The 107,569-nt window shown below is 45.8% G+C and overlaps 2 protein-coding genes across 8 annotated transcripts; one reads left to right on the forward strand and one right to left on the reverse strand.

The window, feature by feature from the left end:
- Positions 1 to 23,758: 23,758 nt before the first annotated feature.
- On the forward strand, positions 23,759 to 51,393 carry LOC127586446 (chromogranin-A-like). Its single transcript, XM_052044407.1, has 6 exons — positions 23,759 to 23,987; positions 32,856 to 32,902; positions 35,570 to 35,663; positions 37,024 to 37,092; positions 40,678 to 41,540; positions 45,706 to 51,393. Exons 1-6 carry the CDS (start codon positions 23,942 to 23,944, stop codon positions 45,787 to 45,789), a joined length of 1,203 nt encoding a protein of 400 aa, XP_051900367.1. The 5' UTR covers positions 23,759 to 23,941; the 3' UTR covers positions 45,790 to 51,393.
- A 4,353-nt stretch (positions 51,394 to 55,746) lies between these two features.
- Positions 55,747 to 92,853, reverse strand: LOC127586444 (inositol-tetrakisphosphate 1-kinase-like). 7 transcript variants are annotated; one of them, XM_052044397.1, is made up of 10 exons: positions 92,483 to 92,853; positions 79,929 to 79,953; positions 72,282 to 72,407; positions 68,965 to 69,082; positions 68,467 to 68,565; positions 66,980 to 67,020; positions 65,246 to 65,411; positions 64,149 to 64,216; positions 61,708 to 61,870; positions 55,747 to 57,191 (listed from the first exon to the last, which is right to left on the reverse strand). In XM_052044397.1, the coding sequence occupies exons 1-10, from the start codon at positions 92,572 to 92,574 to the stop codon at positions 56,908 to 56,910; spliced, it is 1,182 nt and encodes a 393-aa protein (XP_051900357.1). In that variant the 5' UTR covers positions 92,575 to 92,853; the 3' UTR covers positions 55,747 to 56,907. The 7 variants fall into 7 exon arrangements, with proteins under 7 accessions (XP_051900357.1, XP_051900360.1, XP_051900359.1 ...); XM_052044400.1 differs by lacking the exon at positions 79,929 to 79,953 and adding an exon at positions 71,820 to 71,961 and having other exon boundaries at positions 92,483 to 92,803; XM_052044399.1 differs by having other exon boundaries at positions 65,255 to 65,411; positions 92,483 to 92,803.
- Positions 92,854 to 107,569: the final 14,716 nt, after the last annotated feature.

Here is a 107,569-nt window from a genome sequence, read left to right on the forward strand (position 1 = left end):
GCTGCAATGCAAAAACTTATTTGCAGCAGCATCACAGGCACATAGCATTAGAGACACAACATCCACAAGAACAACGTAAGTTGTACACAAAAAACGCAGAACAAAGTCCATCGTAGTGCAAGTGATCATAGTGTTGTTGTACTGAGGTAGTGATTAGGGTTGTGCCGGTTGGTTCAAGAACCAAATGGTTGAAGGGAAGTAGCTGTTCCTGAACCTGGTGGTGTGGGACTTCAGGCTTCTGTACCTCCTGCTCGATGGTAGCTGCAAGAAGATGGATCTTGCCCATTCATAATTGATGGAGGTGGACTATGTTAGTGACTTGCTTAGGTCATTTTGCAGGCTAGTTGTGAGTCTGTCACACATGGTTTGGAGTTATGTGTGGGCCATTTGGGGTAAGGATGGCTGATTTCCTTTCATAAAGGAATGAGTGAACAAAATGAACCGGCTTTGCCGCTGTCTGTAAGGAGTTTGTACGTTCTCCCCGTGACTGCGTGGGTTTCCTCTGGGTGCTCTGGTTTCCTCCCACATTCCAAAGACGTACAGGTTAGGAAGTTATGGGCATGCTATGTTGGCGCCGGAAGTGTGGTGACACTTGCGGGCTGCCCCCAGAACATTCTACACAAAAGATGCATTTCACTGTGTTTTGATGTACATGTGACTAATAAAGATCTTATCTTGGTGGATTGGATATTCTACAACGGTCTAGGCCCTTAAACTCATAAATTCCCTCCGTAAGGCTCTAAGCTTCTCCACTAACATCTGTGAGAACCAAGCCAAAAATCCAACTGCTTTTAGTTCACTCACAGAATGCGGATGTTGGGTTTATAGTCCAACTCGAATTACGTCTGAACTCAAGAGGCCATTAAAAGTCAACCACATTGGTGGGTCTGGAGTTGCATATAGACAAGTATGAGTAAGGATGGTAGATTTCCTTCCCCGATAGAACTAGTGAACCAAATGGGTTTTTGCATCAATCACCATTTCTGGTTCCAGCTTTTCTTTTTAATTCCTCGCTTTCTTTGGTTAAGTAAATTCATTTCATGGATTCCACTGTGGGACTTGTGTTCAGGTCTTTGATTTACTAATCCTGGAACACAACCACTGTGCTCTGGTAGCCAAGCTGAATATTAGTTGCCTATTAAAAAGGCCCTTCATCTGTCAAGAAGAAGGGTCTCGACCCAAAACGTCAACTGTTCATTTCCCTCCACAGATGCTGCCTGACCTGCTGAGTTTCTCCAGCAGTTTGTTTTTTGCACCTGATTCCAGCACCTGCAGTCTCTTGTGTTCATTACGTGGTTGAAGGCTCTAGCCATTACTTAAGTTGAACTCCATAGAGTTCATAGCCCAAAACCAGCTCCTTCAGCCCATCCAATCCATACTGCTGTTTATGCTCCAGCCTCCTGTCTCTCCTCATCTAACTCTCTCAGCCTAATCCTCTGTTCCCTTCTCCCACCTATGTTTGTCTGGACTTCCCTTAATGTATCTGTTTTATTTCCCTCCACCAATCCCTGTGCAAGTGAGTTCCACATTCTGTCCGCTCTTCTGAATTCCCTGTTGGAGTTCGAGGTGACCATCTTAAATTGATGACCTCTAGTTCTGCTCCTCTCCACATGTGGACACATCCACTCTATCAAAACCCTTCATAATTTTGAAGACCTCTATCAGGTAACCCCTCAGCCTTCTTTCCTGAGGAGAAAAGAAACTGTTCATTTTTTCCTGCTGTATGCATCCAGTATCGTTCATCTAAATCTTTGCATCCCCTCCAGTATTTCTACAACCTTTATTATATAATACTTGAACCCCACAGCCTTGTTATTAAGAGTTGTGTGTTTGCGTTCTTGCCCCGTCATTGACGCAAGGGAATGAAAGCCTGGAGCCTATGCAATAGTCCTAATGTGCAGCGCTAGTTAGGACAGAGTTTGAGTGTCACTTCTAACGGGAGTTCAGTGGAACAGCCTGATTCATATTCTGAGGTGACTTTTAGCATCAATCATGATAATTGTGATTCCAATCATTTGTTCAAGGGCCACGGTTTTTATTAAACTGGGTTCACTGCAAAGAGGCTGGATCACCATAGCAACCGACAGTGTAGTTATTTTGTAGAGAGGCCTTTGATTACAGGATCATTATCGATACTTTAAGGTGTCAGTCAGCATCCAAAAATGGAGCAAACACATTATGATGCTGGATGTGTTTTTGGAGAGGGCAGATTTTCATTCAGGATCCTGCATTTTGCTGACAGATTGCTTTGGTGATTAAACAGGTTGAACTAGCTTTCCAGTTTTTCCTTTTGCTACTGAGGGCACAAATTCTTGTTCCACGCCTTGCATTTATATAGCACCTTAAACATAAAAAATCCAAGACATCCCTAGGGGCAACAATCCAACAGCAAACTATGTAACATGCCCTGAAATTCTCTGTCTGAACCTCTCCCCATGTCTCTGCCTCTCTCTCTCATTCCTGTGAGGTGCTCCTTAAAACTGACCTCTTTGACCCAGTTTTGAGTCACCAAATGTTTCCCATGTTGAACTTTATTCAATTGCTCTCCCTAGAACATTTTACTGCTTTGTTCCATGGAGATCCTGTTGAAATTCTTAGGAGGATGAACACCAGACTAAAGATTTCAGTGCAAGAAGCTAGTGTGTGTGAGCTTACAAAATTTCTTCCTTTATAGCAGTGATGGTTATGTTACCAGACTGCTAATCCTCAAGCCCAGAATCTTGATCCGGAGACATGAGTTCAGATCCTACCATGGCAGCTGGGAATTTGGTAATTGGTTTATTATTGTCACATGTACCGAGATACAGTGAAAAGCTTTATTTAGCATGCCATCCAGACAGATCACTCCAGAATATAAGTACATCAAGAGAAAAGCAATAACAGGATGCAGAATATAGTGTTACAGTTACAGAGAAAGTACAGAGCAGGTAGACAAATAAGGGCCACAGCAAGGTAAAATGAGAGATCAAGAGTTCGGCTTTATTGTACAAGAGTCTTATAACAGCGGGATAGAAGCTGTCCTTGAGCCTGATAGTGCATGTCTTCAAGCTTTTGTATCTTCTGCCCGATGGGAGGGGGGAGAAGAGAGAATGACTGGGGTGGAAGAGATCTTTAATTATGTTGGCTGCTTTCCCAAGGCAGCAGGAAGTGAGAATGGAGTTCTTGGAGGGGAAGCTGGCTTTCCTGATGGACTTAGCTGTGTGCACAATTCTCTGCAATTCCTCGTGGTCTTGGGCAGAGCAGTTACCATACCAAACTGTGCGGCATCCAGATCCAATGCTTTATATGATGCATCTATGAAAATATATAAGCTAATATTTTGATTATGAAACCAACTGATTGTTGTAAATTCTCTTGGGTTTAAAAGAATGAGAGGTGGTTCTCATTTGAACCTACAAAATTCTTAACAGGACTTGAATGGGGTCGATACATGGGTGATGTTTCACCTGGCTTGGGTGTCTAAACCAGGGATCTCAGTCTCAACAAAGAGTTGGCTGTTCAGATAGAGATGAGGAGAAATTTCTTCACGCAGAAGGTAGTGAAATTTTGAACTCTTTATGCAAGAGAACCGTGTTGAATCAGTTGCTGAGTATATTCAAAACCAGGGTCACTAGATTTAGGATATTAATGGAATTGCGGTTAGTGCAAAGAGGTAAAAGATCAGCTACGATTTATTGGATGATGGAGCAGGCATGAGGGTTCGAATGGCCAATCTTGATTCTATCTCTTCTATTAAAACCCACCTTGTTTACTAATGTCCTTAAGGGAAGGAAATCTGGCATTCATACCCAGTCCAGTCTATATGTGACTCCAGACTCAGTGATATTGTTGATACTTAACTGTCCTCTGTAAGGGCCTATCAAATTAGGGGACATTGAAGAATGAGAAATAGATCCCAGGCCTGGTCAGATATCTGAGTCCTGTGAATGATTAATAAAAAGTATAATTGTCTGTTGTCATATGATCAAAAGCTTAGTCAAAATATCAAGTGAAGATCTAAGACAAAAAATGCTGTGAACACTCAACAGTTCAGGCCACCTCTGAGGGAAGAGAAACAGAGTCAAAGTTTCAGGTCACAGATGCTTCATCAGCGGTTCACCAGGATGCTGTCTGGATTAGAGGGTATGAGCAACAAGGAGAGTTTGGACAAACTTGGGTTGTTTTCTCTGGAGCGTCGGACACTGAGGGGAGACCTGATAGAAGTTTATAAAACTATGAGAGGCGAAGATAGGGTAGACAGAATCTTTTCCCCAAGGTAGACATGTCAAGTGCAGAAGACATGCATTTAAAGTGAGAGTGGGAAAGTTTAACAGAAGATGTGCAGTGCAAGTTTTTTACACAGAGAGTGGTGGGTGCCTGGAACAGGCTGCCTGGAGTGGTGGTGGAAGCAGATACGATAGTTCCCTTAAGAAGCATTTAGATAGACACACAAAAATGGAGGGATATGTCTCATGTACAGGCAGAAGAAAATTCATTTAATTCGGCATCATGGCTCAGCACAGACATCGTGGGCCAAAGGGCCTGTTCCTGTGCTGTACTGTTCTATGTAACTTTGTCAGTTTCAGTTTCCGTTCCCACAGATCCTGACCTGAGGAGTATTGCTGGCATTTTCTGTTAGTTTCAGGTTTCCAGCATCTGCAGTTTTTTTGATGTTCACATTCAGGTGAACACACCAGTAATCCTGAGGCATGGAGATTATTAGTGTCCTCTGGTGTTCAGCTTGTCAGTCCAATCTGTGGCATAAGGGGCCATTGAGAATTGATGAGCAGGCCTCACCGTGGATTAGATTAACAGTGTTTATGTCTGCTTCAACCATTCTAAAGCCCATTAGGGCTGGTTGGTAGTGACTCCATCAGTTATTCCTTGATCAGCTATGACAAGTTAAACACTGAAGAAAGACCTTTGCATCATGAGGGGAGTTTAATGTCTCCCAAAAGTAATCAGACCTGCAGATGATTGGCTAATTCCTCCAACCAATCATGCTTAGAGCGACACTATATTGAGAGTCCAAGTCAAAGTCAGGTTTATTGTCATATGCACGTCCATGCGTGCACAGGTGCAATGAAAAACTTGCAGCAGCATCACAGGCACATCGCATCAGATAAGCAGCATTCACAAGAAGAACATAAACAGGGTGCATGTTATGCCTGTTATCTCACTATCCTGCACTCACTGAATTTCCTTGGTAAAATAATCATGCTGGAGATTCTGCTATGGTTCTGCTCATGAGTTCAGGAATTACTATTCATCTGCAGAGAGATTACTCTCTGATGGGCCAAATGGCCTCATAGTGTGATAGCGTTCTGGGAGTGCCACTCAAGTTGAAAACACACCACAAAACGGAGCATGAAAGGTATCTATTAGCGTCCATACTTCTGGGAAACATATCTAGTGTTAAGAAAAGCTAGAGGCAGGAAAAATAACCAGAAATACAAGTTTACCCAAACGTGCATACTGTTGGGCATTGAAGTGGGGTACAGACAACAGAATTGGGTGGTGGTGCAGTTGGTGAAATGCTTGAGAGAGGGCAGGGTTCATAACAATTAAAGATAAGTATGTGTCTACCCAAAAGTGGCCTAAATCCACCGCTACGTTGAGAAGACCTGGTTGTTCATCAGTGGTTGCTCCCAGTTCCACAATTTGCCCAATAGAAATACATCAAGGTGAAAAACATGGAAGTAACCAGCTAAATTTCCAGATTGGTATGAACACATCTTGTTACTAATCCAGAAACAAAAATGAAATTTTCAATGGTAATAACACTGCATTATGCAACTGAATTTCTAAACCAGAATTACACAGAGGAGCAGCTCGCTGCCTGGGTATTCTTGGAGCCTGTAGACTGCATAACAATTGACCTTGCTGTGGTGCTGCCTTCTGCATTGCACTCTGAGCATGTTGTCTGCATTCAGATGCAGAAGCCATCCTATTACGACCTTGACAGCAAAAAGACCGCCTGCTCTTTCAAGGAATCCAGTACTGCAGTATCATCCATAATAGCAGGAGATAAAAAGAGATAGCTGTCAGTCAATCACTCCTCCCCGTGACATTTTAAAGTGCTATTGTAACAGAAGGTTCTTCTTTAATTTTATTCATCTTGGATTCCACTGTTTTCTCCCTGGGATATTGCTGTAGCAGCAGAATTTGACCCCAAGTTTTCCCTTAATAGTAACAGGAGGGTGGTCTGTGCTTGTTAAGCATAAGGAATGGAAGCAGAGTAGATCACTCTGTCCCTTGTGCCTGCATTCCCTTTCAATCTGATCCTTTACCCCAATGCCACTTTCCTTCTCTAATCCAGATGCCTTCAGGATTCAGATTTTGCTCTACATTCCAGTATAAGATATCTTTATTAGTCACATGTACATCGAAACACACAGTGAAATGCATCTTTGCGTAGAGTGTTCTGGGGGCAGCCGGCAAGTGTCGCCACGCTTCCAGCGCCAACATAGCATGCCCACAACTTCCTAACCCGTACGTCTTTGGAACGTGGGAGGAAACCGGAGCACCCGGAGGATCTGCAGTCTCTTGTGTCTCCAAGTACCTTAGTTGGCTTAATAACTAAAAATCTATCGATCTATGTCCTGAATCTGCTCAGTGACTGACCCTCTGCAGCCCTTTTGGAATTCCAAAGATTCACCACCCTCCTCATAGAGCCGCAGAGGGATACAACACAGAAACAGGCCCTTCAGCCCATATAGTCCTTACTGACCTTCAAGCATCCATTTACACATCCTATATTAATCCCAATTTTTCTTCTCTGCACATTCTAATCAACTCCCCCCAGATTCTACCACTCACCCACACACTGGGGGCAATTTACAGTGGCCAATTAACCTACTGACCGGCATGTCTTTGGGATTTGGGAGGAAACCAGAGCACCCAGAAGAAACACAGCCACATGGAGAACGTGCACACTCCATACAGGCAGCACCCAAGGTCAGGATTGAACCTGGGTTGCTGGAGCTGTGAGGCAGCAGCTCTACCCACTGTTCCATTGTGCCGCCCACACATCTGTCCTGAACAGACAACCCCTTATTTTAAGATCATGCCACCATCTCAATTCTAGGAAGCTCGCGAACCTTCACTGTACTCCCTCTAATGCAAAAATATTCTTCCTCAGACAGTGAGACCAGACTTAAAACACAATGTTCCAGGTTCAATCTCACTATAACTTTATACAGTTAGAGCAAGCCATCCACTCTATTATTCAAGTACTAAAGACCAAAGCAGTAGTGTCTATGCTGTTGCTTGCTGTAGCTACACATTAATTTTCAGTGATTCATGTAAAAGGACACACTTTGAACACCAACACCTTTCAATCTCTCACCATTTAAAATAACATCCTCACATTTATCCACGTTGTATTCCATCTGCCATGTCGCCAGCCAGTCACTTAACCTGTCTATATCCCTCTCTGCATCCTCCTTACAACCTCCTGAAACAGGACACCAATGAGAAGGGAGACAACCTATCTTGTAGCTCCTTGTATTTTGTCCCATTCCAACACTGAAATAAGCAAGAAATGGAGGCATTGGAGAAGATGCAAAAGGGATGAACTGGAATGATACCAGAACTGAAAGGTTAGCTATCAGAGAGATTGAACAGACCAGAGGTCCTTTCTCTCAAGAAGATAGATGATAAGAGTCATACAGCACGGAAATGTTTATTGGTCCTTTGAGTCTGTCCCAATCACCAATCACCCATTTATATTAATCCCATTTTATTCTCCCCACATTCCCATCACCTCCCCCCAGATTCTACCACTCTCCTACACCCTAGGGGAAAGTTAGTCAATTAAACTACCAACCTGCATGTTTTTGGGCTGTGGGAGGAAACCAGAGCACCCGGAGGAAACCCATTTGGTCACAGGGAGAACATGCAAGCTCCACACAAACAGTGGTGGAGGTCGGAATTGAACCCGGTCACTGGTGCTGTGAGGCAGTGACTTTACCAACTGCGCCACTGTGTCCTTTCATAGAAGCCTTCAAAATTATAAAGGACTTTAACAAGTTTGAAGTGGAAATGATGTTTCCACTTATGGGGACTCCCAAGATTTGAGGCCATAAATAGAAGAAGATTCCTTTTTGGGTTTATTAGTAACTAAGGGATTGGTTGAATGTGGAACTTGATATCACATGGACTGGTCAAGTTGAATAGAAAAGATGGGCCAATGGGATGCTGGACATAGAGTCATAGAGCAATACAGCACAGATACAGGCCCTTTGGCCCAACCAGTCCATGCTGACCATGTTGTCCACCCAGCTGATCCCAATTTCCTGCGTTCAGCCCATATCCCTCTAAGCTCCGCCCCTCCATGTGCCTATTCAAGTGCTTCTTATATGATACTGTTGTACCTGCCTCAACCACTTCCTATGGCAGCTCGTTCCATATACTCACCACCCTCTGCGTGAAAGAGTTGCCTGTCAGGTCCCTTCTAAACCTTTTCCCTCTCACCCTAAACCCATGCCCCCTGGTTTTGGACTCCCCTACCCTGAGGAAAAGACTGTTACCATACACCTATGCCTCTCATAATTTTAAACATTTCTATTAGGTCACCCCTCATTCTCCTACAGTCCAAGGAATAAAAACCTAGCCTCTCCAACCTCTCCTTATAGCTCAGGCCCTCTAGTCCAGGCAACTCGTAAATCTTTTCTGCACTCTTTCTGGTTTAACTACATCTTTCCTATAACAGGGTGACCAAAACTATACACAGTACTCCAAGTGCAGCCTCACTAATGACTTATACAACTGCAACATAATGTCCCAACTCCTATACTCAGTGCCCTGACTTATGAAGGCCAGCGTGCTTAATACCTTTTGCACCACCCTGTCTACCTGTGACGCCGCTTTCACCAGACAATGCACTTGTACTCCTGGGTCCCTCTGTTCCATTACAATCCCTAGTGCCCTGCCATTCATAGTATAAGTCCTACATGTGTTAAAGAAAACTTGCATCTCCACACCAACTTTCACCTCTTTTTCAGGACCTTGCAAAGCACATCTCAGCCAGTGTAGTCACCATTGTAGGAAATGCAGCAACCAAACTGTGCACAGCAAGCTCCCACACCCAGTAGTGTGATAATGAACTGATAATCTGCTTTAGTGCTGTTGAATGAGGGTTAAACGTTGGTCACGGAAGCAAGGAGGACCCTCCTGATCTTCCTTGAGATAATGCCAAAGAATTGTTCCCATCCAGTGTAGGGGACAGACATGGTGTTGGTTGACACCTCAACAAAGCCTGTTTCCACGCTGTTAATTCAATGCACAAAGTGATTTTCCTTTCCACAACACTCAGTCCTGGGGGGCAGGCAAAGGGTGTAACACAGATTAATTGGGGAGAGAATAGCTGGGTAGGGCAGACCTGTGGACAGCTGCTGTCACGAGTGAATGTCTCCATTCCCAGGCAGTGCCTGAATATTGAAAGGGCTCCTCTCCTGCCCTTGTACATAAATTATTCTCATTTCTTTGTTGTGGGAGTGAAAGGCTGTTAGCATCTGACAATGGCACAAGATCTAAAGCCACAGAACTCATTATGTTTCCTCCTACAATCAGGTAAAGTGACAATGTGTGTGTTTTGTTTCAAATAAAGTCCAGGACAACACTCCAGGGTTGTTGCAAGTAGACATAGAATAGACAGTATGGAAGTTGGCCTCTTAGCTCAATCGCCCTCTGATTGTGTGTACACACCACCTGAGGATCCAACTTGAGAGTTTTCATAAAATGACCTGTCAAGGGGGTCACTAATGGGTTTGAAACGAGTAGCAAATGAACTGAAATGAAAGCAAGGGATCTTCTCACACAAGCAGTGTTAGCATCTGGCAGTATAAGGGCATTGTAGTTGTTATTGGACTAGCATCCAATGGCATCCAATAGCAATTCATCTAGATTCAGAGGTTTGAATCCAAAGTCAAAGTCAATGGGTTCTTCACAAAGACTTTGCAAAAAGACTTTGCAAACCAAATGAGCTGATGAGAAGTCTACTTTTGATAGTTGATTTATTGACTTATCCACCAAAGTCAATGGGTTCTGCACAGTGGGCCATTGCCTGATACACAGGCTGCTATCTGGGCTGGAGCTTAGCATGGAAAGGGGTGATGTCAGGTGTGGAGCGAGTTGGTAGGGAGTGCCCACCACTAACTTACTGACAACAGAAAGTAACATGGACAAGAATCATAGGGAAGCAACAGTCCCTTTGGCTCACCATGTCCATGCTGACCATTGTATTTAACTATATCAGTCCCACATTTGGTCCATGGCTTTCTATACCTGAGTGCTGTCTGGATGCTTCTTAAATGTTCTTAAATAAGAGAGGTCAAGATGGGCTTGAGTTCCAGTCCATCAAAAAACATGAGCTGTTTCCAAAACCCCCAGTGCCCCTCAGAAGCTTCTGTCTCCAGTCTAATAGCTCCACAGCGCCAGTGCTCTGAGTTCAATCCTGACCTCCAGTGCTGTCTGTGCAGAGCTTTCATGTCCGACCCAATGTTGGGGTATCCTTCAGGTGCTCTGGTTCCTCCCACAGCTCAAAGACGTGCTGGTGGGTGAATTAATCCAAGTGGGGAGGGGAATGGGCATGATTGGCTTTAACAAGAGTAAACTTATCAAAGGCAAAAATTAGGAGGTACTAAATGTACAGATGTTTAAATGAACAGTAAGTGAAAAGCAGAATCTTTGCATCAGTTATTGAACATTTTTTTGGGAACTGGGGTTATTGTTTTAAGTCAGTGGTTCCCAACTTTTTTATGATATGTGTTCACTCCCACCACCATCCCAGGGAGATCTGATGGCATCATGAGTGCTGAGGAGGTTCCTAGCGATTGCCGGCTGCCCCATGGCCCTGTGACAGTGTCATAGAGTCATACAGCATGGAAACAGGCCCTTCAGCCCAACTTGTCCATGCTGACCAAGATGCCCATCTAAGCAAGTCCCATTTGCCTGTATTCGGCCCATATCCCGCTAAACCTTTCCTATCCACGTACTTATCCAACATTCTTTAAATGTTGTTACCGTCCCTGCCTCACCTACTTTCTCCCGCAGCTCGTTCCATACACTCACCACCCTCTGAGTGAAGAAGTTGCTTTAAATCTTTCCCCTCCCATATTAAACCTCTGCCCTCTAGTTTTTGATTCCCTTTCCCTGGGAGAAAGACTGTGTGCATTCACTCTATCTATGCTCCTAATGATTCATGTTATTACCCTCAACTAATCCTTGTGTCCCAAGAACATTTTTATTTATTTCACCTCTGTTGAACCTTCTAATGAAACCACCTCAATGTAACTGAAGCCTCACAACCCCACTAAGTTTGGCAAGCTTTGTGGGATGGGTGCCCAAATTGGGAGCCACTAATTTCAATGACAGATACAGCCTAGCAGCCCCTGTTTTGGAAGGATCAAATTCTTGTTAATCTCCTTGATTAAAGTTTATGAAAATCACCACATTGATATAAATCAAAATTATGAGTCATAGAGAGATACAGTATCCAAAAAGGCCCTTCAGCCCACTGAGTCCGTGCCGACCATCAACCACACATTTACACCAATCCCATTTTCATTCATCCCACATTCCAATCAACCCCATCCCGATTCTACCCCTCACCCACACACTGGGGCCAAATTACAGTGGCCACTTAATCCACTGATCCACATAATGTGGGAGAAAAATGGAGCATAACTATGCAAACTCCACACAGCAAACACGAGATGGACTCTGACCTCACGATCTACCTTGTTGTGACCTTGCACCTTATTGCACTGCACTTTCTCTGTAGCTGTGACACTTTACTCTGTACTGTTATTGTTTTTACCTGTACTACCTCAATGCACTCAATGTAACTGCACTGTGTAATGAATTCGCCTGTACGATCAGTATGCAAGACAAGTTTTTCACTGTACCTCGGTACAAGTGACAATAATAAACCAATCCCAATACCCAGCTCTCTGGCGCTATGAGGCAGGGCTCTACCAGCTGTGCCACCCTAATGTCTTACAGTATTTCAGCTGCTGATGATGTGGGATCCCAGGATTTATAAATAGAGTACAAGAACGATGTAGCCATGATGAACCTTTATCAAGCACTGCGGGGGCATCCAATAGAACATTTTGCCCAGTACTGGTTGTCATTTTAAGGAGGAAGTGCAGAAGAGATTTATCTAAATGATTCCAGAGAAGAGGTGGTAGACTGGAGAAGCTGGGGTTTGTTCTTGGGACAGAGGTGATTGCAAGGGGAGCTGAAAAGACATGGAAACTCAAGACAGGAGTAGACAGAGCAGATGGAGAGGAACTGTTCATGGTAGGTCCCTCGTGGTAGGTTGATTCAGAAGATAAAGATGCATGGGATCCAGGGTAAATTGCAAGTTTGGATTTGGAACTGGCTTGCCCATAGAAGACAGAGAGTAGGGGTGGAAGGCTGTTTTTCTGGCAGGAGGTCTGTAACCAGTGGTGTTCCACAAGGATCAGTGCTGGGACCTCTGTTGTTTGTGATATATATCAATGATTTGGATGAAAATGCAAATAGTTGCATTAGCAAGTTTGCGGATGACACCAAAATTGGTGGAGTTGTGGGCAGTGTAAAGGACTGTCAAGGAATACAGTGGGATAAGATCAGTTACAGATATGGGCAGAGGAGTGGCAGATGGAGTTTAATCCGGGCAAGTGTGAGGTGTTGCACGTTGGGAGGTCAAACGAAAGGAGAAAGTATACAGTCAATGGTAGGCCCCTTAAAAGCATTGAGGTACAGAGGGATCTTGGGGTCCAGGTCCATAGTTCACTGAAAGTGGCTTCACAAGAGGATAAGGTGATAAAGAAGGTGTGTGGAATGCTGCCTTCAGTGAAAGGGGTGTTGAGTACAAGAGTAAGGAAGTCATGCTGCAGCTGTATAAAACTTTAGTTAGACCGCACTATGAGTATTGTGTTCAGTTCTGGTCGCCCCATTACAGAAAGGAAAAGGTGCAGAAGTGGTTTACCAGGATGCTGCCTGGATTAGAGGGTATGAGCTATAAGGAGAGGTTGGACAAACTTGGGTTGTTCTCCTTAGAGCATCGGAGGTTGAGGGGAGACTGGATAGAGGTTTTTAAAATTATGAGAGGCATAGATAAGGTAGACAGTTAGAAGCTGTTCCCCAGGGTAGAAATGTCAAACACCAGAGGACGTACTTCTAAGGTTAGAGGGGGGAAGTTTAAAGGTGATGTGAGGGGCAAGTTTTTTACACAGAGAGTGGTAGGTGCCTAGAATGGGTTACCAGGGGTAGTAGTGGAAGCAGGCAGTTTGGTGGAGTTTAAGAGGCCTTTAGATAGATGCATGAATATGAAGGGAATGGAGGGATATGGATGATACACAGGAGGAGGACATTTAGTATAAATCAGCATCAAGATCAGCACAACATTGTGGGCCGAATGGCCTGTCCAGTGCTGTACTTTTCCACCTTCTATATGTTTGTTCACATTAGTGGAGGAATCAAGTGCCAGGCAACAGTGAGTTTGTGAAGCATTCTGCTTGTTCAGAGGCGGTGAAAAGCAAATCATTTTTTTCAATTGGCAGTAAGTTTTATTTTCCTGTTAGATTTGATTTGGACTTTTTTTTGTGAAGCCATTGTTGGCCTAATAGTTCCATAGCTCCAGTGACCCAGATTCAATCCTGACCTCCAGCACTGTCTGTGTGGAGTTTGCACGTTCCCCCGTGACTGTGTGGGTTTTCTTCAGGTGCTCTGGTTTCCAACCATGTCCCAAAGCCATGCTGATGGGTTAATTGTCCCTGGTATAGGTAAGTGACAAAACATTTAAAAGGGAGTTGATGGGCATGTGGGGGAAAGGGACTGGGACTGATGAGACCTGAAACAGGGATGAATCTGATGGGTGAAGGGCCTCTCGTGCTGTTATAAGTCAAAGTTGAGCTTATTGTCGTATGTACAAGTACATGTACGCACAGATGCAATGAAAAACTTACTTGCAGCAGCATCACAGGCACGCAGCATCAGAGACACAACATTCACAAGAAAAACATAAATTAAACATAAATCACACACAATTTTTACAAGAAAGAACACAATTAGTGTTAAAAAAAAGTCCATAGTAGTGCAAAGTGATCAAAGTGGTCATAGTGTAATTAAGTAACACCAATGCACTTGCACATTGTGGCATTCAAGGTACAACAATAATGCACAGTGGTGTAACTGGTAGAGCTGCTGCCTCACACCTCCAGTGACCCAGGTTCAAACTCGACCTCCGACGCTGTCTGTGTGGAGTTTGCACGCTCTCCCTGTGACCGCGTGGGTTTTCCCAGGTGCTCTGGTTTCCTCCCACATCCCAAAGACCCGTGGGTTTGTAGGCTAATTAGCCTCCGTAAGTTGGTCCCAATGTGTAGGTGAGCGGGGGAACCCCGGGGGGAGTTGATGGGAATGCGGGGGGAATAAGTTACAGGGAAAATGGGAAATATTGAGGGAATGTCATTGTGCTGTGAGACTGGATAGACTCGATGAAATGAATGCCCTCCTATGTAATAAGCAACTAAGGAAGATGATTTGGGAATGGGCTTGGGCATTCAACACATCATCTTTTCTTATTATACCTCTTATGATGAAGTTATACATTGGGCATTCAGAGGTTAAGCATAGACCATTATGGTGTAGGGAAGATTGATGTGCCTTGTCCTATTAAAGCAGTGGCAGTAATTGGTCTTGCTCACTGGAAAAAAACCTCTGTGGTTTGTAACATTGCTCATTAATATTACACCATATTCTTTTTGTCTCTGGTCCATTGTAAAGGCGCTCTTCAAAGACTGTTAAACAAAATATTCAAAGACTGACAGCAACAATAATTTGCAATGATATAGCAGCATCAATGTCATGAAACATCCCAAGATACTTTACAGGAGTTATCAAGCAGAATTTGACAGCAGATCACATAAGGAATATCAGGGCAGATGACCATGAGCTTGGTCCAATAGCTGGGTTTGCAGGGAATGTCCTAAATGAGAGGTTTGGGGAAGGAATTCCAGAGAGGGACTTGACAACTGGAGGCATGGTTACTGATGGTGGATACACACCAGGCCAGTACTGGAGAAAGGATTTTGTAGTTCCAGTGATTATTCCACCCTTCAGAATTCTTTCTCTGTCTTCTCATGCTCATTGTGACCATGCCAGGTCTACAAGAGCCCATCTCATTCTGCTTTCTCCTCAGGGTGCCCATTACTGATGCACGTCCAGCCAATGAGTGTTGGCAGGCCATTTGCCCACTGAATTCATCCTGAATGCCAAGTCAGAGGACGGTTTCTCTGCAGTAGTTCCTCAGAGAAATGAGAATGTTACACTTCACCCTTACCACTTTCCAGGTCTATGGGATCATCTCACAGGCTTCCTTCCAATAGGGACAAAATTCCGGGAGTGGATTCTGCACCAATATCTGGTAAACTATTACAGGAACTCTTTGAAAGATCAATATTTGGTAAGGTTATATCTTGAGAAATCCTAAATGTGCTTCCTTGAATCAATGGAGAAGCTGTCGTCTGACAGAAGCTTCTTTCATTACGTCTATATTTCCATCCTCAAGAAGACAACATCATCAAAGATCCCTACCATCCAGGACATGCCATCTTCTTGCAGCTATCATCAGGCAGGAGGTACAAAAGCCTGAAATCCAACACCACCAGGTTCAAGAACAGCTACTTCCCTTCAACCATTCCGTTCTTGAACCAACCTGCGCAACCCTAATCACTACCTCTGTATAGCACTACAATGGACTTTTTTTTTGTTCTAATTGTGTTCCTTCTTGTAGAATTTTGTATAATTTATATTTTTCTTGTGAATGTTGTGTCTCTGATGCTCTGTGCCTGTGATGCTGCTACAATATAAGTTTTTCATTGCACCTGTGCACACATGTACTTGTGCAGATGACAATAACCTTGACTTTGACGCTTATCAATAGGGGAAGAGGAAGATGGCAGAGAAGGAGGGAGATATTGTTGGAATGTCCTCCACTATTTGTCCATGCTGTAGAGCTGGGTACAGTTCTGGGCTTCCTTTGCAATCTTCCAATGCTCAAAATACTCGACATACAACATTATCTTCTTCCTCCCCAGGTCCTCAGTCTATTTAACTGAAGATTCCCAAACAATCCCTTCCACAACTGTGGAAGGAATTGCATAGGATAGAGTGTGGAATCTTCAGTTAAACACGGAGGAGAAGAAGATGAGGAAGAAAGTGTAACAAGCTCACAGAAGGAGCAGACAAGATGCCAGAAAGAAACTTTTACCTTAATGGAATTGTGTACAGACTGGATCATTTCAGTCTGGAAGTCAGTGCAATGGAGAGGAAGGGGTGATTGTAAGCAGCCTTTGATTTGATTTGCAAGTTGATGGATTTCTAACATATTTTTCCCTTCTCAGATGGCAAGCTTTTAGCAGCTGTGTTGAGTGAGATTCCACCTCCCTGCAGAATGAGCCAGTGAAATTTACATCTAATCATTTAAATTCAGAATCTCTATTAGCTTGCAATCTGCACTAAAACTATTGAGCTCTGGTGCTCAGAGACTGATGAAATTGAAAATCTAATGCTGCACTTAGTGTTTTAGCTCCTTCTGAATTCCCTCCTTAAACATCTCTGCCTCTTCATTTAAAACACCCCTTAAAACCTACCTCTGTGGCTAAGATTTCAGTGTATTCAGAATGTGCTTCATTTTCAATTTTTGATGAAAGTTACCACACTGTGCCTTAGGATTTTTGAGGTGCTATATAAATGCAAGTAGTTCCTGCTTCAGTGCTAAAGTGTGAACTATTACTCAGGGGAGAGCATTTAACGTCAAAGTCAAAGTCGAGTTTATTGTCATCTGCACAAGTCCATGTGTGCACAGGTGTAATGAAAATATTACTTGCAGCAGCATCACAGGCACATAGCATTAGAGACACAACAGTCACAAGAAAAACATAACTTATACAAAATTATACAAGAAACAACATGCTTAGAACAAAACAAAAACAATAGTATATCGTAGTTCAAAGTGGTCATAGTGTTGCCTTACTAAGATAGTGATTAGGGTTGTGCCGATTGGTTCAAGAGCCAAATGGTTGAAAGGAAGTAGCTGTTCTTGAACCTGGTGGTGTGGGACTTCTGTACCTCCTGCCCAATGGTAGCTGCGAGATGGTGGCATGGCCCAGATGGTGGGGATCTTCGATGATAGATGTTGCCTTCTTGAGGCAGTGCCTCATGTGGATACTTTCGATGGTGGGGAGGGATGTGCCCATTATGCATTGGGCAGAGGCCACTACACTCTGCAGCTTCTTACGTTCTTGCGCATTTGAATTGCCATTCCAGACCATGATGCAACCAGTCAGGATACCTTCATTCTCTCTTCCCTCTGAGTCAGAAGGTTTGTGGGTTCAAGTCTCACTCTAGAGACCAGATCACAAACATCGAGACTAATAATCCAATACAATACCAAGAGAGTGCTGACGTGTTGCATGTACTGTCCTTTAGGCGAGATGTTAAACTGAGGTCTTCTCTACTCTCTTGGGTGGATAGAAAGATCCCATAGCACTATGAAGAAGAACAGGCAAGATTTTCCCTGTATCCTGCCCAATTATTCTCCTTCAGTCAATTTTGCTAAAACTATCTGGTCATATTTATATATTGTATATCTCATGACATAGAATGAGATCATTCAGCCCATTGAGTCTATGCTGGTTTTATCAGTAATCCCATCAATCCCATTCCCCTACTCATGTCCCTGTAACCTATTCTCTCTCATCAATTTCAGCCTCAGTCTCCTGCCACTCACCTACACTTGGGGTGGTTTACTGAGGCCAATTACCAACTAGTACGTCCTTGAGATATAGGAGGAAGCCCACATGGTCACTAGGAGAACACAAGCAGCACCTCAGGTTGGGATTGAACTCAGGTTCCTGGGGCTTTGAGCCACTAGCACTACCTGCTAAGCCGCTGTGCGCCACCATTACCATACTGCTGTTTGTGGGATCTTACTATGTGAACGTTGCCACATTTCCTGTAAAGACTACACATCAACAGGTACCTCCTTAGTTGTAAAGCACTTTGGGACATTCTAAAAGGCAAGTAAAAGTCACTTTGGAAATGAAAGTCTTTGGGCAAATTCAAGTTTCAGAATCATGTACAGTGGAGAGCATTCTGACTGGTTGCATCACGGCCTTGTATGGAAACTCAAATGCACAGGAATGCAAGAGGGAGTGGACTAGGCCAGTTCCACCACGGGTACGGCTCTCCCCACCATTGAGGACATCTACAAGATGTGACTTCTCGGGAAGGCAACATCCATCATTAAGGACCCCCACCATCCGGGTCGTGCCCTTTTCTCAATGCTGCCATCAGGCAGGAGGTACCGGAACCTGAAGACCCACACCTCAAGGTTCAACAACAGCTTCTTCCCCATTGCCGTCAGGTTCTTGAACCCACCCGAAAAACCCGAACACTACCTTGGACTATATTTCTTTTTCTCCCTCTCAACTTGCACTAATAGGAGAGGTCTGGAGGGTTATGGACTGGGTGCTGGTCAATAGGACTAGCGGAATAAAATTTCGGCACAGACTAGAAGGGCCGAATGGCCTGTTTTCTTTGCTGTAGTGTTCTATGGTTCTAATGTCATTATGCATGTCATTATCGGTATAAACGGTATGCAAGACAAGTTTTTCACTGTACCTCGGTACAAGTGACAATAATAAACCAATTTACCAAAAACTGTTTATTTTGTCGTGTAAGTTATGTACAGTTTATGTTAATTTAAGTTTATGTTAGCTTATGTTGGTCATGTTTTTAATGTACTGTGCTGCTGCAGCAAAAAGCTAATTTTCATGGCATTTATACCCTGGGTATGTATGTCTATGACAATAAACTTGAATATGAAGTTTTCATTTTGTTATCTGCTTCACCTTAAAGCTATCTGAGCCCTTCACTGACAGAACATGTACACCACTTCAATCTACAGATTAGAAGGCTGTAGGATTTAGCACTGGGCAGCAGCTAATTCCAATAATATAGGATTAAAATAATCCCAGAGAATGCGATTGACCTTGAGAAATTGATTCACTCTAGAGATTTTCACTGATGATCAATTTACTCTAGACCTCAGGCTTTGAAGATCAGGCATAAAAGACTAATTTGTAGTTAGTTATTTGTAGTGGAACTCTCATTAGGGAATGCAAAGCTCTAAATAATACAGATAACCAAGAATATTACTTCAAATATGTAGGGTAACAAGATCAGTGAAGCATGATTTTTGATTAGTGAAAAATATGTTTTAAACAGAAATTTATACTAAATTTAAAAAGTCTTGCTTAAGGCACACATTCCCTAGTTATTGTACTTTTAAGCCAATATTTCCACTTGCAATGTTAGCATTATTCATTGAATTTTCATAGAGTTGTACAACATAGAAACTGGCCCTTCAACCCACTGTATTTATGCCAATGACCATGCCACTAATCCCACTTGCCTGCGTTAATTCCATATCCCTCTATGCCATGGAGTCAAAAGCGACAGCAGTTGGTGGAATCTGGAACAACACCCAAAACGCTGGAGGAAGTCAGCAGGCCAGGCAGCATCTGTGGAGGGAAATGTTCAGTCGACATTTTGGGTCGAGGCCCTTTATCTGGACTGGTCCAGACATGTGAGGTCATCCACCTTGACAGACAAAATGGAGGGGGGAGTATTCTTTAAATGGTGAGAGATTGAAAGTTGATTGTGTTCAGAGGGACTTGGGTGTTGTACACAAGTCTCTGGCAACTAACACGGAGCTGCAGCAAGCAAGTTGGAGGCAAAGGGTTTGTTGGCCTTATTACAAAGGGAACTGATGCTTTACTGCAATTATATAGATGTCTGCATCTGGGATATTGTGTACAGGTCTGGTATCCCAACTTAAGAAAAGACGTACTTGTGATAGAGAGAGTGGAACAAGGGCAGTAGATTGAACCCTTGGATGGCAGGTTTATCCTCTGAGGAGAGTTTAAGCAGACTGAGCCTCGACCCTCTTGAGCTTGGAAGAGTGCAAGGTGATCTCATTGAAAGTACAATGAAAGGACTTGTCAAGGTAGAGGTAAGGGTGATGTTTCCCCTGGCTGGGGTGTCTGAGTCAGGAGTCTCAGAATCACATTAAGGGATTGGTGATTCAGGACAGAGATGAGAAGAAATTTCTTCAACCAGAAGGTGGTGAATCTTTGGAACTTTCCACCCAAGGGGTTCAGTCACTGAACATATTCAAGACAGGGATTGATATATTTTTGTATATTAAGGGAATCAAAGGATATGGGTTAGTGTGAGAAAGTAGGGCTGAGGTAAGAGGTCAGGCCCAATCTTACTGAATGCTGGTGCAGGTACACAGGGCTGAATAGCCCAGTCCTGCTTCTATTTCTTATGTCCTTGCTCTTAATATGTACTTAAGATGCACTGTTGAAAATATCCTGACTGGTTGCATCATGGTCTGGTACAGCAATTCAAATGTGCAGGAAAGCAAGAAGCTGCAGAGAGTAGTGGACTCAGCCTGATACATCACAGGCACATCCTTCCCCACCATCAGTAGTATCCACAGGAGGCACTGCCTCAAAAAGGCAACAACCATCATCAAAGATCCCACCATCCGGGCCGTGCCATCTTCTCACAGCTACCATCGGGCAGGAGGTACAGAACCCTGAAGTCCCACACCACCAGGTTCAAGAACAGCTACTTCCCTTCAACCATTCAGTTCTTGAACCAACCTGCACAACCCTAATCACCACCTCAGTTTAACAACACTGTGACCACTTTGATCACTTTGCACTAAAATGGACTTTTTTTTGTTCTAATTATGTTCTTTCTTGTAAAAATTGTTTCTAATTATGTTTAATTGATGTTTTCCTTATGAACGTTACTTAAATGATGCTCTGTGCCTGTGATGTTGCTGCAAGTAAGTTTTTCATTGCACCTGTGCATAATGTACTTGTGCATCTGACAATAAACTTGGCTTTGACTTTTGCTTTGATTTTAATGGGAGTGAATGGGAAAGGGATTTGATCCAGTGGGATACTGTAGAATGAGGAAATACTTGAGTCATTGGAAAATCTCACTTAGGATGACCATACTTGGTCTTAATTAGGTTGAAAGGATCTTTCCTCCGTCCAAACTCTTTTGCCTTGAATGTATATTGAACTTTCCAACAGGGCTTGTATGCTGAATTATTACATCTGACAATATACCAGATACCTCAGAGCTGTCATATCCCCCAAAAGCTTTGGTAAGTGGGGGAATACCTTTGTGCTCAGGTTTTTAGGCTTTATGTAATACTCAGAATAAAATCCATTTTACTTTGAAAACAGTCCAGAGTTTTTGATTTGGCCTCAGTATCACATCCACTCCTGACTGCTCATGACTCTCTGCATGAACAAAAGCTCGCAATAAGATTCCAGAATATTTAATTGGGTACTTGTAATCTAGAACAATGTCCTGCACCCCTTCATTAGATTCTGGTCTCTCATTCACCCCCACACATCCATTTTCCCAGTGGATTGCTATTCAGCTGATGCGCAGTTTTGTCAGGATAAATTGGTTTCAGACCTTATCACAGCGGTAGTCCAAACCTGAACCAAAGAGCTGAACCCCAGAGGTGAGGTAAAAGTGTAAGGTGGAATTTGACCAAGTGTGATATTATGAAAAAACTGAAGTCAATGGACATCAAGGAGAAAACATTCCACAGACTGGAGTCAAACCTAACACAAAGGAAGATGGTTGTTCTTTTACTGAAGCTCAAATAACCCATTCCCAAGGCATTAGTGCAGTATTTCCTCAAGGCCCAACCATCTTCAGCTGCTTCATCAATGACCTTCGTTTCAGTAAAAGCTTAAAACTCAGGAGGATCACTGATGATGTTCAATTCCATTCACAACTGCTCAGATAATGAAGCAGTCTATGCCAGAATGCAGCAAGGTTCAATCATGAGCTGTAAATTTGCAGCACAAAAGTGCCAGTCAATGACCATCCCCAACAGGACCCTTGACATTCAATGGCATTACCATTGCCAAGTCCACCATCATCAACATCCTGGAGGTCACCAGGGACCAGAAAACCCACTGGACCAGGCAACATTGTGGCTACAAGGCAGGTCTGAGGCAAGTGACTCACCTCCTGACAACCCCAAGGGCTTTCCACAATCTACAAGGCACAAGTCAGAATTGTTATGGAAAACTCTCCACTTGCCTGGATGAGTGCATCACTGACAACACCTATAGAAGCTTAACACCATCCAAGACAAAACCAAACTACCTCAGTTGGCATCCCATTCACCACCCTAAACATTCTCCCCCTCCACTCTCAGCACACGGTGGCTGCAGCGTGTGCCATCTACAAATTGCATTGCTCCAACTGTGTAAGGTCCTCCAACAACTGAGTAAAGTTTTGATTACCCTGTTATGAGACAGATGTCATTAAGCTGGAAAGAGCGCAAAGAAGATTTTTCAAGAATGTTGCCAGGATTCGAGGGCCTGAGTTATAGGGAGAGGTTGGCAGGCTGGGACTTTATTCCTTGGAGTGTAGGAGACTGAGGGGTGTATATAATCATGAGGGGCATAGATAGGGTGAATGCACTCAGTCTTTTTCCCAGGGAAAGGTAATCACAAACTAGAGGGCATAGGTTTAAGGTGAGAGGGGAAAGATTAAAAAGGGACTTGAGGGGCAACTTCTTCACACAGAGTCTGGTGGGTGTATGGAACGAGCTGCCAGGGGATGTGGTTGAGGCAGGTACAATAACAGCATTTAAAAGGCAGTTGGACAGGTACGTGGATAGGAAAGTTTTCAGAGGGATAAGGCGTGCAAATGGGACTAAGGTGTTTGGATGGGTTGGCATGAACGAGTTGGGCAAAAGGGCCTGTTTCTGCGCTGTATTACTCTAATATTAATCTATGACTAACAGCATCTCCAAACCTGCAACCTCTACCATCCAAACAAGCAAGGCAGTAGGTGCATAGGAAAACCAGCACCTGCAGGTTCCTTTCCAAACAGCACATCATCCTGACTTGGAAGTTTATTGCTGGTTGTTTTGGATTTAAATGGTAGAGCTCCTTGCCTAACAACACTGTAGGAGCACCTTCACTGGAGGAACTGCAGCGGTTCAAGAAGGCTGCTCACCACCACCACCTGCTCAAGGGCAAACAGGATTGGCAATAAATGCTGGCCTTGTCATCAGAGCCTAGATCATGTAGATGAATAAATGTAGTCTATGAAGGTAATAAGCGAATTATTAAAGAGGATTTTGAAAGTACAATAATAACATGGCCTCAAAATATACATAAATTAATTTCTGCCAATATATTAAATGTCAGAGAAAACAGTCAGCGGGGACAGGAACTGAGTTAATATTTCAAACAAAGATCAATTCTGATCTAAGGCCACCAAGCTGAAAGGTTAAGTCCATTCTCTCTCCACAGATGCTGCCTGACCTGCCGAGTATCGATGACATTTTCTGTTTTTATTTCACGTTTCCAGCATCTGCAGTGTTTTAGCAGGCATTCGACGGTATACCTCACTGGAGCGTTGATCCTGTCACCAGATCTTCATCCATGCATTTAACTGAGGGGCTGTTTTGTTGCACTGATGTTAATCCGAGTGCTCCAAGGGTCGTTTGAGAGAATGTTCTATTTTCTGCCTGGGGACAATAAATGGTAATTGAATGTACCTTTAAAGACATGTATAACGAACTCCTGCGGATACACTGACATCACTTCCTCTGGTCGGGCTATTTAAAAACAAAATCCCTTAAAGATCCCAGGTTGGTTCAGATCTCCACAACGGAGACGGACGAGCCATCTCCATTTCCATTGCTTTTCCGTTTCCTCCAGCGAACTCATTCCAACACCTCCACACACCTTCAAGCTTATGTTTTTCATCTTCATTAAATAACATTATCCTTTTCCTCCGTCACCATAACTCCAAACCCCACACACATCAGGAGAAACAATCCAAGATGATTTACGAGGGTCTTACAGCCTGGATGCTTCTCTGTTACCAGGGTAAGGTTGTTCCAAAATCCATGTCCTTGCCATATGTGTTAAATTGTGTTTAAAAAATTGTTTGGAGGGTGTTAATTCTGTTTGTCGAGTGCCGGCGTTTTTATTTAATCGTGTTTGCTGGTTATGTGTTATTTAATATGGAAAAGTTGTGGTTTGTGTGAAGTGACGAGATGGGTTGGTTAGTAATGAATCCAAAAAAAATAAAACGAAATGCAAACGGTTATCGGGAGATGCGAACGTACTTTCCAAATCTCCTGCCCTCGAGGGTCAGAGATGCTTTCAGCACCACGGACAGCGGGAGACCTGGGAGTCCGGATCCTTGGATCGCAGCGGCCGCTTTGTAGTCGGTTCTCGCTCTCCCCGGCCTTTCCCCCTCCCTCTCTCCTTCCTTCCTTCTGTTCCTCCCACTGCCCTGTCCCTTCTATCCCCCTCTCTCTCCTTCTCTCTCTGCGCCTGACTGCGTGTCGATCCTTTGCTCTCTCTTTATCCCTGGTCCCCATTTACACCCTCCCCCCCCCCACCCTCTATCCTTACTACCTCTTGCTTGTTTCCTTCACACTTCTATCTGTATTTCTCGCTGACTCCGATCACCTTCCCCGCCTCTGTCTCTCACCCCCTTCCCTTCCCCTCCGTCCCCTCTCGGTATCTGTATTTCTGTCTGTCTCCCCCTCTCCCTGTATCTCTGCTGTGCTCTGTACCTTTTCTCTGCCTGTCTCTCTCTATGTCTTTTCCCCGTCCTCTTCTCTCTCTGTATACGTCGCTGTTGGACCGTCTGTTTGTCTGTCTCTCCATCTGTCTGTCCCTCTCTTTGCCCCTCTCTCTCACAATCTCTTTCACTCCATGTCTGTCTGTTTCTCTCTCTCTCTGTCTCTCTCTATGTCTGTCCCACTCTCTACCTCTGTCCCGCTCTCTCTCTGTTTCCCTTTCTGCGACCTCTCCCCCTTCACTAATCTGTTTCTGTGTCACACTTTCTCTCTCCGTTTTCTTCGATCTCTCTCTCTCTCTCTTTCTGCCCCCTTTCTGCTCCCCCTCTCTTTTTTCTTTCGATCTCTCTCTCTCTCTCTTTCTCTCAATCACTTTTGCATCTGCCTCTGTTCCTCCCGCTCTCATTTTTTCTCCCTCTGCGTCTCTCTCTCTCCGCACATCTCTTTCTCTCTGTCTCGTTCTATCGAGACGGGGGTGGGGGATAACTCCCCCTCCCCCTTGCCCCTCTCTCTAACTCGCCGTCTGCCCGGACCTCCCTCTGTCCCTCGCTCTCACGGATAAATTCCAAATGTAATCCACACAATCCCAAGATAGAGAGCTGGCGGGAAACGGACGGCCGAGCCTTTGGGTAAACTGATATCCATTACACACGTTAGTGTGGCGCACCTTCTAGTCTCTGACCATTATAGAACGACCACCGTCTCGGGTCCGTGTAGAACAGCTTGATCCGGATTCTATCCAGTCCGGTTCTGCTTTAACTGCAGGATACCAATGGAACTGAGACCGTGACGCGGATCCTATCCCCAGCAACGTACAAGTGAATATATCCTCATTTGAGATTAAAGCGGGCCGCGGAGATATTGTTCTCCAAGAGGTGAAAGGACTTCATTCTGTTGATCAAAGTTGTTTGATAGACATCCAAAAATCTCAGGTGTGGCTGGCACCTCCCCCTCTCGCTTTACAGTTCCCCACTTCCTACCTGAACGCTCTGGACAAGGTGAAACTGCTCAAGGCTCCCACGGCAGCAGAACTCGTTTCTTTTTAATAGTTAATTGTATTTACAACTACGGGTAGAGGGGAACTCGGTGGAGTTAAAACCCATCCAACGCACCGTTCCCTTTAAAACACAATTCACCTCGTTGTGGCCTTGCACCTTGCTGTCTACCTCCATTGTATTTTCTCTGTAAATGTAACACTTTAATCTGCACTCTGTTGTACTACCTAATGCACTGTGTAATGAATTGATCTGTACGAACGGTATGCAAGGCAAGTTTTTCACTGTACCACTAAACCAATTTACCAGTTTACCAATTTGCCAATATACAGTCCCGTTTAACTCTGAACGGCGCCCCCGGGCAATCACGGGGAGGAGACTGTTCCCCACTGAACAGAATGTTATTTTATTCATAAGAGTTGCAATTTTATATATAATACAGAACTTGCATATGTCAGCAATCTCTGCACCTTCCATGTCATTTATACTATAACTGCAACGCTATTCTGCATTTTTTCCTTTTGTATTACCTCTATGTACTTAGTGTGGAATGATCTGTGTGGATGGCAGGCCAACAAACGCTTTCCTCTGTATCTGGGTACAGTGACAATAATAAACTAATTACCAATTATTACCAATTCTCCTGTATATACATTCCTTCAACTAACATTCAGAGGAAATTGGAATTGGTTTTCTATTGTCACATGTATTGAGGTACAGTAAAAAAAAACTGTCTTGCATACCGATCGTACAGATTGCACAGTGCAATGAGGTAGTACAAGGTAAAACAATACAGAATGCAGTGTAAAGTGTCACAGTTGCAGAGAAAGTGCAGTGTGGGCAGACAATAAGGTTGTAACAGGGTAGATTGTGAGGTCAAGAATCCATCTCATCGTACTAGGGATCCATTCAATGTTTAATAGTCTTATAACAGTGGGATAGAAGCTGTCCTTGAGTCATAGAGAGATTCAGCATGCAAACAGGCCCTTTGGCCCATTGAGTCCATGCCGACCATCAACACCCATTACATCAATCCCACGTGAGTCCAATTTTATTCTCCCCATGTGCTCATCAACAGTCCCCAGATATTGCCACTCACCTACACACTAGGGGACAATGTACAGCAACCAATTAACCTACCAACACACACATCTTTGAAAGCTGGGAGGAAACCAGAGCACCCGGGGAGGAAGCCTATGCCGTTACAGGGAGAACGTGCAAACTCCACACAGGTAGCACTGGAGGTCAGCTTCAAACTCAGGTCTCTGGTGCTGTGATTTTTACACAGATTGCAGACCCTCATTGTGCAATGTCAGGAGGACATTGAACTGTGGCCTTTCGTCATTGGACCTGGCTGCACTAAAGTTCAGTACGTTATAGTCCTCCTCCTTAGAATGCTCACTCTCCGGGATTTGGTTGTGGAGAACTCCTTACAGTAGAAGCCCTGTGACTTTCAGGATGACTAGAGGGCACCTTTTAGAGGTGAGGATCCCCCCAGCAGGGGAGACTATTTGTGTTGATGTATACTGCTGTAGAACATAGCAACCTGTATTGCATAGCTGTTTGGGACTAACCTCACAAAGACCATTGCATTTTCTTCCCATGTGTACAGGTGACTGATTCTGTCCACAATTCCCTTGCAAATGCTGAAGTCTGTACAAAGTTCACAGCTGTGACAATTTGATCAACACAACCCTCCCCCACATTGTATCATTTCTACCTTATAAATTGGCTGATTTAGTGAATAAGTCCATTGTCATTAAGGAAAGTCACATTCTGTTTGATGTTTGGCCATTATCACAAAAAAACTGTTTTGATGGGGAAAAGTCTAAAGCTTTTCAGCACTTTGAAAGATTAATGCGTAAGTTTTACTGAGAATCAGCATCAGAATTAGAATCAGGTTTATTATTATTGACTTAGATGATGTGAAATTTGTTGGTTTGTGGCAACAGTGCAGTGCAAGACATAAAATTACTATAACTTACAAAAATAAATCCACAGTGCAAAAAGTGTTCATGGTTCATGGACCATTCAGAGATCTGATGGCGGAAGGGAAGAAGCTGTTCCTGAATCATTGAGTGTGGGTCTTCAGGCTCCTGTACCTCGTCCCCAATGGTAGTAACGCGAAGAGGGCATGTCCCGGATGGTGAGGGTCCTTGGTGATGGATGCCGCCTTCTTGAGGCACCACCTCTTGAAGATGTCTTCGATGGTGGGGAGTCTTGTGTCTGTGATGGAGCTGGCTGAGTCTACAACCCTCTGCAGCCTCTTGCAATCCTGTGCATTGAAGCCTCCACACCAGGCAGTGATGCAACCAGTCTGAATGCTCTCCACTGTACATCTATAGAAATTTGCAAGAAATTTGGTGGTGACTCTGATGTTAACACTTTCAAAAGTTATTGGGATCAAACCTAGATTTGGTGGTGCTGTGGATGTTACTTGTCCGTTGACTTGTTGAAAGCGACATCACAGAGGTTCGGTGAAACAAAAGCAGACATTTAACTTCCAACAAATGCTTGATTATTTCAGGATCCATGGTGTGTTTGTTCATGAAGGAATAATTCCCTTCTTGCATTTTATTTAGTTCAGAGCCTTTTTAAAAGCTAATTTAAAAATCCTGTTGTTTCTTCTACATTAATCCAAAGAAATAAATGGCATGGTAGGATATAATCCATGGTCAGTTTTTAACTGTGAAGTTACTGAACTGCCTCTAAAGTATAGCTACCTGGCTCCTTTAATGTCAGCTTCCTTTGAGTTAAATGTATTCTTGTTGTAGGTCTGGCTACATGTGCTGGAATCTAAAATCAAAGCCAAAAGTGCCAGAAATACTCAGCAGGTCAAGCAGCATCCAGGGAGTGAGAAATAGAGAATTTTCTAACTTTTCCAGTTCACATGATGGGTTACCAATCTGAAACATTAGTGTTGTTTATGTCTAACCAGCTGAGTGTTTCCAACATTTTCTATTTTTATTTATAGATATCCATTTGTATATGTCAATACAGTGTAGACAATAAGAAAGTGGGCAATAGTGGTTGTCATCAGGCACTAACTGGGCACGTACATGTGAGGGATCAGGAAACAAGAACCAGCAATGAGTTACATGATTTAATTATTGATAAGGTAGAGAAGATGTTTACTCACAAGGAAACCAAAACCAAGTGGCTATAAATAAGAACATAAGATATAAAACCAGGAGGAGGCCATTCATCCCTTCGTGCCTGTTATAGATTCATAGAATAATACAGCTCTGAAAAAAGGCCCTTTGGCCCAACGTCCATGCTGACCGGATGCCCAGCTAAGTAGTCCCATTTGCCCACATTTGACCCAGATCCCTCTAAACCTTTCCCATCCATGTATTTGTTCTGCCTTTCAATAAATTCATGACTGAGCTTTTACTTCAGGAACCTCGGGCTTGAATATTCTCAGTATTGAATCTTCACAGTCCCCAAGTGCAGAACCCCAAAAAATCACCACCATCTGGATGAAGTCATGTCTTCTTGTCTAGGTCCATAGTTTGAGACAGTGACCCCCTGGTTCCAGACAGCCCAACCAGGGGTAACATCATTCTTGCATCTACCCTATAAAACCCTACAAAACATTGGACATTTCAATGGGATCATCTTCTGAACTCGATACCATAAACCCAATCTGCTTAATCTCTCCTCTTACTACAAGCCTGTTATTGCAGGAATTAATCTAGTCAACCTTCACGATACTTCTTCTATCACAGTTGTGTCCTTCCTTAGGTCAGGAGACCAGTTCTGTACAAAATATTCTGGATGCAGTCTCATCAGAGCCCAAAATAATACATAAAATAGTAAACCTAAGGCAACCACTAGAATCAGAATTAGAATCAGATTTATTATCACTGACTTAGATGATATGAAATTTGTTGTTTTGCCAGCAGCAGTACAGAACAAAGGCATAAAATTACTATAAATTACAAAATAAATAAATAGTGCGAGAGAAAAGGAATAACAAGGTGGTGTTCATGGGTTCATAGATCATTCAGAAATCTGATGGTGGATGGGAAGAAGCTGTTCCTGAATCATTGAGTGTGGGTCTCCAGGCTCCTGCACCTCCTCCCCAATGGTAGTAACGAAGACATGTCCCAGACGGTGATGGTCCTTAGTGATGAATGCCGCCTTCTTGAGGCACCACCTCTTGAAGATGTCCTTGATGGTGGGGAGGGTTGTGACCGTGATGGAGCTGGCTGAGTCTACAACCCTCTGCAGCCTCTTGCGATCCTGTGCATTGGAGCCTCTGTACCAGGTGGTGATGCAACCAGTCAGAATGCTCTCCACCATACGTCTGTAGAAATTTGTAAGAGTCTTTGACTCTTACTATTCAATTTGGCAAATGCAGGAGAAACGTGTTTCTACTGAGAGAAAGGAGAATGCAAAACTCGTTCCCACATGGAGAGTTTGGGTGAGAGGCAGAGAGGGCTTCAAGAAGAGGTTGTATAAACAAACAGCAGAGAAAGGAATAGAGGGGAAAAGTGAAGGGGGCAGATGGGAAAGTTGGCAGGAGTTTGTTGCGAGGCAGAAACAGCAGCACGGAGCAGAGGGACTGATCAAATGTCCTCTGTACAGTGATGTACAATCCAAGTTAATTGACAATTAACATTAATGAATGCAAAATTGGGTTAATCTGCTGACTTTTGTACTGGGCCCCAATAGCATATTTTAGTATAAATGATGAAGATATATACAGTATACCAGGACATTTTTATCTTATTCAATAACTTTGTTAAGAAGAGACTCCAGTTAGAGACATTTTGTAATAAGCCCAGCAGTGTGCATTTCCTTAAGTAAGTATAGAAAGAAGCAGACAGTGCTAGAGAACCGGCTTTGACCCTGACCAAGGGTGCAGCCTGTGTGGGGTTTGCATGTTCTTCCTGTGACAGCGTGGGTTTCCTCTGGGTGCTCCGGTTTCCTCCCACATCCCGAAGAGGTACAGGTTTTTAATTGGCCGCTGTAAGTTGGTCCGAGTGCGTAGGTGAGTGGTAGAATCTGGAGGGAGATGATGAGAATGTGGGGAGAGTGTAAGATTATTGTAAATGGGTGGTCGATGGTTGGTGTGACCTCGATAGGCAGAAGGGCCTCTTTCTGTGCTGTATGACTCTTTAATTGTACATGATCACTTGGCATCTGAAGAGAAAAGCAGAGTTACTGGGTCACGTGGATGTGTCTCTGTCCCATTAGACTAAACGACCTTCAGCTGCTTTGTGAGGTCTGATTTGACATCACAGCCTCTGCCAGCGGTTTGCCAGATGTTGTCCTTTACCACTGCATGACCTTGTGCTCATTTCTAATATCCTTACTTTTTACATTTTTATGTAATCTCTGCACTGCAGAATGTTTTGATTTTGTTTTATCTATGGAATCAATATTTACCTGTACTTATTAAAAATTAGAATATTTACAGCATAAAGTGAAGAATTAATCTGATCATTTAACCTTTTGGAGGTCAGTACAGTTGTTATAAGATACAAAGTCTTATAAGTAATCTGTGCTTAATTTTGAACGATCTTGCTGAATGCTAAGAGGTAGCTCAGTGTCGGTATCTGCTCAATGGATAGCACTGTTACCTCAGAGTCTGAAGGCTACCAGTGAATGGCAGGTACAGCACACACAGAGGAGTTAGGTGCAGCACTGTTGAAGGTGCTGTCTTTCAGGCGGAATGTTGAACTGAGACATGAGCTGAATCTGCCACTCGTTCTGAAGAAGGACAAGGCAGTTCTCCATGATATCCTGGGGGCAATTATACTAGTTTCTCTGTAACACCTTTCAGAACATCTCAAAGCACTTTATAAGTGCAGTCACTATTGTATTGTATGAAATGCTGTAACCAATTTGTGCATGGTAAGATCCCTCAAAGATCAATGTGTATGTACTTCTGTTATAAAAGTTGCAGCTCTATAAAAGTCTGGTCAGACCACACTTGGAGTATTGTGTTCAGTTCTGGTCACCTCATTATAGAAAGGATGTGGAAGCTTTAGAGAGGGTGCAGAGGAGATTTACCAGGATGCTGCCTGGATTGGAGAGCTTGTCCTATGAGGATAGGTTGAGTGAGCTATGACTTTTCTCTTTGGAGAGAAGGAGGACGAGAGGTGACTTGATAGAGGTGTACAAGGCATAGATCGAGTGGACAGTCAGGGACTCTTTCCCAGGGTGAAAATGGCTAATACGAGGGGACATAATTTTAAGGTGATTGGAGGAAGGTATAAGGGGGATGTCAGGGGTAAGTTTTTTTACACAGAGAGTGGTGGGTGTGTGGAACGCACTGCCGGCAGAGGTTGTGGGGGCAGGTACATTAGAGTCTCTTAACTCTTAGATAGCCACATGAATGACAGAAAAGTGGGGGGCTATGCCGGAGGGAAGGGTTAGATAGATCTTAGACCAGGATAAAATGTCGGCACAACATCGTGGGCCGAAGGGCCTGTACTGTGCTGTAGTGTTCGATGTTCTATGATTGAGTGCTAAATGCTGGCCGAGACACTGGAGAACATTGTTCTGTGCTCTTCTTTACATCCATCTGAAAGAACACAGAAGCCCTCAACCTTATCTGAAAGATGGCACCTCCAGCTGTGCTGCACTCCCTCAGTATCCCCTCAGGCAGCTGGTAGAGCTGCCACCTCTCAGCTCCAGCAACTTGGGTTCAATCCCGACCTCCCGTGCTGTCTGCGTGGAGTTTGCACATTCTCCGTGACCGTGTGGGTTTCCCCCAAGTACTCCGGTCTCCTCCCACGTCCCAAAGATTGGCAGGTTGGTGGGGAAATTGGCCGCTGTAAATTGCCTCTTAGTGTATAGATGAGGGGTAGAATCTGGGGGGAGTTGATGGAAATGTTGGGAGAACAAAAATGGGATTAATGTAAATGGTTGATGGTCAGCAAGGACTCAGTGGGCCGAATGGTCTCTTTCCATGCAGTATGTCTCTATAGCTCTATCACTCTACTGCTCTGGGTGTGTCGGATGCGCTGAGACCTCTGCACTGAAGTTTGGACCAATAGCCACAATCCAGGAGGGACTGAGCCTCAGCTGAGACATCCAGGCTTCTGGATGGGTGGAGGATAGAGGCAAGGGTTCTGGGACCTTGAGGTTGTGTTAACATTGACTGCCCTGCCTTCATTGTTAACTGCCACCTTGCGTCAATCATTTCTCTCTTGCAGTGACCTGTCGACCATTGTCATCCGAGATCCTGAAGGAAGATGAGAAGGTAAACTAGTCTCTCCCCTTGGTCTTCCCTGTACCCTTCCAACGTCTCCTCCTTTTATAACCACATGAATGGGCGATGCACCAACAACAAGTTACTCTGTATACCCTCTGTTACGTTGTAATGGCAAAGACTGATTCACAGGAGCAGCATTAAACAAAATGCAAGATTGAGACAAACTTGTTGTTAGAGTTATCAGTTGACCAACAAATGGAACACACAGTCAGAATCAGGTTTATTAACTGACATTTGTCATGAAATTTGTTGTTATGTGGCAGCCGTACAGTGCAGGACATAAAATTACTGTAAGTTAAATAAATAAATAAGGCAAAAAGAGGAATAACGAGGTAGTGTTCATGGACCGTTCAGAAATCTGATGGCGGAGGGGAAGAAGCTGTTCCTGAAACATTGAGTGTGGATCTTCAGGCTCCTGTACCACCTCCCCGATGGTAGTAACGAGAAGAGGACATGTCCCGGGTGGTGAGGGTCCTTAGTGATGGATGCAGCCTTCTTGAGGCACCGCCTCTTGTAGACGTCCTCGATGGTGGGGAGGGTTGTGCCCATGATGGAGCTGGCTGAGTCTACAACCCTCTGCAGCCTCTTGCAATCCTGCACATTGGAGCCTCCGTACCAGGCGGTGATGCAACCAGTCAGAATGTTCTCCACTGTACACCTGTAGAAATTTCCAAGAGTCTTTGGTGAGAGAGACGTGGAGAAGTCTAGGGAGAAAATCCCAGGGTTTGGGGCCCATGCAGCTGAAGGCTGTTGATGTTGGAGTGTCAAAATTAGAGATAAGTTAGAATGAGAGGGTAGGGCTATTGGACCAGAGAGAGTTAAAGCGTGCGGGGTTAGGACCAAGAGCTTTGAAAATAAGGATAGGAGTTTTTAAACTGGGATTTGGCAGTTTCAGTCACTAATTTCCTTTTCAAAATCAAAAAACTGCAGATGCTGGAAACCTGAAATAAAAACAGACCATGCTGGAAACACTCAGCAGGTCAGGCAGCATCCGCAAAAATATGAAAAAGTGTTAACTAAAACTTTTTCCCTGAAACAACAATTCTGTTCATTTCAGTTTAATTTGTTCTCAGGATGTGACTGACAATGCCAGCACTTATTACCCATCCCTGGTAGCCCATTGGTGGGTCTGGGGTCACATGTGGGCCAGACCAGATGATATATTTCCTTCCACATTGGGAATCAGTGAAACAAATAGGTTTTACAATAAAACAACAGTTTCATGGTGGCCGTGACTGAGACTAACTTTTCATTTGTATTTACAAATTACATTTAATTCCAACCTCATTGTCCTGGAGGGATTTGAAATCATCTTTCTGGATCATTAGTTGCTCTTCCAGCAACTTAACCTCCACATCTGCCCTGATGAAGGGTCTCAGACTTGGAACATAAACTCTGTTTCTCTTTGTCAGCTTGATTAGTAATCTTAAATCTGAGATAAGTAGATGTTTCTTCGTCAAAGATGGTGATCCAAGTAGGGTAAGCTGATTGATATCATCCATACTTTCTTTCAATGAAGGGTGTAGTAACGTAGTGTTTATTTTAGCAGACCATTATCTAGAGATCTTGAAGACTAAAAGCAATGCTGTAAGGCTGAGACTTTATAAGACGATGGTCAGACTGCATTTGGAATATTGTGAGCAATTTTGGGCCCCGTATCTAAGCAAAGATGTGCTGGCCCTGGAGAGGGTCCAGAGGAGGTTCACAGAAATGATCCTGGGAATGAAAGGCTTAACGTATGAGGAGTGTTTGATGGCTCTGGGCCTGTACTTGATGGAGTTCAGGGGGATAAGGGGGGGATCTCATTGAAACCTACTGGATACTGAAAGGCCTGGATAGAGTGGACATAGAGAGGATGTTTCCCATTAATAGGAGAGTCCAGGATCTGAGGGCACAGCCTCAGCATAAAGGGACGTCCCTTTAGAACTGAGATGAAGAATTTCTTCAGGCAGAGGGTGGTGAATCTGTGGAATTTGTTGCCACAGAGGGCTGTGGAGGCCAAGTCATTGGGTGTATTTAAGGCAGAGATTGATAGGTTCTCGATTGGTAAGGGGGTTAAGGGTTATAGGAAGAAGGCAGGAAAATGGGTTGAAAAATAAATCAGCCATGATTGAATGGTGGAGAAGACCCAATGGGCTGAATGGCCTAATTCTCCTCCTATATTGCGTGATCTTATGGTCTTACGGAAATGAGTTCAGATCCCACCATGGCATTTTAAATATAAACATTTTAGGGTTTAAAATATTTGTAATGGTGCCCACCTTGTACATTTATGTGGGCCAGATAATTTATTCCAATCTATTATTGCCCTATATGTGACTCCAGACCCAGTGTGATATGGAGACACAAGAAACTGCAAAAAAACCCCGAAATATTCACTGTCCATTTCCCTCCACAGATGCTGACTGACCTCTTGAGTTCTTCCAGCATTTTGTTTGATGCCCCAGTGTGATACAGTTGCTTCTTAACTGCCCATTGTAATAGCAGTTCAGGGACAGCGAGGGATGGGAATTACATGCTGACTTTATCAGCTATATCCTCTAAGCATGAACAGGTTTAGAAAAACTGAGTAAGGGTAGGTTTGAGGGGCTGAATGGTCACCTATTTTACCACCTGTAATTCATTGTCACTGTGCACCTTTGTCTCCCTCTGCAGGTTACCAGATGTATTGTGGAAGTGATCTCAGATACTCTCTCCAAACCCAACCCACTGCCGCTGAGTAATGAATGCAGCAAGATTCTCAAAGAAGGTCAAACTGTTCCTCCAATATTTCCTTCTGCTGTTTCTCTGCCTCTGTCTTTCTCTCTCTCCATTTTCCACCCCGTTGTACCTTTTTTATTTCTACTATGCTGAGGTTCCTGGTTCAACCCCCGCAATCTCTGTCTCTCTCTCTCCCTCTCTCTCTCTCTCTTTCTCTCTTGTCTCAGTCTCACTCTCTCTCTCATACTCTTTCTCCCCTCCAGCTCTCTTCCTCTTTCGCATTCATTTCTCTCTCACTGACATGTCTATTATTCTCTCCATCTCTCTATGTTTTATCTCATACTTCCTAACAGCATAAAAGGGGGCCATTTGGCCCATCGAGTCTGTTCTGGCTCTCAAAGCAATCCCATTCTTCCACATATTTTACGGTAACCTGTTCTCCCCACATTCCCATCAACTCCCCCACCCCCCAGATTCTACCCCTCAACTAATCCTTGTGTCCCAAGAACATTTTTTCATTTATTTCACTTCTGCTGAACCTTCTAACGAAACCACCTCAATGTTACAGAGGCTTCACAGCCCCACTAACTTTGGAAAGCTTCGTGGGATGGGTGCCCAAATTGGGAGCCACTAACTTCAATGACAGATACAGCCTAGCAGTCCTTGCTTTGGAAGGATTGAGCTCCTGTTAACCTCCTTGATTAAAGTTTATGAAAATCACCACACTGACATAAATCAAAATTATGAGTCATAAAGAGATATATACATAAACAGGCCATTTGGCCCGCCCAGTCTGTGCTGACCATTAACCACCCATTTACACCAATCCTATTTTTACTCTCCCCACATTCCCATCAACTCCCCCCAGATTCTGCCCCTCACCTACACACTGGGGGGCAATTAACAGCAGCCAATTAACCTCCCGACCTGCACATTGCTGGGATGAGGGAGGAAACTGGAGAATCTAGGGGAAAACCCAAAAGTCACAGGGAGAACGTGCAAACTCCACACAGACAGCGCTGGAGGTCAGGATCAAACCTGGGGCACTGGAGCTGTGAGGCAGCTGCTCTACCCTATTTTCAAACCCCCACATCCTTACCCCATAGTCTCTGTCACCTCTCTCTGATTCTGTCTCCATATTTGCTCCTTCTCTCCATCTCTCTTTCCAGTTTCTCTCTTTGATAACGCACCATTTCACTGGTTCTCTGTCTTTCTCCTTTCCAGATCAGAGTCTTTCTGAATTCTATCTCTTCACATTCCATGTTTTCCCCCTCTGTCTCTGACCCTCTCTGTCTCTGTGTCGCATTAGATACTTTTTGACTGTATTTTAATAATCCGCCTGACCCTTCTCATTCTTGTAGACTTAAGATGGTCACAGTTCTAACTGCAACATTTATCTTCTCTGCTAGATGAGAGAGTTCTGGCTATGGTGCATCATCAGAATCTTCTGAGGGAGCTGGAGGAGCTCACACATCACGGTACAGTAACCATATCAACCTATCCATCCCCTTTCTCTCTCTCTCTCTCTCGTTCTCTCTATTTGTCTATCTCTCTCTATCTCCTTCCCCCTCTCACTATCCCCTTTCTCTCTCTCTAGTTATCGTTCCTTTCCCCTCGCTCATTTAATCTATCTATCCATCTATCCCCTTCCCCATCCTCTCTATCTCTCCTCACTATCCTCTCTCTATCCTCCCCCTCTCTCTATCCTCTAATCTATCATCTCTATCCTCCTCCCTCTCTCTATCCTCCCTCTCTATGCTCTCTCTTACTCTCTCTCTCTCTCCTCTCCCCCTCTCTCTCTCCCTCTCTCCTCTACCTATCCCTCTCCCCCCTTTTCTCTCAATAAATTCCCCAGCTTTAGAAGATCAAGTGTAATTGCTACTGAGGATTGACCATCAGTGGTCAGCCTGGGGATACACCAGCAGCCTCCACACGCCTTGGGCTTTTCCCAGTCAGAACTCTTCTCTTCAAGGAACAGGCCATTTAAACAAAATTCCAGGCGACTTCTTACAGATTGAGCTCAGCAGCATTTGTGGAAAGAGAAACAGAGTTGACGTTTCAGATTGAAGACCCACCGTCAGAAGTGGGACAGAGAGAACACAAGTTCGTTTTCAGTTTCAGAGAGGGTGTGGGAGAGATGGATTGCAGAAAGGGGAATGGCCCTGACAGGCTGAGGTTAGGGTTGCCCTGCTGTTAATGGAACTGTCGTCTCAATAGATTAATGAGGTTAGTTAGAGAGAGAGAGAAGGAGAGAGAGAGAAGGGGAGAGAGAGAGAGGAGAGTAGAGTGAGAGAGTGAGAGAGAGAGAGAGAGAGAACCGGGGGAGTTAAAGCTGTCAAATGTGGGTCTGAGCTATTGCTGAAGCCTAAAACCCAGAGCAGAATGGTGGAAATGCTCAACAGGCAAGGCTGCACCTGAGAAAAAACATGCGTAAGTGTTGTAGTTGAATAACTTTACAGCAAAACAGGCCGGTTCTGATCCAAACAGGAAAAGTGGGTTCTCGCAAATTGTTGAATTTGATATTCTATCCTGCCCAAACAGGAAGTGAGGTACATTGGATCTCGTTGGTACAGAGCAAAAGGCCAGGGCTGGAGAGGGTGGGGGAGTCATACAGTCATCCAGCACGGAAACAGGCCCTTCAGCCCAACTCGTCTGTGCTGACCAAGTTGGCTAACTCAGCTAGTCCCATTTGCCTGCGTTTGGCCCGTATCCCTCTGAACCTTTCCCATCCATGTACCTGTCCAAATGCTTTTTAAACATTGTACTTGTTCCTGCAGCTCGTTCCACATACCCACCACCCTCTGTGTGGAAAAATTGCCCCTCAGGTCCCTGTTAAATCTTTCCCCTCTCACTTTAAACCTATGCCATCTGTCTTTGGACTCCCCTACCCTGGGGAGTCCAAACCAGAGTCACTTTAATTCTCCACGCCATTCCCACTCTGACCTATCTGTGCATCCTACACAGTTCCAGTGAAGTCCAAGCATGGTTGAGGAACAATGCCTCCTCACTCTACATCAAATTCAACTATTTCAGATATTCAACCATTCCTGTCTGCAATCAGAACTGCTGTAACATCCATCTGTAGTACCTATTCAGTCTTTTCTCTCCACAGATGCTGCCTGACCTACTGGGCATTTCCAGCATTCTTCATTCCAACTACGTTTCACAGCTTTACTGTGCCCTTGTTTTCTCTCTCTCTTAATAGCTCCCATTAATATATCAGCCAAAGGGCTCCAAAAACTCTGGCATCGCATGGGCACAGATAGTCTCACCCCACCACAGATATTCCCTTTGTCCTATCCCTTTGCCTCTGTAATGTAAAACAAACTTGTTCTCTTACTTTCCCAGTTCTGACGGAGGGTCTTCGATCTGAGTCATCAACTCTATTTTTCTCTCTCCACAGATGCTGCCTGACCTGCTGAGTGTTTCCACCATTCCTTGTTTTTACTTCAGATTTCCAGCATCTGCACTTTTTTGGTTTTCAATCCCTATCTTAAAATGACTTGTTCTCAAGACACTGGTAGAGGAATAAAAGACAGACCTGCAATTTGATAATGATTTTCATAATTTCGGGACGTCCCAAAGTGTTTTTCAACCAATGAAGTACTTTAGAAATAGCAGTCACTGTTATGTAGGAAATCCAGTGTGCACAGGAAGATCCCACAGACAGCAATGTGATAATGACTTTAATGTTAGTAGTTGAGTGATCAATATTGATCTCAGGACATCAGGAAAGATTGTCTTGCTCTTCTTCAAGGTAGTGCCAAGGAAACTTCCATATAAGATAAGATATCTTTATTAGTCACATGTACATTGAAACACACAGTGAAATACATCTTTTGCGTAGAGTGTTCTGGGGGCAGCCCGCAAGTGTCGCCACACTTCCGGCGCCAACATAGCATGCCCACAGTTTCCTAACCCGTACGCCTTTGGAGTGTGGGAGGAAACCGGAGCACCTGGAGGAAACCCACACAGGCACAGGGAGAACGTACAAACTCCTTATGGACAGTGGCCGGAATTGAACCCGGGTCGCTGGCGCTGTAAAGTGTTACGCTAACCACTACACTACTGTGCCTGCCCACTAAATTCTCGGTCACCAATGTGTAGATGCCAGGGATTGAACCCGGGACCTCATACATGCAAACATGCACTCTCCCACTGAGCTACATCCCCCTATCCACCTGAGACAGTAGCCAATACCTTGGTTTAAGAGCCCCTTCAAACTGTAAGATGACCCAAATTTTGTGTTTAAGTTTCCAGAGTGGTACTTGAACCCATAACCTCCTGCCTCAGAGGCAAGAGTCCTGCCAATGAGCCATGTTTATCACCCAGGCTTGGTTAATCTGATGTAGAACCAGTGAGATGGTGAACGGATTTGACAGAAGGCAAACTGAGACAATGTTGAGGGGCTCAAGACTTAATGACATAACCACGGGACTAGCGTCCATGGGACCAGATTCAGGGTTGGTCAGTGAAGCAAGTGGGTTTTACAGTCATCTTTCAGCATTTATCAAGATCAATTTTCCCAGTAGTAGCCCACCAAGTTTGCCCTGGTGGACTCAGACCTCACCTTTCAGTTGCAATGCCACTAGAGAGGAAGCCCTGTTTCAGATGGTTTTAGATGGTCTGTCCTTGAAGTTACCATCACAGGATGTGTCTGGTGCATTGATTGGACAAATCAAAGCCACAGAACATTTATGAGCCAGAAGGAGGCCATTCAGCCCATAAGGTCTGTGCAGGTTGTAAAAGAGCTTCCCTGTCTAATCCAACCTTCCAGCACTGGGTCTGTGCAGATCAGCTCTTCAACTCCACTGTTTAAGTGTTCCTGCCACCCTTTTCAGACACTGAGTTCCAGATCCCTGCGACTCTCTGGGTGAAAATTCTTCATCACCTCCCCTCTCATTGCTCCCAATTTGATCCCTGGTTTATGACCCCTCTACTAAGGGGTACCCTCATTATTTTACACCCTAATTAAGTCTCTCCTCAACAAGTAACCCAGGATTGTCCAATCTTTCCTCATGGCAACACCCTCATGTTTTAACCTTTGTGTTTCCTGTCTCCAGGAGAGAGTTCAGCTCAGCAAAAGCCTCTTAAAAGCGACAAAAAGTGGAACTACCCGACAGCAGAAAGCGTAGAGTGGAAAGAGCAGGGCAATTTGGAGAAGAGGCTTGTGTCACTCAAGAAGGACGGGCGAGATGAGAGGAGGGACAATCTCAACAGCCAGGGCGGATCAAATGTGAAGAAGAATATCCCTTCAAAGGAAGAGGGAGACATGAAGAAGTATGAGAAAAGCAAAGGGGTGAACATGGAGGAAGAACACAAAGACAAAGAAATTATTAACGGTGAAGATGACACCAAGGTCGTGATGCACGCAAGCCAGGAAGAGGTTGGTGATGAAGACAAAGGAAGTTCTGAGAAGAGGCAGAGTGAGTCATCTGAGGAAGATCAAAGTTCCAATGAGCTTGGGCAAGAGGAACGTGACCTCCTCAAGATTGATGAACTGATTGAGAAGATCGCCAAGCAGGAACTGGAGAGCCGAGAAGTCAAGCAAGGAGAGAAGAAACACTGGAGCAAAGAGAAAGATGACGTCGACAGGAGAGATGACCACGGACAGACAAGTGTTAAGAAGCGAGTTCAAGAGAATGCCAGTGATGAAGAAACTGGTCAGTTTGAAGCAGAGCAGAAAGGGCTGAAGATCTTGGAGACCCAAACCCATCTGCAAGGAACCTCCGATAAGCATTCCCTTGAGCAGGAGGTGGGTGAAGGTAAGAGACACCATCGCTTTGACGTGGACTTGAAGAAGAGACGTGAAGGTGACACTGAACAGCTGTGGAAGAGGCAGCGTGATTTGGAAAACGGCAAGGAAGAAGAGGAGGGAGAGGGAGAGGAGGAGGAGGGAGAGGAAGAAAGGAAACTGAGACATGAGGTCAGTGAACAGGTTTGCTCTTTCCCCAGGTGAAGGCAATTGTTCCACCTCGAAGTTGCTCCTGCACTCCACATATAGGAGACAGGTCCACCAAAGAACTCAACCCCAACCTCCCCCCCCCCCCCCCCCCCCCCCATCGTTGCTGCCTAATTCCCATTCCTGCTTTTAACCACTTATTTTAATGTGACTCCACAGTCCATTCAGCCCCTCCAGCCTGTCCTGCTATCCAATGAGATTGCGACTGATTTATTTCCATGTACAGAAAGCTCTGATAATCTGGCATCCTCAAGACTTTGATGGAGCCGGATTGGCAGATTTTCCAGATTATTATTCTCCTAATAATATCCTAACGCACCTTCAATTCACTTTCTTTAGATGTTACACAACAATGTCTTCTGAGGATAGGACAGGTTGAGTGAGCTAAGGGCTTTTCTCTTTGGAGAGAAGGAAGATGAGAGGTGACTTGATAGAGGTGTACAAGATGATAAGAGGCATAGATCGCGTGGACAGTCAGAGACTTTTTCCCAGGGCGACAATGGCTAGCGCAAGGGGACATAATTTTAAGGTGATTGGAGGAAGCTATAAGGGGGTTTTTCTTACACAGAGAGTGGTGGGTGCGTGGAACACACTGCCAGCAGAGGTTGTGGGGGCAGATACATTAGGGACATTTAAGAGACTCTTAGATAGACACATGAATGACAGAGAAATGGAGGGCTATGTGGGAGGGAAGGGTTAGATAGATCTTAGAGCAGGATAAAATGTCGGCACAACATTGTGGGCCAAAGGTCCTGTACTGTGCTGTAATGTTCTATGTAATATAGTAAAGTTTTCAGTGAATTTAGTGAGTTCAAAGGGAGTGCCAGAAAAGGGGCCCTGGTGAGTTAAAGATAGTGCAAGGAAACTGGACCCACAATGGGTGTAGAAAGAGTGTGGGACTTGCAACCCTGTGAGTTTAAAGATGGTACAGGAAATATCACCTCGTGAGCCAGATACTGAACGTGGAACTTCCGAACAATCGGATAGCAAATTATCGGAGTTTTACTGTATGTGCCTTGATCCCATAACACTTAATGCTCATATCAAAATTATACCATTTCTTAAGGGTTAACAGACCTTAAACCTACTAGTCTTAAGGTTCTAATACCGGGTCTTGACCCAAAACATCGACCAAAATTTTCTCCCCACAGATGCTGCTCGACCCACTGAGTTCCTACAGCAGATTGTTTGTTGCTCCAGGTTCCAGCATTTGCAGTCTCTTGTGTCTCGGTTTGAAGGTTCTGGATCTCCCCCCTCAGAGGGAAAAATTCTCTCTAACCCACCTCTCAGTTCTTCTTTAGAACATACTTTAACCAAGATACTTTAAGCAAGACACTGCAGATGCTGGAATAACACAGAAAACACTGAAAGTACTCATCATCGCTCTTCACACCTCAAACGTATACAAGTCCTCGTCTGCACAATCGAGCTTCAGAACTATTTATTTTCACCTCAAGGTTCAAAGAAACATATATCCTCCCAAAGCATGTGACAGCCATTATTAATCACTATTGCAATTAAGAGATGCTGGGGCCATTTCATGCACAGCAAGATCCCACAAACAGCAACAAGCTTCAAATTTATTGCCATGGGGATACACGCACAGGTACAAATGCCACGAAAATGAGCTTTTTGCAGCAGCAGCACTGTACATTACACACAGGACAGACATAAGTTAATATAAACCGGTCAACATAAATTACACATAAATTGCACAACAAAATAGACATAATGACACTAGGGCAAGTTGAGAGGCGGAGAAAGGAATATAGTCCGAGGTAGGTTAGGGCTAATCAGTAGATGATATTTTAGTGTAAAAATATCGGCTCTTGGACACTAAGAGCTCTCCTGCTCTCCTTTGGAACAGTGGAGCCCAACTCAGAGAACAAAGTCTCAGCCAAAGGTTAGCTCCTCCCTCAGCGTATCCCTTGCTGCTGCATCTGCCTAGATTTTATCGCTCGTTTATTGAGCGGGATTTGCTCCTGCAACCTTCTGACTCAGAAACAGACCACAAACCCTGGGAGATTCATTTCACTGTAGGTGCAGATGCAAAGTGTGGTGGTTTGCTGAGGTGGTTATTGTTCAATTCCTGTTGGACTTTGTCTTGCAGCCAACTGTAGAGCTATCAAATGAAATAAGATTTACTGTGTAATTAGCCAAAGTCAAAGTCGAGTTTATTGTCATATGCACAAGTACAGGTATATACAGGTGCAATGAAAAACTTAGTTGCAGCAGCATCACAGGCACAGAGCATCAGATAAGCAGCATTCACAAGAAAAACATTAAATTATACACAATTTTTACAAGAAAGAACACAATTAGAACAAAAAAAGTCCATTTTAATGCAAAGTGATCATAGCTAAACTGTAGTGATTAGGGTTGTGCCATTTGGTTCAAGAACTGAATGGTTGAAGGGAAGTCGCTGTTCCTGAACCTGGTGGTGTGGGACTTCAGGCTTCTGTACCTCCTGCCCGATGGGAGCTGTGAGAAGATGGCACGGCCCGGATGGTGGGGATCTTTGATGATGGATGTTGCCTTATTGAGGCAGCGCCTCCTGTAGATACTCCCGATGGTGGGGAGGGATGTGCCTGCGATGTATTAGGCTGAGTCCACCACTCTGCAGCTTCTTACATTCCTATGCATTCGAATTGCCGTACTGGACCGTGATGCAACCAGTCAGGTTACTTTCAACAGTGCATCTGTAGAAGTCTGAGTGTTTGGTAACAAGCCGAACCTCCTTAATCTCCTAAGAAAGTTAAGACGCTGGTGCGCACTCCTTGTGATTGCATTTATGTGCGTAGCTCAGGACAGCTCATCTGATATGTTAACACCCAGGAACTTAAAGCCATTACTGCACTTAAATCAAGCACTTAGAGATTACAGCCACATTGAATTTACAATGAATCCCTCCTTCATCTCTGATAGTTGCTGGGTTGGGGAAGGGTTTGCTCTGCCCTTGCTGACCAACACAAAGAACCAAGCAGAAATAGAGACAGGAAATGTTGCAAAGCAGAAGTGCCAGGTATCGAAAGCCTCAAGGGAAGACCCTCGTTTGTTAGAATGGAACAGGTTAGGGAAGGAAGGAAGACATTTCGAAAGCATTTTTCAACCTCAGGACATCCCAAAATGCTCGATGGCTGGGGACATGTAGTCCCAGCAGCAACACAGGAAATACAGCATCCTGCCCCTGCACAGCAAGCTCCCACAGACAGACGTCTGATAATGGCCAGACAATCTCGTGTTGACTGAGGGAAAGATATTGGCCAGGACAGTGGATAGAGGGTTCTCCTTCACACAGAGGGTGGTTGGAGTACAGAGTGCTCAGTCTGAGGGGGTGGTGGAGGCAGATACTCTCACAACATTTAAGAAACGCTGACAAGTACTTGCATCGCCAAGGCAGCAAAGGCTACTGACTGAATTGGTAGTTGGTTTATTATTGTCACGTACCAAGTGAAAAGCTTCTGTATCCAGACAGTATCCATGGCTAACACGAGGGGACATAATTTTAAGGTGATTGGCGGAAGGTATAAGGGGGATGTCAGGGGTAAGCTTTTTACGCAGAGAGTGGTGGGTGCGTGGAACGCACTGCCGGCAGAGGTTGTGGGGGCAGATACATTAGGGACATTTAAGAGACTCTTAGATAGACACATGAATGATAGAGAAATGGGGGGGGGGAGTATGTGGGAGGGAAGGGTCAGATAGATCTTAGAGCAGGATAAAATGTCGGCATAACATTGTGGGCCGAAGGGCCTGTACTGTGCTGTAGTGCTATGTTCTATGTTCAGATCATTCCGTAAGTACATAGAGGCAGTACAAGAGGAAAACAAAACCAGAATGTGAATATTGTGTCACAGTTATAGAGGAAGTGCAGTGCAGGCAGACAATAAGGTTCAAGGCCCTAACAAGTTAGATTGTGAGGTCAAGAGTCCATCTTATCATACTAGTGGACCATTCAATAGTCTTATAACAGCGGGATAGAAGCTGTCCTTGAGCCTGGTGGTACGTGCTTTCAGGATTTTACATCTTCTGCCCGATGGGAGAGGGGAGGCGAGAGAACCTCCTGGGCGGGTGGGGTCTTTGATTATGCTGGCTGCTTCAGATCCATTCTGTTTTACTTCCCTTCCCCCAGGAGCACGAGTTGAGGAACCTGGCGGAGATTGAGAAGGAACTGAAGGAGGTTGCTGAGAAACTCAGAGACATTCGGCGGGGTTGAGGCACGTTCCCAAGGGCTTGGCTCCCGTGATATTGACCATCTCGTGTTTAAGTGTTACACCAGCCTCTCATCTATTTCCCTGGCTCTGTACTGTTATAGTCCAAAGCTTTATGAAGCATGGACAGGTGCAGTGATGCATGGTATATAATTCAACCTTCATTGTTCTTTTGGTAATCAGTAATGTCACTCCATCAATGAAAGGATTGGATTTAGAAAACAACTCTTCACACCTTCCCTTGGGTTAATGACTATCCCATGGCATTGCTCTGGAGGAGAGGGAACAGGGGTGCCTGGTGGGCATTCTATGCACTGCAGGCTTGACTGCACAGCTCAGAATGATGCCCAAATAAGGTGTGCATGATGAGTTAACACACAGTGGACTTGGCAGAAGAGAAATTGCTCCACACTTCTCCAACTTTCCTCTTGCAATGTGCTCTTATGCGGTGTTTGAGCATTAAGGCTGAAGCCAGCACTTACTGCTCATCCCTCACTGCCCCTCAAGAAGGTGGTTGAGTCGATGGGGTGAAGGTGCTATGGTCTTTGGGTGTCCCGGGACTTAGACCCAGTGGTGATTATATTTCCAACAACAGATAGTTTTCTGCTGCTTTTCCTCAACATTGGATCTCCGGGGAGAATTAAGTCCATTTAGGGCGTGCATTTAAGGTGAGAGGGGGCAAGTTCAAAGGAGATGTGCGGGGCAGGTTTTTTTTACACAGAGAGTGGCGGGTGCCTGGAATGCTCCGCCAGGGGTGGTGGTGGAGGCAGATACAACAGAGATGTTTAAGAGGCTCTTAGACAGACACGTGAATGTGCAGAGAATGGAGGGATGTGGACCATGTGCAGGCAGAAGGGATTAGTTTAGTTTGACGTTTAATTACTAGTTTAGTTGGTTCAGCACAACATCGTGGGCCGAAGGGCCTGTTCCTGTGCTGTACTGTTCTAGGTTCTATGTTCTAAAAATAATGTCACAATGTCAGAAGCAGCCATTAGCATCTCAGGTATGACAAAAAATTGACCCAAACATCCAGGCATTGCATTTACTGGCAACTCACCTTCCTGACTGCAACACTAGGCATTGGCTTGGGGGCAGCACAGTGGCACAGCGGGCAGAGCCGCTGCCTCACAGCTCCAGCGACCCAGGTTCAGTCCTGATCTCTGGTGCCGTGTGTGGAGTTCGCACCTTCTCTCTGTGACCGCGTGGGTTTCCCCCACATCCCAAACACGTGCAGGTTGGTGGGTTAATCGGCCGCTGTAATTGCCCCTGGAGTGTGGGTGAGGGGTAGAATCTGGGAGAGAATTAACGGGAATGTTGGGAGAACAAACATGGGACTGGTGTAGGACAGTACAGCAAAGGAACAGGCCCTTCAGCCCACAATGTATGCGCCAACTATGATGCCATTTTAAAATGGTGCTTGATGGTCAGAATGGACTCGATGGCCCAAAGGGCCTGTTTCCATGCTGTCTCTCTGTGTAGCTCAATGATAATGCAGGATGGGGGAGATGATTTAACCTGGAGGAGGCTCCACAACCACTTCCAGATTCCACAATTCCAGAATACTGCACAGAAGGAGGTCACAGCAACCATGTGCTTTTAAATAACCTCTTCAGTTGTTCTTTCCCCACAACCCAGAAACTATTGGCCCTTAAATTATTTATTAAGTTCACCATTGAAATTTCCTATTCAACCTGCTCCCAACACTCTAACAGCCAGTGCGTTTGAGATTGCAAACTCTGTCCTCTAGTTATCAACCCAACAGGCAACAGAAAGAGTTTCTCCTGATTTAGTGAGGACACCAGAGACCGCAGATGCTGGAATCAGGAGCAACAAACTGCTGGAGGAACTCAGCGGGTCGAACAGCATCTGTGGGAGGAAAGGAATTGTCGATGCAGGGTTTTGACCCAAAATGTCGACGGTTCCTTTCCTGCCACAGATGCTGCTTGACCCGCTGAGTTCCTTCAGCAGATTATTTGTTTCTCCTGACTCAAACTGTTGGACACCTCCAGCATATCTTCCCGGAATTTGGAAGTGAAGCAATCTGAGTCTTCCCACGTCTCTGATCTCCTATTGTCCTGACTGCCCCCATCACTAATAAAACAACAGCTTGGATTCCTACAGGGCCTTTAATGTAAGATAACACCCCAACTGTTAGCAAACAAAATTTGACCAGACTAAAACTTCGGTTACAGAGGTATATGTACAGGTGCAATGAAAAACTACTTGCAGCAGCATCACAGGCACATAGCGGCAGATGCACAACATTCATTAGAAAAAGATAAATTAAAAATTAATTATACAAAGTTATACAAAAGAAAACACAACTAGAACAAAAAATAACAAAGTCCATTGTAGTGCAAAGTGGTCAAAGTGGTCACAGTGTTGCTGTACTGAGGTAGGGTTAGGGTTGTGCAAGTTGGTTCAAGAACAAAATAGTTGAAGGGAAGTAGCTGTTCCTGAACTTGGTGGTGTGGGACTTCATGCTTCTGTACCTCCTGCCCGATGGGAGCTGCGAGAAGGTGATGAGGATCTTTGATGTTGGATGTTGCCTTCTTGAGGCAACACCTCATGCAGATACTACCGATGGTGGGGAGGGATGTGAGGTAGATTTGACCAGGGAAGAAGAGCAGATTTCCTCTTTGATGTTGGATGTTGCCTTCTTGAGGCAACACCTCATGCAGATACTACCGATGGTGGGGAGGGATGTGAGGTAGATTTGACCAGGGAAGAAGAGCAGATTTCCTTCCATGAAGGACAGGAGTGAACCAGGTGGACTTTTACAACAGTTAGATAGTTTCATGGTTACTGCACCGGATTTTTTCTGGATGTAGTTAATTGCCTGAATTTAAGCTGTCCAGTGGCTGTGTTGGGATCTGAACTGCTGGATCATTGGTCAATTCAGTAACATACTTGGTATGACTGCCCTCACTATCGTTGGAATGAACATCTAGAGGGGTAATGTTTCACCCCCTGTGCCTCACTCCATTCCCCATGTACCAGGCAAACTGCTCAATCCCTAAACAGGGAGGTCGAAGCACAGGGAATGACCCATCAAGCTCCCAAATAAGCAGAATCAATTATCAAAACCTCTCTCTGTAGCAATAGCTGATCTGCTGATTTCCCTCCATGGATGCTGCCTGACCTGCTGAGTTCCTCCAGCAGCTTGGTTTTTTTTTGCTCCAAGTTCCAGCATCTGCAGTCTCCTGTGTCTCTGCTGATTTATCTCACTTCCGCTGTTGTGGTGCAGTTATCACATTGGGATAATTGTAAAACTGACTCAGTTATTGCTGAATTAAATTAAAATGTTGCTTTTAATTGCGCTTGGTGGCAAAAGGAATACAAATAGCTGATGGCTGTGCCCTTGATGCCCATTGTTGTACTCACTTTGCCAATCTCCAATATAAACCCAGACTTTATTGCGGTTGATGAAGGTTCATGACGATGGACCCTTCACCACCCTCCATGGAGCTCCCCAGATTTTCCACAGCATCTTGAGGAACTTTCTGGGACTCAAAATGTTTCCTATTGCTGCATTTATGGCATGCTCCAATCATAGACAAGCACCGTATCTTCACAGCTTCTGATTGGCTCACTGATAGAAATGGGGCAATTGTGATGGTGGGAAGGAAGGCATCAGCCTATTGGCTCCCAACAGCTGTCAATCATAAGGTTGCTTGGCGTTCCCAAAGCTCCAGCTGTCAACTAGCTGCCCAATTGGAACTGCCCTGTGACCCTGCGCTGCTCATTGGCTGAGAGTTTGGGTCCTTCACTGGGATACGGTTCCCATCGTGTGCTGGCCGATGAGTTCACAAAATTAATTGGTAATTGATTTATTATTGTCATATGTATCGAGGTACAGTGGAAGGCTTTGTTTTGCATGCCTTCCAGGCAGATCATTCCAAACATCAGTACATCGAGGTAGTACAAGGGAAGAGCAACAACAGAATGCAGAATCTAGTGTTACAGTTACAGAGAAAGTGCAGTGCAGGCAGACAATAAGGTTCAAGGCCATAACGAGGTAGATTGCGAGGTCAAGGGTCCACCTTATCGTACCAGGGGACCATTCAATAGTCTTATAACGGCGGGATAGAAGCTGTCCTTGAGCCTGGTGGTACGTGCTTTCAGGCTTTTGTATTTCCTGCCCGATGGGATTGGGGAGAAGAGAGAATGTCCAGGGTGGGAGGGATCTTTGATTATGTTGGCTGCTTTCCTGAGGCATTGGGAAGTGTAGACAAGAGTCCATGGCGGGGGGAGGCTGGTTTTCATGATGGACTGAGCTGTGTCCACAACCTGCTACAAAATGGAGAATTCCATGAGTAGGGAGAGGTTCCATGACAGTGAGAGGTTGGCCAGGCTAGGTTGTTATTCCCTGGAACGTAGGAGAATGAGGGGTGACCTTATAGAAATGTTTAAAATTATTAGAGGCACAGATAAGGTGGACGGTAACAGCCTTTTCGCCAGGGTAGGGGAGTCCAAAACTAGAGGGCATAGATTTAGGGTGAGAGGTGAAAGATTACAAGGAACCTGAGGAGCAACCTATTCACAGAGTGAGTACATGGAACGAGCTGCCAGAGGAAGTGGTTGAGGCAGGTACAATCGTATTATTTAAGGAGCATTGGATTGGTCCATACAGGGGTGAGGCTTAGAGGGATATGGGATGAATGTGAAAATTGGGACTAGCTGGGTGGGCACCGTGTTCGGCATGGGCTTGTTGGGCTGAAGGGCCTGTATCCGTGCTGTATTGCTCTATGACTCCATGAGTATGCCGATATTGTCTGAGCCAGAGGCCACGTGGGGAGAGGGGGCCACGTTAGTCTCTGAAACAATAACAGATATTTCACTGAAGAACATTCAAGCCCCTTCAAATATATTTTAAAAACCAATTCAAAATGGAATGCCACCTACCAACGACACTCATCTATAATCTGCACGTTACCATGGAAACTTGACCAAGGCCTCCGAGGCTTCACCACGGAATAATCCAGAACAACTTCTCCCGGGGCAGTTGCTCTTGGGATGGAGGGTGGGACCCACTCCAGAGTTGTGGATGTCGAGGTGGCTGATGAGGCTAACGTAGCCTCATCTCTTCCCCAGAGGGGGCAGGCGGTGGGCCATTGGTGAGGTGGTCCGCTCCTCCTGCCGCTTACGGCTGCCTTCCCTCTGCCCCCACTCGTGGCCCTGGGGTCCTCAATCCTCTAGGCTGAGCAGTCATGGGCTGGAGATTCCCAGGAAGCAGCGAGGATGCCACAGAGCCATTCTGACAAGCGATCTTCATTGGGCTAAGGTGAAACAGACCCAACAGAGATTGAAATTGAGGCCTAGTAATCATTCCCCCTGTCAGGAGGCATCCTGTTTTCATTGTGTGAGTGACATCACCATTCTTGGACTGTTATATTAATATGCTATTTTCTGGAAACCATACCTGTCACATTATTATTATCTATTATGTCTTTTTTGAACATTTTGCATTGGTTGCCATGGTAATTGAAGTACCTGTATTCCCAAAGGTGCCTGAGGCGATTATTCGCAGTCATTGGTACAGTTTGGTCCACTATTCATCTGTATTTACCAATACCCGTGAGACAATAAACCTTGTTCTGGAATCACCACTGATATCTCCAAATTATTTTATAAGATAAGATATCTTTTAGTCACATGTACATCGAAACACACAGTGAAATGCATCTTTTGCGTAGTGTGTTCTGGGGACAGCCCGCAAGTGTTGCCACGCTTCCGGCACCAACATAGCATGCCCGCAACTTCCTAACCCGTACGTCTTTTGGAATGTGGGAGGAAACCGGAGCACCCGGAGGAAACCCACGCAGTCACGGGGAGAACGTACAAACTCCTTACAGACAGCGGCAGGAATTGAACCCGGGTCACTGGCGCTGTAATAGCGTTACGCTAACTGCTACACTACCGTGCCTACAAGTTTCACCTCTTATTTTCCTCTTAATTTCATGCAAGGTTGTCCTTACAACAGCACAGGAGGCGGCCATTTGGCCCATCATGTTTATGCTGGCTCCCAGAGGAGCAATCCCAATCAGTCCCATTCCCCTTCTGTCGCCTTATTACCCATTCTCTCTCACACATGCCCCTCAATCCCCTTTTGATTCTTTCGATTACGTACACCAAGGGGTAATTTATAGTAGCCAATTAACCAGCACATCATTGGGGTACAGGAGGAAACCCACACAGTTGCAGGGAGAACGTGCAAACTCCACACAGACAGCGCTGGAGGTCAGGATCGAACCCATGTCACCGGAGCTGTGAGGCAGCAGCTCTACCAGCTGCATCACTGTGCTATCCACTCTTCACTGTTGGTTGTCCTCCCTTCTATCCCCATCTCAGATTGAACCCAACCTCCTTGTAACCCTCTCATGCATACCCAGATGGCAAGTTCTCTCCCCGTTCCGAGTGAGGTCCTTTTCTGTGACCCCTCTGCCAGTACATAGTGGTCTATTGAAACCCACTGGCTACAGGATAGTACCGGAGAACACCAGGGCTAAAGGAATGGAAGAAATCGGGTTAACCCTTCGTCAATTCAAGCAAGTCTGCTTGTCCCCAAATGCAGTATGGAACTCAATTAAAGTCAGTGCAATAATCAGCACTCATCTCCAAAGCAAAACAAATTTGCATATTTAACTGTACCTCTGGAAATCAACAACTAAATGTGGGCAGAAAAGAAATATTTTCCCTAAGAGTGTTGGGGGGATCTAGAACAGCAAACAATCTGCTGGAGGAACGCAGCGAATTGAGCAGCATCCGTGGGAGGAAGGAATTATCGTTTCAGGTCAAAACCCTGCATCAGGGCTCAATAGCTGATGTAGGACTTTGACCTGAAATCCTTTATTCCAACCCCCCACAGATACTATTCAACCCCCCCCCCCCCCCCCCCCCGAGTTCCTCCAACAGATAGTTTGCTGTTCCAGATTCCAACAGCTACAAGCTCGTGTCTCAGTCTGAAGGTTCTGTTCCCTCACTCTGGATTTCCCCCAGAGGGAAAAGTGACTCATGACCTGCAGGACTGTGGACCCTGTACTCGAAGGTGAGATTGGCCTGGGTGCCTCAATCAACCAGTACACACACAATGGGCTGAATGACCTCCCTTCTGCATCATGAATGTTCTATGAGGGATGGCTTTGAACCTGGTACACAGATATGAGGAAATGTTCAACACACTTGTCTCCCTTCATCTGAAGGTGAAGGCCTTCACTGAGGAATGTCTCAAATAGGTTCCCATTGATTCCCCCACAGCTCCTTGCTGATGCTCAACTTTGAGAAGGCATCAATCAGAATCAGATTACAATGAGAATCAGAATTATTATCACTGACCTGTGATGTGAAATTTGTCATTGTGGCAGCAATATAGTGCAAAGACATAAAAATCTATAAATCACATAAATAAATCACATAAATAAATCAATAAATAGATAAAGCAGACAAAGGAATAACGAGGTTGTGTTCATGGACCATTCAGAAATCTGATGGCAGAGGGGAAGTGTGGGTCTTCAGGCTCCTGTACCTCCTCCCCGATGGCAGTAATGAGAAGAGGGCATATCCCAGATGGTGAGGGTCCTTAGTGATGGATGCCACCTTCTTGAGGCACCAGCTCGATGGTGGGGAGGGTTGTGCCCGTGATGGAGCTGCCCGAGTCTACAAACCTCTGCAGCCTCTTGCAATCCTGCACATTGGAGCCTCCATAGCAGGCTGTAATGCAACCAGTCAGAATGCTCTCCACTGTACATCTATAGAAATTTGTAAGAATCAAAAAGGGGGTGAGGGAGGTCTGTCCATACTCTCAGAAACATTCAGCCCCAAAGCCTGTTCTGCCATTCAATGAGATAAAGGCTGATTCACTGACCTGACTCCTACAATTCCTTAATAAGGACCAATCACCACTTTAAAGTTAATAGTTGACCCCAGGCATCAGATGTCATTTGGGGAAAAATAGTTCCAAATCACCACCACTCTCTGCACATTGAGGTGTCTTCTTTTTAAAGATTTATTAGATAAGATATCTTTATTAGTCACATGCACATTGAAACACAGTGAAATACATCTTTTTGCAATAGAGTGTTCTGGGGGCAGCCCGCAAGTGTCGCCACACTCCTGGCACCAACATAGCACGCCCACAACTTCCTAACCTGTACGTCTTTGGAATGTGGGAGGAAACCGGAGCACCCGGAGGAAACCCACGCAGACACGGGGAGAACGTACAAACAGTTCTAACCCATTCCCAAACCCCTGGCTATAAATTTTAAAACTCTGAACCATGATCTCAGAGTCCCTGACCAGCAGGAAGAGATCAAAAGAGAAAGACTAATCAGAAACTTTTAAAATCTTAAACTTCAGTCAAATCACCTGACAAATTTCAAAATTCCAGCAGTCTGTGTGGTTTCTCCCTACCGTCTGACCCCTGGTGTGCATGTATGATTCATCCCCCTCCCCTCTAGTGAAGCCCTTAGTGTTCAGTGATAAAGAGCACACACTGACTAGCTAGCAAACTGCAAGTCATGGGCTCAAATTACATTGTGTCAGGCAGTGGAACCAAGTAGCAGGCAGCAAAGGAATCAGGAAATATGTTCAAATCCAAACTGACTCCCAAATATCCTTGAAGAATTTGCATTTACATAGCACATCTGGAAACTCCAAAGCATCTTCAGGCTGTCACTGGGTGAGACAGAAGATGGCAGCCAATTTATACAGCAAGATCCCACAAATGGCAATGTGTTGAAGAAAAGCTAGAATTGTTGTTTTTCTTTTTAAAAAAAAGTCCAGCAACACTATATTACCAAGTTGAAATTGTATACAACTTAGAAGGGAACCACTTAAGTGCTCTTGTGAGCTCTTGCCCTTGACTTTCTGGTTGACAAGAGTTTGGGAGGTGTTGACAGTACCCTTGGTGAGCTTTGTGCTCTGTCTATGGATGCTACACACTGCAGCCATGGTATGCTGGTGCAGGGAGAGAATATTTGAAAAGTCAGGTGACAGATATATACAGGAACCCCAAATGAGAAACTGGTACAAACTGGAAAAGCACAAAGCAGCAAGATCAGAAATTCCTCCCTCTGCCCCTTTCTCATCTACCCATTTCCTCCAACACCCACCACAGTCCCCCCCATCACCCCATTTTTTTTCCCCTCCTTCACCTGCCAATCATCCACACACTCCTCCCACTGGGTCCCCTCCCCTCCCCACCTCCCTTATTTGGTTCCATGCTCCACTTATCAGATCCCACCATCACCCTGTTGCCCCCCCCCCCCATCTCCCAAACTCTGTCACTGTCTCCACTCTCCCCTCCTCCATCCATCACCTCCCCCACCTCCTCACCTGGATCCACCTATCACCTGCCAGCTCTTGCTCCTCCTTCCCTCCACCTTCTCATACTGGCCATCTCCCCTCTATCTTTCAGTCGAGGCGAAGGGTCTTGACCTGAAATGTCAACTGTCTGTCTCCCTCCATAGATGCTGCCTGGCCCATTGAGTTCCTCCAGCAGTGTTTGGTGCTCCAGATTCCAGCATCTGCAGTCTCTTGCCTCCAGATGAGAAATTCCTCCTGGAAGGGATGGCTGCCTGTGTTTGGGAGAGAGATTTCCACACCTTCTCAGCAGATTGCACTCTTCCCAAGTCCAAAGGCTTAAGCAAATAATTTAGACACCCTGGTTCCTCACTTGAGAGGGTGCTGCAGTGTCAGAAGTATGAAACCAAGTGACAAACCTGGACCCCAACTGCAACCTCACAGCCTTACCACCAGTGCAGTGCCTGTGGGTTTTTGTAATGCTGCAAGTAGCAGCAATTACACAGGGGCAGTTGTATTGAAGGCAGCAATTCTCAGCAGGATCAATCAGGATCAGAGTTCTCAAACGCCACTTGCTTAAATACAAACGAGATCAGGGGATTTAGTTCAATTCAACAACAAAAACCACACTGTTTGCTCAATAGTGTATGTTTATGGGAACTTGCTGTGTACAAACTAGGTGCTATATTTACAACACTGAGTTTGCTTCTTTGCAAAATGTTTTGGACAGCTTGCAAAAATGTTATAGAAATGCATCTTGCACAGAGTGACCTTGGGGTCCAAGTCCATAGTTCACTGAAAGTTGCCACACAAGGAGACAGGGTGTGTAAAAGGTAGCATATGGCATGCTTGCCTTCATTGGTTAGGGCATTGAGTACAAGAGTCAGGAAGTCATATTGCAGCTGTATAAACCTCTGGTTAGGCCACACTTGGAGTATTGTGTGCAATTCTGGTCATCCCATTACAGGAAGGATGTGGAGGCTTTGTAGAGGGTGCAGAAGAGGTTTACCAGGATGTTGCCTGGATTAGAGGGCATGAGCTACAAGGAAAGGTTGGACAAACTTGGAGTAACACCCAAAATGCTGGAGGAACTCAGCAGGTCAGGCAGAATCTACAAAGGGAAATAAACAGTCAATGTTTCGGGTTGAGACCCTTCATCAGGACTTTGGTTGTTTTCTCTGGAGCATCAGAGACAGAGGAGAGACCTGAAGGAAGAAAATTTACAAGAGGCGCCGATAGGGTAGAAGGTCAGAATCTTTTTCCCCAGGGTAGTAATGTCAAGTACTAGAGGATGTGTATTTAAGGTGAGAGGGGGAAAGTTTAAAAGGAGATATGTGGGGCAAGTTTTTTTTAAAAATATACATAGAGTGGTGGGTGCCTGGAATGGGCTGCTGAGGGAAGGGTAGAAACAGATGCAATAGTGTTAAATAGATGCATGAATGTGCAGGGAACGGAAGGGATATGGGGCATCCATGTTCAGGCAGAAGAGATTTAGTTTCATTCAGCATCATGTTCAGCACAGACATTGTGGGCAGAAGGGCCTGTTCCTGCACTGTTCCATGTTTCACTGCCCCCTCCACACCATCAATTCCAAAAAACCGAAAGGAATGAGTTGACAGATCCTTCTGAGAAATATTCCAACCCGAGAGATACCTGGAAAAGTGTTTTATTAAAAAGAAACTAATCTACAGTAATATGTTGAACATACAAAGCAGCTTCTAAACTCTCCATAACATTAAGCCAAATATAATAAACCTATTAATGAATATCCTAATTTCTGAATGAATTCCATTATACTAATAGGTGTCTTTCGGAGGGTTTGACTATTCACAGCTGGACTGTGAATGGATGGGTGACTGGGTGACCATTTCCTGGAAGCAGGCAGAGTCCACTGGCCGTTTCCCCACTAGAGAATTCTCTGCAATCCAAGTTTCTTTCATGAGGTTGCTGGAGGCTGATTCATCCTGCTGGGGACTTTGGCACCAGTGTGGAGGGACTGGTTGATTGGCACCAGAGTCAGCTCCATCAGGACTCCCTTCCTGTTCACGTAGCAGCATCTCAACATGGTCCAACAGGGCACTGAAGAATTCAGGGACACCTTCATATCCTGTGGGGGGGAGAAAAGACCAGACAAGGAGTAAGCAGCCCATCAGAAAATGGATGGTCAGGGTGAAAGAATTGGAAGTCAGAGAAATCATAAGATCAACCCTTATTCCAACCCAACACTGCCCGGCCATGACCCCTGAGAAAGTGCATGACTAAGATATAGGAGCAGAATTAGACCATCGAATCTGCTCCACCATTCAATTATGGTGGTTTTCTTCCCCAACCCCATTCTCCTGCCTTCTCCCTGTAACCTTTAACCCCTTTACAAATCAAAAACCCATCAATCTGCCTTAAACACACCCAATGACTTGGCCTCCACAGCCCTCTGTGGCAATGAATTCCGCAGATTCACCGCCCTCCGGCTGAACTTCCTCCTCATCTCACTTCTAAAGGGATGTTTAAAGGCTGTGCCCTTGGATCCTAGATTCTCTTAGTAATGGAAACATCCTCGCCAAGTCCACTCTGTCCAGGCCTTTCAGTATTCGGTGGGTTTCAATGAGATTCCCTCCTCCTTCTGAAATCCAAACACTCCTGATATGTTCAGAGGTCAAGAGTCAGCTGACCACCCCAGGCACGAAGGTGTTACTCTCATGGTCAAGGAGTCAATGCACCAGTTACCAATTACTGGTTGAACCTCTGGAATTATCTACCCCAGAGGCTAAACCATTGGGGCTATTTAAGAAGGAAAGATCAGGAATTGAAGGCACAGAGGCAGCACAGTGTCACAGCCGGTAGATGCTGCTGTCTCAGCTCGAGACCTGGGTTCAATCCTGACCTCTGGTCCTGTGTGTGGAGTTTGAGAGTTCTCCCCGTGACTGCGTGGGTTCCCCCCCCCCACCCCCCCCACCAGGTGCTCCAGTTTCCTCCCACATCCCAAAGACGTGTGGGTTGGTGGGTTAACTGGTTGCTGTAATTGCCCCTGTGAGTGAGTGGTAGAATCTGGGGGGGAGTTGACGGGAATGTGGGGACAATAAAATGGGATTCATGTAAGTGGGTGGTTGATGGTCAGTATGGATTCAGTGGGCTGAAGGGCCTGAGGCAGATCAGCCATCATATTGAATGACAGGGCAGGCTTGAGGGGCTGAGTGGCCTACTCCTGCAGTTATGATTCACTGTATGATTGAACAATCACAAGCCTAAGGACGCTGGTGTAACAAACCAGATACAGAAAGGTAAAGGAGGTTTTTATTGAAAGAATGAGGTGTGGAAAATGGGGACAGGGAGAGCCTACTTGTCACTGTCTGGAGACACTGATTCACGCCACAGGGAAGGTGCAGCTGCCAGAAGCCATTGCCAAGGAAATGAGCCACACAGATAGATGGGACATGCTGAAAAGCACACAGCCCAAGGCCAAGAGTCAGCGTCACACAAGGAAGTCTGTTGCTCAATTCACCAACACAAGAGGAAACAATCTTATGGTTTTGCTCTGGTAGGCACTAGAGGATTCAATTGTGGCCTCAAAAAAAGGGATAAAGAGAAAGACAATTAACTGGAATTAGCTCTGAACTGATGTCCAGGGTCATGACCGAGGGAAGTGTGGGGGTGGTGGTGGGGGCAACTCACTGACCAAGCTGGCATTTATTCTCTACTTAGCCCCATGAATGAACAGTTTCCTGAACTATTTCAGAGGGCAGTTAAGTCACAGCTACCTTGGTAGGTGTGAAGTCACTGGGTAAGAATGGGCGAATTCACCCTGAAGGAGGGTATTAGTGATAACCTGGTAGTTTCACATTCACCATTAGTAATTTTACTTTTAATTCCAGGCCAGTTAACTGCTTTAATTCCTCTTTCTTACCAGAGAGATTTGAGCACATGGCCCCATATTAATAGCCCAGACTCGAGGTTAATCCAGTGTCAACCACCATCTATTGATGGCAGGAATCCTAATGAAACAATCTGGATGGACTAGGCCGATCCCACAACAGCTCCCAAACCCCCGGCCTTCACCATCAGGAAAGCCGAGGACAGCAGGCACTATGGGAACACCAACACTTGCAGGTTCCCCTAAGCCACACACCATCCACATCCTAAAAAGGGCAGGGGAAGAGACAACTACCAAAAGAAGTTGGATAAAATAAAATTGTAAGGCTGTGGGGCAAGAGGAAGGAAGTGTGACTAATTGGAGACCTCAAAGAACCAGGCAAGACTGAAAATAAAAATGCAAGCCTCCAATGCTGTACGCATCTGATTCAATGACAGCAGCTCTGGCACTGATTAGTATGGACAAACTTTGACCTTAGGCAATGAAGAGTAGATGCGTTGTGTCAAGAACCTTTGACCTCAGTGTATTAGAACATAGAACAGTACGGGCCCTTCGGCCCACAATGTTGTGCCGACCTATATAAACTACGATCAATCTAACCCTCCCCTCCTACACAGCTCATAACCCTCCATTTTTCCTTACATGTATGTGCCTATCCAAGAGTCTATTAAGTGTCCCCATTGTATCAGCACCTACCACCACCCTCAGCAGTGCGTTCCAGGCACCTACTTTGTTTAAAAACCCACTTGACATCTCCCCTAAACTTTGACCTTAAACCGATGTCCTCTGGTATTGGCCAGTGCCACCCTGGGGAAAAGGTGCTGGCTGTCCACTATCTATGCCTCTCAATCTTATACACTTCTAAGAAGTTGCCCCTCATTCTGCATCGCTCCAAAGAGAAAAACACTAGCTCGCTCAACCTTTCCTCACAAGACATGTTCTCTAATCCAGGCAGCATCCTGGTAAATTTCCTCTGCACCCTCTCTAAAGCTTCCACATCCTTCTAATAGGTATTGAGTGCAAGAAATCACACCTCACCCAAGGTATCAATTATACAGAGATCAAAAAAGGGAAGAAAGAATTTGTTTTAATAAACAAAGTTCTGTAACCAATGGACTAGGTCTGGAGACTTTATTCAAGAACAGCCAATTTGTGAACAAGGATCTATAATAAATGGGATGAAGTGTCAGCTTATTTAGCTTTTATTGAAGCTTGGCTGAAGATAATTAGTGGGACAGGTCAGAGGAGAGCCCAGGAAGGGGAACTTTTGCAGTCATCCAAGGGAGCAGATGTGATCATTGGCATGGGTTACAAACCATGGGTTCAAGTCCCACTGAAGAGGGTTCACCACCTCTGGGTTGTTACTCCCATTGGAAAACTGGGAGAGTGTAACACTGTTGAAAGCACCATTTTGTTTATTTTTGGGGTGGGGTGGTTGACATTAAACCAAGGGCTCACCTGCTCTCAGGCGGCCATAAGGAAAACCATTGTTTCCAAGATAGACGTGGTTCTCTCCAGTGAGATAAAAAGGTGTAGTCGGGAAACATGTGCTATGGCACAAGTCCACACCAACCATCCACTTACACCAATCCTACACTAATCCGATTTTATTCTCCCCACATTCCCATCAACTCTCTACTCGAACAGCACCAAGGGACAGTGTTCACCTGGGAAACTCACCTTTTGCAAGTTGACTTTTAAGTCTCACACCATCCTGACATAGAATTCTATATCACCCTTAAAACTCCCCTCCCTAGGGGAGGTTGAGTGAGCTAGGGCTTCTCTTTGGAGAAAAGGAGGATGAGAGGGGACTTGATAGAGGTGTACAAGATGGTAAGAGGCATAGATCAAGTGGACAGTCAGAGACTTTTTCCCCAGGGCAAAAATGGCTAACGTGAGGGGGCATAATTTTAAGGTGATTGGAGGAAGGTATAAGGGGGATGTCAGAGGCAAGTTTTTTTTTAAACACATAGAGAGTGGTGGGTGCGTGGAACACACTGCCTGCAGAGGGTGTGGGGGCAGATACATTAGGGACAGTTTAGAGACTCTTAGATAGACACATGAATGACAGAAAATAGGGGGCTAAGTGGGAGGGAAGGGTTGGATAGATCTTAGAGCAGGATAAGATGTCAGCACAATATTGTGGGCTGAAGGGCCTGTACTGTGCTGTAATGTTCTATGTTCTATTCTACCCCTCACCCACACACTGAGGACAATTAACCTGTCAACAAGCAAGTCTTTGGGAAACCAGAGCACCCAGCAAAAAAAAAAAAACAGGGAGAGCATGCAAACTCCACACAGGCAGCACCAGAGGTCAGGATCAAACCCAGGTCTCTGGAGCTGCGAGGCAGTGGCTCTACTAACTGCACCACTGTGCGACCTCCAGCTCCAGAACCAAAATTTACCCCTCAACCAACCTCACTTAAAACAAAGTCATTGTCACGTTGCAGCTTGTGGGATCTTGCTGTGCACAAGCTAGCTACCTCATGTGTCTATATTACATGATGACTACACTTAAAAAACCTAATTGGCTGTAAAAATTGTGAATGGTATCACAGATTTAGAGATTTTTCTTTAAAAAAGTAAAGTGCAAATCAGAACACAAATTGTGTTTGGTATAGAGTTTACACAACCTGCATTTATGTAGCACCTTTCCAGCTTCAGTGGAAGTGAGCAAGATACAACACTGGGCCCCGTACAGAGATACCAGGATAGACACAAGACCCTCAGCACCCAGTAACTGCTCCGCACTAACCTGGGAATGCATTGATGTCAATCACTGCCAGTTTGCCAGATCTACTATCAACAATGACATCCACCCCAAACAGCGACAATCCCAGGGACATCTGTAGGCATCGGCTGATGGATTTAATGATCCCATCTGACGGGCCACTGGGGAGGTTCTCCCGTTCATCTCTCTGCAGGGCAAAGCAACACATTGGTTTAGGGCAAGGGACAAACAGCTTAGACAGGGATCAGAAGGTGGTTGGTACCTGGAACACACTGCCCAAGGGGGTGGTGGAGGCACAGAGTCTCAACAAGACTTGAATCACCAGGGCATAGAAAACTATGGTCCACTGACACCAATTGGGATTAGTATAGATGGTCAACACAGACGTGAGCAAGTGGCCCGATCTCCATGTTGTACAACTCTGACAGTTACAGGTCAAGGGAGCTCCAATGTGCTTATTCCAACTATGACAAGGATCCTTCCTTGTACACAGTGTTGCCATCACATACACAGGTAATTGGCTTATTGTCACATGTACTGAGATACAGTGAAGAGATCTGTTTTGCATGCCACCCAGACAGATCATTCCAAACACAAGTACATTGAGGTAGTGCAAAAAAGCATAAACAATGCAGAATCTAGTGTTACAGTCAGAGAAAGTGCAGTGCAGGTAGACAAGGTGCAAGGGCCATGATGAGGTAGATTGAGAGATCAAGAGTTCATCTTCATTGTATGAGTGCATTCAAGAGTCTTATAATAGCGAGAGGGAAGCTGTCCTTGAGCCTGGTGGAGAGTGTTTAAACTTTTGTATCTTCTGCCCTTGGAAGGGGAAGGGAGAATGACCAGGCTGGAGGAACCTGATTATGTTGGCTGCTTTCCCCAAGGTAGTGGGAAGTGTGGAGAGTCAGAGGGAAGGCTGGTTTGAGAGATGGACTGGGCTGTGTTCACAACTCTCTGCAATTTCCTGTGGTCTTGGAGCAGTTGCCATACCAAGCTATATTCTAACCAAATGACTTGTAACCATATACAAATACACGTCATTTTTCCAAAAGTAGCTTGCCTTTACAATATCACAGCACAGGGTCAGGTTTTAAAATTTTTGTGGAACATGTCAAGAAATTACTGCCCGTTCTCTACTGCCACCCTTGATTTTGGGGGGGGGGGGGGGGGGGGAGGGGTGGCCATTTCAGAGGGCAGTCAAGATTCAACAATGTTGGTGGGTCTGGAGTCACATATAGGCCAGAGCAGGTTCCCAAACCCCAACCCTTTCCAGACCTTTTGAGAACCAGATGGTGGGGCTGGGTTGACAACTTGGGGGTCTTGTGTAAAAATTAGAGCCAGGTTTTTGTGAGAAGTCAATAGAAAAAAAGTTGAGAACTTTGATTCCCTTCTGCAATTGTTAACTTTAAACTGGGTCTATTGATTGTGGAGAACTAAAGGAATTATGATGGAAAGGTGTACACCTGAAGTCACAAATCAGTTTTGATCACATTGAATGGAAGGGACAGGTTTGAGGAGCAGGACCCTCTCCTGCTCCAGCCCATCAATTCTGTTTTCAACAGCATGGTCCAGATTGTGAGAATGCCATCAGCTCATCACCTACCCATCAAATCAGCAAAGATTCTGAACCACTGTAGAATTGGGACCAGTGGTAACCAAACAAAATTGGTATTTGTTTATTATTGTCACTTGTACTGAGGTACAGTGAAAAACTCATCTTGCATACCAATCGTACAGATCAATTCATTACACAGTGCAGTTGCACTGAGTTAGTACAGAGTGCAAATTCTTCTGAACCACTTCTGGTGAGTGAATGAAGCAGGAATGACGACTTTGCCCTCCCTTAGGTTAAAAACCACAATCTCTCATCTCCACCCCAGGTTGTTGGCAAACTAAATTTGACTCCAAGCAAGAAAAGGAGGTTCTAGAGCAAGTGACCAGAAGCTTGGATACAAAAGGTAGATTTTATGGAGAGTGAGGAGCGAGAGATGGATAGAGTTAGGGAGGGAGCTTGGGGGCCCAGGCGGCTTCCAGTGGTAATCACAGCTCGAGGTAGATGATCATTCGGGGTTACAGGAGGAGAGCGGAGAGAGATTGGATTTGAAAACAAGAATGAGGCTTTTTGGGTTGCTGAGAATTTACAATGTCAAAGTCTAGTTTATTGTCATATGCACAAGTACATGTATACAAGGCTGCAATGAAAAAAGGCTTGCTTGCAGCAGCATCACAGGCACATAGCATCAGATAAACAGCATTCCCAAGAAAAACAAATTGTACACAATTTTTCCAAGAAAGAACATAATTAGAACAAAGTCTATTTTAATGCAAAGTGATCATAGTGTTGCTAAATTGTAGTGATTAGGGTTTTGCCAGTTGGTTATTATTAGCCAGGAGGATGCTAGAGAGGGGGGCCTTAGGACCCTGCACTCCAGTATTACCCAAAGCCCTGCATTTTGTGGACTTACCTCCGTTAGATGAGAGCGTGATTCCGGCTTTGAAACTTCGTGACTATTAAAGAATATTGTTTTCCTATCTGTGGATGAAAGGCAGAATTAAAAACTGCACCCCCTCCAACCACCATCTCCCCTCTTCCCTCACACCACTACCAACTTGCATTTATATAGCACCTTTAATGTTAGTTAAACCTCCCAAGGCCCTTCCTTCCAATGGTTTTGAATATAGTCCAACACCAACCCACAAGCCAGGAGTTGGAGACCCAACCCTGTGCAAAGAAAGGGAGGTGCTCAGGAACCTTGAGAGGAGAGGGCATAGGTTTGGGGGGGGGGGGGGGGGGGGGGGGGGTGGGCAGGCAAGACTTGATAGGTATTTGAGGGACAAATTTATTTTTCGACAAAGGTTGGTGTGATTGTGGAATGAGCAGCCAGATACAATAACCACTTCTGAAAGACATTTGGACAGGTACACAAATAGGAAAGGTTTAGAGAAGATATGGACCAAATACCAGCAAATGGGACTAGCCTGGATGGGGTATCTTGGTTGGCATGGACCAGTTGGGCTGAAGGGCAGAGAGCTTTAGGGAGGAAATTTGGGATCTTAAGGCCCAGAGATCTGAGGGCAAAAGGAGGAAACTTGGTATACAGCAGGGTCCATCAGGAGGGCTCTTTGTACAACAGAGAAACATAGGTTCAAACAAACAACAAAAGCAACACACACTTCAACATCTCTCTCAGCCTTGGGACATCCCAGAGAGATTTGCAGCAAATATGGTTCTACAGACAGAGGGGAACTTGTTGTAATATTAAAAAAAACAAATCAAAATCCTTCTTTTCAGATGTTCCCTTCCCACTGTCCAGGCACCCAAACAGGTGAAGCAGCGGATTACTGTAGTTCGAGCTCATACTGGTCTCCTCTACACCAGATGCACCAAATACAAATTGGGGGTGACTGCTTTGAGGAACACTTGTGTTTCCAAGCAGGAGCTCAAGCTTGGAGTTGCCCGAAACTTTCTGCCCCTCTCATTCTGTCCTCAGACTCCTACTGTTGTTCCAAAATTCAACAAACCACACGGAGAACCGATACCAGACCTGCTGAATGAACCAACCTGATTTACCAATAGCGAAGTTCTTGAGAGACGGTCTCTTAACAACAAAATGTGACTGCCCAACAACAAAGACTTTATAGAGGACGGCATTGTGATTGATGAAACTCTGTAGCACACAAGGGAGACTGATATCTCGTAGACCATCTTCACTGAAGATAAGAGCCATCTGTGAAGAAAAGGAACTCGTTTCTACAATGAAGACACATGCTGGAATTTAGAGCAAACAAACAACCTGCTGGAGGAACTCAGCAGGTCAGGCAGCATCTATGGAGGGAAATGGACAGTCAACGTTTCAGGTTGTCTATCTGTGCCCCACCTGGATCCACCCACCACCTGCCAGCTCCTTCTCCACCCCTTCATACTGGCCATCTCCCCTCTTCGAGTCTACAGAGGGAAATGGACAGTTGATGCCTGAACTACCAGCATCTCTCGTGTTGCTCTCATTTCTACAAGCCAACTGTTTCAAACTCAGGAACTCAATGCACTTATCACATTTCATAACGACATTCAGCCCATTGAATCCATGCTGGCTTCTTGAACTTCTGCAGCCCATTTAGTGAAGGTGCTCCCACAGTGCTGTTGGGGAGAGTCCCCAGCTTTAGACCCAGTGATGATGATACTTGGGGAAACAGACAGTACAGCACAGGCTGACCGTGATGCCAAATTAAACCAACTCCATCTTCACTGAAAATGAGAGCCAGTTGTAAAGGAAAGGAACTAGCATTTCTACCAGCAGACACAAGAGACTGCAGCTGCTGCAATCTGGATCAACACACAAACTGCTGGAGGTAGTTCTGGTAAACTGCTCCCCTGTCCCTTCTCTCCTCCTGATCTACCCAGCTCCAGTCTCCTCGTCTCTTTCCCCTCCTCCACTCCCCATCACCCACACACTTCCCCTTCCCCTCCCCCCCCCACCCCACCACTGGGTCCCCTCCCCCTACCGTTCCCATCTGCCCCTCCCCACCTCCATTTGATTCCATTTGCCACCTTCCTCTCCTATCAGATTCCATCACCCACAGCCCTTTGTTGCCTCCACCTACCTCCTCCCAGCTTCTGGCACTATCCCCGCGCCTTCTCCCCCCCACCCCCCCCCATCTACCTATCACCCCCCCCCTCACCTGCTCCACCCCTTTGTACTGACCATCTCCCCTCTAAGTCCAGATGAAGGGTCTCAACCAGAAATATCGACTGTCCATTTTCCTCCACAGATGCTGCCCGACCCGCTGAGTTGCTCCAGCCTTGTGTGTGTGTACCTGCTCACTCAGGCTACTCTGACACCTCCCCTCAAACCCACACCTCTAGCACCAGACACAAGGGCACACCACTCTTGAGATTGCCCTCCAAGTCGCACACCATCCTGACGACACCCATTCTTCATCACTAGGACTCCTGGAACTGCACTGTGGGAGCACCTTCAGCACAGACTGCAGTGGGAGCAGCAGGATAAATATTTAAGGTGACAACATCACTTGGGCAGAGGAAAGGAGGGGAGAGTGGAGAGCAGGAGAGAGGAGCTAACACAAAGATTCAGCAAATAGCCTCCTGGTCTGAGAGAATCCATGACACCATCTTGCAATGCCTTGTGTGGGAGTATTAATGCTTCAAGCAGGAAGGATTATTTCCACTGATAAAAGCACTTGGCTTATCTGACACCATGGAAGATTGGGAAAAGGTTTCCTGAAGCATCCAACTGTGAATGTAGAAAAGAGTTCAGAGCATTGGCCCTCTACTCACATCATGGGAACTCGATCCCTGGGCAACCCTGGTTTTGCAAACTGCAAAAGAAATCAGAAGTTAGTTTTGATTAAATAAGCCCCCTTCTTCATTGAGGCGACAGTAATGCAGTGGAAACCCAAGCAAGGATGTTCAAACACCACTTCCTGCATTTATCATACTTATAACCAGTACTTAACCCAAAACTAAAGGTTACTTTTACAAACTCTCAGGATATCCCAAACTGCTTTACCACTAGTTAAGTTCCACTTGAGGCACTAGCATTACTGTATGGCAGAAAAACATGGCAGCTAATTTGTGCACAGCAAGTTCCCACAACCAACATAGCCTGGACAGTGGGGATCTATGCCATCTTCTCACAACTACCATCAGGCAGGAGGTAGAGAAGCCTGAAGTCCCACACCACCAGGTTCAGGAACAGCTACTTCCCTTCAACTCTTCAAGCGGCAGTGCATTCTAAAGGGCAAGACCCTTAAGTGTTGAAGAGCAGAGAAACTTTGGAGTGCAAGTCCATGACTCATTGAAAGTGGCTACACAGGTAGACATGGTGGTTAAGGTGGCTTATGGAATGCTTGCATTTATTAAAATCGGGGTATTGAGTATAGGAGTCAAGAAGTCATGATGCATCTCTATAGAACCCTGGTTAGGCCGTATTTAGAGTATTGCATGCAACTCTGGTCACCTCACTACAGGAAGGATGTCGAGGCTTTAGAGAGGGTGCAGAGGAGGTTTACCAGGATGCTGCCAGATTAGAGGGCATGTGCTATCAGGAGAGGATGGACAAACTTGGGATCTTTTCTCTGGGGCAGCAGAAGCTGAGGGGTGATCTGTTGGAAGTATATAAACTTTGACATCAGCACCAGAGAATCCAGTTTCAGTAACATTTGGTAAAGGATCAATATTGGGTCCAGGATACCAGAGGGAACTGCCCTCCTCTCTGAACAGCAGCTGTGGGACATTTCCCATCCCACTGACAGAGCCTTGGTTTAACATCCCATCTGGAAGATGGCTCCTATGTCAATGCAGTACCACCCTGCAGAGCTGACTGACTGCTTCTTCCCACCAGCCCCCAAGTGAGGCCAACATCAGTAGCCATTATATTTTAGTTTGTGTTTGAAGGCAATCAAATTGCTTCATCTACTCTCCCCCTCACAGCATCACCTCCCCCTCGAGGTTCCATTGGTGCCCTCTCACTTCTGTCCTTTGCCTTAGTGTCCAAGTGCACAGGGACTGACCTTCCCACTTCAACCCCTGCATGCTTCCATTTTCCAGAAGGAACCCTTAGACTGATCCTTCTTCCTAGCCACGATGGTCAAGGCCAGCGGGAATAACACCACTGACTCAACAGCTGGGATGCCAACCTCGAGCTTGGCATAGCTCAGATACTGCTAAACCCAGGAAAGTTGGAGGGGTGGTTCTGGGAAGAGATAGGGAGAGGCAAGATGTGGTCAGGAGAGAAGACACAGGACGAGCAGGCAGACACTCACTGAATGGAAAGGACAACTTCTGTTCTTTAATCTGACGCAAGATCTCATTCTGGTTTCCTGTTGCCAGTTCCAGATAGGGAGGATTGCAGAAGTGGTTATCTATGGGAGCAGATTAAAAACAGACACCATCACCAAAGTAACAGCTCCAGGCAACATACAAGGGGAAAAAAAAAAAACTTGCTTTTCATTTCATCTCAGTACATATGACAATAATAAATCAATTACCATAGTTGCAGGTACAACCATAACTGGCAAGATATTTAAGTTATTTTCATTCAAAGAACACCCCAATGATCACAGATAAATCTAGCTATGGTGACATTGGATAGAGGCAGAACATTGGCTGAGGAATTGCAGGGAATAGTCCCATCTCTCATGAGAGGAACAGCAAACCCATCTGTGTGGACAGAAGTCTGAATCAACGCCCACTTTAAGGGAGCTCCCAACAAGTGGCACTTCCATGGATCCCACAACCCATTGGTGCCCAGTGGAACCCACCTTGGTCCAAGCTCTGCAGCTCCTGAATAAGCTTGTAGGATTGAAACCGGTCCGCGAGTCTGCGCATGGCGGGCAAGGGGTCCAACAGGATGGTGCGAGGATGGGAATCAATGTAATCCTGGTACCAAAAAAAGGGGTCAAAACAGTAGTAAGAATGTGTATTGCTATAGCACCTTTCACTACATCAGGATTTCCCAAAGCATCTTATAGCAAGGTCTTTTCTGAAGCCATAAGAGATTCTGCAGATGCTGAATCTGAAGCAACACACAAAATGCTGGAGGAACTCAGTGGGTCAGGCAGCATCTGTGGAGGGAAATAAACAGCCGACATTTCAGGTCGAGACCATTCAGGACACTTCCGAAGTTTGGAGACTGTTGAGCATTTGTTTTAGTCAGGGTAACTAGGGTCAACTCAACTGGTTGTGGGATCTCTTGTATCATGGTTTAACATCCAAGAGAATGGCTCTTACAACATGTAACTGGTTAATTTGGCCAGGGATTAAACAAGGGTTGGTTAATTGGTATTTAACAGATGGATATTTGGTTTGAAATTCTAATGCCATCAAGACTGCCCTTGCGGTGCAGAGATGTTGGGTGTAAACAAGCAGGCTTTACACAAACTCAGGAACACAAATGAGCTAATGGGATCAAGGCCAAGTTCAGTGGTAGGTGGGGAGGTGAGAGGGCAGGGAGGTGGGATCAATCAGGCCCTGTTCTGGGATCTGGGGGAAGGGTAGTGAGAGAAGAGGGTCAGAGCACCTCCCCCTGGGGCAGCCGTGTGGGTGAAAGAGCTTGGACATTGACGACTGTTTGCATTGGGAAGACCTCATCCTGAGAAGTGACCAATAACAGGCCCAGAATTGTCCCATTTGCCCCACCACATTTGGTGGAACACCACCAAGTGTGCCACGTGGCTGATATCAAATAGGAACTGAATTATGCCAGGAATTCAGTGTCAGTAATATAGCAGTGAAACAGGCCCTTCAGCCCAACTTGTCCGTGCCAACTGTGGTACCCACCAAGTTAGTCCCATTTGGGACATGTCCCTCTATCTATGTACTTATCCAAATGTCTTTTAAATGTCATTGTACCCATGTCAACCACCTTCTCTGGCAGCTTGTTCCACATACGCACCACCCTCTGTATGAAGTTGCCCCTCAGGTCCTCTTTAAAGCTTTCACCTGTCGCCTTAAATCTATGTCCTTTAGTTTTCAAGTTCTCTTTCCCTGGGAGAAAAAAAAGAACGTGTTCACCTTATCTATGCCCCTCATGATTTTATACGCCTCTACAAGGTCACCCTTCCAACCTCCTACGCTCCAAGGAGGAAAGTCCGAGACCCACCCAACCTCTCCCTATAAACTCAGGTCCTCAAGTCCAGGCAGCATCCTTGCAAATCTTCCCTGCACCCTTTCCAATTTAATGATGTCTTTCCTATAACAGAATGAGCAAGTGTACACAATACCAAGTGCAGTCTCACCATCTTGTACAACAGTGCAAGTGCCCAGTCAAATTTCTGCCCCAACCCAGAACTAGTTGTTAACCAGGTGGGGTTAACTATTGGTAGACATGGTAGTGTAGTGGGCAGGCACAGTACTGTAGCGGTTAGTGTAACACTATTACAGCGCCAGCGACCCAGGTTCAATTCTGGCCACTGTCTGTAAGGAGTTTGTACGTTCTCCCCACCATCTGCGTGGGTTTCCTCCGGGTGCTCTGGTTTCCTCACACATTCCAAAGATGTGGATGTTAGGAAGTTGTGGGCATGCTATGATGGTGCCGGAAGTGTGGCGACACTTGCGGGCTGCCCCCGGAACACTCCACACAAAGATGCATTCCACTGTGTGTTCCGATGTACATGCGACTAACAAAGAAATCTCATTTATTAGCGTCACACTGTATGGGAACAGGGCCTACAGCTCACAATGTCCACGCCAGCAATCAGCTACCTCTCTACACCAATCACATTTTCCAGCACACTGGTCTTCAGTCAGGGCATTGAGTATAGTAGTTGGGACATTATGTTGATGTTGTACAAGGTGGTGAGGCTGCACCTGGAATACTGTGTCCAGTTTTGGCAAACCGGTTATACGAAATATGCCATCCAGCTGGAAAGAGTGCAAGGAAGATTGTGCCAGGATTCGAGGGCCTGAATTATGGAGAGTTGTTGGGCAGGCAAGTAGGAGACTGAGGGGTGACCTTAGAGGTGTATAAAATCATGAGGGGCATAGATAGGGTGAATGCACACTGTCTTTTTCCCAGCAAAAGGGAATCAAAAACTGGAGGGCATAGGTTTGGGGAGAGGGGAAAGATTTAAAAGGGACCTGAGGGGCAACATTTTCTACAGAGGGTGGTGGGTATGTGGAACAAGCTGCCAGAGGAAGTGGATGAGGTAGTACAATAACATTTAAAAGACATTTGGACAGGTACACGGATAGGAAAGATTGAGGGACATGGGCATCTTGGTCAGTATGGACAAGTTGGGCCAAAGGGCCTGTTTCTGTGCAGTATTACTCTGATTTATGACACTCAGCCCTTCTATGCTATGGTGTTTCAAGTGCTCATCTAAAATGTTGCAAGGCACCATCTCCATCACCCTCTTGGTGGCCTATTCCAGATTTCAGCCACCCTTTGGGTGCAAAAACCTTCAAATCCTCTCTTCCCCTTGGGTCTGGTCACCGTTGTTGTACATTAGTCAGGGTACCAGGGTCAACACTTCTGGAAAAAACTGTTCATTGGCTCTTTTGCATCCTGATTTAACATCTCAGACAGAACACTCTTTCAACTCATTAGTTAATTTGGCCATGAATTGGGCTATAAATCATAGGACATAGATTTAAGGTTGGTGTAGAAGTTTCTCACCATTATGCTTCTTGCAATGATCCCAGATTGAATTTTCAGGAACAGGGCGAGCTGGGGACAGTCAAGTTAGATACCAATTAACCAATCTTCTGTCTAATTGGTGGCCTGATCAGGACCCATTCTGTAGTTGTGGCAGAGGTGGCTGGAGCAAAAGATAACATTAATCAAGATTTTCTTTTGCTTTTTTAAAAATAATTGATTTTCTCTTGCATAATACTTAAATAAAAGTGTTGTGCAATTTAATTTCTAATTTCCTCATTCCATGATCCTATGAAATGGAATCTATTCCATGGGGAGGAATTGCACGTATACCTGGAAAGATGAAGGTGGAGCGCTGTGGGGGACGGGCAGGAGAGTGGGACCAATGGGAGAGCTCCTTCAGAGAGACAGCACAAGTGCAATGGGCTGAATCACCTCCCTGTATTACATCCTTCTATGGGAGCTCAAGGCTTGGACCAATACCTGAAACTTTTGGAGGAGTTGCTGGGACTGTGAATCTGACTGATCCGCCTCCACTATCAAGTCAGAAAGTTTGTGAATGATCACGTCAAAGGGCCCCTGATCCTCAAGGGACTTGGTCAAGTCGATCTACAAGAGAAGAACCCACACAAAATAAACTTAACAATATTTCAAAGAAATAACTGTGGTCATGAACAGACCTCTTGTACGAGAGAGGTGAACTCCTAACCCCCCTCAGTCTACCTCAACAGCCCTTGCACTCTCTCTGAGATGATATTCTGCATTGTTTGCTTTTCCTTTTGTCCTACCTTGATGTACCTGTGTATGGAATGATCTTCTTTCTTTCAATCTTTTTATTAGTTTCCAAATTAATATATAACAGCAATGTTTGTACATATAATACAAAGAGATCAGGAGACCAATCATGGCATAGATAATCATAAAGAATAATAAAATAAAAAAATCTGTAGATCCCACGATCTCTTAGTAAATATAATAAGAGAAAGGAAAGAAAAAGATTTGTGTATATAAAAGGAAAAAAATCCCCAAATCAATAAGAAAAATTATAAACAATATATCAAACCAAACTGAAAAAATATTTTAAAAAGACAAAGAAAAAAAGACTGGACTGAAATTTCTCAATAGAAACAGAGCAATATTATGTCGTCAACTCTGTTCCTCTAAATTGGAATGAATGATCTGCCCGGATGGCACGCACACAAAGCTTTTCACTGTATCTCAGTTCATATGACAATAATAAACCAATTACCATCAAGGCAACAGTGGTCAAGCCACTGATTCACATTGAGAAACCTTAGAATGTCATAGAATTGTTGTGGTCTACAAGGTGGCTATTCTGCCCATTTACACTTTGATAGCTCCTGATAGAGGAATCTTGCAAGTCCCATTCTTTGCCCTTTCCCCTCTTAGACGGACACATGAATGATAGAGAAATGGAGGGCTATGTGGGAGGGAAGGGTTAGATAGATCTTAGAGCAGGATGAAATGTCAGCACAACATTGTGGGCCTAAGGGCCTGTACTGTTATGTTCTATGTTCTATGTTCTACAAATTCTCCCTCCAGTGTTCACTTCAAGGTTCCAGATGACCATTTCCAGCTTCCTGCAGGCAACAAGGTCCAAATCATTAACACTCTTGTTAAAACAAAACCTTTATATAAAGAACAATAGAAATGAGCGGGTGTAGGCCATTCAGCCCATTGTACCGACTCCACCATTCATTGGGATCATATCTGTTACTACCTCTGTAACCTTTTCCTGCTGTAACCCAAATCCCTTAACTGCCTTCACATTGAACTCAATGATGAAAGCATCCTGTCTGATGTGCAACTGGTGTGCGCAAGGCTGCAAGAACTTTGAGTTGTGAATGCAGCCCAGTCCATCACACAAACCAGCCTCCCCTCCATCGACTTCCTGCTGCCGTGACAGGTGTATCATCTACACTTCCAGCTGCCTCGGCAAAGCAGCCAACATAATCAAGAGCCCCTCCCACCTCGGTCATTCTCTCTTCTCCCATCTGGCAGAAGATACAAAAGCTTAGAGCACGTGCCACCAGGCTCAAGGACAGCTTCTATCCCGCATCGTTCTTGAATGGACCTCTTGTACACTAAAAGACGAACTCTTGATCTCCCAGTCTACATTGTCGTGGCCCTTGCATTGCATTTTCTCTGACTGCAACACTATGTTCTGCATTGTTTTCAGGCTCCTCAGCTGGGGCTGGGGAGATTAGGGAACATCCTTCCTGCATTCAGCATGTCAACCCTTTGTCCATCCACCATGTCTTTGGCCCATCATTTCAATCCTGCACCCTAACAGAGGGGATTATGGTTCAATCCTGACTCTGTTGCCATCTGTGTGGAGTTTGCATGTTCTCTGCGACAGTAGGTTTCTCCTGGGTGCTCTGGTTCCCTCCCACATCCCAAAGACACACCTGGTAGGTTAATTGGCCACTAAATTAACCTGGGTGTGGATAGATGGCAGTAAAATTGTTGGAAATGGATGGGATTGAAAAAAATAAATGAGGCAATGGGATTGTTCCAAGAGCTGGCATTGACTCCATGGGCCAAATGGCCTCCTTCCATGTTATAAGAAAACATGAGCAAGGAAACAGCTCCGCTGCCCAAAGGGGTCTTGTACAACCCCATCAAATCACCTCATTCTTTGCCCTGAGAGCAACCCCAGCTTTTCCCCGTGGAACCCGGGAAAATCCCTTGCCTTGGAACCATTCATGGTTTTCCTGTACCCCCTCCAGGACCTTCACATCATCCCCAAGACAAGTTTTAAGACCTCACATCCAAAGTGACCACCAGGGCTCAATGGTAGCCCCCTTAGTTCTGGATCAGTTCATTGGCTTGACTCCCAAGAGCACGCAACACACCACAAATGCTATGACGATTCAAGGCGAACTTGAGCTGAAGTGACCAGTTCTGGGATACGTTTGGTTAACATTCCATTTCTCTACCAGCTCCCCCTTCTCCCTCCCTCCACCACCACCAAAAAATCCAGGAGACAAGACAGCATTCCATGAAAACAAGCACAGGCAAGACAGAATATCTGGGTAGTATTAGCTTACAGATCCGAGAGCACCAACTTTGCAGGTAATTCTGCACCTGGGTGGGGTTGTGCGGAGTTTTAAAATAAATTCAAGGCCCCAGTAAGAGAAGCTCTAGTGCAAGCTGAGTGTCTGGGGCAGGCAGGTCACCTCTTCCTGAGGTCTGGCTCAGAAATAGTGTCCTGTGCAAGGCATGACTGACAGGACACAGACACATACAGAATGTTCCAAAGCTGACAACACTGGCACACCCAGTAGAGCTGCTGCCTCTACTTCAGGGACATGGGTTTGATCCCAACCTTGGGAGTTTCCATGTTCTCCCTGTGACTGCCACATCCCAAACACTTGCGGATTGGTGGGTTAATTGGCCTCTGTAAGTCACCCCTACTGTGTAGGCGAGTGGTAGAATCTGGGGGGGGGGGGGGGGGGGGGCGGGAGTTGATGGGAATGCGGGGAGAATAAAACAGGATCAGTGCAAGGGGACAAGTGATGGTTGGTAAGAACTCGGTGAGCCAAAGAACATTTGTTCTGTGTGACTCTATGATGATTGAAGGTCAGTCATCACAAAATACTTTGGGATTCCCCAGGATGCCACAAGAATACAATTCTTTCTTCAAACTGCCTCTGGCTTTTCCAGAAGCCTCAAAATTCAGCAAATGTCAGCAGCATCGAGAGATCAAAGCAGCAAACCAGCCGGAGTGCAGGTGCGAGGGACGTGGAGAGGGGCAGCACCCTCAGCTCTCTCAACCCTTGGACCAGAGCAGCAGCTGACATGGAGATCTCTGTCTGTGACACCAGCACAATAGCTGGGGAAAGGGAGCATAGAAAACAGCAGGGATTAAGTAAACTAATCAATGGCATGAATAAAGACCAGAAAATGGCAGCAATACACAGCTGGTCACTTCAATGACTCAGTTTTTTGGTCAACACTCAAGACTAAGTGACTCACTCAGTTTAAATAAACTGCCGTAGCTCCAGTGACCTAGGTTTGATCCCGACCTCCTGTTATCGACTGAAAGAGGCTGCACAGGGTTGTAGACTCAGCCAGCTCCATCACAGGCACAACCCTCCCCACCATCGAGCACATCTTCAAGAGGCGGTGCCTCAAGAAGGCAGCATCCATCATTAAGGACCCTCCCCACCTGGGACATGCCCTTTTCTCATTACTACCATCAGGGAGGAGGTACAGGAGCCTGAAGATCTGCAGTCAACATTTCAGGAACAGCTTCTTCCCCTCTGCCATCAGATTTCTGAACAGTCCATGAACACTACCTCATTATTCCTCTTTTGCACTATTTTTGTAACTTATAGTAATTTTTTTTACATCTTTATGTCTTGCACTGTACTGCTGCCACGAAACAAATTTCACAACACATGTCAGTGATAATAAACTTGATTCTGATTCGATGTGGAGTTTGTATGTTCTCCCTGGAGGGATTTTCCTCCCACAAAATCCTCTGCAGTCAGAGTCATACAGCAAGGAAACAGGTCCTTCCACCACAGAATCCATGCCAGCCATCAAGCACCCACTTACACCAATCCTGGTGCAAGTGTACCATTGCTTCAGCCAGGATTGTTAGGGTCTCTGGATGGGGAAGGGTAAAGTGCTGCATCTCCCAGGCTTGCATGGAAGTTCTGAGAAGCACAACGGTTGGTGGGGATGAAAGAGTGGACCAGGAAGTCGCATAGGGAAGGTTCCTTGGGAATGCTGAAAGTGAAGGGGAGGTGTGTCTGCTGGTGACATCTCATCAAAAGTGGCAAAAACTGCACTCGTTCAGTGGGGGAATGATTCCTGCCTCTGCCCACCCTTCCAGCCAGTGTGTTCCAGAGATAAACCACCCTCTGGATGAAAATCAACCTTTCCTCATCTCCCCTCTACCAATTCCTTCAACCCTGACCCTGGTTTTTAAACCAGTTAGAGAAAATGGGTCGTTCCTATTTCTTCATTGTACACCCTTCATGTTATACACCTTAAGACTCTCTTCAGGCTTCTCTGTTCCAGAATAAACAAAGGCAGACTATCCATTTGTGGGAGCTTTCAAGTACAAATAGATCTTGACATTTTCTATGTTACACTTCAAGTGCTTCATTCACTGTGGGACTGAGACAAGAAAGTTGCTGGAGAACAGATTTTTTTTTTTCCCCTTTAACTTCAACCTTGCTCAGACTGACCAAGAGTGAAGCCAGTTGTGTTTCAACAGTTGCTAAAAGCTGTCCAATTGAAAACCTTATTCTCCTTTTGTCAGGGCAACACGAATGCTGTTGCGTCAGCTCCAGTGAATCTGGTTTGATAAAAAACACGACGATGCTGGAAGAACTCAGCAGGCCAGGCAGCATCTGTGGAGAAAAGCAGGCAGTCAACGTTTCTGGTCAGGACCCTTCTTCAGGACTGAAGATAGGAAAAGGGGAAGCCCAATATATAGGAGGGAAAAGCAGAGCAGTGATAGGTGGACAAGAGGGAAGGTGAGGTGGGCGCAAGGTGGGTGATAGGTAGATGCAGGTAAGAGATAGTGATAGGTGTGTGGGGGGGGGGGGGGGGGTGGAGAGCCAAACCACCGGGGGATGGGTCAAAAGGTGAGGGGAAAAAATAGGGCAGGGTAGAAAAAAAGGAAAAAGAGGCTTGGAAAGGGAAGAAGAGGCATGGTTGGGGGTGCAAGCTGCAAAGATGTCTCTTGCAAGGATACGATTCCTTTTCTTCAATTTCTCCACCTCTGCCGCCACGATGAAGGTTTCCACTACAGTACATCTGAGATGTCCAACTTCTTTACTAACCATGACTTCCATCCTACTGTGGTCAAGAGAACTTGCACACACATCTCTGCCATTTCCTGTACCTCTGCTCTCACCCCCACCCCTCCCAGACCCAACAGGGACAGGGCCCCCCTTGTCCTCATTTCATCCCACCAGCCCACGTATCCAACCCCTCATTCTCCACCACTTCTGCCATCTCCAACGGGACCCCACCACCAAGCATATCTTCCCTTCCCCACCCCTTTCTGCCTGTCACAGGGACCCTCTGCAATTCCCCCATTCACTCCTCCACCCCCCCCCCCCAACCCATCCTGCTGCCACCCCAGGAACCATCCACTTCCCCACCATAGGTGCAACACCTGCCCCTACACCACCTCCACCCAGGGACCCAAACAGTCTTTTCAGGTGAGACAGATTCCTGTGCTCTGTCCGTAACTGCGATCTGCATCTCCGCGTTGCCAGTCACTTCAACTCCCCCTCCATCACAGATAGGTCAGCCCTCAGCCTCCTCCACTGCTGAGAGAATTCCAAGTGCAAAATGGAGGAACAGCACCTCATTTTTCATCTTGGAACCTTGCAGCCTAACGGCACGAACATTGAATTCTCCCACTAAGTAACCCCCCCCCCCCCCAACTATGCCTTTCTTCCCTTTCCTAGCCTCTTTCTACACCCCCCCCCCCCTTTTTCCTCCTTACCTGTGCCCCACCCCCCGGTGGATCTGCTCTCCCCTCCTCCCCCGCACCTGCCCATCGCTATCTCTTACCTGCATCTACCTATCACCACCCTGTGCCCACCCCACCTCCCCTCTTTTGTCCACCTATCACTGCTCTGCTTTTCCCTCCTATATATTGGGCTTCCCCTTTTCCTATCTTCAGTCCTGAAAGAGGGGTCCTGACCAGAAACGTTGACCACCTGCTTTTCTCCACGGATGCCGCCTGGCCTGCTGAGTTCCTCCAGCATCAGAGTGTTTTTAATCTAGATTCCAGCATCTGCAGTCCTTCATTTCTCTTGACTCTGGTTTGATGCCGTGTGTCAGGTTTGCAGCTCTCCCTGTGGTTGCACGGGTTTCCTCTGGAAGCTCCACTTTCTTTCCACATCCTGAAGATGTGCAGGAAGGCTAATTGGCTGCTGTTAATTACTCATTAGCGTAGGTGAGTGGCAAGATTAAAGAAGTCAATGGGCATGAGAAAACGTTGCTGGGCTGGAGTAAACTAACGATGGGGAAAGTGGGCTGGATGGGATTGTTCTTCTAGGGACTGGCATAGATCCAGTGAGCTGAACCGCTGATGTCATAACCAGAAAGCAAATTTAACTGTGAGACAATTCACATTTTCATCAACATTGCACATAAACACAAGGTCTCTGGCCTTTTCCTGCTCAACTTCAGTTGGGTTTCAGATTCCACAAATACTTCAAACTGAATTTAATGAACAGGATGGAGTCCGAGCCCAGAGAAAGGGAAGTATTCCACTCACTGCTAATTCTATATGGTGATGGAGAACAGTTACAACTATGGGAGCAGCTCTATAGTTCCTGGGAGTGAACATCACCAACAGCCTGTCCTGGTCAAATCACAGAAGCCACGGCCAAGAAAGCTCACCAGCACCTCTACTTCCTCAGGAGGCTAAAGAAATTTGGTTTGTCCCCTTTGACTCTCACCAACTTTTACCGACGCACCATAGAAAGCATCCTATCTGGATGTATCACAGCTTGGTACGGCAACTGCTCTGCCCAGGACAGCAAGACACTGCAGAGAGTTGTGGGCACAGCCCAGCGCATCACAGACACCAGCCTCCCCTTCTTGGGCTCTGTCTTTACCTCTCGTTGTCTTGGTGAAGCAGCCGGCATAATCAAAGACCCCACCCACCCGGGTCATTCTCTCTTCTCTCCTCTCCCATCAGGTAGAAGATACAGGAGCCTGAGGGCACGTACCACCAGGCTTCAGGACAGATTCTACCCCACTGTGACAAGACTATTGAACAGTTCCCTTATACAATGAGATGGAGTCTGACCTCATGATCTACCTTGTTGTGACCTTGCACCTTATTGCACTGCACTTTCCCTGTAGCTGTGACACTTTACTCTGTACTGTTATTGTTTTTACCTGTACTACATCAATGTACTCTGTACTAACTCAATGTAACTGCACTGTGTAATGAATTGACCTGTACGATCGGTTTGTAAGACAAGCTTTTCACTGTGCCTCGGTACAAGTGACAATAATAAACCAATACCAAAAAGCTACCTGGATACAGGTACAGCAACATGTATGCACTTGAGCTTTTGCAAACATGCATGTGCAAGATGCAAGAAAAAATTCTTCACTCACCTGGATGACCTCAATTCCCCTCTTCCTATAAAAGGAAAAAAACCTGCATTAAACTAGGGCCACTCACTTAGAGGTAAATGAAGTTAAAGTGTCTCACTCATTAACCTACCCTGACCAGAGGTTTATTTACTGAAACCACTTGGAACAAGCTCCGACTTTGCATGGGATTCTTACCTCAGGCTGACAGTGGTGTGTTCAAGTCCCACCCCAGAGACTTGAGCCCAAGTTAGGTGGCACAGCTGGTTGAGCCACTGCCTCAGTGCCAGAAACCTGGGCTTGATCCAGACCTCAGGTGCTGACTGTGTGGAGTTTGCATGCTCTCCCCGTAACTGTGTGGGTTTCCCATGGGCACTCTGGTTTCCCTCCCACATCCCAAAGTTTGGGTAAGGGGCTTCACCTGGGATTGGTGACTTAGAGGTGGACAAACCACTGCAGTACACCCACAATACTGTTAGGGAGAGAGTTCCAGGATCATGACCCAGTGACAGCAAAGGAAAAGTGATACAATTCCAGGTCCGCCCGCTGTCCCTAAGGAGATTATCCATTCTCCCCGTGTCTGCGTGGGTTTCCTCCGGGTGCTCTGGTTTCCTCACATTCCAAAGACGTACGGGTTAGGAAGTTGTGGGTGTGCTATGTTGGCGCTGGAAGCGTGGCGACACTTGTGGGCTGCCCCCAGAACACTCTACACAGAAGATGCATTTCACTGTGTTTCGATGTACGTGTGACTAATAAAGATCTCTTCTCTTAGCTAAAAGAGGCAGTGGGTTTGGGAGGTGCTGTCTACCTTAGTCAGAGCCCAAGGAATTAATTTTTTTCTTATGCCTGACTAAGGAATTGAGGGAGGATTCCCTTCACACCTACTTCACCATTCTATAGTGGCATATACATTTTACCCTTGGCACTACTTTCCTGCATTAACCCTGTATCTACCAACTCCCTCAGCATCGAGCACAGCCTTGAGCCTCCACAGCCCAGACAGTCTGGGTTTGGTCAAACAGATCCCCACCCAGGAAACTAGGAAAGGAGGAGCAGGGCAAAAGGTTCACGTTATCGATCAGTGGAGCCAAGGCACCATTGGTGCAGTAGGCAGGTGGACCCAGGCACTGCCAGGAGAGTCACACCCCAGTGATGACATTACTCACCCCAGTGAGCAGGTCACAAGGAAACTGTGACAGGAAGCGATCAGTAACAGTCTATCCCAGCACACAGTCAACAGCAGCAGAGGAGAGGGGGAGGAACTAGTGGAAAATTGGAGGGAATAATATTCAACACTAGGTAATAGAAACTGTAGCAGTGTCCTCAGGGAGCATTGAACACAATGTGTTCGCACTGCAGATAAAGACCGAATCTCTCGCAAAACTGATTCCCAATCCTACTTACCACTTCAGGCATGCAGCGATTAGAATAACACTAATAATTTGGGGCCTGGATCAGGAGACATGTTCCTATCCCAACCCAGCAACAGGCAGCACAGCAGGTAGTGCTGCTTCTACATGGCTCCATTGACCCTGGTTCAATCTTGACCTCTGGGTGCACATGGAGTTTGCACATACGCCCCATGACCATTCAAATTTCCTCTCACATCCTATAAACTTGGATTTACAGGTTCCTGTGGGTTGCAGGAGGATCAGGGCATGAGAGAAAACTGTCTCTCTCTCTGCAGAAGCAGCCAAACCTGCTGAATATTCCCAGCATTTTGTCTGTAGAATAGAACAGTCTGGCTGGGCTTTCTAGTTCAGAGAGTCAGAGACTCTTACAGCACAGAAACAGGCCCTTTGGCCCACCACGTCACGTCGACCTTCTAGCCCATCTATACCAATTGCATTTGCCCGCATTAGAGCTGTATCCTTTAAGAGAGACAAGAGACTGCAGATGCTGAAATCCAGAGAAACAAATCAAGCTGGAGCAACTCAGCGGGTCGGGCAGCATCTGTGGAGGGAAATGGACAGTCGATGTTTTAGGTGGAGACTCTTCATCTGGACCGAAAGATAGAGGAGAAATGGCTGGTACAAAAAATGGAGGGAGGGGGTGGTGCAAGAGCTGGCAGGTGATAGGTGGATCCAGGTGAGGGGGGGGGGGGTGATAGGCAGATGGGGGAGGGGAGATGTGGAAATAGTGACCAGCATTTTGTTTGTTGCCTATTTAAGTGTCTGTCTAGTTTGCCATACTTTTGATGCAATGTAACCAGGTATGATTGAGATACCCAGTGTGTCTCGTCTTAACTAGAGATGCCAGTGACTGTCCCATTCATTGATAGCTGGGTTATAACGATGAGGCAGGGAGTCTGGGGCTTGCTACTAAACAGCAAATATTCAAGCTGTGTTTTATGTTTACAATAAGACACAAAAGCCCCAGAATTTTTTGGATGGGCATTTCTTTTGCACAATATACCAAGGCTGCAGGAAATTCATCTGTGGGGGCAGCAGAACCCGGGATACATCTGCTACTAAAGTGGACAGCGCACTTGTCTCTGTCAGAAGGTTGGGCGCTTGAATCCCACACCAGGAACCAGTGCACAAATTGTACCTCAATGCAAGGGGGAGTGCCACACTGTCAGTGGTGCCACCTTTCTGATGAGATGTTAAACCGAGGCCCTTTCTGCTCCCAGGTAGGGAGTTCGATTCCAGTGAGAGTTCTTCCTGGTGCCTTAGTCAGTTCTGTGGCCAACAGAAACCAAACCAGGAGTCTGGCATTTGTTTTCAACAAGGCATTTGCCAAAACTCAGCTCCACACTCCTTTTCTAGGAAGTCTTCCCAGCTCAGATTTATTCCTGGTGGGTTCCAACTGAAATTCTGCCCTTCATGTTTTAGAGCCACCTGTGATTACACACATGCTCAGAATTACCATCTCATCACTTCAAGATCCACCAGAGTACGTTTTTATTTTGCAGAGAAGTTCCCGATTATGAATTGGTCACCTCAGTACAGTGGCCTCAACAGGTGACCAGTAAGTGCAACACTCACCCCTCAGAATAGAGAGGTTGTCAATTCAAGTCCTTCTCCCTGGTGCTTATCTCACACTGCCAGGGAAATCTGTACTTGTGTTTAGTTGGATAAAATGTTACAGTGAAGCCCTGTCTATCTACTGATGTGTTTAAAGGGCTCTCAGATAAGCTCATGAATGTACAGAGAATGGAGCGTTGTGGACAATGTAGGCAGAAGGGATTTGTTCAGTTAGGTGTTTAATTAGTTTCAGCACAACACCATGGGCCAAAGGGCCTGTTCCTGCACTGTACTGTTCTAGGTTGTATCCACCCTCAATGCCATACATCACCAGATGCATCTCTTGGCATCTCTCCCGCAGCACTGACTATCTGCCTCAATGTCGTCTTGGTCCACAGTTCTGCATCCCCATGAACTACATTCTGAGAGGTGGGATCAAACTTCAACTCTTGAAGGTTTTAAAAATAACATTAATCATTCCTTCATTGTCAAACATTGCTGCCAACTATTGCCCATCCCCAATTGTCCCCAGCCTGAGTTAGGAATCAACCCCATTGGTGGGTCTGGAAACAAATGGGCCAGACCAGGCAATGACTGATAGTCTTCCCTGGAAGACATGTGCAAACCAGTTTTCTAAAAAAAACCACCCAATAATTCTGTGGCCAGTATTACAGAGAAAGATTGTGTTTTAAATTCTAGATATAACTACTCAAGTAGAAATTCTACAGCAGCTGCGTTGGGACTGGAACTTGTCCCTGGATCCAGACTCTTGCTGATAATCAATAATTTAATCACTTACCAAACCCAAAACTCCAAGTGTCCTCGTGGATCTTCTCCTCCTCTTCAACACAGTCTCCAAGTCTATCCTCCCCTTCTGCAATCCCCAACCATCATTCCTTAGCCAAAGGTTTTGCTTCATTTCTCCAACTTAATGGTTTCAAGGCCCCAATGTAAAACAAGCTCTTCTTCCACCATCTTTGTCTGTGTCAAAGGATCTTCACCCAGCCAGTAGGCCTTTTCTCCAGTCTCAAGGATTCCACCTGGACCCCTCGCTCTCTCTCAATTCATTGCCAGCCACTGACCCTAACCAATATTCTTATTTCACATCCCCCCCTCCATTCACTCCAACCTACCCACCTCTGAACTTGAGGTCTTCCACTCCCCACAGACCAGCCCTGTCAATGTGGGTGGTACTGTTGTATTGTATCTCAAAGGCCAATGTCAGCTCTCAGACACCTCCTCACCCCTCCCTCTGGACTCCAAATATCATTAATGGCTTGTCCCAGTCCAACCACAGACACCACGGCTAAGAAAGCACACCAGCACCTCTTCAGCACATTTCTAATGACTCTCACCAATGTTTATCGATGCACCACAGAAAGTATCCTATCTGAATGCATCACAGCTTGGTACAGCAACTGCTCTGCGTGAAGTCACAAGAAACTGCAGAGAGTTGTGAACACAGCCCAGTCAATCACACAATCTAGCCTTCCCTCCATGGACTCCCATTTACACTTCCTTCTGCCTTGGGAAAGCAAGCGACATAATCAAAGACCCCTCCCACCCCAGTCACTCTCTCTTCTCACCAACCACCCCCCCCCCCCCCCCCCCCGATTAGGCAGAAGGTTCAAAAGCTTGAGAATGTACCACCCGGCTCAAGGACAGTTTTATCCCACTGTTATAAGACTACTGAATGACTTTTTATTCCCAGTCTACCTCATCATGGCCCTTGCACCTTATTTGTCTGCCTGCTCTGCACTCTCTGCAACTAACACTATATTCTGCATTCTGTTTTGTTTTCCTTTTGTACTACCTCAGTGTATTTATGTATGGACTGACTTGTCTGGATGGCATGCAGACAAGTTTCTCACCATCTCAGTACATGTGACAATTACCACAAGGCCATCACTTCCCAGGGTCACTGAACTCCTTTCCTCTGAAGATCGTTTCCCCTCCCAAACCAGGTCCTGTCCACTCCAACCTCCTCGCCAAGATCCACAAGCAGGACAGTCCTGGCAGAACCATCATTTGAGGCCATTTTCATTCCTCAAAACTCTTTTCCTCTTATTCTATTTTTCCTTCCCCTTATCCTGTTCTCTACCCACCTGCATCCACAACAGCTCTCAGGCTCTCCCACCAATTTGACAGTTTCCCTGATCCCAATCAGCTCACATTCACCAGTGGAGATCCAATCCTGCTCCACATTGGCTTGAGGGTCTTCGCTTTCTTTGAACAGAGCTCCAACGTCACCCTCCCCCACCAGCCTCCTTCCCCAAACTGAACCTTCTCACTTCAAACAACTTCTCCTTTAACTCCATTCACTTCTTCCAAATCAAAGGAGTTGCGATGGAAACCCATACAGGCCCAAGTGATGCTCATCACTCCATGAGTTACATGGAACAGTCCTCGTTTCAGTTTTATCCAGACCAGTCCCTCAGTTTTTATTAATGCATTGATGACTGCATCGCCTACAGAACTTCATCACCCTAGCTGCCAATTTCCACTCTCTCACACATGCACTCTTCCCTTTCCAACTTCTCCATTTCATGGGACGGGTTAGCGACCACTCACTACGACCCCACATCTTGACCACCCCATCTACTGTCAGTGGTCCACTTCAAAACACCCAGTACCACCACTTCCTTTGTGGTCTTGCCACCATCCAACCCCAGTGTTTTTGGGACGAGTTCCTTTTCCCTCAACTATTGGGGTGGTCCGAGGGATCCACTTCTGTCCTGTGCACACCTAATGACTACAAGTATGGTTCACGGTATGCCATCCACCACAGAGCACTTAACTCTCTCCATTTCCTTCACTTCTGCTCTCAAGCCTTCTCCCACCCCCAACAGGGGTAGGATCCCTTCGTCCTCCCCTCCTACCCCACTAGCCTCCATATTCAACAGATCTGGTATCGATATATTATTGTCACTTGCGCCGAGGTACAGTGAAAAACTCGTCTTGCACACCGATCGTACAGGTCAATTCGTTACACAGTGCAGTTACATTGGGTTAGTACAGAGTGCATTGAGGTAGTACAGGTAAGAACAATAACAGTACAGAGTAAAGTGTCACAGCTACAGAGGAAGTGCAGTGCTGGTAGACAATAAGGTGCAAGGTTACAAGAAGGTAGATTGTGTTTTGCACCAGACATCTTCCCCTCTCCTTCCATTTCAATATTCTGAAGGAATCATTTGCCCTGCTTCCTGGCATACTCCACCTCCACCAACATCCGCCTTCTCGAGCAGCATTCCACACAACCGCAGGAGATGCAACAATTCTCCTTGTACCTCTGGCCTTCATCAGTCAGGGCACTGAGTAATGATGCTATGCTGCAGTTGTACAGGACACTAGTGAGGCCACATTTGGAACATTCTGTTCTGTTTTGGTCATCCTGCTATAGGAAAGATACCATTAGGCTGGAAAGAGTGCAGAGGAGGTTTACAAGAATGTTTCTGGGACAAGGGACTGAGTTATGGAGAGAGGTTGAGCAGGTTGTGACTTTATTCATTGGAGCATGAGGGGTGATCTTAGAGGTGTATAAAAGCATGAGGGGCATAGATAGAGTGAATGCACAGTCTTCCCCCCCCCCCCCCCCAAGGTTGGGGAAATCAAGAACTAGAGAGCATAGGTTTAAGGTGAGAGGGGAGAGATTTAGTAGGAACCTGAGGGGTAAAAGAGTGATCGGCATATAGAATGAGCTGGTTGAGGCAGGTAAGTTAACAACATTTAAAAGGCACTTGGACGGGTACATGGATAGGAAAGGTTTAGTGGGATATGGGCCAAACACATATAAATGGGATCAGCTTAGATGGGAATCTTGGTTAGGATGGACCAGTTGGGCTGAAGGGACTGCTTCTGTGCTGTACGACTATGACTTCACCTCCACGAGCCATCCAAGGTGCAAAATAACCCTTCAAGATAAAGCAGCAATTCACTTCTACAACGTCCAAAGTAATGTCCTGCATTGAGTGCTCATGTGGGCATCCTGTACTTTTCTTAATTCATTCTTTTTTTTAGGGCACGAGTAACCTCCGGCAAAGCCAGCGTTTAATCCCCTCTCCAACCATTTGGAAAGGGGCACCTCCTTGAAGTGCTGCAGTCCTTCAGGTGAAGGTCACTCCCAGTTCCTCCAGCAGATTGTAGATGGTGAAATCTCTTTTGGCCTTCCCCACCCCCCCCCCCCCCCCCCCCCCCCCCCCCCAGTTCTATAGGGTAGGGAGCTTTATTTATTAAATTTTCCTGTTTATAATCAATTGGATCGCTGGACTGTTTCAGAGGGTAGGGTGGTGCAGCTAGTAGAGTCACTGCCTCACAGCACCAACAACCCAGGTTCAATCCTGACCTCAGGCACAGTGTGTGGAGTTTGCATGTTCTCCCTGTGACCACATGGGTTTCCCCTCCAGTTGCTCCGGTTTCCTCCCACATCCCAAAGATGAGGGGGATCCCAATCCATCCCAATGGATGGTCTTGAATCTGAAGCATTCACTCAGTTTCTCTCTCCAGATGCAGCCTGGCCTGTGAGTGTTGCCAGCAGTGTCAGGATTTAATCCCAACATTTTTTTTTACTTCAGAATTTCCAGCATCTGCTGTTTTGGTTTTCAACCACTAGGAAATATTTACAGCAGCCAATTAACCATGAACCAGCATATCTTTTACAATATGGGAAGAGCAACTGGGGAAACCCACACGGTCACAGGGAGAATGTTAAACTTCACACAGACGGCACTTGGGGACAGGATTGAACCTGGGTCTGTGGATCGGTGAGGCAGCAGCTCCACCAGGACTGACAAGAGGGAGCTTGCCTGCATTTGGACACATTCTCCAGGAGCCAGCTGATATATGTGGGGTGGTGGAAAAAAGAGGGTAGGAAGGTCACCTGAAATCCATAAACATTAGAGGAAGACCCCAGGTGTATCCCATTACTTGTAAGAACTGGTCCATGGGTGTGTTTTATTACCAAAAGCAAAAATTTACCTGGGATTGAGAAACAAAGGACTGCAGATGCCGGAATCCAGATGAAAAACACGATGATGCTGGAGGAACTCAGCAGACCAGGCAGCGTCCGTGGAGAAAAGCAGGGAGTCTTCTTCAGTTCCTCCAGCATCAGTGTTTTTTTTAAAACCTGGGATGGGTCTGTATAGGCAGATCAGGGGGGGGAGGCAGGGGGGCTTGCTGGGAGTATTGGTGAAGAGACAGTCAGTATTTGGTGGGCTTCCTAGTTGTACGTTTCTCTAGAGGTGACCTCCTGGAGAGAAGTGGATTACAAATAACCAGCATTCATTGACACCAGAATTAGCAGCTGTGAAGAGACTCCTCCACCAGAAAACACCAGGGCTAGTCAATGAGATTGACCAGGAACTAATTAATCTCAAACAAAGGCATTCCTCTGTTGGAAACTCTGCCACAGCTCAAGGACAAAGAAACCACTCCATAGGCTCCTGAAGGCCAAGGAACAACAGAATGCCCAGGACCTAAAGAACAAGTAGTGAGTGGAAAGACCTACAAAAGGCCCAGCAACCCACCGACAGCTCTGACGTGTGGGCCTTTCGGCACTGATGTGGACGTCCAAGGACCCAACCCTGAGTGAGACAAGTGCGGAGGTGAAGTTAACCTTACACAGGTGGTCAACAGCTGCAGGAACACTGAAGAAACCCAGCCACAACTCTGTGCTAGACACGTGTGACTGACTCCACCACATTGCAAACGTTCCAGTCTAGTGTCATCCCCAGCTCTGGCCATCGAGTCATCAGAAAGGTCAATTGAGAAACAAGGTCTTGTGCATCCCTGATGAACATCTAAAACTTGGCTGAGTGGAATATCAAATTCATAGCCTCAAACCTTGTACATCCAGAAAGGAGGACATTACAGGGGACCTCAGATGCACTACTCGTGACCATCAAGAAAGATGACATATCTGACCCTGGTAGCTACAGGCAGTCTCCCCACTGTACCAGAGTCACAAGGCTCCACCTCAACCACCAGTGGCCAAAGAGCTGCTCTCCAAATCACAGCATGGATTCTATTAACCGAGAAGCAGAAATGAAACTATCTTTCTCAAATTCAGCAGCAGAGAGAAATTAACCTTCATGTTGTATCTGCTACGTGAGTGTGAGCTTGACTAACAGATCCAATCTCAATGCAGAATGATATCAAGCAAGACCGGGTTGCCACCTCTATACTTCTGTCAGTCTTCCTCCCTGCAGTGTTGGGCCTCACCTCCAACACGTTCCCCACTGGCGTCAAACTAATCTACAGTTCAAATTGGAAAGTATTCAGTTTACATCTCCACTCCAGTATCAAGGTCACCACGACTCTAGTGGAGTTCATTGAGGATGTATCTCATAAAATGAGGAGGAAACCAGTGGAGGTGGTGTATTTGGACTTTGAAAAGGCTTTCGATAAATAAAACTAGAGGACATAGATTCAGGGCAAGGGGCAGAGATTTAGAGGGGGACCTTTTTCTACCCAGAGAGTTGTGAGAACTGGAATGCACTGCCAGAGAGAGTGTGGTGGAAACAGTTAAGTGTCTAGATGAGCACTTGAATCACCGGGGCATTGAATGGTACAGGCCAAGTGCCAGAAGATTGGAATAATACAGGTGGGTGCCCACAGGTCGGCAGGGACACAAGTGGGCTGAAGGGCATGTTTCCACAACTGTAGAGCAAGATCCCACACAGATTAGAGCACATGAGCTGATTGTAATCATAGGAGCACCAAAGGGAGGTGGTTCACAGAAGCCCCAAGTAGGAACAAACAGGTTCTTCACAGGTTGGCTGGGCGTGACTACTTGGGTCCAAACTGTTCTCAATCCACATCACTGATTTGGCCAGGGGATGAAGTGGAACATTTCCAAGTTTGCCAGTGGTACAAAACTAGTGAGAAGGGACAAACGATGGAAATGCAAACAGGCTTCTAGTGGATGTCGACAAGCAGAGAGAGTCGGCAATGACATAATGGGTGGAGGACAATGTGGGAAAATGAGATTAGCCACTTCAGTTTCAAATGGTAGAACTGACAAGACTTAAAAGTGGTTGGGAACTAGCGTCAGAGTAATACAGCACAGAAACAGGCCCTTCAGCCAGATGTCCATGCTAACCATTGCCTACCTGAGCTAGTCTCAGTTGCCTGCATTTGGCCTATACCCCGCCAAACATTCCCCAGCCGTGTACCTGTCCAAGTGTCTTTTAAATGTTGTAATTGTACCTGCCTCAACAGCTTCCTCCGAAGGTAAATTGTTGATGTTCACGGACTTGGGTCTCCTTGAGGTGAAGGCCCACACTTCAAGATTCAACAACAGCTTCTTCCCCACTGCCATCAGGGGCTTGAACCAACCTGAAAAACTAATGTACTGTGCTGCAAGAAGCTAATTTTCATGGCATTTATATCCTGGGTATGTATGCCCATGACAAAAAACTTGAACCTAAACCTCATACAAATCACTAAACTTTAACATTCAGGTTAACAGATAGACAAATGCACCACACTTACTGTCCACAAAACAAGTGCCCTTTACCAACCTGGTCCTCCTGTGCAACCCATCCTTTAACACCAGGAGTTCACCACAAAACCTTAGAAAACATGGACTACTTCCCAGATCTCAAAAGCCACCTCTATGGCCATCTGAGGAAGAAAACATTTGAAGATTAAGACCTCAAACACAGGACAAAACTTGTGATCTACCAAGCAGCAGTGATCCCCCACTGTCCTGTAGTCTCCCAAGACAGGTAGAACCGTCAAACAGTTGGAGGTGTCAGCAACAGCATGGCCACAAAACTCTCCAGATCCACTGATGGGATAAGGGAATGAACATTGGTATCCTCTCCCAGGCCAATATCCTCAGAGGTCCCAATTACAGTCAGCTCCAGTGGGAAGGCCATACCTTTTGAATACTCGACACTGTTTCCGAGCTTTCAGGTGGAAACAATTCAAGAACACTCTCAAAGAGATAAGATATAGAAGCAGAATTAGGCCATTTGGCCCATCGAGTCTGCTCCACCAATTTAATCATCGCCAATTTTTTTTCCCACAACATCATTCTCCCTGTAGCCCTTAACCCCCCTACCAGTCAAGAACCTATAAATCTCTGCCTTAAATACACCCATTGACTTGGTCTCACAGCCCTCTGGAAATGAATTCCAGAGATTCACCACCCTCAGGCTGAAGAAATTCCTCCTCATCTCTGTTCTAAAGGGACGTCCCTTTATTCTGAGGCTGTGCCCTTGGATCCTAGACTCTCCTACTGATGAAGACATCCTCTCCCCATCCACTCTATCCAGGCTTTTCGATATTTGGAAAGTTTCAATGAGATCCCTCCTATCCTTCTGAAAAGTAGAACATCCACACTGACTCTCAGGAATCTCTGCTTCAGGACTAAATGCAGGCAAATGGGATTAGTGTAGCTGGGCAAAAAGGTCAGCATGAATATGGTGGGCTGAAGGGCCTGTTTCTGTGCTGTACAACTCTATGACCACCCAATACAGAGAAGGAGCACTTGGGATGGAACCCAGAACATCCAGTGCATTTGTTAGGAGCACACAAAAGCTCAGCACAAGCTGCAGGTGGTGTGCACCACCTCCCAATCAATGGAGCAGACAACAGCAGGTGGACCAATCCCATCTCACCCACGGCAGCATTTGCAGATACCACCTCAGACCCTTCAAAACATGAGGAACTGGCATGAAAGCACATCACTGTCAGCCCTGAGGGACTGGCCAGGAGACGGAGTTCAGCGTTGTACATTCTACCTCATCATGGCCTTTCACCTTATTTATCTGCCTGCACTTTCTCTAACACTAAAGAGTAATACAGCACAGAAGCAGGCCTTTCAGCCCAACTAGTCCATGCTAACCATGGTGCCCACATCCCTCTTAAACTTTCCTCTCCATGTACTTGTCCAAATGTCTTAAATGCTGCTACTGTACCCACCTCTACCACTGCTTCTAGCAGTTCATATCATATGCAGACCACACACTGGTGTGTTCTGTTATTGCTTTTCCCTTGTACATCAGAAATCAGAGCAGGAGATGGCCATTTGGCCCATCGAACCTGCTCCACCATTCAATAAGATTGTGGCTGATCTGGCTGTGGACTCAGCTCCACCTACCTGCCTTTCCCCATAACCCTTAACTCCCCAACTGTGTTAAAATCTTAAATATATTTAAGTTAAATTTTTATATTAATGTGCTACCTGAATGCACAGATGTGATGAAGTGATCTGTATGGATGGCATGCATAAAACAAAGCTTTTCACTGTACCTCAGTATATGTGACGATAATAAACCAATTTACCATTTCAGATGAAGCATTAAAATGAGCCCCACCAGAAGAGATTCAATGGAGCCATTTCAACAGATCACCTGCAGTGTCCCAGCCAACATTTATCCTTCAATCAATATTTCTTAAAATAGTTCATTATGTACAAATTGGTTTCATGTTTCCCCATATTTACAACAGTGACCACACTACACAGCAAAACTATCTGGGAATGCAAGTCTGCATACGCAGGAGAAATATACATTCACATGGGGAAAACAGGACTGCGTCGGTAGCAACGTCTACAAAGCAGCATCTCTCAAAATTCCTCAGCAAAGCAGCGAGAAGCAACAGCCTTACCTGAAGAGCTCCGCAAAGACGAGAAAATTTAACTTCTTCCTTTTTTTGTCGCTTAGGCAGAATCCTAACCGCTTCCCTTGGCGTTTCAACATGACTTACAAGCTGGGAAGAGATAGCCTCTTCTCTCTCTCGCTCTCTCCCCCAAGCTGGAAGGTTCTGACAGCTGCTGAACGCTTTACCTTATTGCAAAAGTGTAGGAGGCGGATGACAAAAGACTCAGTCATTCCAGCCCATGTTAATAACTAATCAGCCTTAACACTCCCATTTCAATGAGGTCCAAAGTCTGATTGCCTCCTGTCACACAGTGAACCCCTTTTTCCCCCTCCCCGGCAGCCCACCCAGGGTCACCACCCAATTCATTGTGGGGACCCTGACCGGGGTCCCGTCCCCGGCTTTTATTGCCTGCGGTGTAACAAACATGATCGAGCGCCCACGTGACACGCAGGGTTGCAACATCCGCGGGCCACGCCCACCCATGTGGGTTTCCGTGGGCGGGGCTTCGCTGACACATCCTGGAGTTACATCACTGTTTACCTCTGTGGTGGGGCCCAATGGGCTCCAAATGCTGGAAGTCTGGTTCGCCCTACTCAACATTCAACCCAAGCAGCAGTCTGAAGGAATGTCTTCATTCCCAAAGAGGCAGAAGAACTGGGTTCAAATCCTGCTCAAGAACCTCGATGACCTGCACCTTGGGAATAAGGGAGAGCTGGCGGAGCAGAAAATGTGAACCAAATGGGACACAGCTCAGCGCATCACGGAAACCAGCCTCCCCTCCGTGGACTCTGTCTATACCTCTCGCTTCCTCGGTAAAGCAGCCAGCATAGTCAAAGGCCCCACCCACCCCGGACGTTCTCTCTTCTCCCCTCTCCCATTGGGCAGAAGATACAAAAGCCTGAAAGCGCGTACCACCAGGCTCAAGGACAGCTTCTGTCCCGCTGTTATAAGACCCCAGTACAATAAGATAGACTCTTGACCTCACAGTCTACCTTGCTATGACTTTGCACCTTTACTGTCTACCTGCACTGCACTTTCTCCGTAACTGTAACATTTTACTGTGCACTTCATTATTGTTTTATCCTGTACTACCTCAATACACTGCTGTAATGAATTGATCTGTATGATCGGTTTGCAAGACAAGTTTTTCACTGTACCTCGGTACAAGTGACAATAATAAACCAATTTACCAAAAGCAGGGACATTTCTCCAGGCCAGATGAAGGGTCTCAACCTGAAATGTCAACTGTCTGTTTCCCTCCACAGATGCTGCCTGACCTGCTGAGTTCCTCCTGCAGTTTGTTTTGTTTACTCCAGATTCCAACATCTGCAAAGTTGAGTTTATTGTCATATGCACCAGTGCAATCATAGAGCAATACAGCAAGGATACAGGCCCTTCAGCCCAACGAGTCCATGCCAACCACTGACCCCCACCCAATTTCCTGTGTTCAGCCCATATCCCTCTAAGCCTTGGCCCTCCATGTACCCATCCTAGATACCTAGAGGCACAGGGCAGGATAGGTCCTAGCCAACATGGTTTTGTGAAGGGAAGATCCTGCCTGACCAGCCTATTGGAGTTTTTTGAAGAAATCACAGGCAAGGTGGATAAGGGAGAGGCGGTAAATGTTGTGTATTTAGACTCAAAAGGCCTTTGATAAGGTGCCTCACAAGAGACTGATTAATAAGATGAAAGGTCATGGAATTACGGGTAGGATAACAGAATGGGTGGAGCATTGGCTGGTTGGCAGGAAGCAAAGGGTGGAAATAAAAGGATCTCGTTCTGGTTGGTTACCGGTTACTAGTGGTGTGCCGCAGGGGTCGGTGTTGGGACCGCTCCTTTTTACCTTGTACATTAATGATTTGGATGATGAAATAAATGGTTTCGTGGCTAAGTTTGCGGATGACACCAAGATAGGGGGAGGAGTAGGGAGTATTGAAGAGATAGGAAGGTTGCAGAGGGACCTAGACAGTTTAGGAGAATGGGCAAGGAAATGGCAGATGAGATTCAATGTAGGGAAATGTGCAGTTGTACACTTTGGAAGCAGAAATAAGCGGGCAGATTATTATCTAGGAGGAGAGAAAATCCAAAGCACGGAAGTACAAAGGGACTTGGGGGTACTCGTGCAGGATACCTTAAAGGTTAACCACCAGGTTGGATCGGTGGTAAAGAAAGCGAATGCTATGTTGGCATTCATTTCGAGAGGTATAGTGTATAAAAGTAAGGAAGTGTTAATGAGGCTCTACAGGGCACTAGTGAGGCCTCATTTGGAATATTGTGCGCCGTTTTGGGCCCCACATCTTAGGAAGGATGTGTTGACGTTGGAGAGGGTTCAGAGGAGATTTACGAGGATGATTCCAGGAATGAAAGGGCTTACGTATGAGGAGCGTTTGTCGGCTCTTGGACTGTACTCGCTGGAGTACAGAAGAATGAGAGGGGACCTCATAGCGACATTTAAAATATTGATAGGAAAGGACAGAGTAAATGTGGCTAGGCTGTTTCCCTTGGTGGGTGAGTCCAGGACCAGAGGGCACAATCTTAGAATTAGAGGGTACAGTTTCAAAACAGAGATGAGGAAAAATGTCTTTAGCCAGAGGGTGGTGAATTTGTGGAACTCCTTGCCACGTACAGCAGTTGAAGCCAGATCAGTGTGGGCGTTCAAGGAGGAGATAGATAGATATCTAAATAGTCAGGATATCAAGGGATATGGGGATAAGGCCGGAAATTGGGATTAGAATAGTTTTTTTTTCTTCTTCTTCCCCCATTCCCCATTTCTCATTTCTATTTCCCCTTCCTTGGAGCAGACTCGATGGGCCGAATGGCCTGCTTCTGCTCCCTTGTCTTGTGATCTTGTGATCCAAGTGCTTCTTAAATAATACTATTGTACCTGCCTCAACCAGCTTGTAACCATACTTAACACCATCTGCATGTAAAAGTTGACCCCCAGGTCCCTTTTAAACCTTTCCCCTCTCACCCTACAACTAAGACCCCTAGTTTTGGACTCCCCTACCCTGGGGAAAAGACTGTTACTGTCCACCTTATCTACGCCTCATAATTTTAAACATTTCTATAAGGTCGCCCCTCATTCTCCTACATTCCAAGGAATAAAGGCCTAGCCTGGCCAACCTCTCCCTATAACTCAGGCCCTCTAGTACTGGCAACATCAATCTTTTCTGCACTCTTTCAAGTTTAACCACATCTTTCTTATAATGGAATGACCAAAACTGTACACAGTACTCCAAGTGCAGCCTTACCAATGACTTGTGCAACTGCAACATATTGTCCCAACTCCTATACTCAGTGCCCTGAATGATGAAGGCCAGCGTGCTAAATGCCTTTAAACACTTATTTGCAGCAGTCTTTTGTGTTGATGTTGGTTTGTTATTGTCACGTATACCGAGGTGCAATGAAAAGCTTTTGTTTGCATGCCAAGCAGATTATGTCGTACATAAGTATATCGAGTTGGTAAAAAGAAAACCAGAATGCAGAATATAGTGTAGCTACAGAGAAAGTGTATTGCAGGTGGACAAGTAAAGTGCAAAGGCCATGTTGAGGTATTTTGGGAGATCAAGAGTTCATCTTCAACGTATGAGATGACCATTCAAGAGTCTGATAACAGTGGGATAGGCACTGTCCTTGAGCCTGGCGGTACTTGCTTTCAAGTTTTTGTATCCACTGCAAAGTCTCTTCAAGGTATGCCCACTTTGAAGAAGTTTTCCTTCAGTCCAGATGAAAGGTGTCAAACTGAAACATTAACTGTCCATTTCCCTCCACAGATGCTGCCCGACCCACTGAGTTCTTCGAGCAGTTTGTTTTTTGCTCTGGATTCCAGCATCTGCAGTCTCTTGTGTTAACATTTATCCATCAGCTAGTATTGCTGGAGAACAGCAGTGTAGTGGTTAAGACACCGGACTAGCAGCCAGAATTCTGGACCAAGAAACTTGGAGAACAGGAGTTCAAGTCCTACCATGGCAGTTGGGGAATTTAAATCTGTAATTAAAGCTGGCATTAAAGTTAGTTTCAGTAATGGTAACGACAGAATTATTATTTTGTCATTAAAACCCACCTGGTTCATGACTTTCCTTCAGGGAGAGAAATCCACTCACCCACTTGGTATGTGAATCCAGACCCATCAACTGTCTCCTCAGTCTGGGCAGCTACACATCAGCATCACCAGAGAGGTCCATATCCTGTGAATGAACAAATTAAAAAAAGAAACTAAAGCAGATCATTACCTCCTTGCTGTCTGTGGGATCTTGCTGTGCTATTTTTCCTACTCTGGTACAGCAACCACAATTTAGAAATGCAATGACTGCAGTGTGCATGGAAGTCTAAGACCATGAAAGATACAGCAGTGTAGATGGGGTGAAGGATAGGAAACTTTTCCACATAGCAGGGGTATCTAAAGCTAAAGGGCATAGGTTAGGGGAAGGGATAAGAGAGTTCGAGGGGCTCTGAGGAAAGGTTAAACCACCCAGAGGGTGGTTGGAATTGGAATCTGAATATTGCCTCACCATCTTGTTGTGACCTTGCACCTTATTGCACTGCACTTTCTCTGTATCTGTGACACTTTACTCTACTGTTATTGTTTTTACCTGTACTACCTCAATGCACTCTGTACTAACTCAATGTAACTGCACTGTGTAATGAATTGACCTGTACGATCGGTGTGCAAGGCAAGTTTTTCACTGCACCTCGGTACAAGTGACAATAATAAACCAATCCCAATACCACCCACTGTCTGAGAGGGTGATGGGGGCAGGTACTCCCACAATATTCAAGATAAGATAAGATTTCTTTATTAGTCACATGGACATCGAAACACACAGTGAAAAGCATCTTTTGCGTAGAGTGTTCTGGGGGCAGCCTGCAAGTGTCTTCATGTTTTCGGCGCCAACATAACACGCCCACAACTTCCTAACCCGTACGTCTTTGGAATGTGGGAGGAAACCGGAGCACCCGGAGGAAACCCACGCAGACACGGGGAGAACGTACAAACTCCTTACAGACAGCGGCGGGAATTGAACCCGGGTCGCTGGCACTGTGAAGCGTTACGCTAACCGCTACACTACCGTACCTGCTTCAAGTAGACTCATAGAGTAAAACAGCACAGAAACAGGCCCTTCCACCCAAACTGTCCATGCCAACCAAGATGCCCATCTAAGCCAGTCCCATTTGCACGCATCTGGCCCATATCCCATAAAACTTTCCTATCTGTGTACCTGTACAAACGTCTTTTTTGAATATAATTGTACCCGCCTCTACTACTTCCACTGGCAGCTCATTCATACCCCCACCACCCTCTGTGTGAAAAAGTTGCCCCTCAGGTCTCTTTTAAAGCTTTCCCCTCTCACCTTAAACCTACGCCCTTTTGGAGTCCTCTACCCTGGGGAAAAGACTTTGGCCGTTCACCTTATCCACACCCCTCATGATTTTATAAACCTCTACAAGGTCACCCCTCAGCCTCCCAGACTACAAGGAGAAAAGTCTCAGCTTATCCAGCCTCTCCTTATAACCCAAGCCCTCCAGTCTCGGTAACATCCTCATAAATATTTTTTTGCACCCTCTCCAGTTTAATGACGTCAAGACCAGTTACAATTAGCTTCAAATCCTCTGAGAAAGGAGAGAGAAAAATTAACACACAAGAGATTCTGCAGATGCTGGAATCTGGAGCAACACGCACAAAATGCTTGAGGAACTCAGCAGGTCAGGCGGCATCTATGGAGGGAAATAAACAGTCGACATTTCAGATCGAGACCCTTCATCAACCAACTTTGCCTCCCTTTGCTCCCAGTCAGTCAGTCACAGACACCAAGGGATCCCATGAGCTGAAGGGGTCGGGTACGAAAGTGGTCCAAGATTGCCCATGAGACTAAATGGTGTGGCTTCCTTGAGGGGCTGTATGGCTGCTCCCTGCTCCGATTTTCTGTGTATAACAATTTTGGGGAGCAGTGTCGGAGGAGGTGGGGAGGACTGCAAGCCATGGAGAACTTGAAACCAATGATAAGCGATTTAAATTCAAGGCCTTATCAAAGTCAAAGTCAAGTTTATTGTCAGATGCACAAGTACATGCGTGCACAGGTGCAATGAAACACTTGCAGCAACATCACAGGCACAGAGGATCAGATAAGCAGCATTCACAAGAAAAACAAATTAAACATAAATTACACACAGTTTTTACAAGAAAGAACACAGTTACAGGAACACAATTAGAACAAAAAAAGTCCATTTTAGTGCAAAGTGATCAAAGTGGTCACAGTGTTGCTAAACTGTAGTAATTAGGGTTGCGCTGGTTGGTTCAAGAACTGAATGGTTGAAGGGAAGTAGCTGTTCCTGAACCTGGTGGTGTGGGACTTCAGGCTTCTGTACCTCCTGCCCAATGGTAGCTGAGAGAAGATGGCACAACCCGGATGGTGGGGATCTCTGATGATGGATGTTGCCTTCTTGAGGCAGCGCCTCCTGTAGATACTCCCGATGGTGGGGAGGGATGTGCCCGTGATGTATTGGGCCGAATCCGCTACTCTCTGCAGCTTCTTACATTCCTGCACATTCGACTTGCTGTACCAGACCGTGATGCAACCAGTCAGACAGCCAGACCACAAGTCAGACAGTTCAGGGTATCATTCAGAGAACAGGAGTTGGTGAATGACATTCAAGCCCTTTCTGGAGATGCTTGTAACAAGTAGTATCCAATAAAGAAGGATTTCCCCAGTTTAGGTTGCTAAACAACTTCTTGTGGTCAGCAAAGCTCTTGATCAGCCTGGCAGAGACTTCAACTGAATTTGAGTTTTATAAGAGCCAGTTATTCAGCTTGTCCCAGCTAAGATTCATTTCCTGGTTGTCACACAGCTGACGCATTGATGTATCACCAGTGTTTCCAAACCTCTGCGATCTTTCAGTGCACATTCTTCTTCTCAGGCAGTCCTTCAGAATCGGGGATGAGTGGCTTCTACCTCAGTTTTGCACGTTCTTAGGTGGCTGACAAGACCAGTTGGGAACCACAGACTCTTCGAAAGACGGTACAGGAGATGACTGATGGGGTGGTTTGTGAGGTGGTTCTCTCCTTCCACTGCTAACACAGGGATCCCCACTTTATGGACTCAAGGTTCATTATATCATCCCAAACGTCCCTTCTCCGCTTTGAGCCATCAAGGACAGAGATTCCCAGGAGTCAGTGGGGACATTGCCTTTCTCCAAGGAAGCTTTAAGCACACCCTTGAATCCTTTTCTCTGTCTGTCTGGTAATCTCTTTTGGGAGTCTATCATGTGATAGACTCGGCCTACTCAACATAGCCCACCAGTCCTCATTGAAGGGTCTGTGATGGAAAGGGTGAGCAGCTTCAAGCCATGGATGTCAACATCTTGGAGGATCTATCCTGGGCCCAGCACATAGATGCAACCATGAAGAAGGTGTGTCAGCATCTCTACTTCCTTAGAAGTTTGAGGAGATTTGACATGGCATCGAAGACTCTGAAAACCTCTACAGATGTACAGTGGAAAGCATCCTGACTGATTGCATCACAGCCTGGTATGGGGACTCCAATGCACAGGAACACAAGAGGCTACAGAGAGTGGTGGGACTCAGTCAGTTCCATCAAGGACACCTACAAGACGTGATGTTTCAGGAAGGCGACATCCATCATCGGGGACCCCCACCATCTGGGCCCTGAAGACCCCACACCTCAAGGTTCAACAACAACTTCATCCCCACTGCCGTCAGGTTCTTGAACCGACCTGAAAAACCCTAAGTCTACCTCGGACTCTATTTTCCTCGACTTGCACTGATGTTGTTATGTTTAGTTTGTCGTGTAAGTTATGTAATTTAAGTTTATGTAACTTATGTTTGTCATGTTTGTAGTGTACTGTACTGCTGCTGCAAAAAAGCAAATTTTCATGGTATTTATACCCTGGGTATGTATGGCCATGACAATGAACTTGAACTTGACAGCCAATTGAGTGCGACCAGGTCATCGAAGCTGGGGATGTTGTCCATTGGTTCAATTCTCTTTTAAATTTTTAAAATTTTTAAAAAATGTTTTAAAATTTTACTTACAGCGTGGTAACAGGCCCTTCCGGCCCAACGAGCCTGCGCCGCCCATTTTAAACCCAATTAACCTACCCGTACGTCTTTGCAATGTGGTAGGAAACCGGAGCACCTGGATGAAACCCACGCAGACACGGGAGAACGTACAAACTCCTTCCAGACAGAGATGGGAGTCGAAACCCGATTGCTGACGCTGTAATAGCATCACACTAACCGCTACGCTACTGTGCCGCCCCCTACGCTACCGTGCTGCCCCAATTCATCCAGTTCCTCCAGTAAATTTAAAGGATTTTACAGAGATAGCACTGGTGCTACTTTTCAAGTGCCTTGAGATGCCTGCATTGTCATGTCCTCTTGTGTTATCTATTAGTTATCACCCTATTAACTATTTTTGACATTACAAAAAACAAGCAGGCCTTTCTCACGACTGTAGAGTTGACCCCAATTTCACTGTTAAGTTTCTGCCTCTGGTGTAGAGGGCCTAGAAGTGAACCTTTAAGGAGGAGCCAGTGGTCACTGTGAAATGCAGTCTCCTGAGGTTGTGAAGGAAAAGAATAAAAAATGAAACTCAGAACAACGTCTGATGAAATCCAAGAAGTGAAGCAACCTTACTTTTCCGATTAAGCACTTCCACTATCTTCAGTTTTTATTTACGTTTGAACTTGTGGTCTAAAGTTTTGACTACTGAGTCATTCACCATGGGAACGTCCTTCAGCCAGTCGAGTCCACGCCAACCATTTAGCACTAATGCCATTAGATTCTCCCCACGTTCCCATCAACTCCTCTCAGATTCTACCACTCACCTACACACTAGGGACAATTTACAGTGGCCAATTAATCTACCAGCATGCCTGTGGTACATGGGAAGAAACTAGAAGAGAACGTGCAAACTCCACACAGACAGCACCAGAGGTCAGGATTGAACCCGAGTTGCTGGAGCTGAGAGGAAGCAGCTTTAGTAGCTGTGCCACTGCGCCACACAGTATGGGAGAATTCAAACTCACAGGTTTTGCCACAGTGAGGTGACTAACAAAATTATTTTCCTTGGAGTACAGTGTACAGTTTTGGTCACCCTGTTATAGGAAAGATGTGGTTAGACTGGAAAGAGTGCAGAGAAGATTTACGAGGATGTTGCCAGGACTCGAGGGCCTGAGTTATAGGGAGAGGTCAGCCAGGTTAGTTCTTTATTCCTTGGAGCGTAGAAGAATGAGGGGTGACCTTTAGAGGTTTATAAAATCATGAGGGGCATAGATAAGGTGGATGGTAACAGTCTTTTCCCCAGGGTAGGGGAGTCCAAAACTAGGGGGATTAGGTTTACAGTGAGAGGGGAAAGATTTAAAAGGGACCTGAAGGGCAACTTTTTCCATGCGGAGGGTGGTGAGTATATGGAACGAGCTGCCAGAGGAAGTGGTTGAGGCAGGTACAATAGTATCATTTAAGAAGCACTTGGATAGGTACATGGGGGGATATGGGCCAAATGCAGGAAATTGGGATTAGCTGGGTGAGCACCGTAGTCAGCATGGACTGGTTGGGCCGAAGGGCCTGTATCCGTGCTGTATTGCTCTACAACTCTATAATAGTATCCTTAAATCCGTGCCTCTCCAGCTATTAATCCTCCATTGTTATTTACACAGTGTATTTACCTTGGTGATTGAAAGCCCTCAGCTCAACCTGCTCTGTTCTGAGCACAGGAACTGATCCCTCTGGCTGACAGGCCAATGACCAGAGGGCATACGTTTAAGGTGACCGGCGACAGGGCAGTACAGTGGTGCATGGAGACACAAGAGACTACAGACACTGGAATCTGGAACAACAAACAATCTGCTGGAGGAACTCAGTGGGTCAGGCAGCATCTGTGGAGGGAAATGGGACAAGACCATTCATCCGGACTGAAAGATTAGAGGGGATATAGCCAGTATAAAGAAGTGGAGGGAAGGGAGTGGAACAAGAGCTGGGAGGAGAGAGGGTGGATCCAGGTGAGGAGGGGGCGATAGGCAGATGGAGGAGGGGAGAGCGGGAGTAGCGACAGAGGCCGGGAGGTGAAGGTGGAGGTGACAAAAGGGCTGCAGATGGAGGAAGGTGGGGAGGGGCAGAGGGGAACGGTGGGGGGAGGCGACCCGGGGGGGGGGGTGTGTGGGTGTCGGGCAGATGGGGTGGGTGGAGGGTGATGGGGGGTGTGGGGTGGGTGCAGGAGGAACTGGGTAGATCAGGAGGAGAGAGAAAAGGGACAATGGTGCAGTTAGTATAGCTGCTGCCTCACAGCTCTAGAGACCAAGGTTCGATCCTGACCTCGGGCACAGTCTATGAGGAGTTTGCACGTTCTCCCCGTGATTGTGTGGGTTTCCCCCGGGTGCTCCAGTTTCCTCCCACATCCCAAAGACGTGCGTTAGTTAGTGTAAACTATCCCTAAATCATGAGGGCCATAGCTGAGGTGAATAACCACAGTCTTTTCCCAGAGAAGGGGAGTCAAAAACTAGAGGGCATAGCTTAAGGTGAGAGGGGAAAGATTTAAAAGAAACCTGAGGGGAACTTTTTTAACACAGAGGGTGGCAAGTATATGGAATGAGTTGCCAGAAGAAGTGGTTGAGGTGGATACAATTATGACACTTAAAAGACATTTGGACAGGTAGATGGATAGGAAAGATTTAGAGGGACATGGGAAACACAGGCAAATGGGACTAGTTGAGTTAGGCAACTTAGTTGGCATGGATGAGTTGGGCTGTAGGGCCTGTGTTCGTGCTGTATGACTCCTAAGTGCAGGTGGATGGTAGGAGAACCATGGGGCTTTTAATGGGCATCTGAGGGAGAACAGGGATGGGTTTGATGGGATTGTTCTGAGAGCTGGCACAGACTTAATGGACCAAATGGCCTCCTATATTGTAAGGAAATGACAATGAGGGGAACAGCAGACATCAGTGGAGCTGCTGACATGAGTTCCTGAGCAATTTAAATGTAGTTAATTTCATAAAAATGGAATTTAAAAACCAGTATCAGTGATGGTCATAGAGTCATAGAGCACAGAAACAGGCCCTTCGGCCCACCATATCCACGCTGACCATCAAATACCCATCCATACTAATCCCACTTACCAGAACTTGGTCTGTGGCCTTCTAAACCCTGGTGAGTTAAGTGCTTCTCTACATAAATGCTGAGAGAACCTCTGCCTCCACCACCCTCTCAGACAGTGCGTTTCGGATTCCAAACATCCTCTGGGTGAAAAAATTCCTCCTCAGATCCCCTCTAAACCTCTTCACCCCTTATCCTAAACCTATGTCCTTCCAGTGACCATGAAGCTTTCTGCTTTAAGAGCCTGGCTTCCCGATAATGCCTATTGGGATCTTACTAGGCATTGGGTTTGGCTTGGGACAGCTTTGAAGCCCTTGGCCTCCTGTCATGCTATCTAAAAATCATTGAGCTAATGCTCAGAAGTTTATAATACATGATTACATGATACATGATTATACAGGGTCCATGTAATACCGGGTTAACTGGACCCACGGTGTGGATAGATACAAGGAAAGGACTCTGGTCGGCAAGGATCTGATATCAAAAAAATTATGTCCTTTTGGGCTTGGGTTGTGTTCTGATTTCATACTCAAGCATACCTCCAACCTGGTTCAGCAATGTCCTTGGAGACACGAGAGACTGCAGACGCTGTAATCTGGAGCAACAAACAATCTGCTGGAGGAACTCAGCGGGTCGAGCTGCATCTGTGGGGAGGTGGGGAAGGAATTGTTGACGTTTCCGATCAAACCCACGCATCAGGGCCAATGTCCTTATCTGATCCAGCCTAGAAGCAATTCCACAGCCATCTGATTTACTCTTAACTTCCTCTGAATGGGCCCAGCACAGAGCTTGGTTCCACAGGGAGTATGAAAGGACAATATGTGGTGGCCCTGCCTGTAACTTTCACATCCCGTGACCAAATAAGTGAGACACTGCCCCAGTGTGGCTGGAGGAAGGAAGAGTTATCATCAGCCAGGATTCCTGGACTCATTTACTGTCCCATAACCCCAGCCGGAATTTGATGCATTGGATGAAAATAGGGTGAAGCCAGCAGGGAAACAGGGACCAGAAGGAATGGGTTCAAGTTCACTGATTCAGTGAAACTCTGATAATCCAGCACGTCTGAGTGCTTGGTGGTGCCAGACTAGAAGATTTTCCCCACTATTATTCCTATTTTATAGTACAATACATTCCTAATTCATTTTTAAAATTTTTACACAATGATATGATCAATTTTCCAGCAAACTCAGTAAGATAAAAGAGAGCAACACACAAAGTGCTGGAGGACCTCAGCAGGTCAGGCAGCATCTATGGGAGGGAAACAGACAGTCGACGTTTCAGATCGAGACCCTTCATCAGGACTGGAACATCAACTGTCCATTTCCCTCCACGGATGCTTCCTGACCTGCTGAGTTAGAGTCATAGACTTGGCAGCCCGCAAGTGTTGCCACACTTCCGGCGCCAACATAGCATTGCCCACGACTTCCTAACCCGTACGTCTTTGGAATGTGGAAGGAAACCTGAGCACCCGGAGGAAACCCACGCAGACACGGGGAGAACGTACAAACTCCTTACAGACAGCGGCCAGAATTGAACCCGGGTCGCTGGCGCTGTAATAGCGTTAAGCTAACCGCTACACTACCATGCATGCCCTTATATACAGTACATGCTACGTTGGCGCCGGAAGCGTGGCGACACTTGGGGGCTGCCCCCTGAACACTCTACGCAAAAGATGCATTTCACTGTGTGTTTTGATGTACATGTGACTAATAAAGAGATCTTATATAATGTTACAGTCACATTGAAAGTTCAGTGCAGGTAGACAAATAAGGTGCAAGGGCCACGAAGAGGTAGATTGGGAGATGAAGAGTTCACCTTTATCGTATAAGAGGTCCATTAGAGAGTCTTGTAATAGGGTAGAAGCAACTCCACATGATTATATTTTTCCTGGGGTGAACTGGGGTGTCTGTGGCATATTGCAAGGTGTGGATATCTGCTAGAACATTAATCGTTACCTGCATTTATTAGAAAGACTACAAGCCCTTGTCATCGGGCAGAGAGTGAAGAGAGCTTGGGAGCAAGAGGAGAATGAGTGGGTGTAAGGAGAATGAGGTGGAGGGAGCACGAGAGTGGTGGGGGAGCGCAGAGGGAGAATGTTCAGGGGAACAGAACAAGAGTGAGGGGGAGGAAGTCAGAGTGAGAACGAGGGAGGGGGATTGCAGTGGGTTGTAGACTCAGCCAGCTCCATCACGGGCACAACCCTCCCCACCGTCGAGGACATCTTCAAGAGCCGGTGCCTCAAGAAGGCAGCATCCATCACTAAAGGACCCTCACCATCCGGGACATGCCCTCTTCTCGTTACTACCATCAGGGAGGAGGTACAAGAGCCTGAAGACCCACAGTCAGCGATTCAGAAACAGCTTCTTCCCTTCAGTCATCAGATTTCTGAACGGTCCATGAACACTACCTCATCATTTCTTTATTTTGCACTATTTATTTATTTTGTAATTTATGGTAACTTTATGTCTTTGCACTGTACTGCTGCCGCAAAACAACAAATAGGTCAGTGATAATAAATCTGATTCTGAAAGAGTGAGGGGCGGGCAAGAGCAAGAAAACTTAGCTAAACAGTTTGTACAAAGAAAGATGGGCGTCAAAGCAGGTATCCCCTTTGCTCACACACGATCCTCTCCATTCTTCCCAGAGTTTTACAAGCTGGAACTGAAAACAGAGAGTGTTTCTTTTCACCGACACCATAACTCCGAGAATCCAGCACCCTCGGGATTTTGGTGGCGCCACAGGACTGTTGGATGTTATTATATCCAAACATTTTATTTCACTTTTTGTCCTACATGTTACACAGTAGTATACAGGTCCTCCCCAGGTGACGACAGGTTCTGTTCCCGAGAACTGCTCGTAAGTCAGAAACGAACAAAATCCGTGTGCGGGACAGGGTCACAGAAATGACATTGTCGATGGAGCGAAAAATGATGACTAAGCACTTTGTGAACAGATTAAAAATAGATAAGGCAACAGCAAAAGCCGGACAAAATAGCGGTAATGGGTTAACTGCACTGCATCAATAAATGGTAATTAATAGAAAGCACACCAAATCCAATGAGGATAATTTAACGTTGAAAGCAAATTAGCAAATAGACGATAAATACAGAGTAGGTAATGACAGCATAGTTGTGGGAAACAATCCAGGCAAGGTACAATGCATGAGTCAGGGCTTGAGAGAGCAGAGAATGGTGAAAGCATCCCTTGAGTTCTTCCTGCTGTCTTCCTAACTGAATATTGACAAGGATTATACCTCGCTCTTGCTTGAATTGGTGGTGGACACAGAGACTGTCATGATATTTACAGCAGCACAGCGGTGCAATCAGTAGAGTCACTGCCTCACAGCGCCAGCAACCTGGTTTCAATTCTGACGTCGAGTGCTGTCTGTGTGGGGTTTGCACGTTCTCCCCGTCACCGTGTGGGTTTCCTTCGGGCACCCCAGTTTCCTCCCCACATCCCAAAGGCGTGTGGGTCAGTGGGTTAATTGGCCAGTGTAAATTGCCCCCAGTGTGTGGGTGAGGGGTAGAATCTGGGGGGAGTTGATGAGAACATGGGGAGAATAAAAAAAAATGAGATTACTGCAGATTAGTGTGAATGGGTGGTTGATGGTCAACACAGACTCAGTGGGCCGAAGGGCCTGTTTCTGTGACGTATAGTCCTTATGACTTGATTATCTGTGTGTTCAGTGGCCTGTACTCTCGCCTTGATGAAAAGATTTCCTGGAGACAAGAATGAAGATGCTGGAATCTGGAGCAACACACGAGATGCTGGAGGAAATCTGCAGGTCAGGCAGCATCCGTGGAGGAGAATGGACAGTTGACATTCTTGGTCATCCAAATGAAGGGTCTCAACCTGAAATGTTGACTGTCCATTTCCCTCCACAGATGCTGCCTGACTCACTGAGTTCCTCCAGCATCTTGTCTGTTGAAAAGATACCCTGATAAATCCCCAATCCCAGGTCACCAGCAGGAGAACCTAGGCCTACA

The sequence above is a fragment of the Pristis pectinata genome, chromosome 35 (genome assembly GCF_009764475.1).
Source record: "Pristis pectinata isolate sPriPec2 chromosome 35, sPriPec2.1.pri, whole genome shotgun sequence".
NCBI lineage: Eukaryota > Metazoa > Chordata > Chondrichthyes > Rhinopristiformes > Pristidae > Pristis > Pristis pectinata.

What these genes read in the sequence shown, in the direction of transcription:
- LOC127586446 (XM_052044407.1), top strand. Translation starts at nt 23,942, where the DNA reads ATGATTTACGAGGGTCTTACAGCCTGGATGCTTCTCTGTTACCAGG. An exon ending in CAGCAAGATTCTCAAAGAAG is followed by an intron (nt 35,664 to 37,023) that starts GTCAAACTGTTC and finishes CTTCTCTGCTAG; the next exon opens with ATGAGAGAGTTCTGGCTATG. An exon ending in GGAGGAGCTCACACATCACG is followed by an intron (nt 37,093 to 40,677) that starts GTACAGTAACCA and finishes TCCTGTCTCCAG; the next exon opens with GAGAGAGTTCAGCTCAGCAA.
- LOC127586444 (XM_052044397.1), bottom strand. Translation starts at nt 92,574, where the DNA reads ATGTTGAAACGCCAAGGGAAGCGGTTAGGATTCTGCCTAAGCGACAAA. An exon ending in CTTCGCTATTGGTAAATCAG is followed by an intron (nt 64,217 to 65,245) that starts GTTGGTTCATTC and finishes TTTCATCCACAG; the next exon opens with ATAGGAAAACAATATTCTTT. An exon ending in CACGCTCTCATCTAACGGAG is followed by an intron (nt 61,871 to 64,148) that starts GTAAGTCCACAA and finishes TTTGCCCTGCAG; the next exon opens with AGAGATGAACGGGAGAACCT.